The sequence below is a fragment of the Macaca mulatta genome, chromosome 18 (genome assembly GCF_049350105.2).
Source record: "Macaca mulatta isolate MMU2019108-1 chromosome 18, T2T-MMU8v2.0, whole genome shotgun sequence".
NCBI classification, from domain to species: Eukaryota; Metazoa; Chordata; class Mammalia; order Primates; family Cercopithecidae; genus Macaca; species Macaca mulatta.
In genome coordinates, this window is record NC_133423.1 from 60,566,033 (window position 1) to 60,710,211 (window position 144,179).

The 144,179-nt window shown below is 38.9% G+C and overlaps 1 protein-coding gene and 1 pseudogene across 2 annotated transcripts; one reads left to right on the forward strand and one right to left on the reverse strand.

Annotated features, from left to right (window-relative positions):
- The first annotated feature begins 3,710 nt into the window (after positions 1–3,710).
- Positions 3,711–119,409, forward strand: TRAPPC8 (trafficking protein particle complex subunit 8). 2 transcript variants are annotated; one of them, XM_015121781.3, is made up of 29 exons: positions 3,711–4,234; positions 17,165–17,359; positions 30,009–30,098; positions 31,200–31,374; positions 34,088–34,241; positions 37,928–38,021; positions 39,013–39,272; positions 39,603–39,718; positions 40,718–40,868; positions 47,544–47,644; positions 50,653–50,758; positions 57,657–57,788; positions 73,750–73,974; positions 74,913–75,021; positions 77,337–77,531; positions 77,974–78,104; positions 81,013–81,087; positions 81,508–81,634; positions 83,686–83,840; positions 90,798–91,240; positions 93,463–93,610; positions 95,032–95,128; positions 96,305–96,373; positions 96,463–96,521; positions 99,220–99,393; positions 102,134–102,235; positions 109,186–109,331; positions 117,164–117,253; positions 118,364–119,409. In XM_015121781.3, the coding sequence occupies exons 1-29, from the start codon at positions 4,078–4,080 to the stop codon at positions 118,596–118,598; spliced, it is 4,311 nt and encodes a 1,436-aa protein (XP_014977267.1). In that variant the 5' UTR covers positions 3,711–4,077; the 3' UTR covers positions 118,599–119,409. The 2 variants fall into 2 exon arrangements, with proteins under 2 accessions (XP_014977267.1, XP_014977268.1); XM_015121782.3 differs by having other exon boundaries at positions 39,016–39,272.
- Positions 10,012–10,100, reverse strand: LOC114673951 (U6 spliceosomal RNA; annotated as a pseudogene).
- Positions 119,410–144,179: the final 24,770 nt, after the last annotated feature.

The following is a 144,179-nucleotide window of genomic DNA, read 5'->3' on the forward strand; positions in this document are numbered from 1 at the left end:
AACTCCGCCTCCTGTGTTCACGTGATTCTTCTGTCTCAGCCTCCTGAGTAGCTGGGATTACAGGTGCACATCACCACGCCTGGCTAATTTTTTGTGTATTTTTAGTAGAGACGGGTTTCACTATGTTGGTCAGACTGGTCTCGAAGTCCTGACCTCGCAATCCACCTGCCTCAGCCTCCCGAAGTACTGGGATTACAGGCGTGAGCCACCGCGCCCGGCCAATTTGATAACATTTTATGGTTTGTAGAGTGTGACTCCACAGGCCACTTAGATAGGAATTCGGGGAAGAGGGGGAAAAAAGTCAGAGTTTAGTCCTCAGTATCATCGAGACTTTAAGGTGTTTCCACAGTTCAAACAGTACCTTGCCAAAAGAAAGAAGAGACCAGGATAGATTATGAAAGAAGTAGATTTACACAGTGAAGTTACTCACTGGAAACACTGTGTATGGGTGTGGCATTAGATTGTGAAGTGAGTCTGGGTGCCGTGGCTCATACCAGCAATCCCACCATTTTGGGAGGCTAAGGCAGAAGGATCACTAGAGCCCAGATTTTGAGGCCAGCCTGGGCAATACAGTGAGCCCTCATCTCTACATATTAAAAAACAAACAAAAAACCCAAAAAAACCCTGCAAAGTCAATGCATAAGACAAAAACCCATTTAGGCTCAGCCATAAAAAGGAGTGAAGTAATGATTCACGTAACATATTGCTAAGTGTAGTAATATGTGTACAGAGGCCAAATATTATACAATTTCACTTATTTATTTATTTATTTTATTTTTTTTTTTTTTGAGACGGAGTCTCGCTCTGTAGCCCAGGCTGGAGTGCAGTGGCCGGATCTCAGCTCACTGCAAGCTCCGCCTCCCGGGTTCACGCCATTCTCCGGCCTCAGCCTCCCGAGTAGCTGGGACTACAGGCGCTGCCACCTCGCCCGGCTATTTTTTGTATTTCTTAGTAGAGACGGGGTTTCACCGTGTTAGCCAGGATGGTCTCGATCTCCTGACCTCGTGATCCGCCCATCTCGGCCTCCCAAAGTGCTGGGATTACAGGCTTGAGCCACCGCGCCCGGCCTACAATTTCACTTATATGAAATGTCCAGAATAGGTAAATCTACATAGACAGAAAGTAGATTAGTGATTGCCAGGGGTTGGAGGGCGTGGCAGGGTGCAGAATGATAAAAGCCTGTACCAGGCTTCTTTTTGGGATGAACATGTTCTGGAATTAGATAGTAGTAATGGTCACACAACTTTTGGAATAAACTAAAAACCACTAAATTGTACACTTATTTGAAGGGGTAAATTTTATGGCATGTGAATTATATCTCAGAAAAATCTATTTTGGCTAAATTACCATTGAAATTCCTTTTCAAACAGTCTAATTCAGCTGTTTTTACTTTCAGCATAAAAACAAATGGCCTTTGAAACTTTTTAGAGAGTACTAGGATAAATAGTATGTTTGCATTTAGGAGTCCTGTTATAAAAAATGTAATCTTACAACCTGAGTCACACTAAATTATACGAGATTCTCACATTATAAAGGGTAAGGAAGTGTATCAGAAGCATTGAAAAGGGATTGTGTGTACCCCTAGGGATTTAATATAATTTCCAGACATAGATAGTTTCAAGGAAATGAATTTCCAGACCCTTAACTAGCAGATGTTATCTCTTGCAAAAGGAAATTAAATTTTGGGACCCCAAACTGATTTAGCCAAAGGGAAAAGTCAAGCTGGGACTGGTCACGCAAATCTGCCTCCCCCTTTTGGTTCCTAAATAAGATGGCTGCAAGATGAAAAGCTACACGTCTCCCCCATATTTTGCCCATAAGGAAATCCTTAGTGTGCTGTTAAAACTTCATGACAATGCAAATTGATAGCTTATCTTTACAGGTGGTCATCCCAGCCCACCAGACACAAATGCACATCTGATTGTTCCCCTACCCAATTTTGTCTGTTATGAAAAATGCAGATTCCCACATTTTTCCTCTGCCCCTTTTATGTCATCTTATGTAAAAAATGCAGGTTCACTGAGTCAGACAAAGGCAAGAATTACTATTTTCTCCTAACCCCCCCCCCCCCCCGCTTACACGAAAACTGTGTGCTTCTCAATATCCCGCCCATTCCCCTTTAAATTTGGAGCCCTCGGCCGGGCGCGGTGGCTCAAGCCTGTAATCCCAGCACTTTGGGAGGCCGAGACGGGCAGATCACGAGGTCAGGAGATCGAGACCATCCTGGCTAACACGGTGAAACCCCGTCTCTACTAAAAAAACCAAAAAACTAGCCGGACGAGGTGGCGAGCGCCTGTAGTCCCAGCTACTCGGGAGGCTGAGGCAGGAGAATGGCGTAAACCTGGGATGCGGAGCTTGCAGTGAGCTGAGATCCGGCCACTGCACTCCAGCCTGGGCGACAGAGCGAGACTCCGTCTCAAAAAAAAAAAAAAAAAAATTGGAGCCCTCAAAATCATCTTCGAAGAAAGGCATAGACCTGTTTCCCGGGATCGTCCTTAACTTTGGCAAATAAATCTCCTAAAGTGATGGACACTCTTATAAATTAATCTGTAGCCAATGCATGCCATCAATATGTCCTGCTGTGCCTTCCTACCTCCCATTTATCAACTTACATGAGAAGCCTACATCTTACTTGTCATAAATTATTACCATAGTTAAAAACCTGAGGGTGTCAAGAAGTCGAAAAATTTTGAGACATTGACGTTGGGGAAGACTCCTTTAATTAAAGCACCATAAAATCATGACAGAATGATACATTTTTCCCTGCCTTATTTTTTTGGCATGTAATACAGAAGGAACTCAAAACAATTGAGTGACACATTAGTAAAATTCTTTTCATTCACTTTTACTTACAAGGCACACACCATTGACCTTTCCGCCCCCTGCCCCCTTTAAAACAATGTTTGAAAAGTTAGGAATGAAAGCTGGTTCAGGACAGTACACAGTACATAAAAATACTGGCTCCCCCTACCTCCACCACCAGTAAGTAAAGATCCTAGCAGAGTGCAAAAAGGAAGAGGCTGAGGACGAACCACGCAGATCTGCAGGCACACCCTTTCCCTGCGACCAACAAAAATGCAGTAGCGCAATTACACGCTAGTGAATTGCAGCACTCACAACAGCACACATTCTGTTCAATGGTTAAGTCCACATAAAGTGACAGTCCGTTTCTAAAAGCATGGCTGTATTTAAAGGATACACGGTCTGTTCAGGTCCGCTTCAGGGAAACCCCAAGCACTTCCGAGAGATCCACACCCTCTCCCCGAGCAGGTGCAACTCACTGCTCCGCCGGCGAGCGTAGGAAGCAGCGCGACCAACCGCATCGGTTGCCCACAACAGCCAGCGAGAGAGCCTTAGGGACGTCAAAAAGGCCGGGCCTGCGTGGAAAACGAGCGTGCGCCTCCATCACTGCGACAGCACCCGTCCCGAGGTTCCGCGGGCCGCTAGCAGGTCGCTCTCAGCTCCGCTCTGCCAAGGGCGAGCTAGAGAACCTGGCCTAGAGTTGCCCACCTCCCTCTGCCCCCGGCCCCGCCCACCGCACTTGTAGCCCCGCCTCGCCCAGTGGGTGGGGGAGCTTCCGTCACAGCACTTCCGGCTCCAGCCTCCCAACCGGCCTCCGTCGCTCTCCACTTCCCTCTTCTCAGCTCTCTTCCCTTGCCCCTACTGTCTCCTTTAACAGTCACGTGAGGGATGCGCGCGGGGGCAGCTGGGAGTAGTACTGCCGGTTGGTCAGCGTTCGGCCTCAACATGGCGGTTCCGGCCGGGCAGTGACCAAGGTTTTGCCGTCCGAAGGACTAAGTGGTGACTCTCGGCGTCTCCACCTATCGGGGTGGAATGCGAGCACGCGGAGACGAGCGCTGAGGATCGGCGGTGACGGGAAGGGGGGGTTCAGTGGATTGTGCCCCAGAAACCGAAGCGGCGGCGCCTGTTCCTTCTACTTGTCTCTAGGCTCCAGTGCGTTCGGGGCCCCGCCCGGCCGGGCCAGGCCGGCGGGCGGCGGCGGTAGCTGCTGCAGCCGCAGGATCACCTCTCAGGGTGGGCCGGAGGGCCGGCGCCGCCGCTGCCTCTGCCGCGGCGATGGCCCAGTGTGTACAATCAGTGCAGGAGCTAATCCCGGACTCCTTCGTCCCCTGTGTCGCTGCGCTGTGCAGCGACGAAGCCGAGCGGCTCACTCGTCTCAATCACCTCAGCTTCGCGGAGCTGCTTAAGCCCTTCTCCCGCCTCACTTCCGAGGGTATGTGGTATCCTCCCTTTTCCAGTGGGCTCTCGCAAAGCCGTGATGGGAGAAGGAAGTTGCGGGCGTGCAGGGGAGAGAAGGGCAGTGTTTACGTACCGGAGCCGGTACCGTGGCGTCTGGGACTGTGGCCCCGAGGTGCTTCGGGGGCGGCCGGAGGAGGGACCATGAGGTTGTCAAGACAACGCAGTCCTAAGCTCCAGTATTTCTGGGCACTTTCTTTCTTCCTCGGACAACCTAGGTCGTTAAGTAATTGGTTCAAAGATAAACGTGAGTCTAGGAGAACGGCATTGATACTGTTCTCCACGGCCATAGCGAAGGAATTAGGCAGTTGCAAAGCCGCTAAAGTAGGAAAATGTTGCCTCTTAGACCGACAGGGTCTGAGTAAGGAAGACCTGTCATCCTCCCTTGGATGTTAAACTGGACTTTCAAAGTAGTTCTGGATGTTGTTACGTTCTTGTAGCGTTGAGGGTCATCTCTGAACTACCGTTTAGCTATTTTACTAAGATATTCTTAGCTCTACGGTATTTTGCTTACCTCTCAAGAAAATTAAAAGTATTATATGACGAATAAAACTTGAAACAGCTTTTTGCCCGAAGGAAAAGGAAGCAAGCCCAAGTTGTGGTTCATTTGACCTAGATATTTGGAGTTATCTATACTTATAGGGATGGAAGTGTCTTCTCTTGTTAAGGAACGTATTGTTAAGGAGCTACCCGTTTTCTCCAGATTTGGATTTTTTTATTAGGAGAAAATAATGTAGTAAAGCTTCAAACATGTTTTAGCCAGTATCTTGCAAACAACAAAGTCCAAGTAAAGTTTTTTTTATTAAGGTCGGTGAGAACTGAAGGGTTTCATTATAAGTCTGTGTCAGGCAAACGACTGTGATGTTTATTAGCTTAATATGACTTATCCACAAAAAAAATTAGTGCTGTACCATAAATTCATGTATTTTTGAGCTACCCTGTTTTGTGGGAGAATAATTCCATTACAAATTAGCTTTTGTTTTTAGCAGAGAGAGGGAGCCGTTCAAAAAAACAAAGTTTGGAAACTTTTGGATTTTCTTTAGCCTGTATCAGTCTCAGTTCCTTCAATGTTGGACGTAACAAGAACAACAACATGCCCTACGTTTTTAATTTTTTTTTTAATTATTTGCTTATTTATTTATTTATTTATTTGAGACGGAGTTTCGCTCTTGTTGCCCAGGCTGGAGTGCAATGGCGTGATCTCGGCTCACCACCACCTCCGCCTCCCAGGTTCAAGCGATTCTCCTGCCTCAGCTTTCTGAGTAGCTGAGATTACAGGAATGTGCCACCACGCCCGGATAATTTTTGTATTTTTAGTGGAGAACGGGGTTTCTCCATGTTGGTCAGGTTGGTCTCAAACTCCAGATCTCAGGTGATCTGCCCGCCTCAGCCTCCCAAAGTGCTGGGATTACAGGCATGAGGCACCGCGCCTGGCCTTGAATTCCTAAAAAAAACACAAACACTTGAGCTAGTTTGACTTTTATATATATACTCTTTCCTACTTTGTTAATAAGTAATAATAATGCTAATACTTGATACTTGCTTCGTGTAACTTTTTTAGTCCTCATTGAATCCTGTGTTATTGCAATTTTAAATTTGGACCTTCAAGCATGGAAGTGTTAATTTGTTCACAGTTTTGCATCAGGGAAAGATTTGAAACAGGCAGGCAGTGTGACTCAAGACATTGTGTTCTTAATCATCTTATCTCCTGACAATGTTTAGAATTACGTATTTACACCATAGAGCAGTGATGTCTAATTGAAATATAATGTGAGTCACAAGTATAATTAAAAATTTTTGGCCGGGCGCAGTGGCTCACGCCTGTAATCCCAGCACTCTGGGAGGTCGAGGCAGGTGCATCATGAGGTCAAGAGATGGAGACCATCCTGGTTAACATGGTGAAACCCCGTCTCTACTAAAAACAGAAAAATTAGCTGGGCATGGTGGTGGGCGCCTGTAGTACCAGCTACTCAGAGAGGCTGAGGCAGGAGAATCACTTGAACCTGGGACTGGGAGGTTGCAGTGAGCCGAGATGGCGCCACTGCACTCTAGCCTAGCACAGAGTGAGACCCCATCTCAAAAACAAAAACAAAAAAATTTTAGGGCCGGGCGCGGTGGCTCAAGCCTGTAATCCCAGCACTTTGGGAGGCCGAGACGGGCGGATCACGAGGTCAGGAGATCGAGACCATCCTGGCTAACACAGTGAAACCCCGTCTCTACTAAAAATACAAAAAATTAGCCGGGCGTGGTGGCGGCGCCTGTAGTCCCAGCTACGCGGGAGGCTGAGGCAGGAGAATGGCCGGAACCCGGGAGGCGGAGCTTGCAGTGAGCCGAGATGGGGCCACTGCACTCCAGCCTGGGCGACAGAGCGAGACTCCGCCTCAAAAAAAAAAAAAAAAAAAAAAAAATTTTAGTAGCTACATTAAAAAAGTAAAAAGAGGCCGGGCGCGGTGGCTCAAGCCTGTAATCCTAGCACTTTGGGAGGCCGAGACGGGCGGATCATGAGGTCAGGAGATCGAGACCATCCTGGCTAACACAGTGAAACCCCGTCTCTACTAAAATACAAAAAAAAAACTAGCCGGGCGAGGTGGCGGGCGCCTGTAGTCCCAGCTACTCGGGAGGCTGAGGCAGGAGCATGGCGTGAACCCGGGAGGCGGAGCTTGCAGTGAGCTGAGATCCGGCCACTGCACTCCAGCCTGGGCGACAGAGCGAGACTCCGTCTCAAAAAAAAAAAAAAAAAAAAAGTAAAAAGAAACAAGTGAAATTAGTTTTTTTTTTCTTTTTCTTTTGGAGATGGAGTCTTGCCCTGTTGCCCAGGCTGGAGTGCAGTGGCACAATCTCGACTCTCTACAACCTCTGCCTCCCGGGTTTAAGCAATTTTCCTGCCTCAGCCTCCCGAGTAGCTGGGATTACAGGCGCCCGCGGCTTATTTTTGTATTTTTAGTAGAGATGGGGTTTCACCATGTTGGCCAGGCTGGTCTCAAACTCCTGACCTCGTGATCCGCCCACCTCGGCCTCCCAAAGTGCTGTGATTACAGGCGTGAGCCATCGTGCCTGGAGGAAATTAAACTCAGTATTTCCAAAATGTTACTATTTCAATGTGTAATCAATGTGAAAAACATTCATGAGATATTTTACATTCCTTCTTATTGCTTGGTCTTTGAAATTTGGTGTGCCTTTTATGCTTAACATCTCAATTTGTACTAGACACATTTCAGGTACTCAGTAGCCATATGCAGCTGGTACCTACTGTATTGGACAGGCTCATTGTCAGTACACTTCTGATTTCCTTCAGGAAACTGGGGAAGATTAGGGAAGGAGTTTTTTTTTGTTTGTTTTTTGTTTTGAGACAAGGTCGTGGTCTGTTACCCAGGCTGGGAGGGCTGGAGTGCAGTTGTACCACTGCAGCTCACTCACTCACTGCGTCTCAACCTCCCAGGTTCTAGCTATCCTCTTGTCTCAATCTCCCAAGTAGCTAGGACTACAGGCACATCATGCCATCATGCCTGGCTAATTTTTTTTTTTTTTGAGACAGAGTTTCGCTCCTGCTGCCCAGGCTGGAGGGCAATGGCACAATCTCGGCTCACTGCAACCTCTGCCTCCCGGGTTCAAGAGATTCTCCTGCCTCAGCCTCCTGAGTAGCTGGGATTACAGGCATGTGCCGCCTGGCTAATTTTTAAATTTTTTGTAGAGATGGGGTTTCTCCGTGTTGCCCAGGCTCGTCTCAAACCACTGCGCCCGGCCTAGTGAAGGAGTATAATGAGTTGGACGTTAGTGGATAGGTAGACAGTTAGTAGAAAGCAAGAGGGCAGTCATTCCCTATGAAGGAGTGGTATGAAGTTAGAATGGTACGGACAGAAGGTCTAAATTATGACTGAATGGTTGGGGAACAGGGAGGAAACTCTCCTTACTGGGGTACACAGTAGTAAGAGAGGATGCTTAGATAAAGGGAGGTGCTTGAATTCTAGGAAAGGGATTTGAGATTTTGTATCTGATGGTAAGTGTGAGTAGATTCTTGAGGGTCTGAAACATTTGGACACTAATGAGTTGAGAGTTTTGGAGATAAGTGAGTTGTGTGGTTTATAAGGATAGATATAAGTAGATGCAAGTTTTACGTTTCAAGATGATCATGGACTATAGTGGTAGCATTAGAAATTTGGCAAAAAGGACTTAATTTTTCTTGGTTTTAGTTTTTTGCTGGTAAATACATTTTAGAATTCTTTGCCATCCAGAACAGGCTGCTTTTTGTCTCAAGTGTGGGGATTTTTCAAAGACAGTCTTTTTTTTTTTTTTGCGACGGAGTCTCGTTGTCACTGGGCTGGAGTGCAGTGGGGAGATCTTGGCTCACTGCAGCCTCCGTTTCCCGGTTTCAAGTGATTCTCCTGCCTCAGCCTCCCTAGTAGCTGGGACTACAGGCTCGCACCATCATGCTCAGCTAATTTTTGGATTTTTGGTAGAGATGGGGTTTCACCATTTTGGCCAGGATTGTCTCTATCTCTTGACCTCGTGATCTGCCCGCCTCGGCCTCCCAAAGTGCTGGGATTACAGGCATGAGCCACCAAGCCAGGCAACAGCTTTTCTTTAGGAAGTGAGGCATGAAAATATCATTTCAGGCAATGTAATTTAAGAATACAACTGACTAAAACAAGCTAACGTTTCCTTAGAGGGAGAAAACAAGTAAGAAGACTCAATTTCTGGCCTGTAGGTATGCCTTTACTTAGGGTAAAACTTTGCCTTGACTACGGAGATATCAAGTACAGTGCCAGGTATTGTCAGGAGACTTGTTTTTAGATTTTAGTAGAAAACACATGGTTTAAAGCTATACTGAAGAGAGGGTTGATAGAAGAGATTTGAGAGGGTTGATAAAAGAGATTTGAGTACTATTTATGTGTAGTGCCTTCAAAATACAGTTTAGACTTTTGATGTATTACACAATGGAGAGCCATTTTGGGTTCCTTAGAGACATTTTAAAACTTGAAGAGTATTAAATTATGTTAAAATTAAATTAAAATATATAATTAAATTTATTATATGTATTTTCTGTGATTGTTATGCTTGATGTATGTTTGAGACTTAACGTAGTCATTATTTGACACAAACTTTGAGATCCTAATACTCGAAGAATTTCCACTGGCCATGTTTCAAAGAGTCGTGGTATTAATCAAGCAAAAAACAAAAAATTAAAATTCGGCTTTATTGTTTTTGCTTAGTGATAGTTCTTTGATAGTTCTAAACAATGTTGCAATATATCATTTAGATGTTCTATAAGTTTTAAGAAAATGTCACTTAAACACTAACTTGGAAGTATGTGGGTTATACATTATTTTATTTTGAAATTAAGGTTATTAAAGGGATTAAAAAGTAGGCCAGGTGCAGTGTCTTAGGCCTGTAATCTCAGCACTTTGGGAGGCTGAGGTGGATGATCACCTGAGGTCAGGAGTTTGAGACCAGCAAGACCAGCATGGCCAATGTGGCGAAACCCCATCTCTACTGAAAATACAAAAATTAGCCTGGTGTGGTGGGCGCTTGTAGTCCCAGCTGCTCGGGAGGCTGAGGCAGGAGAATCACTTGAACTCTAGAGGCAAAGGTTGCAGTGAGCCAAGATTTTGCCCCTGCACTCCAGCCTGGGCGACAGAACGAGACTGTGTCTCAAAAAAACAGAAAAAAAGTAGACTAGGATATAACTTTTGAAGGCTATTTAATATCTCCAGTTTTCTTAAATTTCTTTCTTTTTCTTTTCTTTTTGAATTCTTGAAAAGAAAAACATTGTGTGATCCTTGTGCAGGAGCTATGCTAATCTTCTCTGTATCATTCCAATTTTAGTATATGTACTGCTCAAGTGAGCAGTTTTTTTAATTTTTAATTTTTTTTTGAGACAGAGTCTCACTCTGTTGCCCAGGCCGGTCTCCAACTCCTTGGCTCACTACAGCCTCAACCTTCTGGGCTCAAAAGATCCTCCCACATCAGCCTCCCCAGTAGCTGGGGTTACAGGTGTGTACCACCAACCACACCTGGCTAATTTTTGTAGTTTTTGTAGAAATGAGGTTTTGCCATGTTGCCCAGCTGGTCTCAAACTCCTGGACTCAAGCCATTTACCCATTTTGAGCTCCCAAAGTGCTTTGATTACAGGCACAAGACACTGTGACTGGCCTTAAATTTCTTTCCTTTTTTTTTTTTTTTTTTAAGACGGAGTCTTGCTCTGTCACCTAGGCTGCAGTGCTGTGGCATAATCTTGCCTCACTGCAACCTCTGCCTCCCATGTTCAAGCAGTTCTCCTGCCTCAGCCTCCTAAGTAGCTGGGATTACAGGCACGGGCCACCACTCTCGGCTAATTTTTGTGTTGTTAGTTGAGTCAGGGTTTTGCCATGTTGGCCAGACTAGTCTTGAACTCCTGACCTCAAGTGATCCACCTGCCTTCGGCCTCCCAAAGTGCTGGATTACAGGTATGAGCCATTGCGTGTGGCCCCTTAAATTTCTTTTAGTTGGAAATATTTCATCAGTCTTAACTACTATGTTGATATAATGAAGTAATTAATCTCCATGGTATGGAAGTACCAAACTTTGAATAAAATTCAAGTCAATTTTTCAAAATTTGTTTTTGTTTTGTTGTTGTTGTTGTTGTTGTTTTTTGAGATGGAATCTTGCTCTGTCACCCAGGCTGGAGTGCAATGGTGCGATCTCGGCTCACTGCAAGCTCCGCCTCCTGGGTTCCCACCATTCTCCTGCCTCAGCCTCCCGAGTAGCTGGGACTACAGGTGCTCGCCACCTCGCCCGGCTAATTTTTTGTATTTTTATAGAGACAGGGTTTCACCATGCTAGCTAGGATGGTCTTGATCTCCTGACCTCGTGATCCACCCGCCTCGGCCTCCCAAAGTGCTGGGATTACAGGTGTGAGCCACCGCGCCCGGCCATTGTTTTGTTTTATTTATTAATTTTTTGAGACAGGGTCTTGCTTTGTCACCTAGGCTGGATGCAGGGGGCATGATCATGGCTCACTGCAGCCTCAACCTCCTGGGCTCAAGCGATCATTCCACATTGGCCTCCTGCATAGCTGGGATTACCAGGCTTGCACCACACACTTGGCTAATTAAAAAAAATTTTTTTTTTGTAGAGTTGGGGTTTTGCCATGTTGCCCAGGCTGTTCTTGAACTCCTGGACTCAAGTGATCTGCCATCCTTGGCCTTCCAAAGTGTCGAGATTACAGGCTTGAGCCACTACACCCAGCCAGAGGGTTTTTTAATACGGTAAAGTTTTATAGGTATAAAGTATACAAGATCCTCCTACCTTAGCCTCCTGAGTAAGGTGTGTACCACCACACCCAGCTAATTTAAAAAAACGTATAGAGATGGGATCTCGGGCCGGGCGTGGTGGCTCACGCCTGTAATCTCAGCACTTTGGGAGGCCGGGGCGGGTGGATCATGACGTCAGGAGTTCGAGACCAGCCTGGGCAACGTGGCGAAACCTTGTCTCTACTTAAAAAATTAGCTGGGTGTGGTGGCGGATGTCTGTAATCTTGGCTTCTTGAGAGTCTGAGGCAGGAGAATTGCCAGAACCTGGGAGGCAGAGGTTGCAGTGAGTTGAAATCGCGCCATTGCACTCCAGCCTGGGGACAGAGCAACACTCTGTCTCAAAAAAAAAAAAGAAATGGGGTCTCTCTCCCTCTGTTGTTCAGGCTCGTCTTGAATTCCTGCGTGCAAGTGATCCTCCTGCTTTAGCCTCCTAAAGTGCTAAGAGTACAAGCTTGAGCCACTCACTGGGTACAGTGGCTCAAGCCTATAATCACAGGCTTATTTATAAAGCGTGCTTTTTTTTTTTTTTTTTTTGTTTCGCTCTTATTGCCCAAGCTGGAGTACAATGGCGTGATCTCAGCTCACCACAACCTCCGCTTCCCAGGTTCAAGCAATTCTGCCTCAGCCTCCCGAGTAGCTGGGATTACAGGCATGCACCACCACGCCTGGCTAATTTTGTATTTTTAGTAGAGACGGGGTTTGTCTGTGTTGGTCAGGCTGGTCTCGAACTCCCGACCTCAGGTGATCCGCCCGCCAAGGCCTCCCAAAGTGTTGGGATTACAGGCGTGAGCCATTGCGCCTGGCCTAGCCTGTTGTCTTTATAAAGTTTTATATGCTGGGTAAAAGCATAAAAGGTGTCATTATTTTCAAAATACATTTTATTTATTTATTTATTTATTTATTTTTGAGACTGAGCCTTGCTCTGTTGCCCAGGCTGGAGTGCAGTGATGTGATCTCAGCTCTCTGCAACCTCTGCCTCCCGAGTTGAAGTGATTCTTCTGCCTCAGCCTCCTGAGTAGCTGGGACTACAGACACGTGCCATCACACCTGGCTTGCTTGCTTGCTTGCTTATTTATTTATTTATTTATTTATTTATTTATTTATTTATTTATTTTGAGGCAGAGTTTCACTCTTGTTGCCCTAGTCTGCAGTGCAATGGCGCAATCTGCTCACTGCAACCTCTGCCTCCCAGATTCAAGCAATTCGTTTGCATCAGACTCCCGAGTAGCTGGGATTATAGGCATGTACCACGACTCCTGGCTAGTTTTGTATTTTTAGTAGAGATGGGGTTTCACCATATGGGCCAGGCTGGTCTTGAACTCCTGACCTTGTGATCCAACTGCCTCGACCTCCCAAAGTGCTGTGATTACAGGTGTGAGCCACCATGCCCAGCCTGTTTGTTTATTTTTTATTTATTTAATATTTTGAGACGGAGTCTCACCTTGTTGCCCAGGCTGGAGTACAGTGGCGCGATCTGGGCTCACTGCAAGCTCTGCCTCCTGGGTTCACGCCATTGTCCTGCCTCAGCCTCCAGAGTAGCTGGGACTACAGGCGCCCGCCACCATGCCTGGCTAATTTTTTGTATTTTTAGTAGAGGCGGGGTTTCAGTATGTTAGTCAGGATGGTCTCAATCTCCTGACCTCATTCATGATCCGCCCGGCTCGGCCTCCCAAAGTGCTGGAATTACAGGCGTGAGCCCCGTCCTCCCAAAGTGCTGGAATTACAGGCGTGAGCCCCGTACCCAGCCTGTTTGTTTATTTTTATAGAGGCTAGGTCTTGCTATGTCGCCCAGGCTGGTCTTGAACTCCTGGGCTCAAATGATCCTCCTGCCTCAGCCTTGCAAAGTGTTAGGATTACAGGCATGAGTTTTGAGCCACCATGTGTGGCCCCCAAATACTTTTTATCAAACAAACACCAGATGTTTTAGGTGCTCCCTTGAAAAAGATTTTTGTGGTGAAATAAGTTTGCTTAAGGTAGCATGTGTTTGGGAGTATTACAGTATGGTTTAGCAATTAAGGACTCTGGAAAGACCTGTTATAAAGAGACCTTTAAAGACTTAATCCACTATTTCTCAAATTTATTTGAACATAGAATCATTCAGAAACATTCTTTACTTTTCTTAAGGAACCAGTATTCCATGGAAAATTCTGGGAAGTATAACTTCAAAATACAGTATTAAAATACAGTATTTAAGAACTTAAAAATGTAACAGTAGAGCTGAATTTCAGTTTGAAATTGAGATGTTATATGATAAATAAATTCAGTGAAGTCTAAATATATTTACCTGAGGCTTTTGAATTTTTTGTGTCTGGCTTAAGAGCATTTCACATTTCTCTTAGATCATTCTTTGCTCTTGCTTCATTAGATTGGGTTTCTGATATCCCAGTGTAACTTATCTGTTGTGTAACAAATTACCCCAAAAATGTGTACCTTAAATCAAAAGCATTTATTATTTCTCACTTCCTCTGGAATCTGGGAGTGGCTTAGCTGGGTAGCTCCAGTTCAGGGTCTCTCATGAGGTTGCAGTAGAGCTGTCAGCAGGGGCTACAGTCATCTGAGGCTGGAGTTCTTTTTCCAAGCTCACTAGTATGGTTGTTGGCAAGCCTCAGTTTCTCACTGGCTATTAGCCTGAAATCTCAGTTTTCTCACTCAGTTATAAGCTCCCTGAATGTTCCCATAGTGTGGCAGTTGGCTTCTCCCAAAACAAATAATTAAGAGAGAACCCAAGATGGAAGCCGTAGGCTTTTAAAACTTATCTCAGAAGTGAAATACCATTGTTTTTTCTGTCTTCTTTTGGTTACACAGAATTACCTAGTAACTGATAAAGCCACCTTGAATATAGGGCAAAACTAGAATATCCTTTTGTGTTAATACTTTTTTTCTAATTAAAATTTTTTTCCTGTGTTAACACTTATGAATACCAAAAGGTAGTTAAAGCGAAGTTTAATATACACATGGCTACTTATGTTATTTGACAATTATGAAGCAACTTTATTTTGTTATTTATTTATTTTTTTTGAGACAGAGTTTTGCTCTTTTTGCCCAGGCTGGAGTGCAATGGCCTGGTCTCTGCTCACTGCAACCCCCGCCTCCCGGGTTCAAGCGATTCTCCTGCCTCAGCCTCCAGAGTAGCTGGGATTACAGGCGCCCGCCACTATGCCCGGCTAATTTTGTACTTTTAGTAGAGACAGGGTTTCACCATGTTGGCCAGGCTGGTCTCGAACTCCTGACCTCAAGTGATCTGCCCGCCTCAGCCTCCCAAAGTGCTGGGATTACAACAGTGAGCCACCGTGCCTGGCTGCTTGTATATTTTTTTGTATATATATTTATATTTACAATATAAATACACATTTGTACCACATACAGTATTTTAAAAATGTTTTTGAGTCTTTTTTTTTTTTTTAAGTAAAAAATGTTAGAAATCAATAGAACACATAGGAAATTTAGAAAAGTCTGTGTGGATATAACTTTATTTAAAATACAGGCAGGCCTCGATTTTGGTATAAGGCATTTTCCATTGAGAAGAAAGTCATTCTTTATTTGTAGGTACCCAGACCACTTACCCAAAGTTGCCTCTTATTTGCCTCTTATTTGTATATGATGACCCGTGATGCAGTTGAATGGGTGATGTATCTGCTGCTGCTGCTATACTGCCTCCATTACATATTGTTGAGTGTGGTGCTTAGTGCTTTACAATTACTATCTAATAGCTCTCCCAAATCCCTAAAATGATCCTGTAGATAGTAATCACATGTGCAGGTGAGGAATTTGAAGCACAGAAGAGTTAAGTTGTTCAGGGTAACCCAGTTGATAAGTAGTGGGTTGGGATTTAAATTAAGGTCCAACTCCAAAAGCTAGGTGCTCAATTGTTATAATGGATTACTTTTTTTTTTTTTTGAGACGTCTCACTCTGTCGCCCAGGCTGGAATGCAGTGGTGCAATCTTGGCTCACTGCAACCTCCTCGTTCAAGTGATTCTCCTGCCTCACCCTCCCCAGTAGCTGCGATTACAGGCACCCGCCACCATGCCTGGCTAATTTTTGTATTTTTGTAGAGACGAGGTTTCACTGTGTTGGCTGGGCTGGTCTTGAACTCCTGACCTCAGGTGATCCACCCACCTTGACCTCCCAAAGTGCTGGGATTACAGGTGTGAGCCACTGTGCCCAGCCCTGTAATGGACTGCTTTTAATGCTACTGTGGAACATTTTGTCTGATTATGTGAAAAAATATGCTGGCCGGGCGCGGTGGCTCACGCCTGTAATCCCAGCACTTTGGGAGGCCGAGGCGGGCGGATCACAAGGTCAGGAGATCGAGACCACGGTGAAACCCCGTCTCTACTAAAAATACAAAAAATTAGCCGGGCGCGGTGGCGGGCGCCTGTAGTCCCAGCTACTCAGGAGGCTGAGGCAGGAGAATGGCGTAAACCCAGGAGGCGGAGCTTGCAGTGAGCCGAGATCGCGCCACTGCACTCCAGCCTGGGCGACAGAGCGAGACTCTGTCTCAAAAAAAAACAAACAAACAAAAAAGAAAAAATATGCTTACATTTTGTTCTGGTTCTGTGGACGACACTGTCTTCTTGCTGTGCCTCAGAACCTGTTCCCTGTCCTGAAGCTCTGAACTACTTACTGGTTATAAATTGTATAGGCTGAAGCAAGGACTATAGCACGGTGGAGGCAGGAAGTATTAGGGTGGTAAAAGGGATCTGGACAGTTTTTTGTTTTTGAGACTGAGTCTCTGTCACCCAAGCTACGGTGCAGTGGTGCAGTCTTGGCTCGCTGCAACCTCCGCCTCCCGGGTTCAAGCAATTCTCCTGCCTCAGCCTCCTGAGTAGCTGGGATTACAGGCTACCACCACCATACCCAGCTAATTTTTTGTATTTTTAGTAGAGACAGGGTTTTGTCATGTTGGCTAGGCCGGTCTCCATCTCCTGACTTCAAGCTATCTGTCTCGGCCTCCCAAAGTGCTGGTGATTATAGGCATGAGCCACCGCACCTGGCCAGAGTTTTTTTAAGTAGACTCTATTTTTTAACAGTTTTAGATGAATGACCAATTTGAGCTGAAAGTACAGAGAGTTTCTACATATCTCTTGCCCCTGCACATGCACAGCCTCCACCACAGCATCGTGCACTGGAGTGGCCATTGATTTTTATGAGAGTGAAAAAGAGGCTAAGAATGCAGGCTGACTAGGGAAAGCAGAAGGAAACCTAAGTGCAACATTTAACTCCCCTTTCTTTTTCCTTTTACTGCTTTTAGTGTTAATACCACAGGTCTTATGCTGCCTTGGACCAGCTTTAGTGTGAGGTGAGAATTAGAGAAGTGATCTGGAAAGTGGTTGGTTTCTGGCGACTCCAAACATAGTAGGAAAGGAAAGGACCTACAGTAGGAAAGCTGAGCAGTGGTGAGAGGGGAAGGAATCCTGCGGTTAATAAACTGTCTAGCTAGCCCTTTTGGTATATGAGGGAATGTTGTCAACCATTTATATTTCTGGAAGAATGTTCCACTTGGAATTCCTGGCTTCTGCTTTGTACATCCTTTTTGTTTGTAAACCATTAGCCCAATTTTGGGTTATTATGCATTGTATAGAATTAATTTCAAGTTTTTTTCTTTTTTTCTTTAAAGTTCATATGAGAGATCCTAATAATCAACTTCACGTAATTAAAAATTTGAAGATAGCAGTAAGCAACATTGTCACCCAGCCACCTCAGCCTGGAGCCATCCGGAAGCTTTTGAATGATGTTGTTTCTGGCAGTCAACCTGCAGAAGGATTAGTAGCTAATGTGATTACAGCAGGAGATTATGACCTTAACATCAGTGGTATGTAACAAAGTTGATTGTTATTTTTTGAGTGAAATTTCCTTTTGTTAGAAAAAGCGATTCTGTGACTTGGGAGATCATCAACATATATTTAAGAGCTTAGTAAGTGCTAGAGGCTGAGAATACAATGTTGAAAACAGTCCTAGGAACTTTGCCTATTTATTTTATTCCAGAACCTAAAGTAGTATCTAGAACATATGCATAATAAATGTTTGTTGAATGAAAGAACTAACAGTAAATTAAAAAAATTCTTCTGTGACATAAGTAATACTATAATTAAATAAAGAGCATTAAGTTTATTGTATTTTTATCTTGCTTGGTGTTAAGTGGAGGAAATGTTTATAAAATATGTGTAAATCTGTAATGTTTTGTGAGTATGTCTTTAACTTGAATGGTAAATATTTTCATAACAAGATTGGTAGGTAAAATCATATATATACACACGTATTTTATTTGTTTAATTAAATGTTTATAGAGATTGGGGGGGGTCTCATTATGTTCCCCAGGCCGGTCTTGAACTGCTGACCTCAAGTGATCCTCCTGCTTAGCTTCCCAAATGCTGGGATTACAGGTGTGAGCCACTGTTCCTAGCCTGAAATTATATATTGATATGTGAAGTGAGTTAGTAGTATTTGGTTTAACTGTTTTCCAATATTAAAAAGTCTTAATTGACATGGGGTAGATATTTTAGAGGGAAAATACTCAAAGTACATCATCAAATTGGCATATTTCAGCAGTCTAATAAAATAATCTTTTTAGGCCAGGATAATTTATAATCTAATACTTTAATACTTCCTAATATCATATTTAAAGATTTTCCTAAGCAGTCAGGTGTGGTGGCTTATGCCTGTAATCCCAGCACTTTGGGAGGCCAAGGCAGGCGGATCACTTGAGGTTGGGAGTTCAAGACCAGCCTGGCCAACATGGTGAAACCCTGTCTCTACTAAAAATACAAAAATTAGCTGGGTGTGGTGGTAGGTGCCTGTAATCCCAGCTACTCAGGAGGCCAAGGCAGGAGAATCACTTGAACCCAGGAGGCAGAGGTTGCAGTGAGCCAAGATAGCACCTTGGCACTCCAGCCTGGGCAATAGAGCGAGACTCTGCTTTTTTTAAAAAAAAAAAAACTTTTTCCTAAACATATGCACAGAATTTGAAATGGACATATTTTAAGTCACCAAGTTAGTTGTTTTCCCTTGTATAGTTAAAAATATTTGTAGAATTATTTTGTTAAATGTTCTGTATTTTTTTCTTCTTTCTTTGCCTTTGGTTTTAATTCCAGCAAGATAAGTCAACTTGATAATTTTAAGTTGAGAATATTATGGTTATCTTTACCAGTCAAAAAAATCTGAATTTCAGGATATAGTATATAGTTGGACAGGTCCTACCATATGTTTTCAATATGAAGCAAAAATCTGGGTATTTCTTGGAAAAAAGAATATAATTTGAACTGTTATTTTTCTCTCATCAGTGTTGTAGTGTGAAGGGCAATGAATCAAATGCCAGAGTGTCCGAGTTTTTATACTACCATAGTCATTAGTTAGTTAGATAACTTGAATAAGTCACTTAGTGTTTCCTTTTATTTTTATTTTTAGTATGTTTTGAGACAGGGTCTCACTCTGTTGCCCAGGCTGGAGTGCAGTGGTGCTATCACAGTTCACTGTAGCCTTGACCTCCCTGGGCTCAGGTGATCCTCTCACCTCAGCCTACCAACTATGCCAGGCTAACATGTTTTTTTAAAAGAGACAAAGTCTCTCTCTCACACAGGCTGGAGTATGGTGGTGTAATCATTGTTCATTGCAGCCTTGAACTCCTGGACTTATGTAATCTTTTCACCTCTGCCTCCCAAGTAACTAGGACTCCAGCTGTACACCACCATGCTTGGCTACTTTTAAATTTTTTTTGTAGAGACGGGGTCTCGCTATGTTCAAATGATCCTCTCACCTTGGCCTCTCAAAGTGTTGGGATTACAGGCATGAACCACCATGCCCAGACAAGTCACTTAGTGTTTCTGAGACTCTGTTTCCATCTCTGAAAACGGGAGTTTGGCTGGATTGTTTTTTTTCTTTTTTTGAGACAGCGTCTCACTCTATCGCCCAGGCTGGAGTATGGTGGCGTGATCTCGGCTCACTGAAACCTCCACCTCCCAGATTCAAGTGATTCTCCTGCCTCAGCCTCCCAAGTAGCTGGGTTTACAGGTGCCCACCACCACGCCTGGCTAATTTTTTGTATTTTTAGACGTGATGGGGTTTCACCATGTTGGTCAGGCTGGTTTCAAACTCCTGACCTCAAGTGATCCACTTGCCTAAGCCTCCTGAAGTGCTGGGATTACAGGCATGAGCCACCACTCCTGGCCTGGCTGGATTCTTTCTTAAGGCCTACCCTAGACCTTTATATGTGATTCTGTTTTGCAGGATCTTAACAATTTTGTTAGCCTTGCAACAAATATTTATTGATTTCTGCTGTATGTTTTGTATTGAGATACAGAGATGAACAAGACATGCTTGAAAGTTTATAATCTGGTAGGGAGACAAACATGTTAGCCAGTAATTATAGTATGGTCTAATTTATCATATATTAATATCACAATGCATTGTAATAGAGCTGTGGCATATCTGGTATGCCAAAAGTGCTGAAGGGGCACAGAGAGGGGTTACCTATCATATTTAAAAAACAAAAGTATCTTTTTCTCTTATATTTATTTCTTTTATTTATTTATTTATTTATTTATTTTTTCTTATTTTTAAGAGACAGTCTTATTCTATCACCCTGTCTAAGGCTGGTATGCAGTGGTATGATCATAGCCCACTGTAACCTTGAACTCTTGAGCTCAAGGGGTCATCCCATCTCAGCCTCCTGAGTAGCTGGGACTATAGGTGTGTACTATGCTCGGCTAATTAAATTTGTTTTTTTTTTTTTTTTTTTTTTGTAGAGGCAAGGTCTTGCTGTGTTTATTAGCAGGCTGGTCTTGAACTACTGGCCTCAAGCGATCCTCCTACCTTGGCCTCCCAAAGTGCTGGAATTACAGCTGTGAGCCACTGTGCCTGGCCTATATATTTTTAATTTAATTTAATTTTAATTTAATTTTATTTTATTTTCTGAGTCGGAGTCTCTATTGCCCCGGCTGGAGTGTAGTGGCATGATCTTGGCTCACTGCAATCTCTTCCTCCTGGGTTCACACGATTCTTCTGCCTCAGCCTCCTGAGTTTCTGGGACTACAGGTGTGCACTACCACACCTGCCTAAGTTTTGTGTTTTTAATAGAGAAGGCGTTTCACCATATTGGCCACGTTGGTCTAAAACTCCTGACCTCAAGTGATCTGCCTGCTTCAGCCTCCCAGAGTGCTGGGATTACAGGCATGAGTGACCGGGTCCACTCATTCGCTATGTTGCCTAGGCTGGTCTCAAACTCCTGGCCTCAAGCAATCCTCCCACCTCTCAAAGTGCTGAGATGACAGGAATGAGCTCAGGTGCTGACCAAAAGTATCTTTTTCTTTCTTTTTTTTTTTTTTTTGAGACAGAGTTTTGCTCTTGTTGCCCAGGCTAGAGTGCAATGGCGTGATCTCAGCTCACAGCAACCTCCGCCTCCCAGGTTCAAGCAATTCTCCTGCCTCAGCCTCCCAAGTAGCTGGGATTACAGGCATGCACCACCACACCCAGCTAATTTTGAATTTTTAGTAGAGATGAGGTTTCTCCATGTTGAAGCTGGTCTCGAACTCCTGACCTCAGGTGATCTGCCTGCCTCAGCCTCCCAAAGTGCTGGGATTACAGGCGTGAGCCACCACGCCTGGCCAAAAGTATCTTTTTCATACTGCAAATATTTTGCTAACCTCCAAAGCCCATATACCTGTTACTTTTAAAAAATTCATCAAGGCCAGGCACAGTCGCTCAGGCCTGTAATCCCAGCACTTTGGGAAGCGGAGGTGGGAGGATCACTTGAGGCCAGGAGTTCAAGACCAGCCTGGACAACATATTGAGACCCCATCTGGACAAAAATTTTTAAAAAAAAATTAGCTGGTGGCGAGGCATGGTGGCTCACATCTATAATCCCAGCACTTTGGAAGGCTGAGGCAGGTGGATCACTTGGAGTCAGGAGATCAAGACCAGCCGGGCCAACACAGTGAAACCCTGTCTCTACTAAAAATACAAAGATTAGCCAGCAGTGGGCACCTGTGGCTCCAGCTACTTGGAAGGCTGAGGCAGGAGAATCACTTGAACCTGGGAGGCAGAGGTTGCAGTCAGCTGAGATCACATCACTGCACTCCAGCCTGGGCAACAGAGTGAGACTCCGTCTCAAAAAAAAAAAAAAAAAAAAAATTAGCCGGGTGTGGTGGTGTATACCTGTAGTCCCAGCCACTCAGAAGGCTGAGGTGGGAAGATCACTTGAGCCTGGGAGGTCAGGGCTGCAAAAACAGTGATTTTGCGACTGCACTCCAACCTGAGTGACAGAGCAAGACCCTGCCTCAAAAGAAAAATAAATTTATCAAAATGATATGTGTTCGTAGACATAATGATAAAAAGACTTAAAGGAAAAAACAACAGTGATCTGTACCTTGCCCCACCAATTTCTGTAGTCTTTTCCTCGGGTATTGATTATGTGCTTCTAAGTAATATTTTTATATGGCTGTCTATGGCGTAATAAGTTTTAGATTTAAATAAATTTTATTTATTGACTTCTCATTATCACTGATAAGGATTTGGCTTAATTACTCCTCATCCTTTTCCCTCCATCTCATAGTTTTTGGTTAATATTCACTGCTAATAATATGACTAAATGTCGTTGACTTCTTCACTGCTTAGCCAGTTATTGGGCTTTCTAATACAGTATTTTGTGTTTTCAGGAGTTAGTAATTGTCTTTTTCAAAACATCTTGCTGCCAGGTGCAGTGGCTCACACCTGTAATCCCAGCACTTTGGGAGGCCGAGGTAGGTGGATCACCTGAGGTCAGGAGTTCGAGACCAGCCTGGCTAAAATGGAGAAACCCTGTTTCTACTAAAAAATACAAAAAAAAATTAGCTGGGTGTGGTGGAACCCAGGAGGTGGAGGTTGCAGTAAGCTGAGATCGCGCTCTAGCTTTGACAACAAGAGCGAAACTCAGTCTCCAAAAAAAAAAAACACCACACACACAAAAAAACACAAAACATCTTGCTCAGTTCTTTGTATCTGTTGCTAGTCTCTCAGACTTCTTCAATTGGATTTTTTTTTTTTTTTTTTTTTTTTTGAGACGGAGTCTCGCTGTGTCTCCCAGGCTGGAGTGCAGTGGCGTGATCTCGGCTCACTGCAAGCTCCGCCTCCCGGGTTCATGCCATTCTCCCGCCTCAGCCTCCCGAGTAGCTGAGACTACAGGCGCCCGCCACCACGCCCGGCTAGTTTTTTGTATTTTTAGTAGAGACGGGGTTTCACCGTGTTAGCCAGGATAGTCTCGATCTCCTGACCTCGTGATCCACCCGCCTCGGCCTCCCAAAGTGCTGGGATTACAGGCGTGAGCCACCGCGCCCGGCCTTCAATTGGATTTTCTACTTGTGAGATTAATTTGTCAAATAACCCATTTATCAGGAGCTCCTTCAAGAAATCTCTCTTGTTACTACATACATTTTCATTAAGGATGATATCATTCCTATGTGGTAAAAATTGGTCCTTAGGGGACAAAAAAGTCTTAGCTATTATAATGGCTCTCCAAAGGGTCTCCATGCATAAATAGATACACGATACAATTGTGGTGTTATTTAAAAAAATACTTTGGTCAGGGGAAAGGATTGATTAGGGAGAAGCTCTAAAACATAGAGAATATGATGAAATAAAATTTGGGAAATGGTGTTCAATTTTATGTTGGACTGTTTGCTGTCCAAGGCCCACTCCACAGCTGTCATCCTGAGGATTTCCTTCCCTTCACTTCTCTGTAGTATTTCATTTATATATATTTTTTGTATATTTCCTTAATCTGGTGAAGGACATCTCTAGTAGCTTCCTGAGAACGGTGCTTGGAAAGTAAAATTTTTGAGGAATGAATGTTGGAAAGTTTTCTTATTTTATATAGTTGATCGATGGTTTGACTGTGTACATTGTTATAAATCATTTTCCTCAGAATTGATCCACTTTCTTTTAGCTTCAAGCATTGCTCTTAAAAAAGCTAGAAGCCATTATATGTATTACCCCCAACCCTCCAGCTTTTAGAAGTTTTTGAAGGTCTTTATCCCTGCTATTTTGAAATTTCATGTTGGGGGTTATAACTCCTTTTTCACTTATTTTACTGGACAGCTTCTTTTGACAGTCTGGTCATGCACTTTTTAGTCCTTAGAAACTGTCTTGTTTTTCTTAAATTTCTCCCCTATTGTTTTCTCTGTTCTTTCTGAAACTACTGTTAGTTGGATGTAGAACTTCCTGAGTTGGTCCTCTAATGTTGTTACCTTTTTTTCTAAAATTGTCTATCTCTGTCTTTTTGTTTTATTTTTCTGGGTATGAATATCCTTGACTTTATCTTCTGACTCTTCTATTGAAGTTTTAATGTTTGATGTCTTTTTGTGGTTTTTTTGGAGCTATTTTCTTCTCTAGATTGTTCTTTATTATGCCATCCTATTCAGGTTTTATGTTATAGTATCTTAACTCTGAAGATAGTAATAAATTGTTGTTGGCTGTTTGTTTTTAAGTTTTCTTCTATCCTGTGCCTTTTTTTTTTCATTCATATTATTTTTATCTGTTTTGATTTTTTCATTTTGGACACTTACCTCAAATGTTTGGTAAAAACCATGCATTATTTTCTATTTCAAATTGAGACATTAAAACCCTGACTGAGTATAAGAAAACTTACCAGTTAGTAGACTTCTTTATTGGGTGGTAAGGCTAAGAATAGGTTTAAGTGTTGCCCAATTTTTATGGCTTGCAGTTTTTTTCCTTTGAGGCCATTTAGTTTATCCAGAGAAGGATTCTCAAATCTGCCTCTGGCTATCTGTGTCCTGGGCCTTTTTTTTCTTTTGAATTGGTTTGGCAGATCGTTTATAGGAACAATGTAGTTATGATTTGATTCTAGGAGATTGTTTTATCTAATTATATTACTTGCATTCTCAGGTCCCTGCCAGCATCTCCTCATATGGGAGGATTTATTGCTATTTGCATTTAAAAGCAGGTGGAGGCAATTACTGTAGCTTATTAACTCTTCAGGCAGATTTTATTTTATTTTTTGAGACTGAGTTTCCCCCTTGTTGCCCAGTCTGGAGTGCAGTGGTGTGATCTTGGCTCACTGCAGCCTCCACATCCTGGGTTCTCCTGCTTCAGGCAGATTAAAAAAAAAAATTATTATTATTATTTGTATTTTCAGTAGAGACAGGGTTTCACGATGTTGGCCAGGCTGGTCTTGAACTTCTGGACTCAAGTGATCCACCTGCCTTGGCCTCCCAAAGTGCTGGGATTACAGGTGTGAGCCACCACTCCCGGCCTTTTTTTTTTTTTTTTTTTTTTTTTTTTGGTGGGGAGGGATGCTCTTTTGCCCAGGCTGGAATGCACTGGCGCGATCTTGGCTCACTGCAACCTCTGCCTCCTAGTTCAAGTAGTTCTCCCTGCCTTAGCCTCCCAAATAGCTGGGATTACAGGCGCCCACCACGACACCCAGCTAATTTTTATATAACTATTTTTTGAGACGGAGTCTTGCTCTTATTGATTGCCCAGGCTGGAGTGCAATGGCGTGACCTCGGCTCACTGCAACCTCCATCTCCCGGGTTCAAGCAATTCTCCTGCCTCAGCCTCCGAGTAGCTGGCATTATAGGCACCCGCCGCCATGCCTGGCTAATTTTTTGTATTTTTAGTAGAGATAAAGTTTCACCATGTTGGCCAGGCTGGTCTCAAACTCCTGACATCAGGTGATCCACCCATCTCAGTCTCCTAAAGTGCTGGGATTATAGGCATGAGCCACTACACCTGGCTAATTTTTGTATTTTTTAATAGAGGCAGGATTTTGCCATGTTGGCCAGGCTTGTCTTGAACTCCTGACCTCAGGTGATCCACCCACCTCAGCCTCTCAAAGTGCTGGGATTACAGGCATGAGCTACCACACCTGGCCTTATTATTTTTAAAACTAGAGGCGGGGTCTCACTATGTTACCCAGACTGGTCTCCAACTCCTGGGCTCAAGTAGGATAAACTACACACCAGAAGAACAGTTTTGTTTTTTTTTTAGCTCCTTTCCCTTTTACTGTAAGGGACCTCCTTTCAACTTTATTTTTATGTTGGCCATAAAGACTGAGAATGATATATGATGAAGTACTAAGTTAATTTTAGTAAAATTTCATTATAACAGAATAATACTCTTTGGAGATCATAGAAAAGTGGTTTTATCCATTTTAATAAGGTACTAATTCTTACATATTCAGATGTATGCTTCTAATTTTCACCATTAATGTGAGTCAGCATACTTTTCATTCATTCTGTTAAAGAAATAGATGTTAGATATTTACCTCATAAACTTAACAATGCTGTGTTTTCTTCAGATCAGTCATTGAAAGCTACTGTTCCTTGGTACAGTAATTGGAATGACACATTGCTGGAGTTGAAAGTCTTTGTTATATACAGGGATTTCTTGTGATGGTCTCAGTTTTCTAGATTTTTCTCGCTTACTTCGTATCTATTGTCTTTTTTTCCCACTTAGGTACTATTTTGTATTTGTCCCAATTGACATGTCTAATTTTTCTAAAATGAGGAAAGTTTAATGATGCTTTTTCAACTTTTATCTATTTTATCATCCATTATCCTGTTTACTCTTACATGTTTATCTATTAAATCCAAGCATTGTCTTTGAATGGTATATTTTGGGCTGCATCTTATTTTAAAAGGAAGGAAGACCATATTACCTTTCCTTACCAAAACAGTACACTCTGCATGTGGTTTTTTTTGTTTTTTTTTTTTGAGGCAGGGTCTCATTGTGTCACCCAGGCTGGAGTGCAGTGGCTCCATCTTGGCTCACTGCAACCTTTGCCTCCTGGGCTCAAACGATCCTCCTACCTCAGCCTCCCGAGTAGCAGGGACTACAGGTGTGGGCGACCATGCCCGGTTAATTTTGCATTTTTTGTAGAGATGAGGTTTTCTCATGTTGCCCAGGCTGGTCTCGAACTCCTGGGCTCAAGTGATCTGCCTGCCTCGGCCTCCCAAAGTACTGGGATTATAGGCGTGAGCCACTGAACATGGCCAGAAAACTTTAGTAGGAAAACATGGTTGCTATTTCAATTCTGGACAAAGAACATGTAGAGATGGAAAGGGGTATGAGGAAAATAGTGATTTTTATCCCAAGATAAGTGCAAGAACATTTTTTCTTCTTTGTTCGTTTTGAGCCAAGGTCTAGCTCTGTCGCCCAAGTTGGAGTGCAGTGGCGCCATCTCAGCTCACTGCAGTTTTGACCTCCTGGGTTCAAGCGATCTTCCCACCTTAGCCTCTCGAGTAGCCAGCACTACAGCCTGATATCCCACTCCCGAGTAATTTCTGTACTTTTTGTAGAGACGGGGTTTACTGTGTTTCCCAGGCTGATCTCTGACTCCTGGGCTCCAGTGATCCCTCCGCCTCAGCCTCCCAAAGTGCTAGGATTACAGGTGTGAGCCACTACACCCAGCCACAAGCTACCAGTTACTAATTCAGAAAGTTATTATTTCAATTTAAGAGTATGTCTGTGTATGTCTGTATGTGTATGTATTTTGCTTTTTAATTTATTTTTCATTATGTGTACATTCACATAGTTTCAAAGTCAAAACTATATAAAGCAAGATAGAGAGGAGGCTTGTCCTCTATTCATGTCCCTTCTTTTTTTTTCCCTCAAACACGTAGACCTATTTAAAACGCAATAAAAATCTAATTACAGTTAACTCTTTTAGTACTTTTATGATGAACTTTAAGAAATAAATGACAGTTTGGGGTTTCATTCTTCTTTTGTCTTAAAGAGGCAGAAGCACTCATGTAATATAGTTTTCAAAAGATCTTTTGCGTAATTAGGGGGAACAATTGATAAATTTGATTTTATTCAGTTTTCAGGCAATAAGAAAGCGCCATAAACATTTTGAATTTCCCCTTCATTTCTTCCTCTAAATATATATATAATTGGATAATTTCATCCTGAGTAAAACCCAGATACAAGAAAATCAAAGAGTAATGAATGAAATATTTAATCAGATTCCCTTTTCCAGAAGGTGAAATGAGAAAGCTACATTATACATTGCAGAAGGCTCCAAGGCTGACAATGTGGATTAGAGGCTTTTCTGACTGAATCAAATCTCAAAGATACTTTTTTTTTTTTTTTTTTGAGACGGAGTCTCGCTCTGTCATCCAGGCTAGAGTAATGCAGTGGTGCGATCTCCGCTCACTGCAGCCTCCATCTCCCGAGTTCAAGCCACTCTCTTGCCTCAGCCTCCCGAGTAGCTGGGATTACAGGCATGCATCACCCCACCCACTCAGATTATTTTGTATTTTTAGTAGAGACAGGGTTTCTCCATGTTGGTCAGGCTGGTCTCAAACTCCCCACCTCAGGTAATCCGCCCGCCTCAGCCTCCCAAAGTGTTGGGATTGCAGGCGTGAGCCACCGCGCCTGGCCTAAAGATCTCTTTATTCTACAGGACTTGGTAGATCCCTCTCCTTTCTTATCTCTCTCCTTTCTTTTCTCTCTTGTATAGATAATTAAATGTAGTAGATTTATTCTATTACTTCTCTTTGAAACTATAAGCAAATATAGGTATGGCTGTTCATATTTTCCTTTTCTTGCACAAAAATGCATACTTTTCTGCTGTCGCTTTTTTCACTTAATATATCTGGAAGAGTACTTCGTTGTAATATGTAGAGATTTCTCCCCGTTCTTTTACAGCTGCTAATGTATCTTTTTAATGGATGGGCCATAATTTATTTACACCTCAAGAGAATGCTGGGACTCAAGATGTGCACCACCACGCCCAGCTAATTTTTTTTTTTTGAGACAGAGTTTCGCTCTAACATGTTGGTTTCACCGTGTTGGCCAGGCTGGTCTCAAACTCTTGACCTCAAGTGATCCGCCTGCCTTGACCTCCCAAAGTGCTGGGACTACAGGCATGAGCCACCGTACCCAACCTCCAAAGTGTTAGGATTACCGGTGTGAAGCATCATGCCCTGCCTATTTCCTGTTTTATAACAATGAACATGAAATCGTGATAGTAGTTGCTCTCCTAATCAGACTATATGTAATATATGGGTCATTCTCATGAGGCATTGGCTGGAGTTAAAATTTCTGTGTATTTGGAACCAGGTTAGAATGCTATTTGGTTAAGATGAATGACTTTTTCTTCAGCCCTTCCATTTGTTTAATATAGTATTATAATGTAAGCAAAAAGAATATATTTGCTGTTTTCAGTGGTTAAGATGAAAGCAAAAGGAATATGAAGTTTGATAATCAGCATAAATCAGCAAAGGAGTGGAGTCCTTTTAGTAAAACTGTGATGTAGATAATCTGCTTAAAACCTAATGAAACCACTAAGTTTTACATAAGTTCAAATAAAAAGAATAGTTGTGATACAAAATACTTGATGTGGAACAAGAGAGTTGACTTTTTAAGAATCACATTATATACGTTTATACAAACAGTGAAAATACACTTCTTGTATTTGATTATAAGGTAAGTGTACTTTGAAATTTCATTCAGAGGCTTTGTTAGTGTCATATTCAAGTAATCAAATTACAAAGTAAGATTTATCAACCATACCACCATTTACATTTTGAGCTAGATACTTCTTTATTGTGGGGACTGTCTTGTCTTGTCTTGTGAGATGTTTTGCATTATACCTGACCTCTTTGATGCCATTAGCATAACCCACCTACCCCAGAACCGATAACGAAAAATATCTTGAGAAGTTGCCAGATGTTTCCTAGGGGTCAAAATCATGCTCAGTTGAGAACCTCTATGCTGAGTGTTATTTCTGAAAAGGATCTACTTATGGCAGTGTGATTAGTGGCAGGGTCACAGAACTTGAGTTCTAAAGAAATAATCTCTTTACTCATGTAGGTAATATTTAGAGCATTAATAGGTAAGTAGGTTGTGGGAACACTAGGTTTGGGAATAATTCAATTTTATTTTTGCAAATATATATATATACTCATGAATATATGAATATATTCTCGTGTGAATATATTCTTGTGAATGGCTTAAAAGGTATGTGTACATATATACTCAGTTTATTATTAGTAGTAGTATTATTATTTTGAGATGGAGTCTCGTTCTGTCACCCAGGCTGGAGTGCAGTGGTGTGATTTCGACTCACTGCAACCCCCACCTCCCGGGTTCAAACAATTTTACTGCCTCAGCCTCCTGAGTACCTGGGATTACAGTCACGTGCCACCACGCCCAGCTAATTTTTGTATTTTTAGTAGAGACACAAGGTTTTGCCATGTTGACCAGGCTGGTCTCGAACTCCTGACCTCAGGTGATCCACCCACCTTGGCCTCCCGAAGTGCTGGGATTACAGGCGTGAGCCACTGTGCCAGGCCCTATACACAGTTTATATGTACACACATGTACATCTGAAAGCACAGGTGAAAAATGCTTGTTTACTGTTAGAAATTATTTTTTTACACCTTTTAGGAATATGGACTTGAAATTTTGTCTGTTGTAAACTGATTCTATTGAAGAATTTTAACTGTTTTGTATATTGTTAATTTTAGCCACTACTCCATGGTTTGAGTCTTACAGAGAAACCTTTCTTCAGTCGATGCCAGCATCGGATCATGAATTTCTGAACCACTATTTAGCATGTATCCTTTGACATTTATGTTCTCCTAAAATCAAATGTTTGGAAATTATTAATCTCAGAAATAGTTAATGAAGGGAAAATTGTTGAAGATATAGAGAATAAATTATTTTTTATTGATTGACGATGCATGGAGTCTTTGTTATTTTGTTAAATGGCCTCCTAGATATAGGACTGCTATAACAATTTTTTAACCAATTTAGTTTTTGGTTGTAAAATAAGACTACAGAGGGCTTGCTTATTTTTCTTTAGCCCCCTAGCTTGAATATTTCATGCTTAATACATTTTTTAGCTATTTGAGAAAGAAAATGTAAACAATGTTAACTGCTTTCACTGATTGCTTCAGAATTGACTGCTTATCCTAAGACTCATGAAAAATAATTTTGGATATTTTTAGTAATTTTTTAATGGGTATTCTTTTTTGATGATTGTGGCTTAGTTTTCTTAATGCGGTTATTGACGAAAGTTAAGAGGTAGGATGAAATTTGTAACTGCAGTGAGATAGAATGGAGAGAAGCAAGATGCAGCAGAATTCATTCTGCTGAAGCCGTACAGTTGTCCATTTTTATTTTTATGAGTTTCCTTATTATGTATATAAAGGCCTAAAAAACTGTCAACAAAAACATCTGTTAGAATTATCTGGAGTATTGAATTATTTGGAGGGTTGGAGAAATTATTTTGTGCTTGCAGTGAAAACCTATGACATTGGATTACCTGAGAAAATATTGCTGGGAGCGGTGGCTCATGCCTAAAATCCGAGCACTTTGGGAGGCTGAGGTGGGCTGATTACCTTAGGTCAGGAGTTCAAGACCAGCCTGGCCAACATGGTGAAACCCTGTCTTTACTAAAAATACAAAAAATTAGCTGGGTGCAGTGGATCGCACCTGTAATCCCAGCTACTCTGGATGCTGAGGCAGGAGAATCGCTTGAACCTGGGAGGCGGAGGTTGTGGTGAGTCGAGATCGTGCTACCAGCACTGCAGCCTGGGCTACAGAGCGAGACTTTGTCTCAAAAAAAAAAAAAAACTCCTTAAAGTTTATCTCTATAGGACAATATTTATCATTGAGTAATAAGCGATAATTACCTTAATAATATGGTTTACAAGGTATGTTGGTAGCGTCATCTAGTGAAGCTGAACCTGTGGAACAGTTTTCAAAGTTGTCACAAGAACAGCATCGAATTCAGCACAACAGTGATTATTCCTACCCCAAGTGGTTTATACCAAATACACTTAAATATTATGTACTTTTACATGATGTAAGTGCAGGAAATGAACAAAGGTAAGTTTTTTTTTTAATTAAAGATTTTTTCCAGTTAAATGATTTTACATTAATTTGGAGATAGCTTGTTTACGTTTTGGATTTATTTTTGATACAAGAATGTAAAAGTTTAATGTGAATTTTATTAATAAAGCATTTAACTTTGTTTTATCCTGGCATTATATTCAACAGCCAGGTTTTTTTTATGTTAGGTTTCTTTTTTTTTTTTTTTTTTTGAGACAGGGTCTTGCCCTATCACTCAGGCTGGAGTGTAGTGGCATGATCTCGGCTCACTGCAACCTCCGCCTCCCGGGTTCAAGCAATTCTCCTGCCTCAGCCTCCTGAGTAGCTGGAATTACAGGCGCCCGCCACCACGCCGAGCTAATTTTTGTATTTTCAGTACAGATGGGGTTTCACTATGTTGTCCAGGCTAGTCTTGAACTCTTGACCTCAGGTGATCCGCCCACCTCAGCCTCCCAAAGTGCTGGGATTACAGGCGTGAGCCACTGCGCCTGGCCCCCCCTACCTTTTTTTTTTTGATAGGGTTTCACTCTGTCACCTGGGCTGGAGTACGGTGGCACGATCTTGACTCACTGCAGCCTCTGTGCTTCCTGAGTTCCAGCAATTCTCCTGCCTCAGCCTCCCGGGTAGCTGGGATTACAGGCACATGCCACCATGGCTGGCTAATTTTTGAATTTTTAGTAGAGATGTTGTTTCACCATGTAGGCCAGGCTGCTCTGGAACTCCTGACTTCAGGTGATCTGCCCGCCTTGGCCTCCCAAAGTGGAAGGATTACAGGGATGAGCCACCGCACCTGGCCTTATGTTAGATTTCATATGCTTACCCACACTTTCTTTTTAATGTATAATTCTTACAGTCTGTACAGAAACACTTGTCATTTCACAACTGTAGATCTTAGCTGTTATTTCTGGTTTTATATAAAATTATTTATCTTTCTTTGTTCTTTTCTGCTTCCCAGTTTTCCACTTTTCACTTCCTGACTTGCTTATAGGCACTTTTTCACAGTCCACTTTCTTGTGACTTCATATTTACAGCCTTGATATTTTTCTTTTTTTTTTTTTTGAGACAGAGTCTCGCTTAGTCGCCCAGGCTGGAGTGCAGTGGCGCGATCTCGGCTCACTGCAAGCTCCGCCTCCCGGGTTCACGCCATTCTCCTGCCTCAGCCTCCCGAGTAACTGGGACTACAGGCGCCCGCCGCCTCGCCCGGCTAATTTTTTGCATTTTTAGTAGAGACGGGGTTTCACAGTGTTAGCCAGGATGGTCTCGATCTCCTGACCTTGTGATCCGCCCGCCTCGGCCTCCCAAAGTGCTGGGATTACAGGCGTGAGCCACCGCGCCCGGCCAACCTTGATATTTTTCATAGTCTTAGAAATATTCAAATATTTTAAAATGTTTTCTTTAATATTCATTATTTGTTGTTTGCAGTAGTCCTTTTGTATTCGGGATATGTGAATAGATTGTCTTTAAAAATAAAATAAATTCTTGAAAAATAAGGTAAACACAGTAATTTTACTTGTATGGCTTTGGAGCTTATTTTGGCTTTTGGTTCAAGGTGTGGAGCAGATTAATGTTTTGTCTGAAACTATTCTGATGCCTTAGTGCCACTGAGGAAATGTAGTGTAATAATTATTACCTGCCCTTGTTCTGAGCATGGACCACCATCTTTTTATTAAATTTTCCTCTGTAGAGCCAAATAATTACTCTGAAGATTTCTAATCTTTAGGATATTTTGAAATGTCTGTAACATGTTGGATAAGGTGTACTACTATATTAATAGAAAAAATTTGAAATGACTATTAGAATTAGTTTATGTCAGTTGAATTTGGAGTGTGTTTTCCATATTGAACGGTTGTAACTAGGATATTTGAGGTAATTCAAGTATCAGATGAATGGTTCTTAGATTTAGCAGTATCATTAGTAATGTAAGCAGGAGTTTGCTTTATTGTCCTTGAGTGTGTGTACACACACACACATCTGTATTTATACAAATTTTCTATGACTATTTTACTTATCCAGCCATAATTTTTTAGTGCTAGGCTTGTTGCTTACATAGTATTAGTATTTGCATTTGAATGTGCTTTAAAGTTTTCCAGGTTTTTTTTTTTTTTTTCTTGTTTTTCTCCTTTTTTTTTTTGAAATGGGAGTCTCACTTTGTTGCCTAGGCTAGAGTGCAGTGCCTGGGCTCAAGCAGTCTTCCCACCTCAGCCTCTTGGGCAGCTGGGACCACAGGTGTGTGCCACCATTCCTGGTTAATTTTATTTTTGGTAGAGATGGGGTTTCCCTGTGTTGCCTAGGATGGTCTCTAACTCCTGACTTGAAGTGATCTTCCCACCTTGGCCTTCCAGAGTGCTGGGATTATGGGCGTGAGCCAGCCACCACGCCAGGTCAAAACACTTGTTTTGTTTGCTGTAGTTCCCGCTCAATCTAGTTTGACCACCAGAGCTCTCTCTTTGAATAACATAGAGGAGTTTATCTTGCAGAATTTTATTCCATGGAACACACTTTGGTAACTGCTTTAAGGTGGTATCTAAGCTAGCTAAATTTCAATTGCGATCATGATTTTTGTTTTAGCTTTTAGGTTATTCTGTCCTAATTTTCTGTTCTGCCTTTTTTGGGGATTATTTTAATGTTATTTTTGTACTACTTTAGTATCTGTTATTGCCTATGGCCTACTCCTCTTTTACTTCAGATTTTTTTCCATTTTCTGTTTTAGAGCTGAATCAATTTATGAAGAAATGAAACAGAAATATGGAACTCAGGGTTGCTATTTACTTAAAATTAATTCTCGAACGTCTAATCGAGCATCAGATGAACAGATACCAGATCCTTGGAGTCAGTATCTCCAGAAAAATAGTATTCAAAACCAGGTATATGTAAAAAATAAAATAAAATGAAGCAAACCACAAAAACTATACTTCAGTTTTTACATTTTGGTTTAACTAGTGTAATTATTAATTATGTGGAACCTGGTCAGTTTTGATCTGTCAGAGGTGAGCTCTTAGATCAGTGGTTTAAAACTGTTTTTAACAAACTACAGTAATCCCTTATGTGCACTCTTTTCAGGTGTGTAATAGCAGTGTGAATTGATCTTTTTTTTTTTTTTTTTTTTTTTTTGAGACAGTGTCTTGTTCTGTCGCCCAGGCTAGAGTGCAGTGGTGTGATCTCAGCTCACTGCAACCTCCGCCTCCCAGGTTTAAGTGATTCCCCTGCCTCAGCCTCCCAAGTAGATGAGATTTACAGGCACATGCCACCATTCCAGCCAAATTTTGTATTTTTAGTAGAGGTGAGGTTTCACTATATTGCAGGTTTAAGTGATTCCCCTGCCTCAGCCTCCCAAGTAGATGAGATTTACAGGCACATGCCACCATTCCAGGCAAATTTTTGTATTTTTAGTAGAGGTGAGGTTTCACTATATTGGCCAGGCTGGTCTCGAACTTCTGACCTCAAGTGATCTGCCCGCCTTAACTTCCCAAAGTGTTAGGATTACTGGTGTGAGCCACCGCGCCTGGCCTGATCTCTTTCTTAAAAGATGAAAAGTGAATTACACATTAAGAATTGAATTAGATAGGCTAGACATGCAGAATAGAATTTTTGACTTGTCCGTTTAATTCATTATGAATGCCTACAGTCAATTCTTTATTATCTACATGCTCTGGGGTTGCTCCCTACATTTTCTTTTCTTTTTCTTTTTCTTTTTTTTTTGAAACAGAGTCTCACTCTGTCACCAAGGCTGGAGTGCAGTGGCGTGATCTCAGCTCACTGCAACCTCCACCTCCTGGGTTCAAGCGATTCTCCTGTCTCAGCCTCCTGAGTAAATGGGATTATAGGCATCCACCACCCACCACCATTTTTTTTTTTTTTTTGGAGATAGAGTCTCGTTCTGTTGCCCAGGCTGGGGTGCAATGGTGCGATCTTGGCTCACTGCAACCCTCTACCTCCCAGGTTCAAGCAGTTCTCCTCTTTCAGCCTCCCAAGTAGCTGGCACTTCAGGTGCACACCACTACGCCCAGCTAATTTTTGTATTTTTAGTACAGAGAGGGTTTCACCGTATTCGTCAGGGTGGTCTCGAACTCTTGACCTCAGGTGATCTGCCTGCCTTGGCCTCCACAATTGCTAGGATTATAGGCATGAACCATCCTGCCCAGCCTCCTTCCTACCTTTTCAACATGCTTTTATAGCCACCTTCGGGAACTCATACTTTTTAGGTGGATGGGCATTTCCCTCCAACTTTCCCTTGATTTCCCTTCTTTCTGTACTCTCAGGAGTTACTGTTTCTTAATTACTCCTTTCTTAACCTCGAGTTCTGGAATAAGATTGATTGTCCTGTTGACTTAAGTTGATTTGATGTTTTGTCAGACTTCTAAGGTACAATGCCACTTGGTAGTGGTCAGATGCCAAGTTCATATGCTTAGTTCAGATGATCAAGAGTCACTGTTCCTGTTTTTTGTTTAGAAGAATTTTTTTTTTTTTTTTTTTTCTGAGACAGGGTCTCACTCTGTCTCCCAGGCCTTGGCCTCCCAAAGTGCTGGGATTACAGATGTGAGCCACCATGCCAGCCTAGAAGAAATTCTTTTTTTTTTTGGAGACAGCGTCTTACTCTGTTGCCCAGGCCAGAGTACAGTGGCACAATCTCGGCTCACTGCAACCTCTGCCTCTGGGATTCGAATGATTCTCATGCCTCAGCTTCCCGAGTAGCTGGGATTATAGGCACCTGCCACCACGCCTGGCTAATTTTTGTATTTTTAGTAGAGGTAGGATTCACCATGTTGTCCAGACTAGTCTCGAACTCCTGACCTCAAGTAATCCCTTGCCTTGGCCTCCCGAAGTGCTGTGGCTACAGGTATGAGCCACCATACCTGGCCAGAATTTTTTTTTTGAGATGGAGTCTCACTCTGTCGCCCAGGCTGGAATGCAGTGGCGAGATCTCGACTCACTGCACCCTCTACCTCCTGGGTTAAAGTGATTCATTTTTAGTGGGGACGGGGTTTCACCCTGTTGACTAGGCTGGTCTTGAACTCCTGACCTCAAGTGATCTGCATGCCTCAGCCTCCCAAAGTGTTGTTATTACAGGCGTGAGCCACAGCGCCTGGCCCAGAAATTCTTAAGTAAATGGAAAATATATTTATATTGTTCAATTAAACTGTATTATGCACTCTGTGTGTGACATTTAAAAATCAATTATAAAGCTTATGTAATTTTCAGTCTTCTAAGATAAGTATTGTTTAATCTGTCTATTTGCCTTATTTTTCTGTCTCATAAATGGAATCTTTAAATCTAGATGCAGTGCTATTCTGGTATTTTACTGACTTTAGAATTGATTACTGACGTTCTTTAAGATAATGCTGGGGAAAAGTCTCTGAGCAAAGAAGTACCAGTTGGATGTGAAGGAACTTTATTTTTAAAAATGGTCTTTTAGGGCCATTCTAAGAATAAGAACAGTACTGAAAAAAATTCACTTTAGAGTTCATTCACCTAAGGTTGTGAAGGGGAACATAAAGAAGATTGTCCAGTATGAGAACTTTTCACAGAAGGCAGAAATATCAGAAATCTATGCCTTAGAATCCTACAGGCTCAAAGTTGGAGAATAGTTTGGAGGTTTTACATCCAATGCTTGATCTAATGCTTTAATTTTGTTTAAACTTGCGAATGACTGCATCTGTTGACAGTACTCACTGTATTCTTATTAAGTGACCTATTGCATGTCTGATCACCCAAAAATTCTCTTATTTTGCTTGAGGATCAACCATAAATTCTTGACCTTTGCTTGTATGCTTGATCCTTTGGGGGTGACTATGTCAGTTTTCTGTTAAGACAACTTTCAAAATATAGAAGGATAATTCTCATGTCTTCTTTTGTATTTTTCCAGTCTAAATATGCCTAGTTTCTGCAACTCTTTCTCAAGGAGTGGCTTCAGACTTTCTTGTCCTGGTCACTTTCTTCTTAAGTTCCAGTTTATGTAAATTCCCTCAAAGCGTGACACTCAGAATAATATATCATATTTACTGGTCTTGTAGAGTTGTCTGGGTATTTTTAGTTTAAGTGTTTTTTTTGTTAACTGAGAAACCAGTTTCTTTGCACAAATAAACATTGCATTAGATATTTTTCTAAAACACTTCAATATGTTCAGAATTCACTCCAACCTGCTTAAACTGTGACCCAAAAAATTTCATACCTGTGCCTCTCTTCTTTCCCTGTCTGACTCTAGTAGTCCATCTCTCTTGCCATTATTCCTTAAGATGCATAGCATATGTATGTGCTTGTATGACACTCGTGTGTATACATATCATATATAAGTAGATATCCTGAGAGATAATTTGAATTAAGAAGAATTAGGATAGTAGCTTGAATGTGCAAGGGGATTTAAGAATATACTAGGTGTGAGTTGGAGTGATAGAATAAGATCTGTGGAAGAAGTTATAAATTTGGAGAAAGTGCTCACTGTAGCAAATAAATGAGGCCAACAGCAGAGTAACCATAGTTGTTGATGGATTTGATAGTATATTAAATATGATTAAGTATAACTGCTAATGCTTTTTAAATTTTATTTTGATAGGAATCATATGAAGATGGCCCTTGTACTATGACTTCAAATAAGAATTCTGATAATAACTTGCTTTCATTGGATGGATTAGATAACGAAGTCAAAGGTCTTAATATATTTTCTCTAAGTTTCTCTTTTGATTGAAAATATGCACTGTTGTCAGATCATGCTAACCTTTATAGATAAAAGATGGGGGAGATTTTCATAATACAGAAAGATATTGGGCAGGTTAGTTTTTCTTCTGAAGATTTTACTGAGCCACTTGAGTTTTGATTGTTTTTGACACTTAAAAATTTATTTTATATGAATAGTGTATAGATTTCTTTTAAAACATTTTGAAGCAAGGGAAGATGTGACGTACAGCATTAATTTTTTAAAAATTTACATGATTTTGAGAGCTTTATTTCTGATTTTAAATTATGGTTTTCATAATGATAACTAAAATTTTTTTTTGTTATATTTTTCTTATGGCTTAATTGTGCCATTTAAAAGTCATTCTTTATAATATTTAAAATAAAGTATTTTTCTTCATTTCCTGGTGTATACGAATTTTCGAATTTCTAGTACAGGTACCAAAACAAATATTAACTCAAGCTCTTTTTTTGTTTGTTTGTTTGTTTTTTGTTTTTTTTTGAGACGGAGTCTCGCTGTGTCTCCCAGGCTGGAGTGCAGTGGCGCGATCTGGGCTCACTGCAAGCTCCGCCTCCCAGGTTCACGCCATTCTTCCGCCTCAGCCTCCGAGTAGCTGGGACTACAGGCGCCCGCCACCACGCCCGGCTAATTTTTTGTATTTTTAGTAGAGAAGGGGTTTCACCGTGTTAGCCAGGATGGTCTTGATCTCCTGACCTCGTGATCCGCCCGTCTCGGCCTCCCAAAGTGCTGGGATTACAGGCTTGAGCCACCGCGCCCGGCCTAACTCAAGCTCTTTAATTTTGGGGCTGCAGGATGTTACTGCTGTTTTATCTTACACATTTATGTATACAGAAAGAAAGGATTTTAACATTCTGCTTTTTTTTTTTCTTCTTCTTTAGCAGTATGATAGTATTATCACTATTTTCTGTTGCATTCTGAGAGTAAAAGATGTATCTCTTTTTCAGTAGATGGCTTACCAAATAACTTTAGAGCTCACCCACTTCAGTTGGACCAATCCAGTGACCCTTCTAACAGTATTGATGGCCCAGATCATGTAAGATCTGCTTCATCGTTACATGAAACAAAGAAAGGAAATATTGGAATAATTCATGGTGCATGTTTAACACTTACTGATCATGATAGAATTCGACAGTTTATACAAGAGTTCACATTTCGGGGCCTTTTGCCACATATAGAGAAAACAATTAGGCAATTAAACGATCAGGTAAGGTTTCATTTTTTGGATTAGTATTTTTAAAATTTAAGTAAATAGTAAATTTAAGAATTAATAAATGTATTTGAAGTTTTGTTTTCATTTTAAGATAGGCCAATATTAAGACTTCTCAAAATTACTTCATTGTGGTGAAATTCTGTTCAACTGTGGAAGAGGCTGATTCATTTTCACTAGGATTTTGCCAGCATATTAGACAGTTTTCTTTAAATCAGTTTTGTTAAAATGAACATTTGCTATTAAAGCTTTTTAGTTAAAATTTTTTTTATGTAAAAGAAAAATACTAAATTATATTTGTCAACATATTTAATCTCTTTTTTAAAGCTAATATCAAGAAAAGGTTTGAGTCGATCTCTATTTTCTGCAACTAAAAAATGGTTTAGTGGCAGTAAAGTTCCAGAAAAGAGCATTAATGAGCTGAAAAATACATCTGGCTTGCTGTGAGTAAAGTGTTGTTTTTGTTTTTCCTCTGTTTACCTCTGACTAGTATTTGATTGTATTGTATGATATCCTGCAGAAGATAACTATCTCTTTGATTTCTTAGTTTCTTATTGGTGAAAATTCAGGTAGATAAGAAGAGAGACTCTTAAGTAAATCATATTTTTTAAAAACTAAGTACTTGGACATCTAAAAACAAATGGGAAGGTCACTTTACTTTTGGTCTGTTTCATTATTTGTAAAACAATGAAGTTAGACTAGCTATCATTAGTAACTGTTCTATATCTAAAATGTAATGACTTGATGATTCTAAGACAAGGGACACATTTAATAAATTTTGCTTTACGGGCCGGGCACGGTGGCTCACGCCTGTAATCCCAGGACTTTGGGAGGCCGAGATGGGCAGATCACGAGGTCAGGAGATCAAGACCATCCTGGCTAACACGGTGAAACCCCGTCTCTACTAAAAAAGTACAAAAAACTAGCCGGGCGCGGTGGCGGGCGCCTGTAGTCCCAGCTACTCGGGAGGCTGAGGCAGGAGAATGGCGTGAACCCGGGAGGTGGAGCTTGCAGTGAGCTGAGATCCGGCCACTGCACTCCAGCCTGGGCGACAGAGCGAGACTCCATCTCAAAAAAAAAAATATTTTGCTTTACACAAAAAACCATTTTAAGGGAAAAATATAATTAATACATTTTGGATTTTAATGTTTCTCCTGGTTGTATATAAATGTGAGTTACTTGGAATTAACCATTTACTTCATTATTCGACCATGGAGAAAATGTTTGCCTGCCTTTGAGACATTCTCAGGGCTATAAATAATAAAACAAGGAACTTTCTGTTTCCAGATATTTTTGAGAACTGACACTTTTGTTGGAGGTAGAATTTCTTTAAAATAGCATTAGTTTTCCTCATATTCTAGGAGAACATGGCAGCTTGTTAGTATATTTTATAGTGGTTTAGGGGGTAATAAATTATGCATTATTTTCTTTTGTATTTACAGGTATCCCCCAGAAGCACCAGAACTTCAAATCAGGAAAATGGCTGACTTATGTTTTTTGGTGCAGCATTATGATTTGGCTTACAGTTGCTATCATACTGCAAAGAAAGATTTTCTTAATGATCAAGCAATGCTTTATGCAGCTGGTGCCTTGGTTGGTATTCTGTGATATTATAATTCCTTAATTCTGCTACCATAAATGCTTTAGAAATTTCTCTTGGTGGCAAACAGAATCCTTAGGGATAAAGTTGTACTCCAAGAACACATAGTGCTTTATAGATTGTGAATTCCTTAATGCTGAATTGATGGATTTCCCTCAGACTAGTTCATTAGCTGGGTATGGTGGCACTATCCTGTAGTCCCAGCTACTTGGGAGGCTGAGGCAGTAGAATTGCTTGAGCCCAAGAGTTTGAGACCAGCCTGAGCAACATAGTAAGATTGCATCTTTAAAAATAAATGGAAAAAACTTACTTCTTAAAAACAAAACCCAAAAAACTAGGTAATTAAAAGATGGTCATATATCAGGGTTTCTTTCTTAATTAGTACTTTCTAACTTTTTCATCAGCTTTCAGAATTGAATTTCATTTTCTAATATATTCAAAATACAAAAATTTTTTAAGAAGTTTTTTTAAACCATGACATTTTTAAGTTGCTTGATGTATGACTTCATTATTAGTCAAGAACATGTACTTTAGGTGTGAGACACTCTCTCATCTTAGGCAAGTTATTGAATATCTCTAAGCCACAGTTTTCTCACCTGTAAAATATGTGAATCCTAACGGCATAGGATCAGATAAGGTATAAGGCATGCACTTAGCATAATGCCTTATATGTAATAACCTGTCAATAAGTATTGGTGGTGTTAGGTTTGTAATTGATTACAAAGCCAGGTATTTCAGAAGAATTTTCTATACTTGTTGCCTAAACCTTTTAATGTTTTTGAAAAGTTACCACAAATATATGTGTTATCTGCTTTATGTGTTCAGAAAAGAGTAAAATTAGCACTGTTAGTTTCTATTTAATCTTTTAAAAAACATGTAAGCTTATAAACAAAAGTGAAGAAAAAAATGTGTAAGAATAATTCATTGGTAATTGTGTAGATACTTTTTTTTAACTAGAAAATATTCACAAGTTGACAGATACTTATTTAATTAACTGGCATTTGTTTTGCATTTATTTTAATACTGTGCATATATAAAATTAGTAACTTAAAAATGGAAGCCAGAATAGCAAAATTATATTACTGTTGCTTTCTGGTTCTCTAATTTTTTTAATGAAAAAAGTCAGCCCACTTTTTTTTTTTTTTTTCTGGAGACAGAATTTTGGCTCACTGCAACCTCCACCTCCAGGATTCAAGCGATTCTTGTGCTTAAGTCTCCTGAGGAGCTGGGATTATAGGCACACCCCACCATGCCCGGCTAATTATTTTTGTGTGTGTGTGTTTTTAGTATAGACGAGGTTTCGCTGTGTTGCCCAGGCTGGTCTCGAATTCCTGACCTCAGGCAATGTACCGTGCCTGGCCAACCCAGTTTTTAAAAACCTTTCATAGAAATGGAAAATATGCTATGTTCATGAGAAGCGTTTGAAAACACAAGTGAATCTTCCTTGGCTAAATATTCTCTGATTGCTCATTATAGTCATCATAGGAAATCACAAATACTTCATGTTATTATTAATACCTTATAACCTAGGTATGCATTTGTAATGACAAAATTTTATTTAATGTATCTGCAAGTAGAATGTTTGATAAAAACTACATTTAAGCCATTCAACTGGAAGTATTAGTAGCTGTTTGAGAGAAAATAATATAGCACTGGAAAATAAAGGCATATTTGCTCTTACATATTTGTGCACCTGAAAATCATTGTAGCCTTTAAAAGCTACCCTAAAAATAATAGGCTTCTGAGAAAAGTTGGGATACTCTTCTTGAAACCTATTCATCTTTGTAACCAGAGCACAAACAAAAACTTTAAACGGTACCTTGGAAGATTACCTAAATAATCTAGATAGGCAGCTTAGCATGGCTGAGGATACCTCAGGGAATATAAAAAATAAATTTTTTATAGGGATGGGGGTGAGCAAGAAGAGTTCCTAACCAGGGGAGCTGCCATGAAGCCGATCATAGAAGAAAGTACAGCCTGCCCTGAGCCCAGAGCTGTGAAAGGCTGGTAGTGTGCTGCTCTGGAGACAGAGTCCATACGCACCAAAGTGTAGGCATTCGTTTTTTAGCAGCTTGAAAGAGAGCCTTTCTGTGCAGCAGCTGAGCTCACGGCTTTTTCCTTTCGTTCTGAAGGATATAAGTTTATAATACTGCTATTTTTGATTCCCTTGCCTAAGAAAAATTATGTATGAATAAATAAAAATTTAATTTGAACTGATACCACTTCCCTTGCCATTCACGTTAACTAATTGATAAGATCAAAATGTGTTGTAGTAGAATAGACTAGATCGTATGCCTTTTTAGATGAAAATTGTAGAAGATATTTAGTCATTGTAACTACAAAGGCAAAATAAATATCACAGCAAAACCAGTAATAGGAATTCTTTTTTTTTTTTTTTTTTTTGAGACGGAGTCTTGCTCTGTCGCCCAGGCTGGGGTGCAGTGGCCGGATCTCAGCTCACTGCAAGCTCCGCCTCCCAGGTTTACGCCATTCTCCTACCTCAGCCTCCCGAGTAGCTGGGACTACAGGCGCCCGCCAACCCGCCTGGCTAGTTTTTTTGCATTTTTTAGTAGAGACGGGGTTTCACCGTGTTAGCGAGGATGGTTTCGATCTCCTGACCTTGTGATCCGCCCGTCTCGGCCTCCCAAAGTGCTGGGATTACAGGCTTGAGCCACCGCGCCCGGCCAGGAATTCTTGAAGACTTTTTTTTTTTTTGAGACGGAGTCTCACTCTGTTGCCCAGTCTGGAGTGCGGTGGCCTGATCTCAGCTCTCTGCATCCTCCACCTCCTGTGTTCAAGCCAGCCTCCTGCCTCAGCCTCCCAAGTGGCTGGGATTACAAGCATGTGCCACCACACCCAGCTAATTTTTGTATTTGTAGTAGAGATGGGGTTTCACCAAGTTCGCCAGACTGATCTCGAACTCCTGACCTCAAGGGATCTGCCTGCCTCAGCCTCCCAAAGTGCTAGGATTACAGGCGTGATCCACTGGACCCGGCCAAGAAAACATGTTTTAGAGCTGTACGATATTTTGTCACATGGACATTATGTATTTTTATTTAGCTCCTTCAATGAATTTTAGAGCAGATACTGCTGAGTGCTGAGGATGCAGAGGCATTCTGAAATAGATATGGTTCATATTGTCATTCAGGGAACTATCAGGTTAAAGGCTTTAATCATATTTCAGTTCCCAAATCATTATTTGTTTTTTCTTCTATTTTAAAAAATGTGGCAGAGAAGTACATTTGTTTGTCTTAAAAGTGAATTATGGCTTTCCCGTCCTGCTATTCTCCTGTCTCAGCCTCCCGAGTAGCTGGCATTACAGGCATGCACCACCACACCTGGCTAATTTTGTATTTTTAGTAGAGACAGGGTTTCACCATGTTGATCAGGCTGGTCTCGAACTCCAGACTTCAGGTGATCTGCCTGCCTCAGTCTCTCTCAAAGTGTTGGGATTACAGGCGTGAGCCATTTTCATTAAAACTTAGGTGATTTTTTTTTTTTGGAGGCAAGGTCTTGCTCTGTTGCCCAGGCTGGAGTACAGTGGTGTGATCACAGCTTATGTAGCCTCAACCTCCTGGGCTCAACTGATCCTCCCACCTCAGCCCCTCACAGTAGCTGGGACTACAGGCGTGCACCACCACGTCTGGCTAATTTTTCTATTTTTTGTAGAGATGGCATTTTGCCATGTTGCCCAGGATTGTTTTGAACTCCTGAGCTCAAGCATTCTCCCTGCCTTGGCCTTCCAGCGTGCTGGGGTTACAAGCATGTGGCACCGTGCTAAATCTTCATTTCTAAATCCTTTGACCACCATTGTATATTATTTGAATTATTAACTAAAGTCCTAGGCATTGCCAATAGAATGAGGTTTTTTTTTTTTTGTTTTTTGTTTTGATCTAGATCTCAGTATGTTGCCCAGGCTGGTCTTGAATTCCTGGGCTGAAGCAATCCTCCTGCCTCAGCCTGCCAAAGTGCTGGGATTACATGTGTGAGCCACTGAACCCATCCAGAATGAAGTTTTAAAATGAAATATGACCTAGGAAATTGACAGTAATAATAGGTTTAAGAAAAATGGTCTTTGCACCATCTATATGATAGTGGATATAAACTAGAGTTTGTAATTGGCAGAATATATTGACAAGGCAAGCCGTTGTGAGCTCTGATTTTATTTTGTTACCAATAAATTGGAAAGAGATGTACTTTATTTTTTCTCTTTGTGATCCATCATTGGTCTGTTCTCTACTTATTGAAGGTTAGTGAAGAACAGGGAGGAGGGTGTTAGTAGAAATCTTAAACTAGGCTAATTTGATAGTATATATACACCATAGTTTTTTTTGAAAATCTCATTTAAATATTGAATGGAAGACTTCGGATATTGACTAGAGAATTTTAAGATTGAAAGCTTATATAAATGTATTACTTATATTACCATAGTAGATAATTCTTTTGAAAGTACAACACTAGGCCGGGCGCAGTGGCTCAAGCCTGTAATCCCAGCACTTTGGGAGGCCGAGACGGGCGGATTACGAGGTCAGGAGATCGAGACCATCCTGGCTAACACGGTGAAACCCCGTCTCCACTAAAAAATACAAAAAACTAGCCGGGTGAGGTGGCGGGCGCCTGTAGTCCCAGCTACTCGGGAGGCTGAGGCAGGAGAATGGTGTGAACCCGAGAGGAGGAGCTTGCAGTGAGCTGAGATCCGGCCACTGCACTCCAGCCTGGGCGGCAGAGCGAGACTCTGTCTCAAAAAAAAAAAAAAAAAAAAAGAAAGTACAACACTAAATCACTCTTGTCATAGTCTCTGCTCCTTTTCCACTAGCAAATATTTGGAAATTCATTCTTGGAGCATTTTGGTTCAAAGCTTCTCTCTAGGTGGAAAATTGTTTCCACTTCCAGTGTCACAGGGAAAACACACACACACACACACACAATCAAAAAGCAGGACACTGGAGAGGAATAGGGGCTATTTTCAAACAGAAAACCCAGCAAACAGGTTAGAGGAGCACAGTCCCAACTGCAAAGTGGAGACTGACTCCCCCATCTCCAGTGGCAACCTAACATGCTGGTTATGTTGGGCCTGGCCAACCTTTTTTCCCTTTTGTGTCTATAACAGATGATACCACAACCATAACTGTGTTATATCTCAGCATATCAGAGGCCCATGGAGTAAAAATAAATGAAAAGACCTTTCAAGCTAGTTTGGAAAAACAGATGATTTAGATAAACTGACTATTCAACCTCCCACTTAAAGCTGTTAGGCAGCTATCTGGGAAAACACTGCGGGTAAGATGCTGCTTAACAGAAATAACCTCTTGCTCTGACCAGCGTAGGGTCAGCATATTTTTTGTTGTTGTTGTTTGTTTTTTGAGACCAAATCTTACTCTGTCACCCAGGCCAGTGTGCAGTGGCACTATCTCGGCTCAGTACAACCTCTGCTTCCCAGGTTCAAGCGATTCTCCTGCCTCAGCCTCCTGAGTAGCTGGGATTACAGGTGCCTGCCACCACTCCTGGCTGTTGAGGGTGTTCAGGAATTTTTGTATTTTTATTAGAGACAGTGTTTCACCATGTTGGCCAGGCTGGTCTCAAACTCCTGACGTCAAGTGATGCATCCGCCTCAGCCTCCCAAAGTGCTGGGATCATAGGCGTGCGTCACTGCACCTGGCCAGTTTAGCATATTTTTGATGGGAAGAGATAACTGTCAGATACTACAATGATAAACAGGGGAAACATAAGTAGCTCTAGAAAACAGAAGATTAAAAAATCTGGACAAAATAAAGAAAAGTGATAGACAACACACCTAACCACTAGGCCTGACATAGCATTCACTCATAAGCACATTGTGTATACATGCAATCACTCACACTGCTACACACAACATTCAGGTAGACACCCAAAGGAGGACAAATCCAAATGTCTGCTCTCTTTGGAATTTCCATGGCAAATCTGAGTCTAGGCAAAAGTAAAGACCTCCCTGGGGTCTAAGCAATCTTAGGAAGCAGTCTTTGCTCCGCATGTAGCCAGTGGTGCCCTTATATTTGCCTGAGCCTTTTGTAATTGTCTGAACACCAGAATTCATTCTTTATATTCCTGCAGTTTAACTGCTAAATCTTATCCAATCTAACTTTGCCTGTAATGGAAGCATCTCCCTTTTGGTCTCTGTATTCCTCATGTTCTTTCAGGAAAAACACATCCCCAGACAGTGGTCATTAGAGGGTGTTCAGGAGTTGGAAAGTGTAGGAAGAGAGTAATATAAATACAATAAGGAAATGCCTGTTACTGTCATGATTTCTCTGAGAGCAGGTGGCTAAGGAGCCCGTAGTCTTTAAGGATATGTTTTAGAGGCCTTAACTGAAGGTACTGCAGTCTTGCTCACAAGAGCTAAGACATTACTACGTGGAGGTTTCTATAGGACTCTTACTCATTACTTATTTGAATTCTAGGTACTCTTTTGATCTCTCTGACATCAGTCTTTCCAGAGTCAGATCACCCATCTTCTCTAATGAGTGACTGGGCTGTAAATGTGTTTTTCAAATCTGCGTTAGGCTATAAAGTTTATACATGTGTATCCAGTTAAAAAAAAAAAAAAGCAAATTTCATGCTAACGTTTAGTTTCCTATCTAAACTGTAAGACTGTTTCTTTTGAAATATGTAAACTATATCTTTTATTTTAGGAAATGGCAGCAGTGTCCGCTTTTCTTCAACCAGGAGCACCTAGGCCATATCCTGCTCATTACATGGATACAGCAATTCAGACATACAGGGATATCTGCAAGTAGGTGACTATATAAGATTTATATTGTATCCAGTTAGAGATCAGTTTGTTCTTTTTTTTTTTTTCCCCCATTCCTAAACTCCCAAATCAAGTTAATAGAGACAAGTTGAGGTAATTTTTAAAAAATTAATGTTTTATTATACCTTTTTCTTTTCTATTTTGTTTGGATTGGCAGGTAGGAATGTGTTATGTAGAGATTATATGTTACATTGAAGGTAATTTGTATTGTGGGGACATTTCTAACTTTAAACTGCTGTCAAGTTAGGAATTAGTCATTTTGCATTTTCTTTGTTAAATAGGCAAAAAAAAAAATAGTTAAACAATATTGTATTCATAGTGCTTTCTGTTGAACCCTGTAAGAGTGAGAACTCACCACCTATAAGGAGACTATGAACTGGTGCCCAGTGGTCAGGGGAGATTTCATGGGATATTTGATGGGTAGACCTTGAAAGAAAAGTGGTTAGGACTTGATAACTGTGAAGATGTATCAGGAATTGTGATTGGCAGGCATAATGTTTTAGATGTGCATTATTGGCTAAAGAGAAGAAAGCCCTGGCTAGGTTGGAAGGTTTCTGTATAGGGAAAGTACTGGATGATAAATTTGGAAAGGAGATTTGAGATAAATCTGTGTGAGGAAGCTTTACTGTCGTGTATTATTTTTATTTTTTTATTTTTATTTTTTTTTGAGAAAAGAGTCTTGCTCTGTCGCCCAGGCTGGAGTGCAGTGGCTGCGATCTTGGCTCACTGTAACCTCTGCCTCCTGGGTTTGAGTGATTTTCCTGCCTCAGCCTTTGGAGTAGCTGGGTTTACAGGAGTGCGCCACCATGCCTGGCTACAGTAGAGACAGGGTTTCACCATGTTTGCCAGGCTGGTCTCGAACGCTTGACCTCAAGAGATCCACCCACCTCAGCCTCCCAAAGTGCTGGGATTACAGGCATGAGCCGCCATGCCTAGCCCATGTTTTTTATTTTTTTATTTACTTATTTATTTTTTTGAGACGGAGTCTCGTACTGTCGCGCAGCTGGAGTGCAATGGTGTGATCTCAGCTCATTGCTACCACCACCTCCTGGGTTCAAGTGATTCTCCTGCCTCAGCCTCCCAAGTAGCTGGAATTATAGGCATCTGCCACCATGCCCAGCTAATTTTTTGTATTTTTAGTAGAGACGGTGTTTCACTATTTTTTCGGCCAGGCTGACGTCGAATTCCTGACCTCATGATCTGCCCGCCTTGGCCTCCCAAAGTGCTGGGATTACAGGCATGAGCCACCGCACCACACTCATGTATTATTTTTATTAAGCTGCAGTGAAGACTTACGTAGTAGTAAATGGAAAATTACCAAATATTTGAGTAGGGACTTAACATAATAGAAGTTACTTTTTGGAAAAATTAATCCGACTTTTCTGTTGTTTCAGAATAGATGCATTGGAAGACAGATATAGAGGCAGTTTTGATCCCTATAATGTTGAAGTAAAAGTAGTCATCGTAATGGTAACATGGTTAGAACAGAACAGCATCATTAATAAGATAATAATAAACATTTTTTGAGTGTTCAGCATTTGCCATCATGCCGAAGAAATTTATATGCACATTTAGTCTTAACAACAAACCTCTGAAATCGTGCATGTTATTATTATCCTTATTTTACAGATGAAGAAACTGAAGTAATTGACTATATGGGATAAATCGTTTAGGAATCAAACATAAGTGTTAAGATTTAAGGGAATTTATAAAATTTACTGAAGAAAAATCTTTAAGAACTGAACCTGTTAAATAAGTAGTTGATAGTATATAGGAGTTAGTCTTTTGTGTTCATCAAAACAGTCTTAGGTATTCATAAATACCTGACCTCCAAGGAAGAAAGGTATGATTGTAGAAAGTTTATGGCAAGTCAGTATAATAATTTTTGAATTTTTGAAAGGAGTAAATTGTGTTTCTAAAATAAATACTATTCATTGTTTAGAATGGACTTCCAAAGTAAGTTCAAGTTAGCAAACTTTGGTTATATTAATAATTTTAAAGCCAAGTGATATTTTGATTCTATAAGGATTAGAAAGTAAAAAGAAAAACTTTTGCTGCTGTTTGCCAGCAATAGGATTCCATCTTGTAATTTCATAGTAAGAATGTTTTCATTTGGTTTTATTCTTTTCTAAAATGGATAATCTAATTCTAGATTACTGATATAGTAGTACACAAAATCAACTGATTGTATTTTTACAAAAAAAACTAAAATTGGATCAGGAATCAATCAGACAACACTGGCTCTATGCCATCTCTAGCAGAAACATCTTAATGGTACTACCAGGGGGAAAATACCTAAGTATTCCTCAAAGTAGCCAGCAAAATGAAACACAATCAGAATTTGCATAAGGAAAGAGAAAGAAATACGTGTGACATGTTTATATTTTTCTGTTCAAAGCAGACTTTGTTAAATATGTTATGGAACCAGTTCTAGCTTTTTTGCATACAGGAGATGGGACTTTGCATTATATTCTTACTGCCAAATTACATGATAATGAGAAGTTTTGATGAGTTATGAGAAGTTTTTGAAGATTTTTTAAGAAAGCCTTTTTGGTAGGTGCCAAACAAGGACATAGACTTCTTTTCTGCTTTTTATAGTCAGCCCTGTGTGTCTGCAGATTCGACCAACCACAGATTAAAAATATTTGGGAAAACCCAACAATAAATAATAATATAAAAATTAAAAATACAAATGAAAAATAAAGTATGACAATGATTTACATAGTATTTACATTATAGTAGGTATTATAAGTAATGTAGAGATTATTTAAATTACACAAGAGGATGTGTATGGGTTAATATGCAAATACTATGCAATTTTATATAAGGAACTGGATAAACCTTGGATTTTAGTATCCTGGAGGGTCCTGGAACCAATTCCCTGCAACTGTCCTCTAAAATTGTAATTGGAATCTTTTGCTGAACACATTTACTTTGATGTGCTAAGGTATTATTGTGCTGATTTTATTTTCTTGTCCTTTTTTCTACAGGAATATGGTGTTGGCAGAAAGATGTGTGTTGCTTAGTGCTGAACTTTTAAAAAGCCAAAGCAAATATTCAGAGGCTGCAGCTCTCCTAATACGGTTGACCAGTGAGGTACTGAAACTGTGTAGTATTTCCTTTAATTAGCATTGTTCATTTTTTAAAAAGACGTATCTTCTTTCTTGAAAGGGTTTACAAAACATAAAATTAGCCAGGGAAATCACTCTTTGGGAATTTACAACATGGCTATTTTAGTTTTTTGTTGAGTTAATTTTAAATGTAATTTTTTATAAATTAAATTTACATATTTTAAGGCTACATTTCATTATTAACTACAGACGTGTATTGAGCATACATACTCTGTGACTTATTAGGTTTTTGTCCTTTGAATAAGAATATTTAAAACAATGTGCATGTGCGTTGTTCCTAATATAAAATGATATTTTATTTTTTATTTTTCATATTTTGTTATCTGAGTCTGCTAGGGAAATAAAGCTGATTTTAAAAGACTAATCACTAAGGAGTTTTTAATTTTACTTTCAACTAGCATGAACTTTTTAAGAAAATCATCTTAAACATTTAAAAAACCTATATTGTGAATATTTTAAAAGAGAAGAAAGTAATTCATTTATAGTTGTTGAAGATTTTACAACAAACATTATTGAGTTGCATTGACTACAGGCTTGTAAAGAATGGTAGTAATTCCTTTATAAGTATTGTTAATAACGTGTTTTTTAGATGACTACTGAAGAATGAAGGAACGAAATCAAACATCTCCTTTGTTTGCTCCTTAAATGTTAAATATCCTAGGATTTTAGTCCTTGGACCACTGCACTTTTTAACTCTTTACGTTTTGGGGATGATCTTGTCCACAGCCATGCTTTCCACTTTCAAATCTGTCTTTAACCCTGAGCTTTCTTTGAGCTTTAGATTTGTATGGCCAACTGTCTTTAAGATTTATCTACTTGCGGCCAGGCGTGATGGCTCACGCCTGTAATCCTAGCACTCTGGGAGGCTGAAGCGGGCGGATCACCTGAGGTCAGGAGTTTGAGACCAGCCTGGCCAACATAATGTAATCCTATCTACTAAAAATACAAAAATTAGCTGGGCGTGGTGGTGCACACCTGTAATCTCAGCTACTCAGGAGGCTGAGGCAGGAGAATTGCTTGAACACAAGGTGGGGGTTGCAGTGAGCTGAGATCGCGCCACTGCACTCCAGCCTGGGCGACAGAGCGAGAGCAGCAACAAAGATTTATCTACTTCATGTTTCGAAGGCATCTTAAATTAACGTATAATAAACCCATAAAATTTTTTACCTGATATATCATGATCTTCAGTTATGTTATCACTAACAAGCCCTTTATTTGCTCAAGGCAGAAATGGCTTGAGATATTCCTGTATTCTCCTATCCTGTCTGTAATCCAATGTAGAATGGAGGTGGGGGTGGGAGTAATTTTTGTTTTCAAGCTCTTAAACATTATTTATTTAATTAAAATAATGTTAATCTTTAAAAATATTTTTTCTTTTTGTATCTCCATATAGTTTACTTATCTCTTTCTTTTGTTGGTTTTTTTAAAACTTCTCCTACTGTACTAGTTCTCATTCTTAATATTTTTTATTTGGGACTGTGGCCTTTTCCCTCTTGCTTTGTCTAGTTTACTAGTCATGATATCAGTTGTGTACTTCAGATAGTCTTGCTTAGTACACCTGTTTGTCCTGAGTGTCTCTGTTCTGCTCTCTCATATAATGCTGTAAAACCTGACTTACCATATTATATTATATTGGAAATTATGTTTAAGCTTCTTAAGCTGTTAGCTTCTTGAGGTCAGGGAACCGTGTTGCCTTCTGTTTTTATTCCTGTTGCCTAACACTGGCCTTGGCACGTGGATTAGATGCTCTACAAGTGTTTGTTGGAACTGAACCATTAATTCTTCTACAAAAGTTTCTGTAAGATCTAACTAGTTAGGTTAAGAAGTGATATTTAAAATGTTTAATAATTGTTATTGCATGGCCACTGACTAATAAATATGAACAGGTAAACTATTTGTAGAGCTGAATATAGGCTTTTGAGTATTCTGATGTTCTCTATTATAATAAATAATCTTAACTTGGATTTGAATGTGTTGCTGTGTTTTTCAACCTAAGGATTATCAGTGAATGTAAAAAGAATTTATGGTTCAGGAGCTTGAATAAAATTCCTTTTTTTCTTCCTTGCTTAAATGCTTTTAATTGCCATTCTATCCACATATGTGAATAAAATTTCTTCAGAGCAAATTCTCCTGTCTGCATTATAACAGTGTTATTTTTTGTCATTTTTCTCTTCTTTCCAACTCTTTGTTTTCACTTTCTCAAATCTGGATGATTTGTTTTATCATGAAAGTCTAGAAAATGTATCATTGTTATTTACTGCCATATGGTGGGGAGAGGGGGCAGGTGGTGGTGCATGTACCCAGAAATTGTGATTCTAAGTGGCCTTTTCTGCAATACCTGTCATAAATTTCTTTGGGGTAACTTGAAACTAATGATTGTTGGGCATAATGTTTATAAATTATGTTAAATCTTTACCAACAATTTACATTTATTGTATGTATTTTGTTAACTAGAAAGGCTGTATAATATCAAGAGGGGCACACTGGTTTTGAAGCTGGAGAACTGAGTTACATAATCTTGACATGCCTGAACTGTGTTCCCTAGATTTTTGCTAATACCGTCATAGGGAAAGATAGTTAATGAGGCCTGGGCAAGAGGAGGAGCTGTGCTTTGACTTTATGTACTGCAAATTTTTGGGCAAGTGGATCTTATTTTTTGTTTTATTCCCTGGGATTCTCAGAATGGCAGAGCAAACCCAGTTTAATGATAAAACATGCCACATTTATCACCATATAGGATATATATGAATTTGGTGCTTAAGACATACCTGCTTGTATCTGTTTCTGTATTGAACACTTATTCTGGTCTTACAACCCATTTTTTCTGTTACTATATTTAAATATGAAAAATCAGTTTCTAGGGATGCTAATATCAGTTTTTGTAAGTTTCTTCAGCTTGGGAGTAACTGGTCTTATGGGAAATTTATCAGCTGAAAGCACTTTTCTTTCCTGTTAACTTCATGGTTATGCAGAGATGAAATCTTAAAAGCTTAGAGCCGTCTTTTTTGTTTGATGTTTGATTCAGTTAGTTAGCTACAACTGGTGGCTTTATCAACTGTGTTTTTATTGAAGTGTTTATTGAGGCCTCTACCTCAGATGAATTTTTTTTTTTCTGTACATAATCCTCATATTTTAAGTTATTGTTGTCTTTTTATCTTTTGTTAAAATTATCTCTTGGTTGTGGACAGAATTTTCATAGGCCGGAGTTCTTAATGAAATGCTATCAACAGGTTTTTTTTTTTTTTTTTAGTTTCTTACGGAACATATATAAAACTTGTTATTTGATAGTATGAAATACACCACTATATTAAAATTTTATCTTTCAATTCATTTAAAACCTTTGCTTTCTGGATAAAACCATCACTTTGTAAAAATCCTTTTATTTCTCTTCCGTCAACACTGATAGCAGTTGTCATTCTTTTCAGGGCTATTTTTCTCCTTTCAAAACAATGTTTTTACCACTTTGGGTGTCACATTAAGAATCAGGGTCTAATGAAGAATAAAGCTGGACTAAGATATGAAAGCACGGTATTCAGCTCTAGAAACTGATTCTGATTCAGTCTAGAAACTGATTCTTTACATGCAAGAGTCAAAATTTTGTTTCAGCCAAATTAATACAGGCCATGGACTTCCACATGTGCCTTCAGTTGGTCAGTTCTTGAGTGTTAAATTTGGAAATGCTAAGAGTTTCTCGTTTTGGTTTTTAACTGGATTGTACATTAGAATCATTTGCAAACCATTAAGTATTCTCAGGGGATATTCTTAGCTTTTTAGAATGTCCAGGATTGCTACCCATTCAGGTTTTGCAGTTTAGTGAAGCTTCATAGGCAATAAAGAAGTGTGTGTGTATATATTATTTTATTTTATTTTATTTATTCATGTGTGTTTGTATGTATGCATGCATATGTGTGTTGTGCTAAGAATAGACTTAAGAAATTACAGCACTTAAAAAACTGAACTCTGTTGAGGTCTAAGTGAAGTTGTGAAATAGAAACAATAATTAGGGAGAATTACCTATTTTGGATATTAAAATATATAGATACTAAAATATAAGGCTACCGAAAGTAAAACTCTATACAGTGATAAGAATAGACATATTAATGGGCTAGAATGAGAATTTAAATACTGCATATGGTTAAGGTATCATTTAAAATTAGTGGAGAAAGCTAACTTATTCACAAAATGGTATTGTGATACCTAAGCAGCTGTTTGGGTTGGAATCTTAGCTTATTCATTGTGTTTTAATATATTATGGCTTGATTAAGCTATAATAAAAAATGAAACCAGAGTAACACACACACAGACACACACACACACACACACACACACCCCTAGAAGCAAATACTAAGAGAGCATTTTTTAAAGTCCTGGAATGATAACATCCTTTCTTAGTTTGATACAATATCTTGACACCATAAAGGCAATGATAGTGTGCTGCCCTGCAAAAGAATAAACTCTTTCTTGTCAAAACTGGAAAATACTGTTTGCAAAATATATCACAAAGGACTAATATTAAGAGTATACAAAGGGCGCTTACAAAGCAGAAAATCACAACAAACCATTCACAAAAGAGCATAAACAGGCAATTCACAGGAAAAGTACAAAATCCCCTAAACATATGAAAAGATTAACAGTCCTACGATAAAGTGTATGTTAAGGAACAAGGTGTTATATATATATATTTTTTCCCTTTTTTGAGACAGGTCGTCCTTCTGTCACTAAGCCTGGAGTGCAGTGGTGAATTCATGGCTCACTGCAGCTGCAGTCTCCCAGGCTCAGGTGATTCTCCTGCCTCAGCCTCCCAAGTAGCTAGGACCACAGACACCATCATGCCCAGCTAATTTTTGTAGAGACGGGGGTCTCTTTCTGTTGCCCAGGCTGGTCTTGAACTCTTTGGCTCAAACGATCCCCCACCTTCACCTCCCAAAGTTCTGTTATAGGTGTGAGCTCCCAGCTGTCATTTTTCTTTTATTAGCTGAAAATTTGGAAGATTTTTGGCTGAGTAGAGTGGAACACATATACTCTTATTCTTTGTTGATGAGAGTATGTATTGGTGCTACTTTTTTTTTTTTTTTTTAGCAGTTTGGCTATATTGATTAGAATCTGAAGTAGTGTATGCATAGCTTTCATTAACTCAGCAGTTCTACTACCAGAAATTTCTCTATTAAAATATTTGAATAATTATTCAAATATGTTTCTATAAAGATAGTTATCAAAGCATTTTATGTAGTAACAAAATATGAAACAATAATCAATTGGTAAGTTAGGGTACATTTTATAATGGAATACAGTGTAACTTTAAAAGAAATGAGAGAGATGTAGATGTCTTAGAAAGATGTCCATTACATAAGTGAAAAAAGCAAGGTACTCTATATAAATACCACTTATGTATCAAAATATATGTGTATTTTAAAAAATCCGTGTGTTTTAGGCATGTAAACACATGCACATACATATACAGGAGGGGTGACAAAGGACACAACACTACTAAGCTGTAAAGAATAGTTACCTCTGGCAAATGACATGAAACATGGGCTAGGAAAGAAAGATGTTCATTTTTTCTTCAAACACGTATTCTTTTTTAAAAAGTTAGTTTGTATTAATACTTTTTAAAAAGAAAACATTTTTCTAAAAAATAAAGTAAGCTCCCAAGCTCCCCTAAGTATTTCTGACACAAACCCATTTTTAAGAACCACTAATTAATTACGTATTCCTGACTTTTTTACTTACTAGCTTTTGGATCTTAATTACTAGAGCAATCATCTAATCATTTAGTTTTTATCAGGAGGAGGTTGAAATAGATAATAGCTGCCATTTACTGAATGCTTTCTAGGTGGTTTCCTCGAGTCTATTTCAGCTCTAGTATAATTCTATGATTGACCCAGAGATAGTTTATGATAATCAATGGTCTGTGAACACTTTTGATGTAACTATAATTTGTTGAAATTATTGCATTTAAAGTCAATGTTTTCTGTTTTCAACTTTCCCTGGGGAAAATAATGGCAGCAGAACACATGGAAGGGCATGGTAAGTTCAGCTTGAGAACAGCTAAAAACCTGGAGAAAGTTTTGGTGAAAATGTTGTTGATATTTAATCAGCAACCTTCAGTACTTTCTCAGTTATCTGTAAAATGATGACTCTTTCAGTCGAAAGATTTGTCTTAAGGGTGGTGACGTAATGTAGTATGTGGTTTTGTAGTTTCTGTACTGTGAGGGTCAGTTGAAGTGGAAACTTTCTTGAGATGTATTCTTTATTAATATAATAATAGCAGGTGAAAAGAAAATCTTTGAAACTGAAGCCTTCTGAACTTTTTAATGAAATGCAGTCGATTTGGCCCTCTGGAATATAATAGCAAACGTTGAGGATTCCTTTAAATACAGTAAAATTTTACAGAGAATTAAGGAGTAGATTAGAATATTTCATAATCTATGTACATGTTTTCTTGGGTGGATGAAAATATGCTAACAAGTCAATTTTCAGAGGAAATCAGATTGGTGTAAATGTTTTCTGGTTTATTTTTTATCGGTATACCTGTAATAAATTTGTAGTTGACAAACTTTTTTGCCATTTGAGAAGGGATTGCAGTTACTCACAGATTTTCGTACATGGCACATATCATAACCAGACATTTGGCTTTTATGAAAAGCTAAGTATTTCATGGTAGAAAATGTTTTCAAAGCTTAAAAGAATTTTGTATTTTTGGAAGAATCAAGATTGGTTTGCCCCTTGATCTTTGCCCTCATATACTCTTAAGTTAAACATTGGATATGCTATATATTAAGATATTAAATGTTTTTTCACTAGTTATCTATTTACTTTTAACTTGGTGAAACTAACCTTTTTCTCTTTTAAACATTCACTAGGATTCTGATCTTCGAAGTGCACTTCTTTTGGAACAGGCGGCACATTGCTTTATAAACATGAAAAGTCCCATGGTTAGAAAATATGCATTTCATATGATATTGGCAGGCCATCGATTTAGTAAAGCAGGGCAGGTGAGTGCTTTTGCTTTACAATGAAAAGTTGCTATTAATTTCTTTTATAAATGTGTGTCATTTGTCCATTTTTTGTTATTTAAAATGAATCTTGAAAACTAAATGAAATTTTGTTCTGAGGTAATTTATTGGTAAGGGCATGAGATTTGGATTTAGACAAATCTGGCTATGAATTTTGATCTTCTATTCACAACTTTGGTCAGGCTGCTTCTCTGAGCCTCAGGGTTTTTTTATTTATAAAATTTGTAATTTTACTCAAATTTTGGTTAGGTTAAACTAAATCACATTTGTGAAAAGCCAGATAGATTGTATGCATTCAAGTAGGAATGAATTCTCCCTATTTCAGCTCTGATCTTCTGTTCTCTCTCAAAGTAATTTTTAAAAAAATCCTGCTCTTTCTGTTTCAGAGTGCTTTATAATGCTATTGACTAAATACTTAATGTATAGACATCTTCTGTCTCTTGTCTCTTGAAGCAGTTGAGTTGCTGGGATCTTTACTGATTTATAGAGATTTATCCAGCCCCAGTTGTCCTAGAACCATTAGTCGGAGAGAGCTAGCTTTCTTGGAGGCTGAGAGTAGCAGTAGGGAAATGGTGATTTACTATAAATATAAATAGAAACTTGGATTAAACAACCATTAAACAACCATCTCTATATTTCAGAGACTATACTAGGAGCTGAACATACACCCATAAAATCAACATGGTCTTACCTCTTAAGGAGCTTTTGATCTATTAGGGGCATATGAAGGTCTTTTAAAAATTTAGTTAATATGGGCCGGGCGTGGTGGCACACTCCTGTAACCCTAGCACTTTGGGAGGCTGAGGTGGGTGGATCACGAGGTCAGGAGATCGAGACCATTCTGGCTAACACAGTGAAACCCCGTCTCTACTAAAAATACAAAAAAAAATTAGCCAGGCGTGGTGGCGGGCGCCTGTAGTCCCAGCTACTCAGGAGGCTGAGGCAGGAGAATGGCATGAACCTGGAAGGCAGAGCTTGCAGTGAACTGAGATTGTGCCACTGCATTCCAGCCTGAGCGACAAAGCGAGAATCCGCCTTAAAAAAAAAAAAATTAATATGAATATACTAAGTATGAAATGTAACTGTGAACATCCTTACATTTTTGTAAGTCTGTGCTAACCAAAGCATCCCAGTGTTTTACACAATATACATTATTTCAAAGGTACAAAGAAAAGTAAAGATGTTCGAAATTACTGTCAATTTCATGTAAAAATACTATACTTTTTTAAAACCAACATTTCAAAATTGGGTTCCTTCCTCTCTTTTTGGAACCCGTGGAAAGTTAGAAAATATGTGGAATTGCTTAATGTTCATTGAAAAAACCTTTCAAATCTTAATATAAAATTAAATGTCTTTATAATAATTGATACACTCCATGAATTAGAATTTCTCAGGCTCTAACATGGAAAAAACTTAAAAAAAAAATAACTATTATTACTTTTCATGGCTTTTCTTCAGTAGTAAGTGCAAGTGCATCTGAAACATGTTACCCCACTGTGTATCTCTGGTTAAAAGGTTTCTGTTCAAAAAATGACAAAATGTATTAAGCAGGTTTCCTTTGCTTGAAAGAAAATATATGTCCCATTGGGAATGGTCTGTTGTCTCCTATTGAAAATAAGTCATCATTTTTCTACATCTTTGTCCACTTTTATGAATGGTTTCATTTGTGAGAATGGTAATGTCATTGGAACTAGAAACAGCTGCTTGTATCTTACCTTCCCAAATTATAGGGCATATTGCTTCTAGGAAATACCTAACAAGTTAAAAATGCTACGTTTGTGGTAGGTTGAGATATATTTGCTGTCTTGCTTGATAATCATCTTCTTACTGTAGCATATAACCCTGCGAAGTTAATGATTCAAGGTAGCTGGGTTTGCTATTTCATGACCACTCTATACACTCTGAACCCAAGACAGCTCTTCCACGAAACAGTACAGTTTGTGGAAATCTGAGAATATGACTATAAATTAAGATCTACTGGATAAGTCAATACAATATATATCTAACTGAAGCTGGCCAAGAACAGTCTCTTCCTTGGAAGTTAGGGTGCATAGAACACATATAATTCTGACTGAGGCCGAGTTTCTGAGAAGCACCAACTTTTTATTATTTAAAAAAAAATTTTAAGTTCCAATGTACATGTGCAGGATGTGCAGGTTTGTTACATAGGTAAACGTGTGCCATAGTGGTTTGCTGCACCTGTCAACCCATCACCTAGGTATTAAGCCCAGCATCCATTAACTCTTTTTGCTAATGCTTTCCCTCCCCCCACCCTACCCCGCAACAGGCCACAGTGTGTGTTGTTCTCCTACTGTGTCCATGTGTTCTCATTGTTCAGCTCCCACTTATAAGTGAGAACATGCGGTGTTTGGTTTTCTGTTCCTGTATTAGTTTGCTGAGGATAATGGCTTCCAGCTCCATCCATGTCCCTGCAAAGGACATGATCTCTTTCCTTTTTATGGCTGCATAGTATTCCATGGTGTGTATGTATGTGCCACATTTTCTTTATCAGTCTATCATTGATAGGCATTTGGGTTGATTCCATGTCTCTGCTATTGTGAATAGTGCTGCAATGAACATAGGTGTGCCATAAAACAGAATTCTCCTGCCTCAGCCTCCCGAGTAACTGGGATTACAGGCATGCATCACTACGCTCAGCTAATGTTGTATTTTTAGTAGAGGCGAGGTTTCTCCATGTTGGTCAGGCTGGTCTTGAACTCCCAACCTCAGGTAGTCTGCCTGCCTTGGCCTCCCAAAGTGCTGGGATTACAGGCGTGAGCCATCATGCCTAGCTTTGACTTTTTAATAATCACCATTCTGACTGGCATGAAATGGTATCTCATTGTGGTTTTGATTTGCATTTCTGTAATGATCAGGTTTTGATTTGCATTCCTCTAATGGTCAGTGATGTTGAGCTTTTTTTTTTTTTTTCATGTTTGTTGGCTACATAAATGTCTTCTTTTGAGAAGTATCTGTTCATGTTCTTTGCCCACTTTTGGATGGGGTTGTTTTTTTCTTGTAAATTTGTTTAAGTTCCTTGTAGATTCTGGATATTAGACCTTTGTTAGATGGATAGATTGCAAAAATTTTCTACCACTCTGTAGGTTGTCTGTTTGCTCTGATGATAGTTTCTTTTGTGGTGCAGATGCTCTTTCATGGTTTGGTTCTCTGCTTGTCTGTTGTTGGTGTATAGGAATGCTTGTGATTTTTGCGCATTGATTTTGTATCCTGAGATTTTGCTGAAGTTGCTTATCAGCTTAAGAAGCTTTTGGGCTGAGACAATGGGGTTTTCTAGACATAGGATCATGTCATTTGCAGATGAAGACAATTTGACTTCGTCTGTTTGTATTTGAATACTCTTTATTTCTTTCTCTTGCTTGATTGCCCTGGCCAGAATTTCCAATACTGTGTTAAATAGCAGTGGTGAGAGAGGCATCCTTGTCTTGTGCTGGTTTTCAAGGGGAATACTTCCACCTTTTGTCCATTCAGTATGATATTGGCTATGGGTTTGTCATAAATGGCTCTTACTATTTTTTTGTTTGTTTGTTTGAGTTGGAGTTTCGCTCCTGTTGCCCAGGCTGGAGTGCAATGGCGTGATCTTGGCTCACTGCAACCTCTGCCTCTCGGGTTCAAACAATTGTCCTACCTCAGCTTCACAAGTAGCTGGGGTTACAGGCACCCGCCACCACATCCGGGTAATTTTTTGTATTTTTAGTAGAGACGCAGTTTCACCATGTTGGCCGTGCTGGTCTTGAACTGCTGACCTCAGGTGATCCGTCCACCTTGGGCTCCCAAAGTGCTGGGATTACAGGCGTGAGTCACCACGCCTGGCCAGCTCTTACTATTTTGAGACATGTTCCTTTGATACCTAGTTTATTGAGAGTTATTAACATGAAGAGATGTTGAATTTTATCAAAAGTGTTTTCTGCATCTATTGAGGTAATCATGTGGTTTTTCTCTTTAGTTCTGTTTATGTGATAAATTACCGTTATTGATTTGCGTATGTTGAACCAGCCTTGCATCCCAGGGATGAAGCCAACTTGATTGTGGTGGATAAACTTTTTGATGAGAAGCACCAACTTTTCATGACATTTGAATTTAAAACAGGGTTGTATTGATAGGGATGAGAGAAGAAGTTACAGAGTAATGCCGTTTCTCTTAGTCCTCTCTTTGAGAATTCATGCTGAATTGCTTATCTTGCCCCAGAAGTGTGTGTGTATGTGTGTGTGTGTGTTGCCCAGCCTGGATTGCAGTGGCGCGATCTCGGCTCACTGCAACCTCCACCTCCCGGGTTCAAGCGATTCTTTTGCCTCAGCCACCGGAGTAGTTGAGACTACAGGTACGTGCCACCACACCTGGCTAATTTTTGTATTTTTAGTAGAGATGTGGTTTCACCATGTTGGCCGGGCTGGTCTTGAACTCCTGACCTTGTTATTTGCTCACCTCAGCCTCCCAAAATACTGGGTAATTACAGGCGTGAGCCATTGTGCTTGGCACGACAGAAATTGTTTATAGTTCAATTATTTTTCATTAAGAATATCAGAAAGTAAAGTGCATTTTAAAAAGAAGTGGCGTGAAAGTTTAGTCAGTTAAAAAAAAAATTAAAATGCTGGGGAAGAGTGTATGTGATTAGACAACCTTTCTTTCTGTTCTTACTATAAAAAACTGACTCAAACCTTGTACCTCATTTAAATTTCTTTTCCAAAAAAATCTTCAAAAATACACTTGAACACTTTCGAAAATCCACTTGAACACACAGACACATTCGATTGTTTTTCTGTATCTATCAGTTTTTAATAATGTGTTCCTTTACTAAATGCTAAAGATAGGGTTGCTTTTTTCTTTTTTTTCCCAAGAAACATCACTTAAAAATTAATTTAGAAACAGGCCATGCATGTTGGTTCACACCTGTAATCCCAGCACTTTGGGAGGCCAAGGTGGGCTGATCACCTGAGGTTTAGAATTTGAGACCAGCCTGACCAACATGGAGAAACCCTGTCTCTACTAAAAAGACAAAATTAGCTGGGCGTGGTGGTGCATGCCTGTAATCCCAGCTACTCTGGAGGCTGAGGCAGGAGAATTACTTGAACCTGGGAGGTGGAGGTTACAGTGACCCAATATTGTACCATTGCACTCCAGCCTGGGCAATGAGCAAAACTCCATCTCAAAATAATAATAATAATAATAATAATAATAATAATTTGGAAACAATCTCAGCTTTATAGAAAAGTTGCAAGCAGTGTTCAGAAATTTTTCTTTTTGCCATTTGAGTGTTAAGTGGTTTATCTATTGCCCTATTATCCTCAAATACCTTAGGACATATTTCTTATTTTCTAGAAACAAGAACTTTCCGTTACATAACCATAGCATAACCATCAAAATAAAAAAATTGGCATTGATACAGTGCTACTGTGTAATCCTCAGACCCCATTCAGATTTTGACAGTCATCCCATGCATGTCCTTTATCAGAGGGCGTAGGATGTTTTGTCCTTTTTTAGTCAAAGGATCATTTGACTTCATGACTTAAACACTCATGAAGGTTAGTCCAATTATTATTATTATTATTTTTTTTTGAGACGGAGTCTTGCTCTGTCGCCCAGGCTGGGGTGCAGTGGCCGGATCTCAGCTCACTGCAAGCTCCGCCTCCCGGGTTTATGCCATTCTCCTGCCTCAGCCTCCTGAGTAGCTGGGACTACAGGCGCCCGCCACCTCACCCGGCTACTTTTTTGTATTTTTTTAGTAGAGAGGGGTTTCACCGTGTTAGCCAGGATGGTCTCGATCTCCTGACCTCACGATCCGCCCATCTCGGCCTCCCAAAGTGCTGAGATTACAGGCTTGAGCCACCGCGCCCGGCCAGTCCAATTATTTTTGTAGATTGTCCCAAGTTACATATCTCTGCTATTTTCCTCATGATGAGATTCAAATTCGGTATGTTTATAGGAATATCACAGAAGACATCCTGTATTCTCATTTCATGCCATCCAGTGGCAGACTGTTTTTATTTATCATTTAATCAATAAAGTGTTCCTTTTTAAAAAAAAAACAACTTCGTTTTTTACGAAATAGGGTCTCACTGTGTTGCCCAGGCTGGTCTCAAACTCCTGACTTCAAGAGATCATCCCACCTTGGCCTCCCAAAGTGCTAGGATTGCAGGCATGAGCTACAACAGCCAGCCAAGAAAATACTTCTTTAAAAAAACCCCTCAAAGACAATTCTGACAATACTATAAGGCACGTATGGAGGACAGTGGAAACTGGTATATTTTGAAACAAAAGTTTAGTGAAAATAAAGCCTTTTCTTGGTACCACATCCCATTTTTTAAGATGGAGGTTGTCTGAGTTCAGAGAGTGGCAGTGATAAGTAATTCATGCCAAATAGCTGCTTATGCTTATGATAGGGTGCAGTGATGGCCAGAAGAAAAGAATACCAAACTCTATCACTACAGAACAAACCAGTTGTATAAAAATGTGCTTATATCATAAATATATACAAACACATAAATACACACACACATTTACTATCTACTCACATGCAGTTTTAGCACACGCTGGTATTTCCATTCAGGCCAGTGCAGTGGTATAAAGAGGGATGACCACATCAAAATTAAATTTCATAAAATAGCTTCCAGTCATAAGATAATAACAAAGCCTCTAACTCTATCCATGACTCCATATGCTAATGCTCTGGAAACTCCCATCTGGTTTTGTTTTTTGTTTTTGTTGTTTTGGCAGAGTTTCGCTCTTTCGCCCAGGCTGCAGTGAAGTGGCTCCATCTCGGCTCACTGCAACCTCCGCCTCCCAGGTTCAAGCGATTCTCCTGTCTCAGCCTCCAGAGTAGCTGGGATTACAGATGTCCGCCACGAAGCCCAGCTAATTTTTCTATTTTTAGTAGAGACGGAGTTTCACCGTGTTGGCCAGGCTGATATTGAACTCCTGACCTCAGGCGATCCACCCGCCTCAGCCTCCCAAAGTGCTAGGATTACAGGCCTAAGTTACCGTGCTCAACCTCCCAACTGGTTTTTCACAGTCATTAGTATTACTGAGTTCATATACTTCTTGCCTTTGAACAAAGCAGGTGCTTGCTTGTTTCAGGACTTCCTCTTGGTTTTTAAACTGCAGGTCTAAAAACTTTTAGGTTTTTAGAACTGTTACCACTTTTGGATTTCTTCTGTCTGGTTAATTTGTCTCTATTTGAGATTCCTGTTATTAAAAATCAGCCTTTAACTTTGCAGTCCTCTTTTCTGTTTTGAAAACATTTGATCCTTTTGATGTAGCATCTTCTTCAGTGTTCACTTCTTTCATTAGTTGGGCGGTGATGGCCAGGTGGTTAGTACCTGGTGAGTTCAGAGCCAGATCTGGAGGAAAGCTGTCTCCATGAATTGTGATTGACTGGAACTTGGACCTTTTTCTTTGGAATTTTATTTTGATGTAGAGATGTGGGAAGTCTTCTACCCTGTTACAGTGGGTGCTACCCACTCTACTGTCTATCTTCTTTTTGTGGTGACTGACATCGAATAACTGCTTTGGTGTTTTTGTTGCTTATTTTGTTTTCTACAGGGTGTACTTTTATAGTGTGTTTTGTCAGCATCAATTTCCCATCCCTTCTTTTTTGGTCATCTTTTCTGTCAGACATACTGTTGCTGGCACTGAGAGGTGGTCTGTACCTATCTCTCTCTCTCTCTCTTTTTTTTTTTTTTTCTTTTTTCTGAAACAGAGTCTCGCTCTTTCACTTAGGCTGGAGTGCAGTGGCATGATCTCGGCTCACTGCAACCTCCATCTCCCGGGTTCAAACGATTCTCCTGCCTCAGCCTCCCAAGTAGCTGGGATTACAGGTGCGTGCTACCATGCCTGGCTAATTGTTGTGTTTTTAGTAGCGATGGAGTTTCACCATGTTGGCCAGGCTGGTCTCGAACTCCTGAACTCGTGATCCATCCGCCTCAGACTCCCAAAGTGCTGGGATTACAGGCGGGAACCACTGTGCCCAGCTGTACCTGTCTTTTAAAACAATAGTTACAGAGGCCAGGCACAGTGACTCACGCCGGTAATCCCAGCACTTTGGGAGGCTGAGGCAGATGGATCACGAGTTCAGGAGTTCGAGACCAGTATGGCCAACATGGTGAAACCCCATCTCTATTAAAAATACAACAATTAGCCAGGCGTGGTAGTGTGCGCCTGTAATTCCAGCTACTTGGCAGGCTGAGGCAGGAGAATCGCTTGAACCTGGGAGGCAGAGGTTGCAGTAGGCCGAGATCACGCCACTTCACTCCAACCTGGGCGACAGAGCGAGACTCTGTCTCGAAAAATATAAAAATAAAAATTACAAATTCAGGAGGTCCATGTCCGGGTTTGCTGCATGAGTATGTTGTATAATGCTGCAATTTGGGCTTCAGAGAACTAACCCATCACCCAAATAGTGAATATATTACCTAGTAGGTTGTTTTTCAACCCTCACTTCTTTCCCTTCCTCCCTCTCCCCTTTTGGTGTACCCTTTGTCTATTATTTCCATCTTTATGTCCACGCATGCCCATTATTTAGCTCCCACTTATAAGTGAGAACATTCATATTTGATTCTCTATTTCTGGTTTATTTCCCTTATGATAATGGCCTCTAGCTCCATCCATGTTGCTGCAAAGGATATGATACCATTCGTTTTTATGGCCATGTCATATTCCATGGTGTGTACGTGCCACATTTTCTTTATCCAGTCCACCATTGATGGGCACCATAGGTTGATTTCATGTTTTTACTACTGTGAATAGTGCTGTGATGAACATAAGAATACAGGTGTCTTTTTGGTAGAACAATTTACTTTTCTTTGGGTACATACCTAGTAATGGGATTACTGGTTGAATGGTAGTTTTGTTTTATCTGTTGGAGAAACCTCCAAATTGCTTTTCACAGTGGCTGAACTAACTTACATTCCCATCAACAGTGTATAACTGTTCTCTTTTCTCCATAGCCTTTTAAAATAGCCATTCTACACTGGTATGAGATGGTATCTCATTGTTTCGATTTACATTTCTCTAGTGATGTTCAGTATTGTTTTCACATTTTTTCATGGCCGATTGTGTGTCTTTTGAGAAGTGTCTGTTTATGTCCTTTGCCCACTTTTTAATGGGATTATTTGATTTTTTTTTTTTTTGATTTAAGTTACTTTTAGATTCTGGATAATAGTCCTTTGTCGGATGTGTAGTTTGCAAGTATTTTCTCACATTTTGGAGGCTATTTATTCTGCCAATAGTTTCTTTTGCTGTGCAGAAGCTTTTTAGTTTAATTAGGTACCACTTGTCAGTTTTTGTTTTTGTTGCCACTGCTTTTGAGGACTTGTTCATAAATTTTTTGCCAAGGCTGATGTCCAGAAGGATATTTCCTATGATTTCTTCTAGGATTTTTTTATAGTTTGAAGTCTTTAAGTCTTTAATCCATCTCCAGTTAATTTTTTGTATATAGTGATAGGTAGGGGTCTAGTTTCATTCTTCTGAATATGGTTAGCCCAGTTATCCCAGCACCATTTATTGAATAGGGAGTCCTTTTCCCCATTGCTTATTTTGTTGACTTTGTTAAAGATCTGCAGGTATGCTGCTTTATTTCTGAGTTCTGTATTCTATTCCATTTTTCATGTGTCTATTTTTTGTACCAGTACCATGCTGTTTTGGTTACTATAGCCTTGTAGTGTAGTTTGAAGTTGGGGAATGTGATGCCTCAGGCTTTGTTTTTGCTTAGGACTTTGTTGGCTACTCAGGCTCTTTTTTGGTTCCATATGAATTTTAGAATAGTTTTTTCGAATTCTGTGAAATATGACATTATTTATTTGATAGTTTGTTGAATCTGTAGATTGGGCAATATAGTTATTTTAACTATATTGATTTCTCCTTGTCTGTGAGCATGGGATTTTTTTTTGCTTGTTTGTGCCTGTACTTTCTTTTATCAGTGTTTTGTAGGTCTTTTTCCTCCTTGGTTAAATATATTCCAGGTGTTTTGTTTTGTGTGTGTGTGTGTCAGTTGTAAATCGAATTGAGTTCTTATTTGGTTCTCATCTTTAATTTTGTTACTGTATAGAAACACAACTGATTTTTGTGCGTTAAATTTGTGTCATGAAACTACTGAAGTCATTTATCCTAACGACTAGTGTCTTTAGGAGGAACCTTTAGGTTCTCTAGGTATAGGATCTTGTCATCATTGGACAAGGATCATTTCACTTCCTCTTCCTATTTGGATGCTTTTTCTTTCTTTCTCTTGCCTGATTGCTCTGGCTAGGACTTCTAGTACTATGTTGAATAGGAGTGGTGTGAGTGCAGAGTGTACATCCTTGACTTGTTCCACTTCTTAGAGGGAATGCTTTCCACTTTTCCTCATTCAGTATGTTGTTTGCTGTGAGTTTGTCATATATGGGTCTTACTATTTTTAGGTATGTTTCTTACAATACTTAGTTTGTTAAGGGTTTTTATCATGATTTTGGACTTTATTGAATGCTTTTTCGGTATCTATTGAGATGATCATATGGTTTTTAATTCTCTTTATGTGGTGAGTAACATTTATTGATTTGCAAATATTGAACCATCCTTGTATTTCTAGAATAAAACCCACTGGATTGTGATTAATTTGACTTTTTGATGTCCAGCTGGATTTGGTTTGCTAGTATTTTATTGATGATTTTTGCACCTGTGTTAATCATGGGTATTGATTTGTTTTCTTTTTGTGTGTATGCCCTTGCCAGATTTTGATATCAGGATGATATTAGTTAAGGAGGAATCTTTCTTCCTTTTTTTATATATATATATATATATATAAATTTTTGTTTTTGGAATAGTTTCAGTAAAATTGGTACCAGCTCTTCTTTGTGCATATGGTAGAATTTGGCTTTGAATCCAGCTGATCTTGGGCTTCATTTGTTGATTTTTTTTTTTTAATTACTGATGGAATTTTGTAACTAGTTAATGACTTATTCAGTATTTGAGTTTCTTCCTGATTCAGTCTTGGGAGATCTTATGATTCTAGGAATTAATCCATTTCCTCTAGGTTTTCTAGTTGTGTGTATAGGGGTTCATAGTAGTCTCTGAGGATCTTTTGTATTTCTGTAGTATCAGTTGTGATGTCACATTTGTCATATCTGATTGTGCTTATTAAAATCATATTTTCTTTTTCTTGCTTAATCTTGCCTAGTATTCTCATCAGTTTTGTTTGTGTTTTCAAATAACTTTTTATTTCGTTGATACTTTGTATGATTTCTTTGGTCTTGATTTCATTTAAAGAATTAAGATCTGCTCTGATCGTTTTTTCTTTTGCCAGCTTGGGCTTGGTTTGTTCTTATTTCTGTTTCCTTTGGGTGTGACATTAAGTTATTAATTTGAGATCTGTCTTTTTGATATAAGCATTTAGTGCTATAAACTTTCTTCTTAACGCTGCTTTTGCTGTGTCCCAGAAGTATTGATATGCTCTCTCTATTTTCATTTGTTTCAAAATTTTTTTAAATTTCTGCCTTAATTTCATTGTTTACCCTAAAGTCATTCAATACCAAGTTTTTTAGTTTCCATGTACTCGTATGGTTTTGAGAGTTCCTCCTGGTATTGAATTCTAATTTTATTCCACTATGGTCTGAGAAGATCCTTGATAATGATTTTGACTTTTTTGAACTTATTGAGACTTGCTTTGTGACTCAGTATATGGTCAACTTCAGAGACTGTTCCATGCGCAGATGAGAAAAATGTATATCCTGTGGTTGTCAGTTGGAATGTTCTGTAGATGTCTATTAGGTCCATTTGGTCAAGAGTCCAATTTAATTCCAGAGTTTCTTTGTTAGTTTTCTTCCTCGATGATCTGTCTAGTGTTGTCAGTGGGGTGTTGAAGTCCCCCAGTATTATTATATGACTGTTTGTCTTTTCTTCGGTCTAGTAGTATTTGTTTTATAAAATTGTATGCTCTGGTATTGAGTATGTATATATTTAGGCTGGTTAAATCTTCTTGTTGAATTGAACTCTTTATCATTATATAATTCCCTTCTTTGTCTTTTTTTTTTCTGTCGTTGGTTTAAAGTCTGTTTTATCTGATAACAAGTATAACAACCCCCTGTTCTTTTTTGTTTTCCATTTGCATAATTGATCTTTCTCCACCCCTTTACTTTGAGCTTATGGGTCTTATTACACAGAATATAGGTCTGTGTAATAAGACCTATCTTATTAGGTCTTATTAGGTCTATCTTATTAGGTCTTGTAGGTAGCATATGCTTGGATCTTGTCTTTTGAGTGGAACAATTAAGCTATTTTCGTTCAAGGTTAATATTGTAAGTGAGGTTTTGTACTTGTCATAATGTTGTTAGTTGCTTTGTAGTCCCAATTATATAACTGCCTTATAGGATCTTTGAACTTTGTACTTACATGTACTTACCACTTTTATGGTAGCAGGCAGGTATCATCCTTTTTCCATGTTTATAACTCCTTTGAGCATTTCTTGTAGAGATGGTCGGGTGGTGATAAATTTTTTTAAGCATTTTCTTGTCTGGGAAAGACTATTTTTTCCTTAATTATAAAGCTTAGTTTGGCAGGCTATAAAATTCTTGGCTAGCAGTTTTTTTTTTTTTTTTTGTCATTAAGAAGGGTAAAAACAGGCCCCCAATCTCTTTTTGTTTGTAAGGTTTCTTCTGAGAAGTCTGTTTGTTAGTCTGATAATATTTACTTTGTAGATTATTTGATCCTTTTTTCGGGTGGGGTGCACCAGTTACTCATCCTGAGCGGACAGAAGCTTCCTTATCACGCCCCTGTCAGAGGGCTCACAACCATCAGTTCATGTAGACTTTGTCCATTGGGCCCTGGCCAGAGTACACTTCACCAAAATGGGCAGCTACCACCAAAATGGGTTCAGGGCAGAATTTCTTCCTGTAGTACAGAGTAAACAACTTTGCGGCTTGTCCACCTTCTGTTGCCCAGATGCTTCTCTGTAGGGAGGGAGAATTGGGCCTTGCCATTCCTGCAAGCCCAGTTGATATGGGATCACTTTTTTTTTTTTTGGAGACAAAGTTTTGTCACTTGTTGCCCAGGCTGTAGTGCAATGGCACGATCTCGGCTCATTGCAACCTCTGCCTCCCGGATTCAAGCGATTCTTCTACCTCAGCCTCCCAAGTAGCTGGGATTACAGGCACGCATCACCACGCCTGGCTTATTTTGTGTTTTTAGTAGAGACGGCGTTTCACCATGTTGGTCACGCTAGTCTCGAACTCCCAACCTCAGGTGATCCACCTGCCTCGGCCTCCCAGAGTGCCTGGGATTATAGGCTTGAGCCACCATGCCTGGCCGTGGGCTCGTTTTTAACTGGATGGAGCCATCACAGAAAGCATGAAAAGTGCTTTCCCCAAGAATACATCTGCCAGCTCCCAGCAGGGAGAACCTCTCCTGTGTCCACAATAGTGGATGGGGTGGGCGGGAAATGAGCCCTTCTTCATTTTCATTTCCAGCCACTGGGGCTGCCCAGTGATTGTTGCTTGTTTGCATTACCTTTGTCTCAAGGTGGGGCTTTGGCAGGCTGCAGTCCCCCCTTCCTCTAGGGGCAGCCTAAGTTAGGGGTTACATCTCCATGGGTCTCACACCTTCTCTGGGGACCCACTGGTCTCCTAAACTTGCTAATGTCACAGCAGTTGTGAACATGTTAGGGATCTGGTGATGCAGCGGTGATTCAAGAGCAGAGATTTCCTGGGCAAGGCAGTGGTATCTACTATCTCAGTTCAGGCCTGAAAGGAGGGCGGGCATGCCTGTGTGAGTTGGCCACCCCCATCCTTGTCCCTGGGACGTTCTCAAACTGCCACTGTTAGTGTTGTCCTGGGTCATGAGGGCAGAGGGACTCGCCATCAGTTGGATGGTGAACAGATGATCAGAGGGGAGAGGGCAGCAGAGAAGTACTCCCACTTACCCTTTCTGTGGGGTTTTGTGTACCTCAGTGGTCGATCCCTGCCAAACTCTTGTTGTTTTCCTTTCCTGCACTCTAGTTTCTTTCCATGCACTCTTCATCTGATCCTGGCTGTCTTTTTTCAGTTTTCTGTTTGGACCATTAATTACTTTGATCTTTCTGAGGAGAGCTGGCATCTGAGGTCCCTAGTAAGTGATCATTTTTTTTTTTTTTTGAGACCGAGTCTTGCACTGTCGCCCAGGCTGGAGTGCAGTGGCGCAATCTTGACTCGCTGCAGTCTCCGCCTCCCGGGTTCACGCAATTCTCCTGCCTCAGCCTCCTGAGTAGCTGGGACTTCAGGCGCCTGCCACCTTGCCTGGCTAATTTTTTGTAGTTTTAGTAGAAATGGGGTTTCACTGTTTTAGCTAGGATGGTCTCAATCTCCTGACCTCATGATCTGCCCGCCTCAGCCTCCCAAAGTGCTGGGCTTACAGGCGTGAGCCACCCCTCCCGGCTGTAAGCGATCTTGGAAGAAAATACTCTCCTTTGAAAAAAATTGGTCCATAGTAGACATACATAGTTTGGGGTATATGTGATAATTTCATACATTCACATAATTTATAAAGGTCAAGTCAGTGTACTTGGGATATCCATCACCTTAGAACCATTCAAATTCTCTATTTTGAAATGTAGAGTAGATTTTTGTAAACTATAGCCACCCTGCTGATCTAACACTAGGTCTTCTTATTTCTTCTATCAAACCATATATTTGTACCCATTAATCAACTTCATTCTCCTTCACCCACTCTCCCTGGCCTTTGGTAATCACCAGTCCACTCTCTATCTTCATGAAATCCACTTTTTTAGCTCCCACATATGAGTGAGAACATTCAGAATCTGTCTTTCTGTGTACCTCTTTTGATTTTTTACATTGGTGATGTTTATCGCCACAAATGCTGCATTCTTACTACAATACTCATAAGATTTTGGCATTCCTTGCAATTTTCCATTTTGAACACACGTTTTGTATATCATTCTGGTATATTATTAATCTCTTGCTCTTCTTAAGTCCTGCAGTAGATGCACCGAACACCAGGAAGTATGCCCTGACACTTGGCAACAGCACCTTAAAAAGGAGGCTGTGGTAGCACCTGATGCAGTCCTGTCTGGCCCAGGCAGTGTTTACTGTGCTGCTGTCCTAGCCCACTGCTTTGTTTGAACCGCATGAGGTATAACCTTTCAGTGGTCACAAGACTGGCCAGTGAGTTCTGGCTGGCAGGCAGGCAGGCAGGCAGGCAGGCAGGCTGGCAGGCAGGCAGGCTGGCAGGCTGGGATCAGCATGGTTGGTCCAGTATGTGAATTGTTAATGTAGGAAAAAAAAAGTTTATTTGTATATTATTAGACTTTGTGCTGTGGAATACTATGGCGTATGTGTACTCTGGCATATGTAGCCACATACATTCAACGTAAGTCTCTGTAGGCAAGAAAAAAGTTTGATAAATGTGTTTGATGTTTTACTTAATATGAAGAAACTCTTTGAAGACAAAACATGCTTCTAGTTAGAGTATGAAAACATTTTTTTCATCATAGTATTAGTGAAATCTAACCATTTTAGATGTTGAAGTTTGTTTGTTTACATATTCCTTGGCTTTTTTCCAGAAAGAATTTGAGGTAGATAAAGTCAAGTTGAGAAGTAAACTCTTTCCTCTGAAGTTGACGTTTTGAAATTGTGGCTCGGAGAAGTAGTGGGCAGATGTCAAAGCAGTCTGGTCTCCCTTACCCTCCTTTATGTCCCCTACTCCTCTCTAACACACACACACACACACACACACACACACACACACACACACACACACACAATGGCTCAGGTAACTTAATCTATATCATGCCGTATATAGTTGTGAAGGGATTATCATAATTGTTAGTTTTATTTTCTTCATTATCCCAGTCTCCCTTAGAGGAAGAACCAGTTACTTAATTGTTTCTATGTGTGTGTTTGTATTTGTTTTTTCTAGTTCAAACAAATTTGGAGTATAATACATTATTTTGTTTATTTTCTTACAGAAAAAGCATGCTTTACGCTGTTATTGTCAAGCCATGCAAGTTTATAAAGGAAAAGGCTGGTCTCTTGCAGAGGATCACATTAACTTCACTATTGGGCGCCAGTCCTATACTCTTAGACAACTGGACAATGCTGTGTCTGCTTTTAGGCATATTTTAATCAATGAAAGTAAACAATCTGCTGCTCAACAAGGGGCTTTCCTCAGAGAATATCTTTATGTTTACAAGGTGAATGCTTATTTTCATTCAGGAGTAGATATTAAAACTGTATTTTAGTGAAAAGTGTTTATTTATTACCTTATCTTAGGATAGTTTTATTAGAATATATGTAGTTATCAGTCATAAACAAGCTGTGGCAGGCTAGGCTTCTTGGCTATAGATCTTGGTTACATCGCCCCTTCCACAGTTCTTGAAAAGAGAATTTTAATATTACAATGAATACTTGATTTATGGTTATTCTTAGGATCTTAAAAAAAAAAGATTCCACGGGTTTTCTGGATTCTTTATTCATCATGCTTTTATAGACTCATAACCGATTTTACAGTTGGTTTTAAGTGGGTTCTCTTTACCATCCTTTGGAGATGGACATTCTATGTTCTTTTCCTTGTGAAAGATGAGGAGGTATGGATCTGTGGAAAGTAGACAGGCTATTATGTTGCAATGCAAAAAAGTTAACAGGAAGAAGGACTGTTTCACTGAGGCAAGCAGATACAACATATAAAGCATTGTTTTATGGAAAAAATGGGAAGTTGTAAATCTTTTCCCAGGGCCTATGAATAGAGCATATTATATCTATCCTGCAGAAAATAACTACCCTTAGGGTCTAGACTTTATTAATTTGAAATTATATGGGTTAGAATTTTGGCAGATAGGATGCTATAATGAGTCATAAGAAGTAAAACGCTTACTAAAATAAATTTTGCACGTTTAACATCCAGATAATCAGCTGAGTAGCCTCAGTAAGATTCTTTTGAGACAGAATAAATATCTGAAGTTCTTCCGAGTTGTAAAATTTTATGACTGATACGTGAAATAAAACTAGTAATTGTATATCTTAATATTCTTGCTTAACATCTTTTTAATGCCTTGTGTATTAAGAAATGAGGAAACAAAAATACCATTTTCACAAAAACTACCTCTTTTTTTCCCTTTTATATTTCTCTCAGAATGTAAGTCAGCTGTCACCAGATGGTCCTTTGCCACAGCTTCCTTTACCATATATTAACAGTTCAGCAACACGGGTTTTTTTTGGCCATGACAGACGACCAGCAGATGGTTAGTGAAGTTTTATTTAGCCTAATTATCTAATGACAATTTAAAAAAAACTTTTTTTCCTTTCTCCATTTAAAAAACGATGTATAGTTGAATATTTGAAAATTAATAGCTCAGCCAGGTGCGGTTGGTTCATTCCTGTAATCCCAGCACTTTGGGAGGCTGAGGCTGGCAGATCATGAGGTCAGGAGATCGAGACCATCCTGGCTAACATGGTGAAACCCTGTCTCTACTAAAAATACAAAAAAATTAGCTGGGTGTGGTGGCACACACTTGTAGTCCCAGCTGCTCAAGAGGCTGAGGTAGGAGAATGGCATGAACCTGGGAGGCGGAGGTTGCAGTGAGCCAAGATCACGACACTGCACTCCAGCCCGGCGACAGAGTGAAACTTTGTCTCAAAAGAAAAAAAAAAGAGAGAAAATGAATAGCTCTTTATTACTTCTTTTGTCCTGCCACCTGAAGATAACTACTATTTTGGTGTTTTTCTTCCCAGCTTTAAAAACTAAAAACAATGAAAACAAAACAGTTGTAATTACAACAGCTTTTCTCACATAAATAATGCTTTTGTTATTATATAATCTTCATAAACTTTTAATGTTAGTAAGATACTCTATTCAGTGCTTATAAAGTACTTTATTTTAACATCCACTTGATATATATAGACTGTTTCCATCTTTTGCTTATATAAAATTATATTGTGGCCAAGCATGGTGGCTCACACCTGTAATCCCAGCACTTTGGGAGGCCAAGGTGGACAGATCATGAGGTCAAGAGATTGAGACCATCCTGGCCAACACGGTGAAACCCTATCTTTACTAAAAATACAAAAAACTAGCTGGGCGTGGTGGCATGCACCTGTAGTCCCAGCTACTTGGGAGGCTGAATCAGGAGAAATGCTTGAACCCAGGAGGCGGAGGTTGCAGTGAGCTGAGATCGCACCACTGCACTCCAGCAAGACTCTGTCTCCAAAAAAAAAAAAAAAAATCGTATTGTGATGGACATCTTTGTAGATAAAATTTGTTTTTTAATTGTCTTATTATGAAAATTTTCAAATGTACATGGAAGCAGAGAATACCAATGTTCTGTTACCAGTGTTCTGCTGTTCTTTTAAGACTATTTTAAAAATGCAGCATTATTTCTTTAGGATTGAGCCCTAGGATGGCAATAATGGAACAAAAGTGTAAATATATTAAGCTTTTCATTATTTTATGTTAAATAACTCAGAAACAGAAAGTCAAATACTACATGCTCTCGTTGATAAGTGGGTTTGGAGCTAAATAATGTGTACACATAGACATTGAGACTTGGGAGGGTAGGGAGTGAAGGATGAGAAATTACTTATGGGTACAATGTACACTATTTGGTTGATAGCTACACTAAAAGCCCAGACTGCCACCAGGGAAATATATCTGTATAACAAAACATCACTTGTACCCCCTAAATCTATACAAATGTATTGTATAAATACATATATTTTAAAGCTCTCGATGGCTGTTAAACTTTGTAATTTTAAATGCTGTTATATTTGAATTTAATCAGTATGTTTGTCCTTGAGATATGATTTAGTATTTTTTTAAAAAAATTGTCATATTCGTAGTAGCATTGTTTGTAATAGCGGAAGAGTGAAAGAACTAGAATTCCTAATAGAGAATTAATTGATATATTTTTGTATATTCACATAATGGATTTACGCTGCAGTACATGAGAATTCATGCTAATTCTACATTTCCCACAACATGATGCTGAGTGAGGAGTCAATTACAGTATAAGTTTCAAACATACAAACTAATTTTATGCATTGTTTTTGTATATACTTATGTGGTAAAATCCTGGATGAAAACGATACAGTTTAACTTTGGAATACCTCTGCGAAGAAGTAATGCCAGTGGGGGCGAAGGAGAGTAATAAGATTGAGGGGAGGAGTGCAGAGAGGACATTGACTCTATCTGTGATGTTTGTTTTATAAAAAATATTTGGGATCATAGGCAAAAGTTGACATTTGTTAAATTTTAGTATACAAATATTTGTTATATTAGTCTCCATGCCTTTTCTGTATATTTGAAATGTTTCATATAAAAATTGCTTGTGGACACAAGGGAAAATACATTCTTTCAGAGTCAGGAGGAAAAGAACATCAATATCATAAGCAAAATCCAGATAAGCTAGGGTTAATGAGAGTATATTTTTCACTCAGAATTAGAAATAGGCAAGAGTGAATGTGTGTATATATATATTTATTTCTGTACCTTATATTTATTTAAAGTACATTTTATTTGTGGGCAAGTCTTCATAAACGTGTTGTTACAAATTTTTTTTAGGTGAAAAACAAGCAGCTACTCATGTAAGTCTTGATCAAGAATATGATTCTGAATCCTCTCAGCAGTGGCGAGAACTTGAGGAACAAGTTGTTTCTGTGGTTAACAAAGGAGTAATTCCATCCAATTTTCATCCCACACAATACTGTTTGAACAGTTACTCAGATAATTCAAGATTTCCACTTGCTGTTGTAGAAGGTGATATACTTGAATTTTTATTTGTTTTTTTTGTTTGTTTGTTTATTTGTTTTACTTACAGCCTGATCAAGATAATTTATTGTTTGGCAAAGATAATTGGTGCTGGGGATGCAAAAATAAATTAGGAACTCATAATTTACTGAGCTGCATTTATAAAACCAGACAATGGGGACTCTTCTACAACAATTTGCAATGTGATGTTGGAATATAGAAGAGGGAATGGCATCCTTTAGTACAGAGAAATTGGGGAAATCTTTTCAAGGAGGTAATGTAGTATTACAACTGAATCCTTAATACGTGGACATTTATAAGGTGATAAAGGACAGTCTTGGCAGAAATGCAGAGCTATGAAAGCAAGATGCATTTAGAAAATCGAAGCTGAGCATGAGGTGTGATGTTTATTAAATTTATTAATTGAGGCTTTTTTTTTTTTTTTTAATAGAACCAATTACAGTGGAAGTGGCTTTTAGAAACCCTTTGAAAGTTCCACTTTTGTTGACTGATTTGTCATTACTTTGGAAGTTTCATCCTAAAGATTTCAGTGAAAAGGATAATGAAGAAGTTAAACAACTAGTAAGTTATTAAAAGGTATTTGTAATTATGTTTCAGTTACAGCCTAACAGATGCTGTAGTAACATTTCAATTTACTCTGTTCAGTGAGCTATACTTCTTTTTGATTTATTTTTCCTTAGTTATAAAAATTGTGATACGTACTTATTTTTGAAAATTGAAAATACAGAAAAACATAAGGAATAGAAGCGAAACCATCTGTCTTCATAATATTTAGAAATAACCACTTTAACATGTTGTTGTGTATCTTTCCAGTTTTTTTTTTTTTGGAGACAGAGTCTTGCACTGTTGCCCAGGCTGGAGTGCAGTGGTGCGATCTCGGCTCACTGCAACCTCTGCCTCCCAGGTTCAAGCGATTCTCCTGCCACAGCCTCCTGAGTTGCTGGGATTATGGGCTTACCCACCACGCCCAGCTAATTTTTGTGTTTTTAGTAGAGATGAGGTTTCACCATGTTGTCCACACTGGTCTCCAATTCCAGACCTCATGATCCTCCCGCCTCAGCCTCCCAAAGTGCTAGGATTACAGGCATGAGCCACCGCACCAGGCTTCCAGTTATTTTCATTTGTATGTTTTTCCCACATATTTGGGATTCCTTCATGCTATGTATGTTGCTTTTTACATTCTGTGTTTTATAGGCATATTCTGTTATCAAAGTGACTTAATATTTTATTTTTGCATAATATTACATCATATGGGTGAATCATAAACTATTTTACTATCTTTGGTAGTTTTTTTTGGAAGTTTCCATTTGTTGACTATCATAGTAATTCTGTGGTGCACATTTTTGTGCGTGGCTTTTTACCTTTAGATTATTTCTGTGGGGAAGATACCAGGGCATGAAGTGAAGATTTTAGGGAAAAGTATTTTAGTGCCCTGCTGGTTTCACAAAAGTTCATACCAATGAGCTTCTTACTAAGCAGCATATGGGTTTGGGTGTCTCATCTTTATGACAGTAAGCAGTATTACTTAAAAACTTTATTGATTTGATATTTTAAAAATGCCATCTTAACTTTTATTTTCCATGTCATTGATTGCTGGTGAAGTTGAACTCTTGTATTTGTTTTTCCTCTTTTGTGAATTGTCTATTCAGAACTTCATTTGTATTTTTTCTTTTCATTTCCATGTCTAATAAGTCTTTTATATATTTAAGATATTTAATTTTGAAGCAGAAATGATCTGGCCAAATAGTTTATTAATATCCAACTGACTATAAATGAAATAACTTGGACAAATATATATATATATACACACACACACATATATATATATTTAACTACTAATTTATTAGTTTATTCATCAGTATCTGTTATATAACTTGCTTTTTTTTAATACTACCTTGCTAAATGCTTTAATAATGTGGCAAAAAATAAAGGGGGCGAGATTTTGGAACTGGGAAATACCTCAGCATTTTAGTGCTCAAGTGTTTTGATTTTTTAAAGATTGCCTTATTTTATTTTAAGTCTTGCTTTAGCCTAGGCAACATAGTGAGACCCCCATCTCTACAAAAAATTTAAAAATTAGCCAGATGTGGTGATACACATCTATAGTCCCAGCTACCCAGGAGGCTGAGGTGAGAGGATTGCTTGAGTCTGGGAACTTGAGGCTGCAGTGAGCCGAGGTCATGCCATTGTACTCCAGCCTGGGAAACAGAGCAAGACCTTGTCTCAAAAACACACAAAAAACAAATAACAAACAATAAAATTAAATAAATAAATAAGTCTTGCTGGTTAAATTTGTTGAAGATATTTTGTATTATTTATATTCATTGTTAATAATTTGAATGACTGAGATTTCCCAGACTGTATTCTGACTTGAATTTTAGCAACTTCTGCAATTTTCTAATGTTTTGGATGCCTGGAATACTCATTAGAAGAGTATGAACAATTACACTTGGAAACGTTTTTAAAAAGATTTGTTAGCTTTTTAAGTATATTAGTCTATTCAATATGGGAGATTTGAAAGGAGGTTTAAAGTTAAGTGAATATTTTCATTTTGTATGATGAAGTATTTCTTAAAATAATATTTTTTTATAAATTTCAAACTCTTTGGATTTTTTCGTGACTAAGAAATGAAGAAATTGACTAAGATGGTGATGGACTAAGATGCCGAACTGGAATGTAGGGAGTTTTTTGTTTCTTGTGCTAAATGATGTCATAGTAAAAGTATAATAGTGTTTATGAGGATCAGGTTTATCGCCAGTATGAGGCAGTTAGCTCTGCTTTGCTACATGACCAGAGAATGCTTTAGGGGAAACAGGCCTTTTTTGCCTCTCTTCCACTGCTCTTTTTGTCCACCTGTCTGCCTTTATCGTGCTTAGCCCACCATTACCTTTTCTATGTAATTGACCAATTTTGAAAAAGAGGCTGGTCAGAGCAAAAGAAGAAATTTGCTATTATTGTAAGATTAAATTAAATGAGCATTTTGGCCATTGTTGACTATGAGCAACTAGGTATTTTCTCTCAGGGTTTTATTATCTTGGTGGCGGCATCTTTGATATGCTCCCCCGTTTTGAAACAGAGTCTCACTGTGTCGCCCAGGCTGGAGTGCAGTGGCACCGTCTTGGCTCACTGCAACCTCCGCCTCCCAGGTTCAAGTGATTCTCCTGCCTCAGCCTTCTGAGTAGGTTAGATTACAGGTCTGTGGATAGTGGCATCTTTGAATCGATTGCTTATCCTTCTCAGTTGAGTTGGACTGAACAAAATGAAAAAAAAATATATTGAGTGCCTACTATAGCCTGGGTCTACTCCAGGGGTGGAAATAAAAACATTTTGTGTAGAGCTCAGCATGTGGTAAAAAACCTAGTAAATGCAGACTTCAATTAGTGTTATTGTTTCAAAGTATTGATATATAGGAGTGTTAATCTGATATTTTGCTCATTAGAATGTATAATTTATGAAATTTATTTTTTAGGTTACAAGTGAACCTGAAATGATTGGAACTGAAGTTATTTCAGAGTTCTTAATTAATGGCGAAGAATCAAAAGTGGTAATTATTTTATTTCTCTGCTTTATGCATTTCTGAAAGTAAGATGAAAACAAATTTTTTAAGCTTTATTCAGTTTATTTTATATTCTAGTTTTCTTAAGAACTAAAATTTGGAAGATTAGGAAATAGGAATTGCTCAGGAGGAAATTGGTGATTTGCAGTGGTCTTCAATTTGTTAGTTTCCTGAGAAGCCTGTTGCTTTCTCCTTGATGTCCTTTTTATGAAAAGTTATTATTGAGGGTTTAGGCCTATAATTGTTAAATTTAGAGATTTTCTTTTGAAGAGGATGCTTTTCATAAATTAATTGGCATTTTAAAAGTTTAGGTCATGAGTGTATGTTTTTGCAACATTATAGAATTAGGTATTGTGCTATTTAAGATATTATGAAAGCATAATAAGAGTGACTTAAATATCTCCACAGGCAAGACTAAAGCTCTTTCCCCATCACATAGGGGAGCTGCATATTCTGGGAGTTGTTTATAATCTTGGCACTATTCAGGGCTCTATGACAGTAGATGGCATTGGTGCTCTTCCCGGATGTCACACAGGTAAAGGCTATAGCATTGGTAAACAATTAGAAAACTTTCTTAAATCATTCTATAGAATAAAATGAACAAAAACCTGGTATTTTCTAAATAGGTTTAATGTATCGTTAAATAAAGGCATTTAGCCAGATCTAAGAATGACAAATTTAGATTATTTTAACTTCTAACATCATCTCTAGTGTCAAAAATAAACAACTTGATTCCCTTCTGATATGTTTTCTTTTGTTAATTTTTAGACTGTATGCATTTTTTTCTGTTATTGATCCAAATTTAGTAAATTCTAACCAAATAAATTCTAACCATTGATCGTCTGCTGCAAATATAAAACCCATCTTAATATGTTCTATTTTTTGAATATTTCCTTTTTATAAAACATGGAACAAATTAAAGACCTATATTTCCACATTGTTGGATATTAAATACCTTAAGTTATATCTTCTGTCTTGAAAAAAGAGTAGGGCTTTAGTGTTGATCTGATATTCTTTGTGCACTATACAGTATGTTCTACATATTTTTGAAGGGTAAAACTACACAGTATGTGCATTTAACATAGTTTTCTTTGTTTTTTAAACTCGGGACTCTTCGCGATTTAACATTACCATGTAATTACTGTATGTAGTTAAATTTGAGTTTAAGTTGGAAAAGTGCTAGGAGACGGAGTTTACCATGAAACTTCCTACTTCTGGCTCTTCATTTTAATAGATATGTCTTATGTTATAACAAATAGTCCTTGACAAACATGAATTTAGCATTTACAAAAGCTGATTATTAACATTGAGAAAGTGGGAACATGGAAAATTCGTTGGTTCTTCAGACTTTCATTTAAATATACTTGCCTGGATATCTAGGATAATTCAGTACATCATTTAAGAAAAATAAGTGAAATGAATCCATAGAAACTAAAACATTTTACTAAAGAAAAAAATTTGCACTAAAATTGAGTAAGGTAGTCTGCATTTTAGTACTGTATTTGTATTTTTTGGTTGACAAGTACCAGACAAGGTTTATTTGTAATTTATATAATTTATAATTTAAATTATTTATAATTTAAAAATGCTAATTTATTGCATTTTTAAAGCAAGATAACTGGATATTAAGAGCTTTTTGACTCTCTTTTCACACTTGTACATAACTAGGATCTTAATCTAGTACACAAATTTATGGTTGTCAGTAAAATGGTAGTTTTATTTAAGGCACCAAATATATGCATTAAAATACTTTATATGTTAATGTATAATATTAATGGGAAGAGACTCTGAATTAACTGTTAAAATCCTATCTTCTAAGCAGAGTTTTCATGATTTAGTGTAGCTCATTATTATGTAAAATGCTAATAAGGATTTCGGTCACATGAAGTGTGGGAATCAATATATTTTATATCTGATTTGAGATTATTACAGTGACTTTCAGCACATTAAAGGCTTTAAGTAGTCCCGCAAGAAAGATAGTTATTATACTCTAAGTTTTTTCACACATATATGCACTACATGGAAGCTTTTGGGAAAAATTTCACATGAATATTAAATAAGTTTAATTTTGAGAAAACTATGCTATATTTAATTTTCTTTGTGCAGTCTCTTGAGAAAATTCAGTTATTTATATTCCAGAAGTAATTCAAATTAGTGTATATATTTGAATATGAGTGAAAGTAAAAAGTTGACCTTTTCATTGCTTTCCACTTCTTTTCTTTGTGAATAGATATCCATTCTCATGGCCTAAATTAAATTATTGGGCCTAAGATAGTTATTCTCTCAGGTTTTGTTAGTTAATAGGCACATGGTTAAATACAGATTTCAGAGGACTTCCTGTTGAGTAATGTGTAGTCTTTTTTGCAAAGTAAATCTAAAACCAAGTGAGAAATTAAGTAGCATACCTTAGTTGGTGTTAAACATGAGATGAAAATTTACTAAATTCCTTGATTAATCATGTTAATCAAAATTGTCTAGAATTTTTCTAGAAATAATCTGAAACTTACAGTATTCACATATTCAAGTTAAATTGATGTCAGTTAACATACCAAATTATTTTAGGGCATTGATTTTTTTTTATTTCAGGAAAATATTCCTTGAGTATGTCAGTCCGAGGGAAGCAGGATTTAGAAATTCAAGGTCCTCGACTTAACAACACAAAAGAAGAGAAAACATCTGTTAAATATGGTCCTGATCGACGTTTAGATCCCATAATCACAGAAGAAATGCCACTGTTAGAGGTATTTCACTTTTTAAAAATTTTGTGGACTTAATGTATCTATATGAGCAAATATTCTGAGTAAATTAATTTTAGGCTCTGAGGTTTTTGATACTACATTGAACTATACTTTTAAATTATCATTAAACTAGTGTTAAATATATTTAATTCACAATGTAAGACAATCATGCAAATTGCCATTAAGTCATAGCCGGGCTATAAGATATAATCCTCAAAATATTAATGGAAATTGGGAAAAATACTTCTAAAAAAAAACTCTGGCTATTTTAAAAATCAGTGACTCTTTTTCATAAGTTATGAAAAATAATTTGTGAATGAATGCTTATAAAAAAACTTAAGCAACATAGAAGTGTCTGAATAAAAAGCAGTGTTTCTTCACCTTCTTCTTATCTTCACCTTCTTCTTATCCCATCCTGTGCTACTTTTATACCATACAACTTAAAAGTTGCAAAAGATAGAAACTGTTGCTAGGTAGTATAGCCAGAGAAAGAGAAATGTATTATTTAGTTGAAGGACCTTGTTCTATAATACTAAAGTATTACCATATTTTATATTTTATAGAACATATATATTATATAATATAAAATATATATTTTTATATTTTATGGAACATATACTTTATTATTATATTATAATTATATTATATTAAAGTATTATAATATGTTCTGTAATACTTTCGTATTATAATACTAAACAAGAAGTGGCAGAAGCTCCAGGGAATTTAAGAGCAAATGTTTTTAAGCCTCTAGAAAGCATTGCTTTTGATATAACCCTAGTCCAGCAACTTTCAATCTTTGTGCCACTTCAAATTTCAAGTTTCTAGAGGAAAGATGTGGTCCACTTTGGATCAGGCTTATACCTGAGGAGCAGGGCAAAGGTGGTAGGGTCATGTAATGTAAGGGTGGACACTAAAAAGAGGCCCTTCCTCTCACATCCTAAAGAGTTATTCTATCTAGTAGGGAATTTACAAGGATAGCAACCTACCTCCAAAAGTGCCAGTGATACCAAATTGCTGTTTATCTTTTCAGACCTTGCATTGTTCACTTATATATAGTTGTAATAATTATAGGTGGAATCATACTATACATGTTTATCCTGTACTTGCTTTCTGTCTTTAACAGCATAACTCAGTCTTCTTTTTAACCATTAAATATGGTATTCTTTTATTTGGATATACTGTAATATATTTTCATGCTCTTAATGGGTTTACTTCTAATTTTTCATCAGTACAGACAATTTTGCAGTAAATATCATTATGTATATATTTTGTCCATGTTCTAGATTTGACTAGACTTTAAAAATGGAATTACTGGGTGGAGAGATATATACATTTTAAATTTTGCAATATATACTACAAAATAACCTTCAGCAAAGCTATAGTAAATTGCACTTTTCTTCAGAGTGAGAGTGCTTGTTGCCTCACATCTGTGCCATTCTGGATAATACCAGTTTTTGTTTTTTAATGTTTGCAAATCAGATTGAAAAATGACATTTTTATTTACATTTCTCTGATAACTGATAGGGTTGATCAGTGTTTTTTGTCTGTATGACTTTTTTCACCTCCATGTGTTCATATGATTGCCTGCTTATACTCTTTTTTTTTTTTTTTTTTTTTTGGAGACCGAGTCTGGCTGTGTCACCCAGGCTGGAGTGCAGTGGCAGGATCTCGACTCACTGAAATCTCTATCTCCCAGGTTCAAGCAATTCTCCTGCCTCAGCCTCCTGAGTAGCTAGGACTAAAGGTGCCAGCATGCACCGGCTAATTTTTTGTATTTTTGGTAGAGACGGGGTTTCACCATGTTAGCCAGGGTGGTCTTGATCTCCTGACCTCGTGATCCACCCACCTCGGCCTCCCAAAGTGCTGGGAACTCTTTTAATTGGATGTTATTTCTTCTTAGTGGATGATTTTTATGATAGTAATCTTATACATGTAGTGGTGATATAGGTAACATACTCAAGAAAATGGTGATGGGTGGTGTGTGCTGAGAGGTGAGTATTGCTGAACTACCTGTATTCTGTCCACATTTAACCCTTGCTTAATTATGATGCATGTAAAGAATTTTGTAGGGCAATAAAAAAAAAAACTTATGGACTGACCCAAGTGCCAGTTTCTGGTTGTCAAGAGATAAGGCTCGAACTTTGTTTTTTAGTTCCAGTACCATTAATAGAATGTGGACAACTCATTGTGCCATCTTTCTATTATATTCTGAAAGTATCCATACCAGGTTTTCTTTTGGATGCAGTCTACTCTGTTTGATAATATTTCCTTATTTCTTTCTGTGTCAGTACTATACTGTTGTTTTATCATTTTTTTTAAATCTGGCAAGCCAAGTCCCTTTTATAATCTTTAATTTTTTTTCATTTTTCTTATACTTGTGCCATTTTTGTCCAAGCTTTTCAAGTTTCCACAATAATTTTGATTAGAATTGCATTGGTAAAGCCTAAGAGTTAAAAAACTGATGATGAATTGAAATGAGTTAAGATCCAAATGTTATTTTAGGGCTATTCACCATTATTGTTTAAAAATCATGAACCAGGCCGGGCGTGGTGGCCCATGCCTGTAATCTGAGCACTTTGGGAGGCTGAGGTGGGTGGATCACGAGGTCGGGAGATCAAGACCATCCTGGCTAACACGGTGAAACTCCGTCTCTACTAAAAATACAAAAAAAAAATTAACTGGGCGTGGTGGTGGCAGCCTGTAGTCCCAGCTACTCAGGAGGCCGAGGCAGGAGAATGGCGTGAACCCAGGAGGCAGAACTTGCAGTGAACCGAGATCGCGCCACTGCACTCCAGCCTGGGCAACAGAGCAAGACTCTGTCTAAAAAAAAAAAAAAAAAAAAAAAGTCATTAAGTAATGAACGTTTTGTTTGGAATTATATATGTAAAAATTTGTTAGAGCTTACTTTCAGATAGGAAGATTCTGATCTGTGTAGTCAAAATAAATCAGTGTAAGACACCAAAATATACTGTTTTTAATGATTCTGCTAGTTGCTAGCTTATGATTTTTTTCTCTCCTCCCCAACCCCCCCCTTTTTTTGGAGACAGAATTGCTCTGTCAACCAGTCTGAAGTGCAGTGGCATGATCTCTGATCACTGCAGCCTTGGCTTGCTGGGCTCAAGTGATCTTCCTGAATAGCTGGGACTACAGGTGGATGCCACCACACCTGGCTAATTTTTTTGTGTTTTTTGTAGGGACGGGTTTCACTATGTTGCTCAGGTTGGTCTCAAACTCCTAAGCTCAAGCGATCCACCCACATCTGCTTCCCAAAGTGCTGCAGTTATAGGCATGAGCAACCATGCCCAGCACCTACAATTTTCAATAAGCCATATCATTTAAGTATCCTTCAGTTATTAAGATTGTTAAATGTACAGATGGTTTTTAATTGCAGTGCTTCTCAAATAACATATTCCTATGAATAGAGGTTTACTTTTACATTGTTTAAGCCTCATCCCTAATTATCTGGCCTTCATTTTCTAAATGAAAGTTTTTTCAGTTAGAAAGGAAGGAAACTTAAACCAGATGATATCTTGGATTTTTAACTCTGTTAAACTTAACAGTCTTTATATTTACATTCATCTGGTTTTTGATATTGCTAGGTCTGTATTTAACTTTGCTTCTCGCATATCACAATTTTAGAAAAATTTTGTTATAGAGGCAGTTCTTGAAGAGGGTATTTTAGAGCAGAGGGCCTCTTATTCTACATAATAACAAAAATGGTGTTTGGTTGATGAAACGAAGCTTGTAAAGTGAAGAACAAAAAAATGGGTAGATCCATACCCTAAACATTTTACCTTAATTTAAAACATACTGATGTACATTTATTCACCATTTCTGGGGGGATGGATTTAGAGCAGAGACCTTTTCTATGAGTGTTGGTATGGGTTTCCTGATAGGAGTTTCATCTTGTTTCATGCATTAAACTACATCCATAAGTTGCACCTTAAGTTTCCAGTTTTGGTTTCTTCAGAGTCAGAATCTGGACAATTTGTCAAATAATCTAAATACTGTGTATGTCTAGATTTTTATCTACAGATAAAAGCTATACTTTCAGCTACAGATGAAAGCAGTTTACACAATACTTAATTTATGTAAACAAGTTTGGGAATAGATAGTGACTCTTGAAAGGAGAATATGATGGGCACTATAGAAAGCCTAAAGCCACTGATGTTCAGTTCCATAAACATCACTCAGTATTTTCTAGTAAGAGAATAGAGAAGTTGGTTAATTCAACAAGGTAGTATGATTATGATGGAAGTCAGCTAATAGGCCATTTATTATATTTGGACAATGGAAGACATCAAAACTGGTGAAAAAATTTGTAGAATATTCCTGTGCCTAATATGTCAGAAATATTTTATGGAATTTGAGATGTTTGTGAATAGTATAAGTAGTTACCCATCTATACTGTCTGATGAAATAATCTGTAACAATATATATTTATCAAACGGGTGAGAATGAAAGTTACTGTAGCTCATTGAGAGAAGATAAAAATAAGAGTCATTTGCATACTACTATGTGTATAGCATACTGAACTCAAACAATGAGCTATGTGGATTAGAAATCTTTCCCCCTAAATCTTTTTTTTTTTTTTTAAATACAGTTGTTTCTGTTAGGAATAATTTTAACATGTAGAGAAGCAAAGCGCAAACTCCTTTAATTTCTCACTGCATAAGTACTGTTATATATATATGTATCATTCAGCTAGACCATTTGATTTATATCTAGTCATTTTCTGTTACAGATAAAGCCACAATGAACAATCCTAAGCATGTCATTTTGTACTCACACACATCTATCTTTAGGATAAATTAGAAGTGAGATAGTGAGTTCTTGGTCTTGTTTTCCATTTATATTTGAAGCTATCACAAATATCAACTATTTAAAAGGATTTTCAGCAACTGAGCATTTGAAGTAAAGGCTAAATGTTCTTGTTCTTTTTTTTTTTTTTTTTTTGAGACGGAGTCTTGCTCTGTCACCCAGGCTGGAGTGCAGTGGCACATTCTTGGCTCACTGCAACCTCTGCCTCCCAGGTTCAAGCGATTCTCTTGCCTCAGCCTCCTGAGTAGCTGGAATTATAGGCGTGCACCACCATGCCCGGCTAATTTTTGTATTTTTAGTAGAGATGGGGCTTCACCATGTTGGTCAGGCTGGTCTCAAACTCCTGACCTTGTGATCTGCCCACCTCCCAAAGTGCTGGGATTACAGGTGTGAGCCCCTGCACCTGGCCTTGTTCTTCTTAAAGAGTCAAAATAGTATATTTAGTAAACCTGTGTTCTGAAGGAACATGTGATCCTGTACATAGTTGGTACCACTGGTCTTTTATGTGTTCTGTCACTGTTACCATTTTACCAATGCTGTAACCTTCTTGATGGTATCTAGGTGTCTGTATGTATTTTAGTGTGTTTTTACACACTAAATACTCTATTTCACTTTTTATTAATGCAGCTGCGTTGGATGTAATAACTCAAAAGTAATAATTCCTCCATAAGTTTTAGCTTGACTATAAGCTTATTTGACACTGACTAATCAGTACAGAGAGTCAGTGTCTTCAGTATAATGCTATGTCTGGCTTATTTTCTTATCCTATTAAATCTGTATGTGAAATTTCTACATTAATCCCTTGTTTTCTCATTTATTTTTAAAGCTTCTGATGTCCCCAAATTTCATCTGATTTTTTTTTTCTTTTTAAGAATATGGCCATAGTGAAGTCCCACTCACATTTAGATTCAAAACATATTTTCACTGGAATTTCATGAAGTGACTGCCAGCTATAACTATTAGAATGTTTCACTCATGTTGTTACCTTTATCTTCCTGCTTGCTGTTAGTGTAGTTGTGACATTTAAAGTTTTTTTTTTTTTTTTGTTTTTTGAGATGGGGTCTCACTCTGTCACCCAGGCTGGAGGGCAGTGGCACGATCTTGGCTCACTGCAACTTCCACTTCCTGGGCTCAAGCAGTCCTCCCACCACAGCATCTCCAGTAGCTGGAACCACAGGCGTGCGGCTCATTTTTTGTAGTTTTGGTAGAAACAGGGTTTCACTATGTTGCCCAGACTGGTTTTGAACTCCTGAGCTCAAGGGTTCCACCGACTCTGGCCTCCCAAAGTGTTGGGGTTACAGGCATGAGCCATGGTGCCCAGCCAGTATACTTAAAAGATCTTTTAAATACAGAAAACTTATTGTATGATTTCATTAGCCCAAATTTTCGTCTCTTTAAGCACAAGTCCACAATCCCTCATCTGAAATCTTGAGGCCACATGTGTGTTGGAAATCAATTTAAAAAATTTTTTTTAGATGTGTGTGTGAAGTTATGTAAACCCCATTGCTTTGTGGCAGCACCTAGTAATCAAACACATTAATATTTCTTGAATGAACTATATTAATATCACACTAAATGGGAAAGACTATAAAAAGCCTCTATTAGGTCAGGTTTTGCCCCTACATGAGTTACTAAAAGCCTGAGGTTGGAGTTTTTTGGATTTTAAAATTATGGATATGGAATCATAGATCTGCCCATTCTTTCACTTTAAAACCCATGGTAAATCTGGCATATCTTTTCATCTTAATGATATAGACATAAGTAGTTGAGCTGCTTCTTTAGTTGACAGTTACAAGGGTTATAAAACTGATATTTACTTCATAAAGCCGTGTTAAATTACTTTCAACTTTTCTGGTCCATAATCTACCAAGTTGTGAAAGTTTTGACATGTTAGCCCTCTTGTGTACTGATAATATACCTTTAATTCCTAAGTCTAGAATCACTACTGAGTGGCAGAGTAACATTCTTCTGTCTCATCATATTTTCTAAAATGGAGTCATTAACTGCCACATATTCAGGGAGATACCAAAGAATTAATGAAATAACTTGTAAACCTTTAGTTTAAAAAAAAAAAAAAGCATCATTAGAGGTTCAAAATTTTTAACAGACAAATAATAATATTTTTTCCCTCCAATGCAGGTGTTCTTTATACATTTTCCTACAGGGCTCCTCTGTGGAGAAATCCGAAAAGCATATGTAGAATTTGTCAATGTCAGCAAATGTCCACTTACTGGATTGAAGGTTGTTTCTAAACGTCCAGAGTTCTTTACTTTCGGTGGTAATACTGCTGTTCTAACACCACTGAGTCCCTCAGCTTCTGAAAATTGTAGTGCTTACAAGACTGTTGTGACAGATGCTACCTCTGTGTGTACAGCACTCATATCATCAGCTTCTTCTGTAGACTTTGGCATTGGCACAGGAAGTCAACCAGAGGTGATTCCTGTTCCCCTTCCTGACACTGTTCTTCTACCTGGAGCCTCAGTGCAGCTGCCGATGTGGTTACGTGGGCCTGATGAAGAAGGTGTCCATGAAATTAACTTTTTGTTTTACTATGAAAGTGTCAAAAGGCAGCCAAAAATACGGTTAGTATTATAAAACTTGTAAAATTTAACATCTTTGTTTAATGTATATGTGCATATTCAGATAAACATTTTGATATTTACTAACATTAAGAAATTACTCCCTTCCAGATTATGCAAGATATTTATATATGAAATTGTCTCAAATAGAACTATAAATTCTAGGTACCCAAAAATGGAAAAATAAAATTTAACTGCACACATTTTTTGAGTTGCTTCTCTCTATCAACTTCTCAATTGTTTGATACGATTAAGTACTACGGACAGAGCTATCACATAGTAATGAAATTAACAGGTACCATGTATTAAAATAGGGCATCATTTGTGTATGAAGACAACCTGCCTAGTCGTCTCAGGCATACTTTTTTAAGAAAATTGTTGCCGGGCGCGGTGGCTCAAGCCTGTAATCCCAGCACTTTGGGAGGCCGAGACGGGCGGATCACGAGGTCAGGAGATCGAGACCATCCTGGCTAACACGGTGAAACCCCATCTCTACTAAAAAATACAAAAAACTAGCCGGGCAAGGTGGTGGGCGCCTGTAGTCCCAGCTACTCGGGAGGCTGAGGCAGGAGAATGGCGTAAACCCGGGAGGCGGAGCTTGCAGTGAGCTGAGATCCGGCCATTGCACTCCAGCCTGGGCGACAGAGCGAGACTCCGTCTCAAAAAAAAAAAAAAAAAAAAAGAACAAAGAAAATTGTTTTGTTTTACCTTTTCCCTGATGTTGCCCCTTGCCATGCAAGATTGTATGAAAAACAGTACATATTTACAGAAGAGATGATTATGATGGTGTTACAATAGATGGTCACTGAGGAAATCAAAGCTAGCTGGCTCATCCAGGATCTATGACCTATATTTTGTTCAACAGAGTATTTTCTTTTGATACCTCCATTGTCATTTTTACAAAATTAACTAGGAATAACTTGGGAGGCTGAGGCAGGAGATTCGCTTGAGCCCAGGAAGTCAAGGCTACAGAGAGCCATGTTTATACAGTTGTCCTCCAGCTTGGGTGACAGAGCAAGGCTCTGTCTCAAAAAAAAAAAAAAAAATTTAGCGTTTGAATATCAAGGGAGGAGTATGCAAGAGAGTAGTAGGTATTATTCCAGGGAGCGGCTGTGTATATTTAATTTGTAAAGATTTACAGGTTAGAGAACATAAACTGAATGTAGTTAGTTCAGCCACAGTGTAAAATTTTTGTAAAAGAAGAGGAAGAAACCTTTGAAATGTAAAGCTTATATGGTGAGGAGTTTTGAATACCAGCTTAAAATTCGAATTTTATTTGATAGTCATTCAGTAGCTTCAGAACCACTATTAGAAGCAAGGCTGGGCACAGTGGCCCACACCTATAATCCCAGCACTTTGGGAGGCTGAGGTGGGCAGATCACTTAAGGTCAGGAGTTCGAGACCAGCCTGACCAATATGGCGAAACCCCATCTCTACTCAAAATACAAAAATTATCAGGTGTGGTGGTACACGCCTATAATCCCAGCTACTCAGGAGGCTGAGGCAGGAGAATCGCTTGAACTCGGAGGTAGAGGTCGCAGTGAGCTGAGATAACCCTACTGTACTGCCACCTGGGCGACAAAGTAAGACTCCATCCCCCCAAAAAAAGCACAATCAGAACATTACCATATGAAGATTATTTTTATGTGTTATACAGATGAATTTGATTAGCAGGGCAAAAACTGTTTTTTGTTTTTGTTTTTTTGAGATGGAGTCTTGCTCTGTTGCCCAGGCTGGAGTGCAGTGGCATGATCTAGGCTCACTGCAAACTCCGCTTCCCGGGTTCACGCCATTCTCCTGCCTCAGCCTCCCGAGTAGCTGGGACTACAGGCGCCCGCCACCATGCCCAGCTAATTTTTTTGTAGTTTTAGTAGAGACGGGGTTTCACTGTATTAGTCAGGATGGTCTCGATCTCCTGACCCCGTGATCTGCCCGTCTCGGCCTCCCAAAGTGCTGGGATTACAGGCGTGAGCCACCATTCCTGGCCAAGCAAGGCAAAAACTTAGACAGGGAGACTAGTAGTTTCCTTCCAAATTGGATAGAAAGAATTGAACTGAAGTTAGGCTATGTAATTTTACTTAATGTATTCTATGGATTTTTAGAGTATAACTCGTCCTGAGAGTGATCTGTTTTTAAAATCTTTATTTGGAATTAGATAATTATAACATAGAGACTCTTAGATTAAATGTGTGTTTTTTTGTTTGTTTTGTTTTGTTTTGTTTCAGGCACAGAATATTAAGACACACTGCGATTATTTGTACCAGTCGGTCTTTAAATGTACGGGCCACTGTCTGCAGAAGTAATTCTCTTGAAAATGAAGAAGGCAGAGGAGGCAATATGCTAGTCTTTGTGGATGTGGAAAATACCAATACTGTAAGTTGGTTTAAAACTGAATTTTGTTTTTAATTATATTTGAAGTGTTTCTCTTGTTTTTAGTAGTGGGTGTCCCCCCCCTTCCTCCGCTTTACAAGACAGCATAAGCTAGGGATTTTAGGAATGTTCATGTAGAGTAGTATGAATTCATCTTAATTCTTCATTAGATTTGTAATTTCATCCCTTAGCCTCTCTTCAAATAAAAAGATCTGATATTAATATGGTATACACTGATATGCTATAATAGTTACATATGCTAGTAATTCATTCTGAAGGATCTCATAAAATGCTTTCTAGGTCTCACCATTGAGATCCATTGGTGTTATTAAATTGTGAGGTTCTGTTAATATATCACATTCAGATTAACTTGGTAATCTTCACTTGCACATTTCTAACAGTACTATTTCTTTTATATATTAAATTTCTGAAATATTGCCATTCCTGTTTAGGCACTCTATAAAAATGAATATATATATATTTTTTTCTTTTGAGACAGGTTCTCACTGTCACCCAGGTTGCTCACTGCAACCTCCGCCTCCTGGGTTCAAGTGACTCTCGTGCCTCAGCCTTCCCAAGTAGCTGGGATTATAGGCATATAGGCATGTGCCACCATGCCTGGCTCATTGTTTTGTATTTTTAGTAGAGACAGGGTTTCACCATGTTGGCCAGGCTGTAAAAATGAATTTTCTTGAAGATGAGAGCGTGATCTCTCATGTTTGAAATAGGACCTTAGCATTAGATTGATTCCGTTCAGGTACTTATTTGAAATGTTAATTCTGTAATGTTCTTTATTTCTAACTTCATAAATTTGTAAGGTGTCTGCTTTCTAGGATAGTTAGGGTTAATGTGCTGTACTTTGGTGATCTCCCCCCGAAAATCAATATTTTTATAGTAAGAATGAGAATATTTTAATAATTTCAGATTAGCTTTTATTCAGGAGAATTAAAAAAATACATGCTACTTAAATAATTTCATGTGTGCTGACCATATATTAGGATTCTGTTATGTGAGTTTTTTGTTGCTTGTTTTTTGCCTAATAAGAATGAGATAACTCAGAAAGAGTAGAGAAATAAAAAGAAAATGCCATAATTTTGATTAAAAATTGACAATTTTTGATCTTTTAAATACTACCAATAGCTCATTGTGATAGACTTTAATAACTCAATGGCTTTCAGTATTTTAAAATGTACCAATGAGTATGTATTATAGTCGAAAATACTTCTTGGAAAAAATGTTGATGTTTCTGAAAATGTTTAGAAAGGGATTTAAATAAGTTTTTTGAAATGTATGTTGTAATTGCATCTTATGTTAGTTGAGATTGACTTTGGTAGCAGTGTCTGAAATTTGTTCTCATCGGAACATTCTGATTTAGTTAGTGCTTCTAAATCCTGAATGACTCTCCTATCTTTTTTTTTTGACAGAGTGAAGCAGGTGTTAAGGAATTCCATATAGTGCAAGTATCAAGTAGTAGCAAACACTGGAAGTTACAGAAATCTGTAAATCTTTCTGAAAACAAAGGTTTGTACATTTTTCCTGCTACATAATAAATTTTGAAATTTCATTACTTGGTTTTCCAGAATAGTACCAGAATGTCTTAAGATTATTAGGATTAACTTTTTTAAGCATTAAATTGTGATTTCATTAGTTTACCTAACTATAAATCAAATTACCTATCTTGATCCAGTCTTTCCCATTTTTTTTATTCCCTTCCACATCTCTTATACTTGTATTTTCTTCTTTTTGGTTTTTATTGTAAAATCAGTGCTTGGGTACATGATTACTGTCAAAAATTCAACCAGGGCTGGGCGTGGTGCCTCATGCCTATAATTCCTGCTCTTTGGGAGACCGAGGTGGGCGGATCACTTGTGGTCAGCAGTTTGAAACCAGCCTGGCCAACATGGCGAAACCCTGTCTCTACTAAAACTACAAAAATCAGCTGGGTGTGGTGGCAGGCGCCTGTAATCCCAGCTACTCGGGAGGCTAAGGCAGGAAAATTGCTTGAACCTGGGAGGCAGAGGGTGCGGTGAGCTGAGATCATGCCACTGCACTGCAGCCTGGGCAACAGAGTAAGACTCTGTCTCAAAAAAAAAAAATACAAACAACCGGTACCAAAATATATAGACTAGAATATGGAATTTTCTTTTTGTTTCCTTTACCACTGGTGGGTTTATCTGTGAATAGCCTTACCTACGTACTGACTGGCTGTTCTGTGAATTGTCATGTTTATATAACATTCAAACAAAAGAATGTGTACCAGAAATGTACTTGAAGTACCATTTTAGAAGTGCCTGCAATTGTGGGAAAACATATTGTAGAGTGTGTTCATATAGTAATATTGGTATAAATCATGCATATGAAACATACTGAAAGGAAATTAAGAAATGATAGAGTGGCAGGATTATGGGCTTTCCAGTCCCCGTGTTCTGATCTTTCAAACTTTGTTTATCTGAAATATTGCATATATGAATACATATATATATATATGCACACACATGGATATGTATTTTGAGAAAATTGAAATTTATCCTTTTTAAGACATCACTTCATTGAGATAAAAACAAAGATGTTCTTCATTAAACATTATTTATAATTACGAATTATTTTCCATTTGACCACGGAAGTCTAAATAATGAATTGAGTTTTATCATGTGATGAACTGAGAAACATCTTTGAGATTTCCCTTTTTCTTCCTAGATGCCAAACTTGCCAGTAGGGAGAAGGGAAAGTTTTGCTTTAAGGCAATCAGATGTGAGAAAAAAGAAGGTAAATTCGCTTTACTTTTACACTTTACTAAATGGTCATTTTATATTTTTGCCAATGATATGATTAGTTTGTTTTCCCCTGTTTTTTAGCGGCCACACAGTCCTCTGAAAAATATACCTTTGCAGATATCATCTTTGGAAATGAACAGGTATGCAAGTATGCATAGTAGTGTTTGATGTTAAGTCATAGTTTATGGCATGGCTGCCTGTTTTGGCAAGACTTATCGCAGTAGTTCCCAAATTCTTTTTTTTTTTTTGGAGACAAGGTCTTGCTCTGTCGCCCAGGAGTACAGTGGCACGATCACAGCTCACTGCAGCCTTGACCTCCCACCTCAGCCTCCCGAGTAGCTGAGACTACAGGCATCAGCCATCTCACCTGGCTAGTTTTTAAAATTTTTTATAGAGACCGGGGTCTCACTGTGTTGCTCAGGCTTGTCTCCAGCTCCTGAGCTCAAGCGATCTGCCTGCCTCAGCCTCCCAAAGTGCTAGGATTACAGGTGTGAGTCACTGCACCCAGCCTCCCCAGACTTCTTTGGAGGATAAACATCTCAACTTTATTGAGTTTTGCAACCTGCCTTCAATCCCCAAAACAGACCAAAAATGTTTATGGACTACACCATTTTAAGTAGTTATTTAAAATTAACTTTCTTTTGAGAATATCATATGAAATAAGTATAGTTCTTGGGATTTTTTTTAAGAAAGCAAGATTATATGAGGGAGCTTTTCTATTAGGGAAATTGGTTACAATTTAACATATAGATGATAACCCTCTAAATTTTGGCGTATCATATCATATATTCTGAGACCCAGATAATAAGGTAGATACATAAGGCTCTATTGTGATTATAAAGCTATTACTGTCTAGGTCAGTGATATTCCATCCTAATTATGTATAACAGTTACGTAGAAGGCCAGGTGTGGTGACTCATGCCTGTAATTTCAGCACTTTGGGAGGCTGAGGCAGGAGAATTGCTTGAGGCCAGGAGTTCAAGACCAGACTGGGTATCAGAGACCAAGGCAAGACCCTGTTTCTTAAAAAAAAAAAAAAAAGAAAGAAAAGAAAAAAGAAAAAGAGCCTCCTAGAACAGTGGTATTCAAAGTTTTAAAACGTGTACGTATAAGTTATCAGAAATGTTGTTAATATGCACATTCTGATTCCATAGGACTTGGGTAGAACCTGAGGTTCTAAATTGTTATAAGCTACTGGGTGAGGTTGACGTTGTTAGCTTGCAGACCATAATTGGACCTAGATTTTGTAAAAATACAGGCTTTGCCTCCCTACCTCTAAAGCTCTGGTTGATTATATCTTGGGTGGACTTTGGGAGTATGCATTTTAAGCTATCCCTGAAGATAATTTGAAGTAGTGGCCTGCTTTGAAAAATGCTGAATCTAGGGTGTAAAAGTTCATATAATTGTGTGCTCTTAGTGGGATGATTTCTTCTTTGTGTTCGTCTCCTTGATAATTCTAAACATCCTTATATTTTTGTACTTCTTTTATCATTTGCTTTCATCTGACTCATCATTACTATCTTTTTACCATTTGAGGAAACAGCTATTTAGAAATATCTCCAAGTTTCAAAAGCTCAGTAATTTCAAAACATGCGTTACTTTCAGAGATACTATGTTTCCTGAATGGTTGAATTAATTTTCAGGACTTTAGTTATTTTTATTTTTAATTTCTTTAAAAACTTCTAAAATTCCAGAAACATCAGCAGGACTCTTGTATTGTAATTTTTATTGTATTTGTTGTTAAATAATTTAGTGTAAGAGCACTGGCAAAGGCAGAAACAAACACATTTTTCATTTTGATGAATCTGGTTGAATAAATAGAACTTGCCAAGCACTACAGATTAGTGAGAAAACTATGGGGACAGTGTTTTGTAAGTTCACTTGTAAGGAGAAAAACGTACATAATTATTAATATTTAATACTTATTTAATAACTTGAAGTTTAACATCTACATAATATATACAGAGCCTGTAGTACAGGAAGCCATAAATATAAAGATGTTATTATGTGGCACAATATTCATTAATTAAAGGAAATCCTGTAATTGAGTCCATTTAAAATTCTTATTTCATGCTTTCATTGCTCAAGCATAAAAGTCCAAGTTAATGCCAATAATTCTATTCACATTCTGCTTCATTGTGTATTGCCTAGGATTTAAATGAGAAATATTTATGTCATTTTAAAATACGGATTTTCAACATTTCATTTTCTTGGTGATACCCATTCATTCTCCCTAGATAGTTGGAAGGTCAAAGCTAATGTTATGGGAGTGTAGCTTAATTATTTTGGGGTGATGGCTTTTAAGATTCAGGGTAACTTGCAGCTGGGCGCAGTGTCTCACACCTGCAGTCCCAGCATTTGGGAGGCCGAGGCAGGGGAATGCTTGAGCTCAGTAGTTCAAGACCACCCTGAGTAAAATGGCAAAACTGGCAAAACATTGTCTTTACAAAAATTAGGCGGGTGTGGTGGTGCACACCTGTAACCTAGCTACTCGGGAGGCTGAGGTGGGAACATTGCTTGGGCCCGGGAGGTGGAGGTTGCAGTGAGCTGAGATTGCACCACTGCACTCCAGCCTGGATGACAGAGTAAGACCCTGTATCAAAAAAAAAAAAAAAAAATTTAGGGTAATTTGTACCAAATCTTTTGAATGTTCAGGTGGCCTCCCTGTATTCAATTACATTGACAAGAATTATTGAATAAGTGTTTGGGGTATATATAAGCTATAGAAATATAAATTTTGACAGGATATATCTAATTAAAGCTATGAGTTATACAAAATAAAATTTGACGGAACATAATTAAAAGCATTTATGAAGACAAGTGGTTTTCTTTTAACAGATAATAAGTTCAGCAAGCCCGTGTGCAGACTTCTTTTATCGAAGTTTATCTTCTGAATTGAAAAAACCACAAGCTCACTTGCCTGTGCATACAGAAAAACAGTCAACAGAGGATGCTGTGAGATTGATTCAAAAATGCAGTGAGGTGGATTTGAATATTGTCATATTATGGAAGGTATGTGCTACTAAATTATTTCAGCAAGCCTCACTTGTAGATACTTGAGTCTTAAGCTGAAGAAAAAACGTATATTACTGTTTATATTTTTTATGCGTATCTTTTCTAGTTTCAATATTGAAACTAACCGTTACATGAGGTTTTTTTTTTGGCCTCAAAAAAGAATTCATTCAAATTAGATAACATTATTCTGTGTTACTGTTATTTCTGTGTGTTACCGAGAATATTGTAGACATGATAAGCTTTGAAAGCAGATAGTATTAAACTGTTCAGGGCATTTCCATTCTACAGAGGGAAAAATAGCACCAAGAACCTCTGGAAATCCACTACATTGGCTCCAAAAACCATTAATTTTTTGTTATTCATATTTCATATAATCCATTTACCTTCCCTTTTATTAAATTGTTAATTTTTTTGCTGTAGTATTTTTTAAATGACATATTTCATCTGTAAATGCTTCTGTATGTATTTTTCACAGATGAAGACTTTTTTGTTTAATGTAACTGCACAGTATTATCTTTCCCAACCAAATTAATAATTCTTAAATAATTATCTAATTGGTCTGTGTTCAGTTTTTTCCAGATTATTTAAATATACTATTTTACCCTGTTAAAAAAAGTCAGATTCAAATAAACTTCACACAAGGCAGACCCGAATGAGATTATTTAGACATTAGTATTCCCTAAGGTTAACTAAACTATACTGCAGAGGAGTCTTACTTCTTACATTACACCCTTTTGTATCATATGCATGTACTGCCTATTTTTAAAAATGATTCTGCAGTGAAATGAAGGATCTTGTCCAAGAATAATCACTGGAACTTTGTGACAAGGTTTTGATTTTTTGTTGTTTGATAGAAGAGCCAGCATAAAGACATGTTCATACTAGGTAATCAATACATGTATTTTAAATTGACTCAGAAGTTTTTATAAAGTGTTCTTTTTTTTTTTTTAACTAAACCATGTTTTTAAATAAACTTTTTTTTGAAACCAAGCTGACTTTGCATGTTTCAAATGAAATCTAAATAAATTGATACTCTTGTTGATTATAGAAGAAGTTTTATGTTAAAAAGATCAGTTATACATTATTGGCGAAATCAAATTCTTCTGAACTTTAGAATCATATTATATAAGTGTATAAAGCTCTTTGGTTTACTTTTTCATTCAACAGGTTTATGCCATGTAGCAATCCATAATATTTCTGAGACAAGGTTTTGTATAATATATTCTGTACTCATTGTTAAGTGCATGGTATTCTTTGATGAGGGGGAAATTGTTATCTTTTAAGAAATGGCCCTGAACCTAAAGCCCACTGCTAGTATCACTAATCACATAAAGAAGAAAGTTATCTAAGATTGTGATGCTCCTTGGCTGGGAAATGGAAGTTTGAATAGATTAAATAATGGGTTATTAAGTTTGGTAGTGGCTAGTACCTTGATAAGTTTATAATTTACTCAATGGAGAAAGTGACTGGCAGATTTTTGTTTGTTTTAGTTAGAGTTCTAGATAATGCAAAAATGATTCATTAGATTAAAGAAAATTTGCAAAGTCATTAAAGTCGTAAGATGCACAGGAAGCATAGGACTCTTGAATAAAATATGATTCAGGAGAAAACCAATAGCTCGAACATTTTTGTGAAAAAAATAGTTGAAAAAGGGACATAATACAACTCCTAAACAATTTTAATCAAAAATAAAGGTTAGTTTTAAAAATCTAAGGTATTGTGCAAGCAGGAGGATGCATTATAGAATTAGCCATGGCTATGGGTGACTGTCACTCAATGCCATAACATCATCAGAAAAGACATCTGACAAGTCTCAGAACCTTATCTGTCAACTCTTACCCCTTTTTGAGTAAAGATTACCCTATCAGGTGTTTAACTTCTCCTGCCTTTCTGGGTTTTGCAAATATAGATACTGAGCAGATCCTGAGCCATCCTATGCTTTACTGCAGCACTACTCAAAGTTTGTTCTGTGGATGGCAAACTCACTAGTCCATTATAAGTACAGAAATTGAAAGTAAACGATAAGAAACTTTGATAGCATTTTGACTAATTTTATGTTTTTTGAACCTAATAAAAATATTGGGCTAGTCAAAAGAATTAAGCCTTTGTGTTTGCATAATGTGATAATGACAGTAAATCAAAGCCATTTATAGATTATATTTTCCCCAGCACCGAAGCAATTCAAGAGAGAGAAGAGTTATAAACTGAAACAAGTATTTTAATATAAAGTCAGCTCACTATATTGGAAGAAAAAAGCCTTTTTTAAAGCATATATATTTATATTTACGAACATAACATTTCCAGTTAAAGGATTTATGATTGTACTCACTGATTTTGCTCAGCTATGTGATAAACCCTAGGACATTTCAGAAGCTAGACTGTAAGAATAAGCCTTTTGGCTGTATATTGGTAGTTCAATAAAGAAAAAAGCTTGTTTTATGGCATGGTTCTTTTAAAGTAGTTTCTTAAGGATTCTAAAGAATGTTGGAAAGGATTTTGCGACGTATCTCTCTCAAATATCCAGGCCAACTGTGTTATATTGAGGCAAAAAAGATTTGTTTTTTTGGATACTTTATTGATTGAATGAATAACTAAAAGTAGAAATGGTGACATTGCCAGGAGTGTCAATAATTGATAGATATTGGCCATAATATTTCCACTTTCCATCAAATATTGGGTTGGTTACTTTAGAGGTTACTGTCAAGCAGGTAACATTTTTGTGCTTTGCATTTTTTAGGCATATGTTGTGGAAGATAGTAAACAGCTTATTTTGGAAGGTCAACATCATGTTATTCTTCGCACTATAGGAAAAGAAGCCTTTTCATATCCTCAGAAACAGGTGATAACATAGTTTGCTTTGCCGTTTTCTGGTGAACTTGTGGGGTTTGGTTGGTTGGTTGGTTGGTTGGCTTTTGTGTTTTTGAAGGGGTCTGGTTTTTTCAGGTTTTTTTTTTTTTTTTGAGACCAGATCTCACTTTGTCACCCAGGCTGGTGTGCAGTGGCACAATCATGGCTCACTGCAGCCTTGACCTCCCCAGGCTCAGGTGATCCTCTGGCCTCAGCCTCTTGAGTAGCTGAGACTACAGGTGTGTGCCACCACACCTGGCTAATATTTGTATTTTTTTGTAGAAATGGAGTTTCACCATGTTGCCCAGGCTGGTCTCGAACTCCTGGGCTCAAGCGATTTTCCTGCGTTGGCCTCCCAAAATGCTGGGATTATAGGCGTGAGCTACCATGCACCACCATGTTCAGGTTTTTATATTGGTATTTGGATTGGGTGTTGGTGACAGAAGAATGATTAAAAGTGAACATAAATTGATTTTAAAATTCATCAGCACCTTTATCATAGTATTAAGATGCAGTTATGAGTTTTGGGGTTTCCTCAGATACATTCCATATTGAATCCGGAATTCATAGGTATGAAAAGAACTGATTTGCTTAAGAGTAGAGAAACTGTATCTCTATATTTTCTTATTTGTTATAACAGGATATCATTGCAGAGCTCCAAGGATATACTGTAATATGTAAAAGGTGGCCCCTGGAGTTGTGTAGCAGCTGCTGATAGCATTGAATATGCTTTCTTACTTTTCCTAAAATAATACTTAATGTTACCGAAAAATTTTCATAGTAAATATGAATGAAATATAAGCACATTTAGTCTAGTAATTCAAACAGTGGCCCTGTATTTTGCTTTTAAATAACAGATCTTAATTTTCAAGGCTCCCCCTCCATTATTATTATTATTATTATTTTTATTTCACCGTGGACCTGAAGGCAACCCCTACCATTAGTTTTGATAACTTTTTATTTTGAAATAATTTTCAAACTTACAGAAAACTTTCAAGAACAGCGTAAAAGACTCCCTTATAAATAAGTTTCATTCAGGTTACTAGTGGCTGACATTTTGCATTATTTGCTTTGTTGTTATTTACATATGTATTAATTTTTTTCCCTTAATCATTCTTAATTACTCTCAGGTAATTAAGACATCCTGTCACTCTGTCCCTAGATATAATGCTTCATTGAGTATTCCTAAGAAAGACAAGACAGACAAATCTCTTACATTTAAAAAAAAAATCTACAACATTACCACATTCAGGAAGTTTAACATCGATGCAGTACTCTTATATATAATCCATATTTAAATGCCATCAAAGGTTTTAATTCCATCCATGTGACTATTTGCTCTTTTCTATGCAGGATCTAGTTTAGGATCATGCTTTGCATTCAGTCGTTATATCTCTTTAGTCTCCTTTAATCTGAAACAGTTTCTTAGCCTTTATTTGTTGATTATGACATTGACATTTTTGAAGAGCTTGGGCCAGTTATTTTCTAGAGTAATACTTCTTTGGGTATTTCTCGTGTCTCCTCATGATTAGATTAAGTTTATACTAAGTGATGTGTTGCGTAAGAAAGCGCATGATGTTAATTTGTCTCATGATCAGTATTGGATCATTTAAGGTGATGCCATGTGTCTTCACAGTCAAGTTACTGTTTTTCCTTTCATAATAATAAGTAATTTGTGCGGAGATAATTTGTGGTGGTATAAATGTCTGGTTTCTTTCTTTCTTTCTTTTTTTGGAGACAGAGTCTCGCTCTGTCACCAGGCTGGAGTGCAGTGGCACAATCTTGGCTCACTGCAAGGTTGCAGGTATTCTTTTAAGGCCATTGTTCACGTGTTTTCCTCCTGACAGGTGGTATATAGAAATGTATTCAGTATAATTTAGAAGTCTCAAATAAATAGCTTGTATTTTTTTGGTGACTTGAATACATAAATAATACATTTTTGAACTTTTTGCTGAAATGTAACATAAGTACAGAAAAGTAAATAGCTTATTGGATTTTCGTAAACTGAAGAACACTCCAAACGAGGACCCAGATCAAGAAATAGAACCTAACCAGCACCCCAGAAGTTCTGCATTTGTTCATTCCAATCAGAAATCTTTCTCTTCCAGACCAAACTTCTAGTCTGACTTATAAGTCTTTCTGACTTATAAGTCAAAAGCAAAGCTACTTCTTTTGAATTTATATAAATAGTCATACAATATATACCTTAGCTTCTTTTATTCAACTTCTGTGTTGGTGAAGTTTACCCATATTGTTTGGTATACTTGTAGTTTTTTTTATTTGCAGCAAAAATTTCATCTTAAAACTTACTGACTATTCTCCAATAAAAGGAACCAGAGTTCCTTGGAAAAATGCTTGATTCTAGGGCTGGGGCAGAGAAAATGCAAGATGAGCCAGAAGATTTTATGGTACTGGAAAGTAAGGATATGTACCCAAACTGATTGAGAGCATATTGAATTTGTGTTTCTTACAGGTTACAAAGTGGCTTTTATTCTCCTTTGGTCCTCATACTCTGTAAGCAAGGCAGGTAGAATTACCCCCATTTTACAAATGAGACTCTGTGAAATAAGTACAGCTATAATATTTCATAATTGTCAGTTTTAAAATTGTCTGAGAGAAAATAGAAGTCTGTTGATTGAGGATGTGTGATTTATCAGTTTTCACATTGTTCCATCCATCCCTCAGGTAGACTTATTTATTGAGGTTGAAATTTTTGCTTTATTTACTATTTTACTACAACCTCTTGGGATAGTGCTACCACATAATAAGTACTTGGTAATTATTAAATGAACAAATAAAGAAAGCTGAGTTACCAAATTCATTCCACTGCATTAAGAAACCAAAAATATTTTAACCAGATATGAGTGGCTCTGTCATACTAATAGTTTGCACACAAATAGATAGTACACAGTATTATTTTACCAATGCAACAACAAAATCTGTTTTCTTTAGCACATATTCTATTTCCAGAACTTATATGTGTGCTTATGCATTTATTACATATTAAGTTCATGTAAATATTCATTCACCTCACTTAATGAATGGTAAAATTTTAACCAAAAAAGAAAAAAGACAGAAGAGGTGATATTGTTTAATAAACTACAGGTTTCATTGAGTGGTTGTTATAATTATAAAAATAAAGGAATTATAATTTCCCTTTTGTTATCTTTAAATATTTAAGAGCCTTCTAAATTGGTTGTATTGCAGATTAATATACAACCCGTAAGTTTAAAGTGTTTTAGAAACATTTTTCCTTAAGAATTTATAAAAGGAAAGTCTTTCTACTTTTTATCTTACAATTTTGTACATTAATTTTTTTTGCATTGAAAATATATTGCACTTTTAGGTCTTTTTCTTTTCATAAAGTGATTTATTCACATAAAAAACAACAACTATGTAATGGATCAGAAATATGCAAAATTTGAAATCGCATAAATTTTGCAAAAATTGCAGAAATATGCAAGATTTGAAAAAGCATTCCTAGTCATACACAAACTGAATTCAGCCTGAGAGAAAATAAGAAGAGATTGAGTATCCCTTCTCTGAAATGCTTGGGACCCAAAGTGTTTTGGATTTTGGAATATTTGCATCATATACCTGCTAGGTGAACATCCCTAGTCTGAAAATCTGAAATCCAAAATGCTCTTTTTAGAGCATTTCCTGTGAGTGTCATGTCAGCACTCAAAATTTTTTGGATTTTGCAGCATTTCCGATTTCAGAGCGTTTCAGATTTTGGATCTTTGGATTTGGGCTGCTCATCTGTATAAGTAAAGAAAGAAACTGTCCATCAGTAGGGGAGTTGGTCAGTTGTAAAATTACAGAATTAAAAAAAGACATTGCCAATATTCATCCAACCATTGTCATGGGATAAGTAGGTTCTGCTTACCCACATTAGTATTTGTTGTCTCTGTAGTTACATCTTCATTGTGCAGGTGATCAGCCTGATGCCAGTCATCATTTATGTTATCTCACTAATATCCCTTGTCTGATTTTGTGCTTCGTAATCAGTGTTCTGAAACTTTGATTCCTGAGTATTCTACCAACAGAAAGCCTGTGCTCATTTTCAGTTGATAGCAAGTTATATTTATCACTATACATTGGCATTCATCCACATTAACTGTGTTGTACTGATTAACATCTCACCATTACTTAACTCCGAGAAAATAGTGGGATTAAATACCTGATTCTGTAAGGCCAAATGGCAGACCTTGGACCAAGATAAAATCACCAATATAAGTGTTATGTTTTGAGTCCTGTGAAAAGCTGGCAACTATCCCATACATACATCAAGATGCTTGTGTACCGAGAGTATACTAGTCTTGTATTTAAATCTCTGATTGGCCAATCTAAATTTCCTTAAAGTCTGAAAGAAGCTGAGTGTGGTGGTACATGCCTTTAGTCCCAGCTGCAAAGGAGACTGAGGTGGGAGGATTGCTTGAGGCCAGGAGTTCAAGACCACCTTGGGCAACATAGCAAGACCCTGTCTCTTAAAGAAAACAAGTCTGAGATAGTTTATTTTTTAAAATAAATTTTAAAAACATTCAGCTAGAGAAAATTATCATACTGGGGGATAAAGTAATCCACATAGGTAAATAACAATAATAGATACCATTAATTAGGTATTTGGTATTTGTCAAGTGTTGGTTCACATCAGTACTTAAAATTCCAACCCTGTGAGGTGTAGGTAGAAGTCCTCATGATTTGACTCCTCTGTTTAGGCAACAGAAGGCATATAAAATTGTAATTTTAAGTCATATGATTAGCAAAAGGAAAATTTAATTGCCAAAGCTGTATAGCACAGTAGTTCAAAATAGAACTGTATTTGTATATAATCTCTGCCACTTAAAAAAGATCTTCAATTTTTTTTTAACATTTCTGAATTAATTTTCCTCTTTTTAAACATAAAAATACTTCCACCTACATCCCACATGTGAAGGCTACTACATTGTATCGGATAGTTTCTATCTCTGGTTTCCCCTTAATCACACTTCTGTTCTCTTTTATATACTCTGGTTTATCTGATTTTTAAAGATTTTTATTATAAAAGTAGTAATTTTTATTCCAAAAAAATAAAATATCCACAAACTGTCAATTGGAAAGATAAAAAATTTAAGACAAAAAATCAAATATACAAATGAGAAAGCGAATTCTGCTTTGCTTTTCTCTCCTCAGGGCCACTTTTTGAAGTTACCCATCGTCAAGTTCCTTTTCTATTCCAGAAATGTTCCATGCTTATGCAAATATTAAGTATTGGAATATATGTATTTGTAACATGCTGTTAAACTTTATTTGACTACTATATGATATTTTTGGTCAATTTTCATATATTTGTATATCATACCAGTTTCAAATATTTTGCTTTTTACATATTTTGTGGGACAGATTTCTAGAAATGAAATTTCTGACCATATGATTATATGCTTGTCTATTACCAGTGACTAGGTTATAATCTTTTTTTGTTTGGGTTTTGTAAAATTTGTCTTTTTTTTTTTTTTTTACCAGTAGCCCCAGGGTGTTACTTGAATATAATATGGTTAATTTGTTACTTGTTAATGGGATGAATTTGGAACCAGTGCCAGCTTTTATTTTATTTCCAGCAAAGTTAGCTCTTGCTTTTGCAACTGTGTAGATAAGGGGTCAGCAAACTTATTCTGAAAAAGGCCAGGAAGTATTTTAGGCTTTGCTCACCAGATTGACTATGTCATAATCACTCATTTCTGTCATTGAAGTCAAAAAGCAGCTATGGACAGTATGTTAACAAGTGGATGTGGCTGCGTTTCAATAAAACTTTACAAAAACAGGACACAGGCTAGATTTAGCCCGTGGACTGTAGTTTGCCAATTGCTGGTATAGATCAAAATCAAACTCAGCTATCAGAAAATTATAAATCAAATATTCTTCTGGGGGGTGAGGGAAAATAGAGAAAAAAAAATTAACCAAGAAATAAAATAATAGTAGAAATGGGATGTTTCTCCACTTTCATCTTTCTCTCTCTCTCTCACCCTCCCCAACTCCCTGCCTCCCTCCCTCCCTCTGTCTTTCCATTTATTTTGACACAGAGCCTCACTCTGTTGCCCAGGTTGGAGTGCAGTGGTGCAATTTTAGCTCACTGCAACCTCCACCTCTGGTTCAAGTGATTCTCCTGCCTCAGCCTCCTGAGTAGCTAGGATTAAAGGTGTGTGCCACCACACCTGGCTAATTTATATAGTTTTAGTAGATGGAGTTTCACCATGTTGACCAGGCTAGTCTCCAACTCCTGGCCTCAGGTGATCTGCCTGCCTCAGCCTCCCGAAGTGCTGGGATTACAGGCGTGAGTCACCCTTCCTGACCTCTGTTTTCATTAAATGATAATGATTATTTGTTGAAATAGTCATAATGTGCCTGACAAATGCTATGTTAATACTTTTCACATGCATTTTAACCTTCAGCTACTATAGTTGAAGCACTATAATCTATACAATGCAGCAGGATATTTTCAGAATGAAATATTAAGACAGTTTTAGATTTTCAGCTATTGAAACAGGTGCTATGCTATGGCATGTCTGCAGTTCTAAGTCCTGTACAGTATTATCATATGAGAATCACAACAACCTTTGAAGTTATTATTGTCATGAACTTTTTACATATGAAGAAATTAATTATTAAAGTATTAAGTAACTTATCCAAGATCACAGAGCTAATATGTAAAGCTACTGAGATTCAAGTCTAACTCCAACATGTAATAAGTAAGGAATGAATAAATGATTCCAGATACTGATTTTTTAATCCTAGATTATACTGCAAATGATAGGAGCTATTTGCTTAATAGCAGAAAAAGTACTGTTCATGCATTACATTATCTCTGCTGATTTTAGCTTTTGTATGTATACACTATGCTTGCTTTTTTTTTTTTTAAACAAGGCAGTGTTCTTAGTGTCATATGTTTTTTCTTTCTTTTCTCAGGAACCACCAGAAATGGAACTATTGAAATTTTTCAGGCCAGAAAACACTACAGTTTCCTCAAGACCATCAGTAGAGCAGCTTTCTAGTCTCATTAAAACGAGTCTTCATTACCCAGAATCATTTAATCATCCATTTCATCAAAAAAGGTTTGAGCTTTATTTTTGTTAAAAATTTTCTACAACACATTGGCACATGTATTTGTTTCTTTCTTTATTTTGGCAGTGACATTAACCCAAATATTGAAGAGGAAATTTAGAATGTTTTTGAGTCTATAGAAACTTGAACTAAACAGTTCAAGTATAGACAATATCAGTTATTTAAGATTTATTAAGTACTAAACTTCATGGCAAATGTGATATATTTGTAATTTTGGTAAACAGCTTGAATATATAAACCTCTAAAATTCTAAAAATAAGTCCTGAATCAGGCAACATTTCAAAAGGTTGCCAGTTTTGCACATATAAGAAAAGATGGGAAGCCTATTAGAAACAATCTAAGTAATAATTGAAGGTATGAATTTTGGTGAAGTCACCCTGGATGAGGATGGGGATAGGATGGAATAGAACAGAAAGAGAGTGGTGACCTGTGGAACAGTGACATCTGAGAAAGAAGCTAAGGAAAAAGAAGCCTGTGAAGAAGACTGAAGAAAAGGACCAATTAAAAAATTAGGAAGAAAAGACCAATAAAAAACTATCTCAAAGGTTAAGTGAGAATAGTTCAGCAGAGTGGTTAATAGTTTAAGATGCTACAGAAAGGTCAAATAGTAAATGGGCCAAAAGGTCATTGGATCTGACAGTAAGGAGATCATTCATGATTTTTGAGAAGAATGCCACTGGATAGGGGGTAGAAGCATGACATCATAGGTTGAGAAGCGAATAGGAGGTAAGAAAGTAAAGATACTATGTTGACCATCCTTTCAAGAAACTGGGCTATGAAAAGGGATCAGGGAGTATCTGTTCTTACTAGGTAAGATATAGGTATGTTTGTGGTCTTGAAGAAAATGATGAGATACAGGGAAAGTAACAAAATCCTTAGTAGATGGAAAGATACATGCTCTGAAGAATTACAGGATTTGCTTTGCACTAAAGAAGGGACCTTACACATTATGGAGTGCCTCCATTTTAGGGGGTAGTTATAAGAGCAAGGTTAGCTAATTAATCTAGGAGATAAGTGTAAAGAGTAGAGAATTTGAAAAAAGTAAAATTTTAGGATAGCTACTGAGAAGATGCTAGCTGAGGATGCACAGAAGGAGTACTGAGCAAAATTAAGACCTTGACAGTGACTTTAAGAGGAAAAATATTTTAAAAAGTAACTTAGAGCTGGGCATGGTAGTACACACCTGTAGTTCCAGCTACTTGGGAGGCTGAGGCAGGAGGATCACTTGAGCCCATTAGTTTGAGGCTACAGTCAGCTGTGTTTGCACCACTGCACTCTAGCCTGGGCAAAACAGCAAGACCCTGTCTCTCTTTTTTATTTTTTTTAAGTGATTTTTTTTTTTTTTTTACAAAGCTAACACGTAAATAATTACCTCTATAATCTCTATGCAAGTAGAATTATACAGAGTATATTCGTATGTCTAGCTTCTTTCATTTAATACTATATTAGTAAGAGTCAGCCATTGCATGAACCTGTAGAATTGATTTTCATTGCGTATGAATATGTTTGGATATACCAGAATTAGTTTATCTACTTAAGTGTTGATGGACTTTTAAAATATTTTCTTTTTTCTTCTTCTTCTTTTTCTTTTTTAAAAATTTTTCTGAGACAGAGTCACAGTCTGTTGCCCAGGCTGGAGTGCAGTGGTACGATCTTGGCTCACACTGCAAACTCTGCCTCCCAGGTTCAAGTGATTCTCATGCCTCAGCCTTTGAGTAACTGGGATTACAGGTGTGCACCGTGCACCAGCAGCTCAGCCAACTTTGCTATTTTTAGTAGAGATGGAGTTTCACCATGTTGGCCCGGCTGGTCTCGAATTCCTGGGCTCAAGCAATCTGCCCGCCTCGGCCTCCCAAAGTGCTGGGATCACAGGCATGAGCCACCACGCTCAGCCATAGAATAGTTTCTGGTTTGAACTATTTTGAATTCTGCTGTGAATAATTCTTCTGCACCTTTCCTTGTACATCTGTGCTTGCCTTTTTTTTTACATAGGAACTTTTCCAAAGTGGTTTCACTAATTTGCATATCCCAATAGCAGCATATGCGAATTCCTTCTGCTTGATACCTTCATCAGCACTTACTCTTGTTGGATCTTTAAAAAATTTTATCCTAAGTTTTTTTTTTTTTTTTTTTTGAGACGGAGTCTCGCTCTGTCGCCCAGGCTGGAGTGCAGTGGCGCCATCTCGGCTCACTGCAAGCTCCGCCTCCTGGGTTCACGCCATTCTCCTGCCTCAGCCTCCTGAGTAGCTGGGACTACAGGCGCCCACAACCGCGCCCGGCTAATTTTTTGTATTTTTAGTAGAGACGGGGTTTCACCGTGGTCTCGATCTCCTGACCTTGTGATCCGCCCGCCTCGGCCTCCCAAAATGCTGGGATTACAGGCGTGAGCCACCGCGCCCGGCCTAAGTTATTTTTTAAATACGTGTGGTCTTAAGTCTTTGTCGTGATCTTAATGTTGCCCACCCACTACTCATTCTTTGTTCCTTTCTCCGATACAGATGTGTGCAGGGTTCACCTGGGAAAATGTAAGAAATACTGAAGGATGGGCCGGGTGCGGTGGCTCATGCCTGTAATCCCAGCACTTTGGGAGGCCAGGGCGGGTGGATCACGAGGTCAGGAGATGGAGACCACCCTGGCTAACACGGTGAAACCCCGTCTCTACTAAAAATACAAAAAAGTTAGCCGGGCATGGTGGCAGGCAGCTGTAGTCCCAGCTACTCAGGAGGCTGAGGCAGGAGAATGATGTGAACCCAGAAGGCAGAGCTTGCAGTGAGCCAAGATCGTGCCACTGCACTCCAGCCTTGGCAACAGAGCAAGACTGTGTCTCCACAAAAACAAAACAAAACAAAACAAAACAAAACTGAAGGGTGCTTCATTCAGTCCTACCCCCAGAGGTTCCAATTTGATTGGCCCAGAGTAGGGCTTGGCATCTGGATTTTTCTTAAGTTCTCCAGGTAATCCTAATATGCAACCATAAGTGAAAGTAAAAATGTTTATATTTTATCCTTATTGAATCTCATACACTTCTATGAGCAATTTTGATTCCCTGATTCATTTTAACCCAATCTTCTACTTCAGCTCTGTTTATTAAACCTGTCCTGCTTCATGTACTTTCTGAATACCCTTGGTGCTTCTTTTTAACCTTAGTGTTTAAAACCTTTGCTACATTTACAGGCTAGTATGTTTAGGAGTTCTCTACATCATTCTACTGGGGTTAAAAAACCCTATAGAATCTATGTGAAACAGGAAAGTTTTGATCAAACTAAAGTAGAAGAGTGGGTTAAATGAAGCATTCCAGAATCAAAACTCTGCATGGAAGTATGTAAAAACAAGGCAGGTTCAAGGATAAAATGTGGCGGTTTTCTCCTTGGCTGCACATTAGAATCACTTGGGAATTTCTGAAATTTCCAATGCTCGGGCTGATTGATTCAGTCAGATTCTCTGGAAGCAGGGTTCAGGCATCTCTAGTTTTAAAATGTCTTCAGATCATACCTATGTCCATCTCTATTAGTCATTGTTGCCACAATAATGCTTCCTAACAAATCATTTCAGAAATCAGTAGCTTAAAACAAAGCATTTATTTCCATACTCATGGGTCTGCTGGTTGATAATTTGGCTGTAGCTCTGCTTTGGTCTATGTGCTGTTTGGATTTGGCACCTGAAGAAACTTGGGTTCACGTCAGTGCCACATATATTTTGGGCCCAGTTCAGAGGAGCAACTGCTACCTGGAGTATGTTCTGGTGGCATGGCTCCGGAGTATAAAAAATGAGCCAAATTGCAAAAGCACATTTGAGACTTTTGCTTGCATCAAAAGATACTAATATTTCATTGGCCAAATAGCCTCACTTCCATAATCAACAAGGATGATTCACAGTCCCACAGTGGGTGTGAATAACTGCTAAGTAGTACTCACAGTTACCACAGTAACCAAGGTTGAGAACCATTGAAATGAAGGATCAAGTGATTGGGTGTCCGTGTAAAACTCAAAAACAGATGAGAGAGTATAATTGAGAAAGCTAGAGAGATGGGAGATGGTGGTCAGAGTGGGGTAACCGAGTATTATGTTAGGGATAGTTGTCTAATGTGATAGGGAAAAATTTCCTGGTTTGGTCATGGAAGTTGTGTGGCTGAGTTTTGAATAGTACTGAAGATTGTGGAGATGGTAGGTCCAGGATTTGGGAAGGTATTGAATAAGTCATCTACCTACACAGTGAAGTTGTCCAAAATGATGACAAGACTTGGAGTTGAAGGAAGAAAACAAACTTCCCTGACACTTTTAAAATTATGCCAATAGATGGTACAAAAGAGGTAGCCAGAGATAGTGTCTTACTAGGTGTATGGCTCTGCTTGACCGATACAGCAGGTGAATTCACAAATGGGAAGTAAAGGAGATGTTCAAACTACACATGCTTCATCTTTACCTCAAATATTTCAAAAAATCAATTTCCTCCCCCTTCCCCAAAGAATTCTCGCTGTCTCACTGTGTTAGTTTATTGGAATGAGAACAGAAAAAAGAATACAAACTTTAAGGTAGTTTATGATGAAAGAGTGGAGGCATCTTTACAGGAGAGGTAGTAGGAAGAAATCATTAAGAACTATATCAGTCACCCCGAGATATGGAAGATGTTGGAAGAAATACAGCATCTTTTGTTGAGAGGATGATACAGTTAAAGATAGATGTAGAAACACAAAGAGAAGACATGGAGGATATAGGGAAGCATTCTTAATTTAATGGGGGTTTCAGAAAACAAGTAGAAATGTGAGGAAATGGGACAGTAGGAGGTTTGGTCATGGTAGTGGGACACAGAGCAGTAGAGGTATGAGATTAGAATAAAGAATAGGTGACAGGAGATAACAAAGATAAAATCATACTGGGTTTAGCTGCCATGAGCATGAGTTGTTATATTAAATAATGTTTCTGGAGCTTTTGAACATGTGCTAGTCACTATTCTCAGCACTTAACATGTTTTGTCTTACCTAATCACCACAACAAACCCAAGAAGTAGAATCAATTATTATTCTTTGCAGTTTACAGTTGAGAAAACTGAGGTGCAGGTAGCAGTCTGACTCTAGGGCCCAGCTTTTTCATTGGGTGCAGCGGTGGGAGAATAGTTGTCAGAACTTTGATTTCTCAGCCCTGTTTGTGGTTCATTAGATTAGCATTTTAGAAAAACTACTGTGTAAAGCAGTTTTCAAAATGTTGTCCCCGGGCCAGGCCTGGTGGCCCACACCTGTAATCCCAGCACTTTGGGAGGCCAAGGCAGGCAGATCACCTGAGGTCAGGAGTTCAAGACCAGCCTAGTCAACATGGTGAAACCCCTCTCTATTAAAGAATTAAAAAATTAGCTGGGTGTGGTGGCGAGCACCTGCAATCCCAGCTACTTGGGAGGCTGAGGCAGAATAGCTTGAACCTGGGAAGCGGAGGGTGCAGTGAGCCAATATTGCACCATTGCACTCCAGCTTGGGTGACAAGAGCAAAACTGCATCTCAAAGAATAAATAAATAAACCACCATCACCACCACCAAAATGTGGTCCCAGACCAGGAGCATTAGTATCATCTGGGAACTCAGAAATGCAATTTCTTTTTTCTTTTTCTTTTTTTTTTTTTTTTGAGACGGAGTCGCTCTGTCGCCCAGGCTGGAGTGCAGTGGCGCCATCTCGGCTCACTACAAACTCCGCCTCCTGGGTTCACGTCATTCTCCTGCCTCAGCCTCCTAAGTAGCTGGGACTACAGGTGCCCGCAACCGCGCCCGGCTAATTTTGTATTTTTAGTAGAGACGGGGTTTCACTGTGTTAGCCAGGTTTGTCTTGATCTCCTGACCTCATAATCCGCCCACCTCAGCCTCCCAAAATGCTGGGATTACAAGTGTGAGCCACTGTGCCCAGCCTAGAAATGCAATTTTTGGGGCCACACCCCAGACCTATGGAATTAGAATCTCTGAGAGTAGGCCCAGCAGGTTTTTTTTTTGTTTGTTTGTTTGTTTTTGGTTTTGTTTTTTGTTTTTTGTTTTTTTTTACAAGCTTGCCAGGTATTTCTGGTGCATGCTCAAGTGTGAGAAACATGGTTAAAGAATAGATTGCATTGTGGTGCTAATTAAGAGGCTCTTGCAGTAAAATGAGACATAAGACTTGAATTTGTAAGGAAAATGAGATACAGTGAAGTAACCAAGTTCCAGAGAAGTGTAGGTGAGAGAATTGGCAGGAATTTGTGAAGAACATTGGGAGTGGAGGTTAGTGAGTGTTAGGAGGAGTCAGTATGATACTTACAGTTTGCCGGGGTAGATGGGGGTACTCTTCACTGGAATGAAGATGATGAGTTTCACTTTGGACCAGGAGATATCCAGATGTTCACAGTTCTTCCTCTACTAGAAGCATTTGGATAAGGTACAAAGAATTTGACATTTGAGGATCAAATGGGAACAGAATAGCATAAGTTCCTGAATATTTACTTTGGGCTACAAATTGCGCAATTGAAATTTAATTTAATGAGATGCTTCAGACTGACTGGACACCTACCCAGTAGTCTCTGTTGCCCTTCTTGCTACATGAGAAGTTTGGGGGGGAAGTTAGGGCATAGCATCAGTACAACCTGGTATGGTTTTTAAATCATCTTAGTTTTTGCTTAGGGAAACCTGAGGTTTGCAGTTTGCAGTATTGTTTAAAAAGTATTTCTCAGTAAGAAGATATAAAATTTCTGAAAGTGTAAAATATATTATCTGAGCAGAATTTTTTTTTTTTTTTTTTTTTTTTGAGGCGGAGTCTCGCTCTGTCGCCCAGGCTGGAGTGCAGTGGCCGGATCTCAGCTCACTGCAAGCTCCGCCTCCCGGGTTCCCGCCATTCTCCTGCCTCAGCCTCCCGAGTAGCTGGGACTACAGGCGCCGCCACCACGCCCGGCTAATTTTTTTGTATTTTTAGTGGAGACGGGGTTTCATTGTGTTAGCCAGGATGGTCTCGATCTCCTGACCTCGTGATCCGCCCGTCTCGGCCTCCCAAAGTGCTGGGATTACAGGCTTGAGCCACCGCGCCCGGCCTATCTGAGCAGAATTTAAAAGTTAATGTGTATGAACTTACACGGTTACTATTTTTTCTTCTTTACTATCTTTGTGTTTATAGAGTAAAATGTCTATAATAGTATATAACCGTGCTTCATTTGTACATATGTTATGTTCATTTCTTGCATTCTTGATTTGAAATCTGTACTACTCTATTCACATGTCCTCTTCTATCACTGCCTGTCTTTTTTCCTACGCTTTAGTAATTTATTAATTATAACATGGTATCAGAAAGTAGGCTACCTGAGCAAAATGAATCCACTCTAAAGGGATTTCCTCACAACTATATAGAAATCATTCTCATGTTCTTCAGAACATGATGTTTTGCAAATTTGATAGAAAAACAAATGTCAGTCTAGGCCAAGTTCTCAGAATTAAGTAATTTTTAATAAGCACAAAGATAACAGTATTAGTTGTTGGCATTTTCATGGTTTACTTTTTCTTCATTGATTTAAGTTGAAATTTTGTTTTTAATTTTGTGAAATATCTAGAAACATCTTTGTTTTTAGATTAACTGTAATAAATGAAAATAAAATAGTTCTATGAATGTATATATTCTGATATTTAGTATTGTCATTGTATTAATATATTTTTTATTTACAAAACAATTTGTCTTGAGTGATTTTGGAACTTGATCTCTTTCCTTCTTGAATCTGGTTGTTTTTAAGGAGCTTATGCTCTGTTACGTATTCTTAAGTGTTATTTTCAGGAAAATTGCTTTTAAGAAGAAAAAAGTATATAACTTTTTTGTTTATTTTTCTTCCATAGCCTTTGTTTAGTACCAGTCACCCTTTTGCTTTCCAATTGTTCTAAGGCTGATGTAGATGTCATAGTTGATCTTCGGCATAAAACAACAAGGTAAAGATTTGTTTAGTGCAAGGTTATTTTGTAGTTTAAGGTTCAAAGTGATTTGGGAGCAATTTAATATTTTGAAATTATGCAAATAATTTCATGGATAAGAAAGTTACTAAAGCATGTCCTGGTTTTTTGTTTGGTAATACAGAAGGCTTACAGATGTGTTACAGAGGTTTTAAATATTAAAGATTTTTTTTCTTGATTATAAAATAGTACTTAAAAAAAATTCAGTTCCACAATCCCATATCACATACTCCTAGAGCCAAATGCTTTTGGGAATTCAGAAATTTTTGAGTTTTTGGAAAAATACGATGAAGCATGCACTTAATATTTTTGTATAACACCCCAAACAGGATCTGAGACAGTTCTCTGAAATCCAAACACACACCTAGATATATGATTTTGTGTATCATAAATTTATTAGCAATACTTTATTGGGGGTACTGGATTGTTTTCCATTTTTCAATATTATAAACAGTTTCAATATTATAAGCATTCATGTACACACATTTATATATGGCTAACTAAGGGTTTAAAAGCTTAGATTTGAAACCAAGTTCTAATATACTCTTATGGGCATTAAATGAAATAATCCACTCTTAGCATTGTGCCTAGAAAATAGTAACTATTAATAATAAATGTTAGCTGTTATAGTAATGATGTTGCTATTATTAATAAACAATTGGCTTCATAAAATAATTTTTAGAAATAGAATTGTTAGATGAAAGGCATATGTATGTTTGTTTTTTTCTTGAGATGGAGTCTTGCTCTGTCATGGGCTAGAGTGGAGTGACGCAATCTCAGCTCACTGCAACCTCCACCTCCCAGGTTCAAGCGATTCTCCTGCCTCAGCCTCCTGAGTGGCTGGGATTATGAGCATGTACCACCATACCCGGCTAATTTTGTATTTTTAGTAGAGATGGGGCTTCATTATGTTGGTAGACTGGTCTTGAACTCCTAACCTCAGGTGATCCACCTGCCTCGGCCTCCCAAAGTGCTGGGATCATAGGCGTGAGCCACCGTGCCCGGCAGAAAGGGATATGTTAATGTGACTTTGGGGAAAAAAATTATAAAGAAAAAATCCTGCAACTTACCATTTTCCTCCTCCCTTAGTCCAGAAGCACTGGAAATCCATGGGTCATTCACGTGGCTTGGACAAACACAATATAAACTTCAACTTAAAAGCCAGGAGATTCATAGTCTGCAGCTGAAAGCGTGCTTTGTTCATACAGGTGTTTATAACCTTGGAACTCCTAGGGTATTTGCCAAGTTATCGGACCAAGTTACAGTGTTTGAAACAAGTCAGCAGAATTCCATGCCTGCCCTGATCATCATCAATAATGTGTGACAACTTGGACATTTGTACTGAAATCCACGATAATCAGTTTGTGCTGGATGGGCTTTACAGCAGTATTTGATATACCTAACTTGTTATGGAGGTTGATTGATATCTTATCCCTGCAAAATACTTTGACTTGTCATTTTGTTTATGATGCAAAGCACGTTGGACTGAGAATACTTATATTCTTTTTCTGTATTTCTTTAAACCCTGAGAATAATTTACATGCTCATAATACAGGATTTCAACATATCTGTGCACCTTATTAAGCCCCATCTTAAGAAAACACAAAGTCTAAGTCTGCTGTTACAACTTGTCAGTGGCATATGAATATTAGGAGATGATTCTGAGAAAGGAAAGGCGTTGGCAGTACTCCTGTTAAGCCATTAGTCTCTAAATTCCAGCTTTACTGTGAAGTTCTATAGAGTGTTAAATACAAATTTTCCTGTCTTGCTTCACACAGTTCCTTAAAATCAGTTTTGAACTTTGGTCATAGAGTCTTCATATTTCAGTATCTGGTGGTCCCTATGGCTTATACATAACTTTGTAAAAAGAAAAAAAAATTTTTTTCTGATGCTTTGAATATAGTTTTGAAAGGAGTTTTGACTTTTTTCCCCCTCATTCATCTCAGTAGAGTGTACTATTTCACAATACAATTTTTGTCATTAAAATTATCATATTCTTTATTATATAACGTTAACAATTGAGTTGATCTGTTTAAAATATAAATCTCAAGTTAATTAAAAATAAGCTTTTCAAAAATGTATTATATTTATAACAAATGTACTGTAAATAGAATAAAGACATGCTATTCACTGTATAGAGTATCTGTTGATTAGAAAGTCTGGTTTCAAAATAACTTTTTATTCAGAGAATGGGCATTTGGACATAGGAAAGTTCAATTCAGCCCTGCTGCAGATAAAGAAATGGGAGCGAGGGTGTTTCAAATGAAGCTCTCTTGTAATTGGAGAAGGAGGGAAGACAGGGTGTAGGGGTGGGTGGCAGGGAGTACAAGAGCCAGGGTCAGCCAAGTCTGGAGCAGATGGGGTCCTTGTGCCATTGACAGCTACCATGGTTTGTTCCATCTCAATCCCGGCACTAATCAGAGCATACCGCACCAAAGTGGGGAGAGATCAAAAGACCCCGTTTTCAGACCGAAGATTCCAAACTTGTACTTGAAACAACTCTTCTTGAGAGAGGGGTGGTTAGTCTGTGTGCCTCTCTGCAACTGCTGCTTATGCTTCTGGATCTAAAGTGGGTCTCTGGCTTCTCAGCTCCTTCCACTCTGTGTCTTAGCAGGTGTGGGACAAGGTGGAGAGGAAGGTCACATTCTAAGGACACTCATTCCCTTCTTGAGAGTTTAGGGCCATGGGCTTATAAAAAAGTCTGAGGAGCAAAGGAATAACAAGAATGAGAAGGAGGCATAATCACAGTGGTATCTCATATTTAAACCACTCAGCTGAATATTAAATTGAACAGATTGTTAGACACTAATAAAAAAATTAAACTACATAAACCTACAACTGAATATATTAAGAATAAAGGTAATAAAGCACTCAAAATTACCTTGTAAATATTACTCAAGATTATTTCTATTGCATCTGTATCCTGGAAATATGTAATGGTGTGTTTCTGCTCATCTCTTGCCAACCCCGCATTCAGTGACTTGCTGGTAGCTTGAAATAGATGATAGTGGAATGTTTACCTCAGGAAAATCGGCAAATGCTATACACCAGGGCTCGATTTATTTTTGTTGTCTATGCTAGACCTAAGAAAGTGTTGGAGAAAATGTTAGTGATGCGTATTAAATTTAAAAGTGTTGCGTATTTGTAGCTATTAGGAGTAGCACAAATAGTTTAGGAAAATATTCCTGCAGTATCTGAAAAGTGTTAACACTTTTCAACTGTTAACCCAGTTCAACAAAGAAGTTGCCTATATCACTGATGAACTAGTGAAGATCCAACATGTGTTTTCTCACTTCCTCTTCCTCCTTAATAGAAACAAAAATATCAACCAGCATTCATACTAAAATTATTCTTGCTTATCAGTTGCAACATAGGTTTGTTTTCTATACAAGAACTCAGCAAAAATCAAACTACCCTGAGAATCAATTGACTTTTTGGAATTTACAAAAGAGTATTGCATATTTTATTTTACTTGTAAAGTGTGTGCTATACAAACTTTACACAAACGCAGTTTAAAAGATTTTTTTTTCCCCCTGGAGAATAATTTGATAAACATTCATCAGCGTACCTCTGGGCGTAGACCATGAGAAATATTCTGACGTCTACATTGCAGTTGGCCAAGAACTAAGGAATCTTATGGAATCTTCCAGCTTTTAGAACCCAGTAGAGCAGTGGTTCTCAAAATGTAGGCACATAATCATTAGGGCATTACTAAAAGTGTAATAACAGAGGTTCTACCTCCTTAACCCAATTTTGTTGGTCTGGTTTGGGGATGAAACTTTGTTTTTGTTGTGAATTTCCTTTTGTTTTCAAGTCTGGATTTTAACAAGCCCCGGTTCTGAAGAAAGGATCTGCATGGTACACTTTGGGAAACGTCCCAGGAAGCCTGAGAAGCACTTTATAACGTCGATTGAATTGTCAGGCACATCATGGAAATGTTAATCTTTTAAAGTTCTAGGTAGCTAGGCCAGTGTTTTAAACACATGCCCCTAAGATATTGATTTGTTCAAAGAGTAATTTTCTACTTCAAGGATATTGAAATATTGAGTTTCTGGTAGCTCATTTGTTCAGTTAGGTTAAACATTTAATAAGGCTGGGGTTGACAATCTCAGCTTGCCTATCAATTTTATTATTTCTTGGCTATTGATCAGAACTATGAACTCTTACAAAGGTTTTGGTGTTGGTTGGCCTATTTTGCCATTCACAATTATTAGGTTCTTTTGGGCAGATACATGCAGTCCCTACTAGGTATAGGTAGATGAGAGTTATAGATAAGATGACCACCTAAGTTTTCATCCCAAATGAGACATTTTGAGAACGAAGGAGGGCACTATTAACAATTACAATTATGGGGACAATGGGATAAACTGGGTCTGTTCTGGGCACCGAGATGTAGGGGCCAAGGGGAAGCTTCCCCTCTGCCTTCAAAATGTTCACTGAAAATAAACTGACAATAAGCGGATATAGAAAAAGGCATGTGAAACTTATTTAACCTGCTTAAGCACAGGGGAGTCACATGAGAATGATTTCCCAGTAACCCAGTGAGGTCCAGATGCTACTATACACTTCACAGGGGAAAGGGAGACTTGAGGTGTGGCAATTTTGAGGAGTAGTAAATGATTGTTAGTGGAGGTGAATGAACCTGGAGGCAGTAACCTGTAAATGATTCTCTTTGGAATTTGAATGAGCCCAAGAGGCAAACATTGTCAGGCCTCTGAGCCCAAGCTAAGCCATAATATCCCCTGTGACCTGCATATATACATCCAGATGGCCTGAAGCAACTGAAGAATCACAAAAGAAGTGAAAATGGCCGGTTCCTGATGACATTACCTTGTGAAATTCCTTCTGCTGGCTCAGAAGCTCCCTGACTGAGCACCTTGTGACCCCCGCCCCTGCCTGCCAGAGAACATCGCCTTTGACTGTAATTTTCCACTACCCACCCAAATCCTATAAAACGGCCCCACCCCTATCTACCTTTACTGACTCTCTTTTCGGACTCAGCCCACCTGCACCCAGGTGAAATAAACAGCCTTGTTCCTCACACAAAGCCTGTTTGGTGGTCTCTTCACATGGACGCACATGACATTTGGTGCCAAAGACCCGGACTTCTTTGGGACACCAGTCCCCTGTCCTCTCCCTCACTCTGTGAGGAGATCCACCTACAACCTGGAGTCCTCAGACCAACTAGCCCAAGGAACATCTCACCAATTTCAAATCGGGTAAGCTGTCTTTTCACCTCTTCTCCAGCCTCTCTTGCTACCCTTCAATCTTCCTCTCTCGCTACCCTTCAGTCTCCCTGTCCTTCCAATTCCAGTTCTTTTTCCTCTCTATTAGAGACAAAGGAGACACGTTTTATCCATGGACCCAAAACTCCAGCACCAGTCACAGACTCAAGAAGACAGTCTTCCCTTGGTGTTTAATCATGCAGGGACGCCTGCCTGATCATTCACCCACACTCCACCGGTGTCTGATCACCGCGGGGACGCCTGCCTGATCATTCACCCACACTCCACCGGTGTCTGATCACCGCGGGGACGCCTGCCTGATCATTCACCCACACTCCACCGGTGTCTGATCACCGCAGGGACGCCTGCCTTGATCATTCACCCACATTCCCTTGGTGGCAAGTCAATTGGAGGGACACCTGCTTTAGCTGCTCACCACCCCCCTTCTCCTTGTCTCTACCCTCTCTTTTCTCTTGGCTTGCCTCCTTCACTATGGGCAACCTTCCACCCTCCATTCCCGCTTCTTCTCCCTTAGCCTGTGTTCTCAAAAACGTAAAACCTCTTCAACTCTCACCTGACCTAAAACCTAAGCATCTTATTTTCTTTTGCAACACTGCTTGGCCCCAATACAAACTCTATAATGGTTCTAACTATCCAGAAAACGGCACTTTTGATTTCTCCATTTTACAAGACCTGGATGATTTTTGTTGAAAAATGGGCAAATGGTTCAAGGTACCTGACTTGCCGGCATGCTTTTACACATTGGTCCCTCCCTAGTCTCTGCTCCCAATGCGACTTGTCCCAAATCTTTCTTCTTTCTCTCCTGTCTGTTCCTTCAGTCTCCACCCCAAGATCTGAGTCCTTCGAATCCTTTTCCACGGACCCATCTGACCTCTCTCCTCCTCCTCAGGCTGGTCCTCGCCAGGCTGAGCCAGGTCCCAATTCTTCTTCAGCCTCCACTCCCCACCCTATAATCCTTTTATCACCTCCCCTCCTCACACCCGGTCCAGGTTACTTGTTCTGCAACTAGCCCTCCCCCACCTGCCCAACCATTTCCTCTTAAAGAGGTGGCTGGAGCTAAAGGCATAGTCAAGGTTAACGCTCCTTTTTCTTTATCCGACCTCTCCCGAATCAGTTAGCGTTTAGGCTCTTTTTCATCAAATATAAAAACTCAACCCAGTTCATGGCCCATTTGGCAACAACCCTCAGACGCTTTACTGCCGTAGACCCAGAGAGGCCAGAAGGCCGTCTTATTCTCAATATGCATTTTATTACCCAACCCATTCCTGACATTAGAAAAAGCTCCAAAAATTAGATTCTGGCCCTCAAATCCCACAAGACTTAATTAGCCTCACCTTCAAGGGGTACAAAAATAGAGTAGAGGCAGCCAAGTAGCAACATATTTCTGAGTTGCAATTACTTTCCTCCACTGTGAGAGAAACTCCAGCCTCATCTCCAACACACAAGAACTTCAAAATGCCTGAACCACAGCGGCCAGGTGTTCCTCCAGGACTGCCTCCCCCTCCCCCAGGATCTTTCTTCAAGTGCTGGAAATCTGGCTACTGGGCCAAGGAATGCCTGCAGCCCGGGATTCCTCCTAAGCCATGTCCCATCTGTGTGGGACCCCATGGGAAGTCAGACTGTCCAGCTCTCCTGGCAGCCACTCCCAGAGCCCCTGGAACTCTGGCCCAAGGCTCTCTGACTGACGCCTTCCCAGATCCTCTTGGCTTAGCGGCTGAAGACTTATGCTGCCCCAATCACCTCAGAAGCCTCCTGGACCATCACAGACACTTGTGGAGGGTAAGTTCGCCCCCTTCTTAATCAATATGGAGGCTACCCACTCCACATGACCTTCTTTTCAAGGACTTGTTTCCTTTGCCTCCATAACTGTTGTGGGTATTGATGGCCGGGCTTCTAAACCTCTTAAAACTTCCTAACTCTGGTGCCAATTTGGACAATATTCTTTTATACATTCCTTTTTAGTTATCCCCACCTGCCCAGCTCCCTTATTAGATCAAGATATTTTAACTAAATTATCTGCTTCCCTGACTATTCCTAGGCTACAGCCACACCTCATTGCCGCCCTTTTCCCCAGTTCAAAGCCTCCTTCACATCCTCCCCTTGTATCTCCCCACCTTAATCCACAAGTATAGGATACCTCTACTCCCTCCTGGGTAACAGGTCATGCACCCCTTACCATCCCATTAAAACCTAATCACCCTTACCCTGCTTAATGCCAATATCCCATCCCACAGCACGCTTTAAAAGGATTAAAGCCTGTTATCACTCACCTGTTACAGCATGGCCTTTTAAAGCCTATGAACTCTCGTTACAATTCCCCCATTTTACCTGTCCGAAAACCAGACAAGTCTTACAGGTTAGTTCAGGATCTGCACCTTATCAACCAAATTGTCTTGCCTATCCACCCCGTGGTGCCAAACCCATATACTCTCCTAACCTCAATACCTCCCTCCACAACCATTCTGTTCTAGATAAACCTAGCTGGCCCCAGAAATCCTAAATCCTTCCGCCACTCCCCTTTCCATTCCTTAAAAAACAGCCCTAAAAGCTGCTTCCACACTAGCCCTCCCTAACTCATCCCAACCCTTTTCATTACACACTTCCCCTCTGTCTCTATACGGGGGAGCTTCTTCCGTCTTCTCCCTTCTTTCTTGCCTATTAAACTCTTCACTCCTTAAAAACCACTCTACGTGTGTCTGTGTCATTTTATCTAATTCGCGTGAGACAAGAGCCCTGGTGTTCCTCCACTCACCAGAGCCATATCACTAACACTGGGATGTGTATTCACATTCACTACAGCTCTCCTCCTCTCAGGCTGTCTACCCACTAGTGTGCTACAATAAATTTGGCCACATGTACAAATATTTCATATTAACAAGACAATCATATGATTACTTAGATGCCTGGGGAAGTTCCAGTTCCCCACCTTTTGGCAGAAGGGTTCACTGAATTCGGATATGATGGACAACAAGGTTCAGCTAAACTTCAGATTGGAATCAAGGGACAGAACCCTCTGATAGCTTAGTGACGGGAACCAGGACTGAATTTTAGCCCTGGGTGGAGAATGCCACTCCAATGGGTATGTTACAGGAAAGGGGCCCCGATCCAGACCCCAAGAGAGGATTCTTGGATCTCACCCAAGAAAGAATTCAGGCCGAGTCCGCAGTGCAAAGCAAAAGGGAGTTTGTTAAGAAAGTAAAGTGGTGAAAGGACAGCTACTCCATAGATAGAGCAGGACGTTCCCAAAAGTAAGAGGAGGAACCCATCTACCCTAGGTACAATGCTCGTGTATATGGGGAGATGTGCTCTGCTACAAGGGTTTGTGATAAAGAATTAATTTTCTTAATTACTATATTTTGCAAGAATAGAGATTATCATCTTTAAAGCAAAATTAGGAATGCCTTTGTTCTTCTGGATCTGTTTTAGTAAACTTAATTTGTTCCCTTAACTGTAACATCTAGAGGCTAGGAATGCCTATTTTTCTGAGAATGCAGCCAAGCAAGTCTCAGCCTCATTTTCCTAGCCCTCACTCAAAATGGAGTATCTCTGGTTCGAATTCCTCTGACAGGTATAGGCTACTGGCCTAACTAGTTTTTTTTTTTTTTTTTAAAGACAAGGTCTCACTGTGTTGCCCAGAGTGGAGTGCAGTGGTGTGATCTTGCCTCACTGCAACCTTCACCTCCTGGGCTCACGAGATCCTCCCACCTCAGCCTCCCAAGTAGCTGGGGTTACAGGTGCATACCACCATGCCTGACTAGTTTTTGTATTTTTAATAGAGACAGGGTTTCACCATGTTGGCCAGGTTGGTCTCAAACTCCTGGCCTCAAGTGATGCACCTGCCTTGGCCTCCCGAAGTGCTGGGATTACGGGCATGAGCCACTCCACCCAGCCCTTAACTAGATTCTTAAGCCACTTCATACACTTGTACAATATCTCTAGTCAAAACACTTAGTTCGAACACCACTCATATATTCTTAAAGTTGTAAATCAAAAATAAAATCCTAAGCCCCCAACCAACTGAACAGAATTTTAGGCTTGGCCAAGGGGATCCCAGAGAATCCTGAAAAACTAAATTCCAGGCCGTAACAGGAAGGGAAGTGAAACACACCTTGTTATACCTCCTCTCTTTTGGAGTTCAGACATAGCTGACCAGCATTAACATTAAATTACAGATCACAAGACTGACAAAACAGCCTCTGGCAATACAATACCAAATTGCAATCTGACTGGTACAGCATCCCATGACAGCAGACCATGAGGGAAATAAAAACATTTTCCCTCAAAATACATTTCTTTGACATATTTTTAAATGGCCCTGCAAAGGTATCTTTTGCAGGGGAAGTTTGCATCCATAGAAAATCTTCATTATTACAGTCAGGTCTTCCTTAGATATAGGAGAGATTAACTAAGAGTCTGACACCTTTTAAGGTCTGAAAAGAGACATTTATCATCTATTCTGTCTGAAGTAGGCTACCTAGAGGCTTCATCTACATAGAAGAACCTTGGCTTCCACAACACTTCTTATCTTAACTATTTCTTCCTACTGACTTCAGATTTTTAGACAAAGCTTAACTCTTTCAACCAATTGCCAATCAGAAAATCTTTGAATCTACCTATAACCTGTGAGCCCTCCACTTCAAGATGTTCTGCCTTTCTGGGCTGAACCAATGTATAATTTATGTATTCCACATATTGATTTATGTCTTTACCTGTAACTTTGGTCTCCCCAAAAGTTTATACAGTTTGATATAAAACCAAACTGTAACCTTACTGCCTTTGGCACGCTTTCTCAGGACCTCCCAAGACTATTCCCTGGGCCACAGTCATGCATGTTAGCTTGGAATAAACCGCTTTAAATATTTTACAGAGTTTGCTTTTCTTTTTGTCAACAATGTTGATTAACAAACTCACTAGTGGCCGGGCGCAGTGGCTCATGCCTGTAATCCCAGCACTTTGGGAGGCCGAGGCGGGTGGATCACGAGGTCAGGAGATTGAGACCATCCTGGCTAACACAGTGAGACCCTGTCTCTACTAAAAATACAAAAAAATTAGCCAGGCATGGTGGTGGGCGCCTGTAGTCCCAGCTACTCGGGAGGCTAAGCCAGGAGAATGGCGTGAACCCGGAAGGCAGAGCTTGCAGTGAGCCAAGATTGCACCACTGCATTCCAGCCTGGCCGACAGATCGAGACTGTCTCAAAAACAAAACAAAACAAAAAACAACAAAAACTCACTAGTGTTATTGAGACAGCTGATATTTGAAAGTCTTATGGTAGCCACTTCTAGAATATGGCCTGATCTGTGTTTTTCGAAGGCTAAATAACCACCCAGGGTTAGGTACCCTGGTTATATTTTTATTTTTCACTTTTTTCATGTCATTATTATCATCTTATCTCTGTGATCTTATATCTCTGCCTTGTACTTTTGTTATGTAAAATGAATTGCTTTCTTAAGTGTTAGTTTTTACATTTTTATGGGTATATCTTTGGTTACATATTTTGTCTGCTCCATAACATCATTCAGACAATTTTTCTCTTCTTTCTTCCTTTTTTTTCTTGGGTTATTTTCTATCTATACCTAGTCTGGTTTCTAAACTTATTTTTAAAAATATGTTAAGACAGGGTCTTGTTATGTTGCAAGGCTGGTCTTCAACTCCTGGGCTCAAGTGATCCTTCCACTTTAGCCTCCCAAGTAGCTAGAACTACAGGCATGCACCACCATGCCTGGTTAAACTCGTTTTTAAAAGGAGTTTCTTGGCCAACTATTTGCAAGATGGTACTGTAGTAATACAGTGTTCCAGTAATTTACCTTATGATCAAAACTTATATACACAACTAATTTTAGCTTTTGCTACTTTTCAGCCAACCAAGATTAGCAGATGTAGAAATTGATGCTGAGTATTTTACCTCCACCCTGCTTTATTGCAAGATTTTTTTTTTTCATACAAAAATGAGTTGCCAGTAAAATTGTTTGGCCCTGCCTTCTGTTTTTCTCCAGATTCCAATTCATAAAAAGGACACTCTCATCTTGGCTGTCATAACAGACACAGAAAAAGCACTTTGAAGATGCTTTTCCATGATTATTAACTGAAAATTCTATGGAAGCATGGAAATAAAAGTGGGATGGACACACTTCTGGTTTTCCTCTAACATTCCTGAAACTCCTTTCAGTCTCCTTTTTTTTTTTTTTTTTTTCAAGATAGGGTCTTGCTCTATTGCTGAGGCTGGAGTGCAGTGGCATGATTTTGGCTCACTGCAATCTCAACCTCCTGGGCTCAAACAGTCCTCCCACCTCAGCTTCCAGAGTAGCTGGTACTACAGGTGAAATGGCTTCATTGCCTGGGGTGGCACCCGAAGTTCTTGGTCTCATGGCTGAGGAAATCAAGGACATGGACAAACCAAGGGTGAGGTTAGAGCAGAAGTTTAATAGGCAAAAGAAAGAGAACAGCTCTTTGCTGCAGAGAGGAGTCTCGAAAAGTGCTGCCGCTTCTACAGTTGAATGTAAAAGCTTTTATAAGAAATTGATGAGGGCTGGGCATCTCATTTGCATAAGGCATGAATTTATGGTAGCTCCACCCCAAACCTTTATTATGTAGGTGGGTCCTTGGCCTGAGCTACTCCATGTTGCTTATCTCTTTCCTACTGTGCATGTGCTAAAAAAGAAAAAAAAGGGGGGGGAGGTGAAGCCCCCATGGTTGACATGCCTGGCACCAGGTACCCCTTGCTCTCAGTGCAGCTGCAGGAATACCCATGCAAACTTTCAGCTTCCTTATCTGAGTATGTCCAAAAAAGGAAAGGAATGTGCTTACTGGGACCCCCCCCCATATGTAAGTGAAGCTTGCTGATTACCCAGGAAGCTCCCCTTCTTTGCTGGAGCTGCTTCCTTATCTTTGTTTGCAGCCCAATCTTCCAGGCTGCTCTTTGTTAGAAGAGAAGTGATTTCTGGGGCTGCTTTTTCTTAGAAAGGAAGTTCTGCTGAGGACTCTTTGCCCTAACTATCTGCCTAACTAGTTTCTTTTTACCTCCTCTCTCACAGGCATGTGCCACCACATCAGCTAGTTTTTGCATTTTTAGTGGAGATGGGGTTTCACCATTTGGGTCAGCCTGGTCCAAACTCCTGGCCTCAAGTGATCCACCCCCCTCAGCCTCCCAAAGTGCTGGGATTACAGGCATGAGCCATCATGCCCTACCTCAGTCTCCTTTGTAAACTCATTTTGCTTTATTCAACCCTCAAGAGTCAGGCCTAATTATTTGTTAAAAGGTGAACTAGCTGGTTTTGGCACAGTATGAAATTTCCATTAAAAAGCAGGGCTAGTTTCTACTCCTACTTTTTTACTTCCATATTCTGTGGAATCCTGCGTTAATAATCATGGAAAATCATATTAAAAGTACATTTTCTTCTGAATATTTGAGGTGCATAATTAAGCATTTAAAAATTGACCATGCTCAAAAATGAAACGAATGAAGAAAGAAGACAACAGACCAGGCATGGTGGCTCATGCCTGTAATCACAGTGGTTTGGGAGGCCAAGGCAGGCAGATCACCTGAGGTCAGGAGTTTGAGATCAGACTGGCCAACATGGTGAAACTCCGTCTCTACTAAAACTACAAATATTAGCCGGGTGTGGTGGCACGCACCCGTAATCCCAGCTACCCAGGAGGCTGAGGCAGGAGAATCACTGGAACCCAGGAGGCAGAGGCTGCAGTGAGCTGAGATCATGACACTGCACCCCAGCCTGGGTGACAGGGCAAGACTGTCAAAAAGAAAAAAAAAAAAACAGAAGACGACAAAGAAACAGCAGTATAAATAGGAAAAAAATTCCAGAGTAACAAGATTAAATGAATTTTTTTTTCCTTTTTTTTTTTGAGTGGAGTTTCACTCTTGTTGCCCAGGCTGGAGTGCAGTGGCACAATCTCGGCTCACTGAAACCTCCGCCTCCCGGGTTCAATTGATTCTCCTGCCTCAGCCTCCCAAGTAGCTGGGATTACAAGCGTGAGCCACCATGCCTGGTTAATTTTTGTGTTTTCAGTAGAGATGGGGTTTCAGCATGTTGACCAAGCTGGTCTTGAACTCCTGACCTCAGGTGATCCACCCGCCTCAGCCTCCCAAAGTGCTGGGATTATAGACATAAGCCACCGTGCCTGACTGAAAATGAATTTTTAAAATATTGTTATACAATAAATGAAAGCTAAGCATAGTGCTATTCTTTAGAAAGCAATTCTTCTATTATGAAAAAAAGAATTGTTGACTCTAAGAAAACACAACATTATAAAGTAATGTTTCCCAAAATATGTTTCAATGAATATGATATTAATAGGTCTTTGGTGAAAAAAGAATTCCCGAAGTAAACTAATTAAATAAATACAGAATTAAAATTAAAGAGGTTTCTTTACTGCTTAATGTATTAATGGAGGGTTTCCCAAACATATTCAACTGGGGACTAGTCTTTCCTAGCCAAAGTATCTTTCAGAACTAGTGATATGTTCCATGATTAGAGGTTAGTGAACTTTTTTTGTAAAATGACAGATAATACATATTTTAGGCCTTGCAGGTCATACAGTCTTTGTTGCAACTACTCAGTTCTTTTGTTTCAGCACAAAAACCACCAGACACAAATAAATGGGTACGGCTATTTTTCTAAATAAACACCTGTTTTGTAAATAGAGTTTTATTAGCATTAACACTGAGTAACATTGTCAGTATATCTTGGGAACATGGACAAGACCAAAAAATAGAGGAAGAGAAAGGAGAGAGGACAGAGTATAGTGACAGAGCATTCCTTTTTATGGAAAGTTTCACTAAAACCCTAGCAAGTGATGCGTGAAACCAACTATATCCACTAGAGGGCACTAGGAGTGCAAGTTTGCATCAATGTTGTCCATAGCCTTTGCCTTTAAAATGTTGAAATTAGCATTATATGAGGTAACACATAGCAGAATTTGGAGTAGTTCACAAAGAAAAAAATGTGACCTGAGGAGGTGGCCAGATGATTGAAACTTATATACCATTTTAGGCTAAACAAAAGAAAGGGGGATTTGGGCTGGAGTTGGGGGCAAGTTCTGGGAAAGAGAATGAGAGGAAAAGCATGATAACTAAAAGTTGTTTCATCATGCTAAGAAGAGCCTCTCAGGTGGTGTATTAGTTCATTCTTACGCTGCTAATAAAGACATATCTGAGAATGTCAGTTAATAAAGGAAAGAGGTCTAATTGACTCACAGTTCAGCGTGGCAGGGGAGGCCTCAGGAAATTTACAATCATGGTGGTAGGGGAAGCAAACACGTCCTTCTTCACATGGTGGCAGCAGGAGAAGTGCTGAGCAAAATGGGGGAAAGCCCCTTATACAACCATCAGATCTCCCATGAACGAACTCACTATCACGAGAACAGCATGAGAGGAACCACCCCCATGATTAGATTGCCTCCCACCTGGTCCCTCCCATGACATGTGGGGATTATGGGAACTACAATTCAAGATGAGATTTAGGTGGGGACACTGCCAAACCATATCAGGTGATAAGGGTTGTCTCCAGGAGCCTCTCTTCTTGGTATGGAGACATCTTTACAATGGAAATTTCCTTTATAAATATAAATATCCTTTATGAAAGGAAAATTTTATACTTTCTTTTTAGATAGTGGGAAGTAAAAAGCTTTTCCTGCATCTACTGGTTCTCAGTTGCCTATAACTCAAAATAATTCTTGTCAAAGTGATATATTTTTTGTGGAGCATATTCTGGTACCTTTAAATTTCAAAATCGATATCCAGATTGATGTATCAAGTTTATAGAAAGTATTTGAATATTTTAAGTATTTGAAGGTAGGTTGTAATATTTTCTAAACAGTAATACATTTTTGGATGTATAAGTTTACTTGCAAATAACAGGCTATAATATAGTTTGGCTGTGTTCCTTCCCACCTGAATCTCATCTTGAATTGTAATCCCCATAGTCCCCAGGTGTCAAGGGAGAGACCAGGTGGAGGGAATTGAATCACAGGGGCAGTTTCCCCCATGCTGTTCTTGTGATAGTGAGTTCCCATAAGATCTGATGGTCTTATAAGTGTTTGGTAGTGCCTCCTGTGTTCATTCTCCCTCCTGCTGCCTTGTGAAGAAGGTGCCTTGCTTCCCCTTCACCTTCCACCATGATTGTAAGTTTCCTGAGGCCTCCCGAGTCATGCAGAACTGTGAGTCAATTAAACCTCTTTCCTTTATAATTTACCCAGTCTCAGGTATTTCTTTACAGCAGTGTGAAAACAGACTAATACAGGCTGTCATCTCTGCAAACAAGACTGCCTTGGAAGAGCTAGTATCGAAAGGTTCCTAAATCACACTACCCAGGTTTCAATCCATGGCTTTACCCCTTACCACATATAAGACTTTGGGACAGTAACCTAAACCAGCTATGAGTTTTTTCATTTGTATAGTGTAGCAACAATAATTCCTATTTCACTGGGTCATTGTGACGATCGGCTGACCTAATTCCATACATTTCTTAGCTCAGTGACTGACAGTAATAAGTACTCAAAAAATGTATTATTATTATTATTTTTTTTTATTATTTTTTTTTTTGAGACGGAGTCTGGCTCTGTCGCCCAGGCTGGAGTGCAGTGGCTGGATCTCAGCTCACTGCAAGCTCCGCCTCCCGGGTTTGCGCCATTCTCCCACCTCAGCCTCCCGAGTAGCTGGGACTACAGGCGCCCGCCACCTCGCCCGGCTAGTTTTTTTTTGTATTTTTTAGTAGAGACGGGGTTTCTCCGTGTTAGCCAGGATGGTCTCGATCTCCTGACCTCGTGATCCGCCCGTCTCAGCCTCCCAAAGTGCTGGGATTACAGGCTTGAGCCACCGCGCCCGGCCAAAAATGTATTATTTTAAAACACGATTTACTTAAATTCCATTTGAACTTTGTAAGGCCCTTTGTAAGGCCCTCTAATAGATGTGATTTCAAATGGCTGTATGAAACCTAAATAATTCAAACTTAATTGTAATTTTTGGAAGCCTAAAAATTATGTTGAGCTTTAAAGGAAATGTGACTGTGTGGTCTGAGCACATGCATGTGGCTGCAGTTTCTGGTTCTCGGATTATAGATTCATTCTTTCTCGTTGCTCTTGGGAACAACTAAATGGCGCCAGACATAAGACCCCCCCTCCTGATGATGGCTAGCCTTTCTTCCTTTATTATCTTGCATCTAATTCAGATCAGATGGTGCAGAAGACCCCATGACTGTTATATCCTCAATGTGGAATGTTAAATATACCTTTCCCAAAAAGAACACCACCTCAACTAATCAGATTACTGTAACTGTGTGCTAGCCTTGTGTGGAAAATGTTGAAACCTTGTTAAGCTTCCCAAACCTTATTGATATAAATGACCCCCAAAACTTCTCCACTTTGAAGCACTGGCTTCCATTCTTTGGAATCTGTGTTCCTGGATGGCTATCCTCAAAATTTGTGCTTGACGAAACTCTACATTTAACCATATTTCCTGAATCTCTTTATTTAAGGTTGACACTCTATAGCAACCACTGCACTATTTTAAGTTTCCAATTCTGTTCAAGATTCTAGGCTTTATTTTGATTGTGAACTTGGGGCTTGTGCACATCAACTGTGAGATTTGCCTCTTTCATATCATTCCTTAATACTTAGAACAATGCAGGACACATACTAGAAATTCTTGTTGAATTGAACAGGAGAAATGAACTGATGAATGAAATATTGAGTACCATAACTCTTTTGACCAACGCTCTCCGGTCACTTTAAATTTCAAGAACAGCCTGAATTTCAATAATTACATTTTCCAAGAAGTTTAATAACCAACATTCTGAATTTCATAAAGTTAACATTGGCTTCTCTCCTGGGAAGCTTTCAGTTTGGGAGGAAGATGGCCAACTTCTCCATTTTTCTACTGTGTGCTTCTCCTTCCTGTCTCAGTATGCTTGGCTGCCTCTGAATCTTCCAGAATTTGGTAAGAGTACCTAAGTAGGAGGAGCAAGGGTGTAGAAATGCCTTACCTCACCGGTACTGTGATAACCTGGCATTGATGGTCTCTGGGCACTCTGGTCTTGGTAGTTGTCTCAAACTGAGTCTATCAGGGAATGTTTTGTGGGTTCTTGAGAGACCTCCCATTACTGGGAATCTTCCACAAGGTGGAAGCCATGTGTCGAGGATGGAGCAACAATTTAGTAGAAGCCCACAGTCCCAATGATTGTAGAGTCTACGTAGTGGCCTGGGACTGTCTATCTGGACCTTTGTGCAAAAGAAATAAAGTTTACTTTTATTAAACCTACTGGTATATTTTGCTGAACATACTATAACTAATAAAACTGTGTTGCCCTTGCCAGTAATGTGTGTTGTCCCCTCTGAGTGTTTAAGATCCTGGCAGGAAGCCATGTCGTTCATCATGTTATATCTATGGGTTTTGTGCAGTGCCTGCGCATAGACTATATGTTCAAAAATATTTGTCTGATGATATTTTTATAGGGGCAGGCTGGTTTGATGTGCCACATTTTATTATTGAAACCCAATGTTTAATACAGCAGTTAATTTGGTTCAGTTTAGTATTGTTATTGTTGACCACTTATCCCCTCAATTCTCATCTCCCAGAGTTATTTTTTTTTTAATACCTTAAGTTCTGGGGTACATGTGCAGAACGTGCAGGTTTGTTACATAGGTATACACGTGCCATGGTGGTTTGCTGCACCCATCAACCTGTCATCTACATTAGGTATTTCTCCTAATGCTGTCCCTCCCCTTGCCCCCCCAACCCAACAGGCCTCAGCATGTGATGTTCCCCTCCCTGTGTCCACATGTTCTCATTGTTCAACTCCCACTTATGAGTGAGAACATGCAGTGTTTGGTTTTCTGTTCCTGTGTTAGTTTGCTGAGAATGATGGTTTCCAGCTTCATCCATATTCCTGCAAAGGACATGAACTCATTATTTTTTATGGCTGTATAGTATTCCATGGTATATATGTGCCACATTTTCATTATCCAGTTTATCGTTGATGGGCATTTGTCCCAGAGTCTTTTTTTTTTTTTTATTTTTTTTTTTGAGACAGAGTCTTGCTCTGTTGCCCAGGCTGGAGTGCAGTAGTGTGATCTCGGCTCACTGCAACCTCTGCCTCCCGGGTTCAAGCAATTCTCCTGCCTCAGCCTCCCGAGTAGCTGGGACTAGAGGTGTGCATCACCACGCCTGGCTAATTTTTGTATTTTTAGTAGAGATGGGGTTTCATCATGTTGATCAGGTTGGTCTCAAACTCCTGACCTCATGATCTGCCCGCCTTGGCCTCCCAAAGTGCTGGGATTACAAGAGTGAGCCACCACACCTGACCCAGAGGCATTTTTTAGAAGTCTAGTCTTTGGGCTGGGCACGATGGCTCACATCTGTAATCCCAGCACTTTGAGAGGCTGAGGTGGGTGGATCACGAGGTCAGGAGATTGTGACCATCCTGGCTAACACGGTGAAACCCCTTCTCTACTAAAAATACAAAAAGTTAGCCAGGCATGGTGGTGGGCGCCTGTAGTCCCAGCTACTCGGGAGGCTGAGGCAGGAGAATCATTTGAACCTGGGAGGCAGAGATTGCAGTGAGCCGAGATCACACCACTGCACTCCAGCCTGGGCAACAGAGCGAGACTCCGTCTCAAAAAAAAAAAAAAAAAAAAAGAAATCTAGTCTTTGACCAGGTTCCCCTCATCATCCACCAAGGCACTCACAGCCATCCGGGTTGTTCTTGTCTGGGCAGCAGCTGTGCTGGATTCTAGGGTTGCCTCTGGCCATTGGCAGGTAACAGGCTTCTCTTTGGCCACAGCTTTTTTCATGCTGCTTTGTCCCAACTGTGGCCAGTCTAAGCCCTTCCTTAAGGCCCCAAAGCACAACTAATACTATAAGCTGCAGCACTGAATAAGAAATTAGTGAAGACTTGGGGTTAACAAGGGCACCAACTGCAGTCTGTTTTCTAAACGAGTGAAATTGCCCAAATAGCAAAATTTCCACATGGAAACGAAAGTTGAAATTTCAGTCTTCATTGTTCCATTTGTCTCAATGGGCTTTCATGGGTTGATTGCGGGGCAACATAGATTCAAACTTCGGTTTCTAAAATATTTATAAACTCTCTATTATAAAGGGCTACAAGCAAACCTGGCTGACCTTCACTGTAGGGGGATATATTAGCATTGTTATACCAGACAGGAAACAGTCAACTCTCAGTTTTACAGAGAGACAGATCTCAATCTTCCAAGGCTGGCACAAACATCTAGGAAAAGGTAGTCTGAAACAAGATGGAAGTTAATGCTTTGGCTCACGAGAGATGCAGAAATGCAACAGATTCATGGATAATTATCTCACAACAGAAAACAGCCGTTATAGCCCTTGAAAATATCTTTGCACATCTGAGAAGCTTTTTTTTTTTTTGAGTAATGTTAAGAGTAGCAAAACAATTTTAGAATGCAACCCACTTGGAAAATTATCCTTAGAGTAAAATCTTAAAGGAAAAAAAGAAGTATTATATCAAGAAATTTTAAGATTGCTAGCCAAGAACCAAGGAGTAAGGATAGCCTTAGAAACCATTTTTATATATATCCTCTAGTGTAACATCATAAACAGGAAGTCTGTGCTAGACATTTATTTCTTAGTATTACACCACAACAGTCTGATGATAAGCAGAAATTCTTTCAGATCAAGACGATTGTTCTGCAGTCTGTATGTCCTCAGATGACTGATAAAGCAATTCTAGGGTTCCCAATACTCACACAAACTTTTCTCTTTGAGGAGGCTGACACCTGGTTCACAGCTTATTTCCTTTTTATTATTCGCCATTTTGGCTTTGCATGTATTCAAGATGTTCTATATTTAGTGTAACTCTTTTCCCTTAGGAGATGGTGTGATATTATAAAGGATTTTTAACTCTTTGCAGGAAAATTAGTTTTACCTTTTAGTCCCTTATTTATGACAGGTATATCACAACTCTCATATTTTGTGGTATTTTTAATTGTTTTTTATTTTTTTCTGGGATGGAATGGTATGATAGGAAGCATACAATTGTAAAAAAGAAAAGCTGATCTTAATTGAAAAAAATTAAACTCTGATTTATATTAACTTTTAAATGATTGTAGGGTTGGGATTTAAAATTACATGTTCTCCATTTGTGCATTAGAAAATGTCGTGTGTGTGTGATATTTCCTAGTTTGTAACATTAAAATACACATATGTGTATATTTAGTTAGTGATCCATAAAGAGATACTTTGAAAATTAAAATTATTTGTAATGATCAAAACAATGTCCCACTAATAAAGTTTTATACAAAGAAAGCTCTTTAATTTGTTAATTTAAATTAAGTTCACATTTTCACCTGTTAAATTTTCTTTTTTAATTTTTATTTTTTATTTATTTTTTATTATACTCTAAGTTCTAGGGTACATGTGTATAATGTACAGGTTTGTTACATATGTATACATGTGCCATGTAGGTGTGCTGTACCCATTAACTCATCATTTACATTAAGTATTCCTCCTAATGCTCTCCCTTCACCCTCCCCCTACCCCACGACAGGCCCCGGTGTGTGATGCTCCCCACCCTGTGTCCAAGTGTTCTCATGATTCAATTCCCACCTATGAGTGAGAACATGCGGTGTTTGGTTTCTGTCCTTGCAACAGTTTGCTCAGAATGATGGTTTCTAGCTTTATCTATGTCCCTACAAAGGACATGAACTCATTCTTTTTTATGGCTGCATAGTATTCCATGGTGTATATGTGCCACATTTTCTTTTTTTTTTTTTTTTTGAGGCGGAGTCTCGCTCTGTCGCCCAGGCTGGAGTGCAGTGGCGCGATCTCGGCTCACTGCAAGCTCCGCCTCCCGGGTTCCCACCATTCTCCTGCCTCAGCCTCCCGAGTAGCTGGGACTACAGGCGCCGCCACCACGCCCGGCTAATTTTTTTGTATTTTTAGTGGAGACGGGGTTTCATTGTGTTAGCCAGGATGGTCTCGATCTCCTGACCTCGTGATCCGCCCGTCTCGGCCTCCCAAAGTGCTGGGATTACAGGCTTGAGCCACCGCGCCCGGCCTGTGCCACATTTTCTTAATCCAGTCTGTCATTGATGGACATTTGGGTTGGTTCCAAGTCTGCTATTGTGAATAGTGCCACAATAAACATACATGTGCATGTGTCTTTATAGCAGCATGATTTATAGTCCTTTGGGTATATACCCAGTAATGGGATGGCTGGGTCAAATGGTATTTCTGGTTCTAGATCCTTGAGGAATCGCCACACTGTCTTCCACAGTGGTTGAACTAGTTTACACTCCCACCAACAGTGTAAAAGTGTTCCTATTTCTCCACATCCTCTCCAGCACCTGTTGTTTCCTGACTTTTTCAGGATCGCCATTCTAACTGATGTGAGATGGTATCTCATTGTGGTTTTGATTTGCATTTCTCTGATGGCTAGTTATGATGAGCATTTTTTCATGTGTCTGTTGGCTGCATAAATGTCTTTGAGAAGTGTCTGTTCATATCCTTCGCCCACTTTTTGATGGGGTTGTTTGATTTTTTTCTTATAAATTTGTTTAAGTTCTTTGTAGATTCTGGATATTAGCCCTTTGTCAGAGGGGTAGATTGTAAAAATTTTCTCCCATTCTGTAGGTTGCCTGTTCACTCTGATGGTGATTTCTTTTGCTGTGCAGAAGCTCTTTAGTTTAATTAGATCCCATTTGTCAATTTTGGCTTGTGTTGCCATTGCTTTTGGTGTTTTAGTCATGAAGTCCTTGTCCATGCCTGTGTCCTGAATGGCAGTGCCTAGGTTTTCTTCTAGGGTTTTTATGGTTTTAGGTCTAACATTTAAGTCTTTAATCCATCTTGAGTTAATTTTTGTATAAGGTGTAAGGAAGGGATCCAGTTTCAGCTTTCTACATATGGCTAGCCAGCTTTCCCAGCACCATTTATTAAATAGGGAATCCTTTCCCCATTTCTTGTTTTTGTCAGGTTTGTCAAAGATCAGATGGTTGTAGATGTGTGGTATTATTTCTGAGGGCTCTGTTCTGTCACCTGTTGAATATTCTTATAGTACATTTTATACTGTTGCCATTTTGAATGTTAAGAGATGAGCCTGCTTATGTAAATTTAATGTTAAATTTCTCAAAAGAGAGAGAAGCCCAGGTGTTGCCAGACTAAGCCTGGCTGTCAATCCCAGGAGTCTTCACAAATGGTATTTACCTGGGCTGGTTCGCCGCTTTCAAGTAACTGTTCTAAAGCGTTTAATTCTCAGAAATAAATCTCTTCCTAGTTTTCTGTCAAAGCCAGAGATTTATTACTTGTATAGATTAAGGTGAGCACACACACGCACACGCACACATACACACACGCACACACACACCAGCACAGTGTTGCTTTTGTAAATTAATAGATGTGATACATTCCTATCTGTTCACCTCAGTTACTGTAATGACTGAAATCATGCTTCAGAAGCCTTTGCTATGGCCCTTGAAAGGGCATGCTCCTATAAAAATCCTTTCTTCAAGAAGTAAAACAGTGAGTGAATTAGGTCTTTCAGGGTATCTCAGGTGGTGGGGGTTTATTGTAGGAAACCAAAGGAAAGTTAAGAAGCGGAAGAAAACATCCCAGTTACTGAGCTTTCAATACCGTGGACCTAGCACGGCCATGTTGCATCCGGGTATCACATGGGCAGCTCGTGGGTCTACTGCTCCACCATCGCTTCGGGTTCTCATGGTACTTCCGTTTTAGTGCTGTTTCTGCTGCCAATCCCTCTAATGACTCTAGGTAATACCACCTTTGCTTAAATTTCTATCTTTCCCATGGTCTCTACCTATGAATTTACAGTTGTCTGAGAGTCTCAGATTTTGCTGTTCCAGGACTCCGTTTTCTTTTCTTTTCTTTCTTTTCTTTGTTTTTGTTTTGTTTTGTTTTTGAGACAGAATCTTGCTCTGTTGCCGGGCTGGAGTGCAGTGGCATGATCTTGTCTCACTGCAACCTCTGCCTCCTGGGTTCAAGCGATTCTCCTGCCTCAGTCTCCTGAGTAGTTGGGATTACAGGTGCCCGCCACCACACTTGACTAATTTTTGTATTTTTAGTAGAGACGGAGTTTCACGATGTTGGCCAGGCTGGTCTCAAACTCTTGACCTCAGGTGATCCACCCCCTTCGGCCTCCCAAACTACTGGGATTACAGGCGTGAGCCACCGTGCGGGGCCAGGACTCTGCTTTCTATCCGTGTGTGTCACCTTCCAACACCCCAAGGGAAAATCTGATTGGGTGTCTTCCTCACAGTCCTGTTGTGAAGAAGTCTCAGGCCTCTTTGCATGTCCCTTTGTGTTCTGATTGTGGGTTTCCAAACTTCGTTAATCATCAGAATCACCTGGTGGGTATTTTAAAATATAGAATTCATACCCCTTTCTTGGGAAATTTGATCCTGTAGCTCTGGGCTTGTTCCTACAAGACTGGTTTATAAGAAATGCTCTAGATGATTCTGAAACACTGCATTAGATGGCTGGCTATATTTGTGTCAGGCATGCATTTCTGGTCTAATTGGTTACGTTTAGATTGTAGGGTCAACTACCCAAAGAACAAGGGAACCGTGTTTTGCTGCTATCCCAAGAAGAGACAGGGTAACTGGCAGGCCCTTTGAGGGCCAGCACCATGTTGGAAATAGGTGGTACATTAGAAGCAGTGTGAAGCTCATCACTGGAGTTGAATTTCAGACTTGACTCATGGTGCATGAAAGTTTAATTGTGCTTCTGACATTTTGATAAATGAGCCATATTGTCTGGAACGCAACTTGTTTGTTGTGGCTTCTCTCTGGTAGCCTGTGTGTCTACAACTTTTAAGTTCAGAGCAAGCTCTGCTGTATACTCTGTAGAAGTAAGACCTATAATGCATGCTCATGGGAAATTTAGACATGGGGGTTAACAAAATTAACAATGTTGTTTTTAAAAATATTGAATATAATATAGTTACCAACTCAGTGGGATTCCTTTGAAAGACAAAAAGATTATCTTCACTTGTAGGTGACATTTTCTTTCCTGCATAAAGACTAGAGAGTGAAACAAAGTGAAACGCCTATTACCTCAACGTAGAAGATTCTGTTTGTGGGTAACGTGTTAACTAACCAAACATACTAGTTGGCATATGCCTGTTGAAATGAGAATGGCCATGTTCCAGGAAGTGAGGAGTTGTAGTCTGCTTTATATTTACTGGCTAATGGAGCCTTGAAATAAAACATGATCTGGCTGGTATTTATTGAAGCTGTGTTTAGGGGCTGGCATGAGGGATGCGTTTATTTGTATTCTTTTTGTTGCAAGTGAGAAAGCCAAATCAGTTCTAATCAGGAGTAACTGGAAACATGGCTATCAACAGCTCCAAGCCCCTTACGTTTTATAGTTTCTCTGTGAGTCTACATATCTATATTCTATATATCTACACACATTCCATATGATTCTCTGTATCCATCTGATTCTACAATCATGTTGATTCTAGAACCTCTAGATTCTGTATATGATTCTTTCTTGGTACCAAGATCTCAAATCCCCGGAATGGGCCACAATGGCCTCACCTGAGGTAAGTCTGCACCCCTGACCAATCCACTGTGGCCAAGGAGCAGAAGCAGGGAGCGTGATGTTCTCAGAAAAAGGAAGGTAGAGGTGAGGGGGAGATTGTGGAGGGAAGGCCAAAAAAGGACATCCAGGAGACATCCAGAAATAAAGGAGGAGAAAAGAAGAGCAGCGACATAGAGGAGAAGAGAGTCAAAACACTCTGACAGCAATACCAGGCAGTACATTCTTACAGCAGTGGAACTTCACCGGCTGGGCTTGGTCCACAGGCCATACAGAGCAGAGTCGTTGGTGGTGGTGATGTTGATAGTGAGAAGCAGCTATTAGTTCATCTTATTGTATTAGGCTCTCAGTGATGATGTATTCATGGAGGAAGAGAGATTTAAAGAATTGGTTAGCTTAGACAAGTGCAGCTCTCTGAAGAGGGAGAGTACTGCAAAGGAAAATTGAGTAAAGACAATGAGGTTGGTCAAAGAGAACAGATGGGGAAAAGAGGCAAGAGAGAATTGGACAATGGGGCTGGGACAGGGAACTGTTCTTCCCTCTACTCCCTTCATCTCTTTCCCCCAATGCCAACCTTGAGATGGAAGATGGGAGACTCTTATCTTCTTCATTTTTCTCTAGTATCTTCAGAATACGAATTTTCTGTTTTTCCTCCAAATCTCTCCCTTCCCCATGCTTTGTATGGTGAAGTGGCATTTAACATGGAAAAGATTTTGGGATTTTGGTGTTTTGGGTGGGACTGAAAAACGAAAATGCATGTTGTTGGTTTCATAGAACTGGCAACAGGATCTGGGCTTTAAGAGAAATGGATGAAGAGGATCTGGAAGTTTCTTTTAATGTTAACCTGCCTGCTCCCCAGGTAGGGACAACAGCCCTTTTGTTCTTGCTGGAAGACAAGAGGATAATTGACACTACCCTTGTGAAACAATTAGGGAGCTGATTATGGGATCAGAAAAATAGAAATAGCAATTTAAAACACTGAAAGTATTGAATAGAAACTAGACATCTCTGATTCCATTTGTAAAAACCATCTCAATTTGTTTTGGGTTCTGATTCCGTTTTTAAAAACCACCTCAATTGCATTTTCCAAGTAGATTCCCAGTGAAAAGAGATATTTCTAACTAAAAGTGTTGAAATTGACTTTCTGTACCAAATTAGTCCATTTTGAGCCTGCATGTTGTAACACAATATTCTCTGGGCCTAATCCCTCTGTATGAACAAACACTGAGATTCCAGAACTGCACAGCAGAGGGCCAAGGGCTAGAATGTTCTAGAGTAACTCTGAGGCTTTTCTTGACCACCCCTTTTCCTACAATTTCAAGAAGGACGTAAAAAGACTTTGAAAACAAAATCTTTTCAAAATGGGCATAAATAATTGAGTGTGATTTGGCACTCTAGACTCCCCTTGCTTTATGTAATAAATGGATGGTTCCATTTAAAGTAAATAATAATTGTTGATTCCTTGCACAAACTTTTTTTTTAAAAAAAATAGACAGGATCTTGCTATGTTGCCCAGGCTAATCTTGAACTACTGGGCTCAAGCAGTCCTCCCATCTAAACCTCCCAAGGTGCTGAGATTATAGGCGTGAACCACCACGCCTGGCCCTGTACAAACATTTTAAAGATAATTAGTTGTATTTCTCATTGATCTGTGTATTAGTGTATTAGTCAGGGTTCTCTTAGAGGGACAGAACTAATAGGACATATATATATATATATATATATATATATATATATATATATATATATATGTTTATATAGATACAGATGTAGATATATAAAGGGGAGTTAATTATTAACTTACACGATCACAAGGTCTCACAATAGGTTTTCTGCAAGCTGAGGAGCAAGGGGAGCCAGTCTGAGTCCCAAAACTGAAGAACTTGGAGTCCAGTGTTCAAGGGCAGGAAGCATCCAGCACAAAATATGTAGGCTGGGAACCTAGACTCATCTTCTCCTTTTCACGTTTTTCTGCCAGCTTTATATTCGCTGGTAGCTGATTAGATTGTGCCCACCAGATTAAGGGTGGGTCTGCCTTTCCCAGCCCATTGACTCAAATATTCATCTCTTTTGGCAACACCCTCACAGACACACCCAGGATCAATACTTTGTATCCTT

Excerpts from the sequence above, each read along its gene's own strand:
- TRAPPC8 (XM_015121781.3), top strand. The coding sequence starts at position 4,078 with ATGGCCCAGTGTGTACAATCAGTGCAGGAGCTAATCCCGGACTCCTTC. Across the intron at positions 77,532-77,973 it reads TCCACTTGCTGTTGTAGAAG|AACCAATTACAGTGGAAGTG; the intron begins GTGATATACTTG and ends TTTTTTTAATAG. Across the intron at positions 81,635-83,685 it reads TCTTCCCGGATGTCACACAG|GAAAATATTCCTTGAGTATG; the intron begins GTAAAGGCTATA and ends TTTTTATTTCAG.